The 144,179-nt window shown below is 37.1% G+C and overlaps 1 protein-coding gene across 2 annotated transcripts; it reads left to right on the top strand.

Moving 5' to 3' along the window:
* Positions 1–16,225: 16,225 nt before the first annotated feature.
* LOC120518923 (intraflagellar transport protein 43 homolog A) lies at positions 16,226–117,873 on the top strand. Of its 2 annotated transcripts, XM_039741948.1 has the most exons (10): positions 16,226–16,298; positions 22,565–22,663; positions 56,255–56,319; positions 61,987–62,022; positions 64,530–64,573; positions 106,717–106,789; positions 109,904–109,979; positions 113,380–113,442; positions 113,562–113,619; positions 117,652–117,873. In XM_039741948.1, exons 1-10 carry the CDS (start codon positions 16,254–16,256, stop codon positions 117,663–117,665), a joined length of 573 nt encoding a protein of 190 aa, XP_039597882.1. In that variant the 5' UTR covers positions 16,226–16,253; the 3' UTR covers positions 117,666–117,873. The 2 variants fall into 2 exon arrangements, with proteins under 2 accessions (XP_039597882.1, XP_039597881.1); XM_039741947.1 differs by lacking the exon at positions 117,652–117,873 and having other exon boundaries at positions 113,562–113,757.
* The last annotated feature ends 26,306 nt before the right edge of the window (positions 117,874–144,179 follow it).

Genomic DNA, 144,179 nt, shown 5'->3' on the forward strand with positions numbered 1-144,179 from the left:
TTATACCTTATTATTGTACAAGTAATGCCTCTTTTATTATTCATCCTTGTACTAAGAAATTATCGGAAGCAGACTGTCAGACCTGTTTTGCATCCTGGAAGCCCTCGATGTTAGTTAAGTCACAGCATAATAGCCTTGTCCTGTTTTTAGTGCCCATTACTTTTATGCACTGCCATTAGTTTTGATGGCTTCCTGATGAGCTGATTGCATATTTTCCCTTTAAATCTTTGAACACAGACAAATTCCATTATTACAAATCAAGGACCTATGCAGGTTGAAGTGAGAGGCTCAGGATAATAGGAGGAGATTGCTGTAACTGGTGAAGACCGAGGACACACTGGTGGATTTAAATACTTTAGCTGACATGAAAGCATCAGAGAATTCCTTAAGAAAAGTTGGAATCTGTTTCTCAGGATAGGGTGGCCTGGCCTGGTCAGTCTGAGATGTGATCACCTTGACCTTCACCAGTAAAAGCAGATCAAAATTGAAGTGAATACACAGACACAGAGGTGATTGGAAGATGAGCAATAATACATGTCTTGTACCATTACCAAGTCCTACAAATGAGGTGTATAGTCTAGACAGTGACACCCAACTATAACACTCTGTCTTCAAGATCCTTCAAGATACTATAATAAAGTCAGTAGAGGTTTGTTGGGGATAGAACAATTTAAACATCATACAAACATACAATATAAGACATCGCTACCCGACAACCCACAAACTCACTTAGAAATAATTATTAGATTATTGTACAGTAAAGATGTTAAAGTTCATGACTTCTCCTAGCTTGTGGAGAAGTCCTATGATGAAATTCAGTAGTTCTGACTTTTTACATCTAAAGGTGTTTAAAACAAGGGCTATATAACAAATGTGGCTATCTGGAAACTTCTATATTTTCTTTCTCTCCGAAAAATAAAGAAAAGTACCATATAATGCAGAATCTCAATATAATGCCAAGCTATTTGTAAAGTGTGTGAGAATAGGTCCACGGCATGCAAAGCACTAGAAGAGCAGCTGGCCAAGTCTGATCAGTAAAGTCTATTGACATAAATTTTCTCTCTGAAAAAAGCTGCATATTTTTAAAGTTATTACCTGCAGTATATCAGATTTTCAAAGCTGAGGGCAGCGGTTCTATATTATGTTGGGATTTTATTTCTAGTACTTCTCAGGGGTTGCTCAGAAGAGTGCCTTCACTACAAACTTCAAAGTAACATCAAGTAAAATGCTTTGTCCCTTGTATTCATTTTAAAAAGGGGCTAAGAGCTTGTTTCTGGCGTACAGCTTCTATATGCTGGCTTCATTCCAATTATGCTCAGAAGAGGAGATCAGGCTGGAATTAGCTCATGTCTTTTTTGAGCAGCAACCAGTCAGAATAAAATTAGCCAATATCTGACTGTTAACCATTGTCCATGTGGAGCAGCTCTATGCCATGAACCAAAGAAACAACCAACTGACCATTAACCACGTCTGATGGATAAATGCAGGCTCACAATATTATTCAGGCCATCATGTAGTTGACACAGAAGACACATTATGATGGGTATATGTGTTTCATTAGATGCCTCCTTTGCACCTTCATTCTGTAGTGTCAGAAGACACATTGTAGTACTGTATTTGATTAGATTTTGTAAGAAATCTACCATAATGTGGCTTGTTGACAATGGTTACACCCATTTGAGTCTCTTCATTCTCTTTATTTGTTCTTTTGCAAAGGAAAGTGCAAGATGAGAACAGAAACTGGATGGGACAAAAGCTTGTAGCCACCTCCTGGTTCCAGGACAAGGAATGCCCACACCTGCAAGAATTTCAATTGGTCTTAAAAAATGGACACACAGATGGTTGGACCCTCTTATCTGACCGATTAATTGACGGTAAGCAACTTCGTGTCAGAGTTCTTTACAAAATTGTTTCAATAATGCCTACTCTCTTGTGTATTGCAAAACACTTAGGGGGCAGGAATAAAATAAATTGGGACTCTTTATTCAGAGTTCAAAGTGAATATATGAATATGATGAATATAATGTGGTTTCAAGAGTTTTATTTCTACTCTACTTCAAATACACCATTGAATAACTATGTAAGTTAATCATGACAACACACTATGAAGGCAAACACATTTGCAAAATGTATTTTCCACTCCTAGGAGATTATATTTCACACATATTCATCAGTGCAGTTCTTTGCCAGGACTGATGATGTAAAAGTTAAATCTCTAGTGTACTATTTTACAGTGGCTGGACTTTTGAGTTCCTGTTCAGGGGTTATCAGACTAGCACTCTGAACTGGGAGGGCTGCCACCCTGGGCCAGGGGATAGATATAGAATGAAATATGAGATACACCTCTCATAGCCTAAAGTGAAGTGTGTCACTCTGTGCCAAGCAGCTGATTTAATAATAGTATATTGTGACATGAAATAGGTTTTACAGAACATGACAAATGATTGTAAAGCCAGAGCAATGGAATCATTTATTGGTCCAGAATGGAGCTGTATGATGACCTATTTGAAAATGGCACCAGGTAGGCCGCCCACAAAAGATTTTATGATGGGTGACTGGATCTCTTTATCATACTTTTGTGGGATCAGACTGCCATACAAAGTATTAGAAGTGACCTGCTATTGCAGACACCATCGTACCCACCTTTGAAGTGCTCTTCATGCATATCTTGGATTTACCACTGTCTACGTTATTATCACACACAGGTCTGATGACCATCATTTTCAAGGGAGCAGTGGATTTTTTGCTGAAGTTGAACCAATGCCAGCTCACATCATTCCACATTATTTGATTATTACAGCAGTCTAGATGCTGAAAGCAATGGCAAGCTGTAAATTGCAGATACTGTCATTTAACAGACAGTACTGAACTAAACTCTGTAGATGGTAGAAAATACTGATGTATGTGAGGTTGGTGATGGCCAATCACACATCTACTGCTACTCCCAAAACATTGTTCACCTGAAATTTTTAGCTCATTCCCAGTTGGTGTAAGTCAAATTGATATAAACAACATGTGCCGCACCACGTCAGGCTGGCCACTTGACATTAGGAAGACAAGTAGTTGAGCCCTATCAAACTCACTTACTGTAGTTGTTCATGTGACTTCGGAACACAGTGTCAAGGTATTTCTGGTATATTTCTGCAGAAGCACACAAAATCCTGGGTCAGCATAATCTGAACATGTCTAAGCAACATCTTTTTAATGCTTGGCTTGATGTGCCAGCCTTAATTGACAGTTTTCTGCATAACAGATACAAAAAGCTAAAATTTGCATATCTGGTAATTGCTCATTCTGGGTTTCATGCAAGTGGACCACTATGTCTGAATGAAACTGTTTTTTGTCACAAAGTGCCAAAATTCAAAATTATCCAATTCATAGTGTAGTGACCCAGCAGCCAGCGCTGGTGGCATGATGCATTGTGGGTAATTTATGTAAAGTTTACTGTTGTGTTAAATTAGCAAGGCAATCGAATTGTTGTTCCTGTTGTAATTGTTGTATGTGTTTGTGTTCAACTGGTGGGGTGGGTTTGGGTTATTGCCGTCCGGGGTTATTAAATTGTAAATAGTTACCATCAATGAGAAAGATGGCTTCGTTAATGACCTTGGCAATGGCTATGCAATGAGATTGAGCTTTGTTTTCTGACTATCTGCTCTAATAAAGAGATACAACAGGACAGAGCTGTGTATTGCTAAGACACTCGGAGTCGTGCGGTGTATGGGACACGAGTGCTCGCTTGCTTAATGAGCTAGGTACAGCTGCGTGCATGGCGCTGGCATTCCGCTGGCCGACCAGCTTGGGGGAAGTGCACGGCTGAGTTCGGCTCTGAAAACTTTAAGACTCAACCACGGGTCGCTACAATAGTTATCATTAATTATGCAATATTATCCAGGAAGGCTTCTGGTTTCAGTAATAGGCTTGGGGTTCCCTGATCCTATATCATAATCATAAGAAAGAAAAAAATTAGAACATCTTATTTTGGAAAACAAATTTGTGCCTATGTGTAGAGAGTTCAAAGCCCACCAAATGCTACTTAACCTTGTTGTGCATTTCCAGAATGATGCACTACAAGCAAAATTCACAGATTAACATAAACAGGCAATTCACCCCAACATAGTTTTTCAATATCTGTTCACATAAACTACAAAATATCATCCATTCAATGTCCAATGAACACAGAAATGCAACTATCTTTAGTGCAGAACTCTAATCAATCAAATCATAACATAACTTTCTCAAATCTCCTTAATCCAGGTGAGGGTTAATTAATTAATTAGTTAGTTAGTTAGTTAATTTTATGTAGGCCTTTTTTACCAACTCAAAGCCACTGACATAGACATTGGGGAACCACTTCAACCAACACCAATGTGCAACAACTACATGGACGATGCAATGGTAGCCATTTTTGAATTGAGGTGGGCAGCTCGTCCCACCAGTTACTGCTACATATGAAAAGAGTCTGGATTGAGATTCAAAGTTCGCAGAGTTGGCATCATCAGGCACTGTTCATTAGCAGACCTGGATAGTCAAGAAGGAACAGCAACCCAAACCTTTCCTAGATGGTTTCTGATTCAAGTGCTGGCTCGGTCCAAACATGCTTATCTTCAGATGGATTACATATTCTGAAGTGCAGCTGGTATGGCTGGGTTGTGGGAAACCAGCAACATTCACAGGGCTCATTCTTGCTCATGTCCACAGCTAGATTGACATATGGCCAATCCAAAATCACCAATTTATCTAATGTGAATGTCTTTGGGGATGGGGTAAGGAAATCATCACAGACAATGGCAGAACATGCAATCCACAGAGGTAATTGGAATAAAAACTCAAAGACACTCCAGGGCTGGTTTCTAGAACTGTGTCAACCTAAAAAAGGCTGCAAAATTTTTAAGAATGAATAGAATTAATTCTAAAAATTAAAAATAAAAAAACACACAAATCCATATACAAAAGTAACTTAAACTTAATTATGCTCTACTCATAATAAAACATTTTTGTGTTCATATACAAACAGGCTACTAATTTGCTAAGGAGGGCATTGCTGTGCATTGAACATTTCGGAACAGTGACTTGTTTCATAGGCAAAGAGGGGTATGCATACACATGCAAATATGTCTGTATTTAGAGATGTTTATCAGTAAATCAAAAGCAGATCTGGCAGACTTGGCTTATCTTTTGACTGAAAGATGACCTGTGTTTGGGAGTTCCGCTAGAAACTGCAATACCATGCAAGACAAATAAAGCAAATTTTCACAGCTTGCATGCAACATTCACATATCAAAGTCAACCAGCTTGATTACCTCAGAGGAGGTGCAGGCAAAAGATCATGTTACATCTTTCTTTCTTTCTTTCTTTCTTTCTTTCTTTCTTTCTTTCTTTCTTTCTTTCTACTCTATTAATATCTACAATTTCAGTGCAGAAGTTAAGAGGTGTTTATGTAATACCAAAAAATTGTGAAATGTCTGGAAATGAAACCTTTTGTCACGAAACAGTGTGAGAGAATGAAAGCCTGGCTCATTTCTATGACTGAGGTTACAGGCTGGAAACACATCTGGTACATCTATTCAACAAACCCTGGGTGTGATCTTAGGCTAGGTGAAGTATTTATATTTTGGGATTCTGACGAAGTCACCTCAATAGATCACATAATGGACAAGTGCTTGTCCTATCGCACTGCATATAAGTGGAAACAGCAAGGACTTCAATTACTGTCACAATTAAGTGAATTGTTTTGATGATTTTAAACAAGGGGGGAACCAACTCTGTTAATTTAGTATTAATTCAAATTATCAAGTTATTAAATAAATCAAAACAATCCTTTACCATGGAGATAGACAGTTTAATGGTGAAATGTCATTAATAATAATGTTTTGGAACATTTTCTGTAACTCTCTAACATAGACCTGTGGCATTTCTATATACTCGTCTGTATAAGACTTCATATTGACCTTTACCGATTCTAATTTTAATTTTGTCTAAGAACCACAATCTTCAAAACATGCAATTTACGATTGTTTGTTGCTATTGTTTTATGCCCCAGAAGTGTTTTGCCATGGGTCTTGTCCACTGATCCCTATTGTTCCTTCTGCCAAGCAAGTATCACAGGTACTTTTTCGCATGTGTCTTGGGTGTGCCCTCCAGTCTCAGCTTTGTGGTTGTCCATTGCTAAATTTCTTTTAACTATTTTTCAAATTATTATCCCTTCCCTTCCTCAATTTTTCTTCTCTTACTGAACTTCTCATCCCTCTCCCCTCTTTTCTCTATCATATGGAGGATATTTTTTCCAGGCACAATGGCTGCAAAGGCATCCTTAGCTTCTCACTGGATATCTGATCTTCTTTGCATCTTGGCAAGCCTCATTTTCCAGTGTTACTCTCCTAGAACTCTTAGCAGCAGTGATCAATGGATTATCTTCTTCATATATTATAAAATGGCATGCTCTAGTGGGAAATCTGCGGAGCTGGATGGCCAGTGGTTGCTGTTGTTCTTTTCTCCCTGCTTCTTAAATCCTGCATTAGTGGGGTCTGGCATTTGGACTGCATTTCCCTCCTAGGTTCTGCTCAGGCAGTTTATTTTTTATCTTTTTAACAGGGAAAATCTTGTGAGAGGGTGGATGGGGGGTGAGGTGTGGTGATATTTTTACTCTTATTTCTGTCTTTATATTTCTTCTTTTTTGATTGTTTATTTTGTGAGAAACCTTTTGCTTTTATTATTTCTGTTGGTCATTTATGTTATTTAATTTTGGATTTGGAGTTTTATTGGCAGTACTCCGCTTTTAATCACATTTCAATGAAATATGTGTTCTGGTGGCAGCATGTAGAGCTGTTGTGCAAAAGAATGATTAAACTGTACCATAACTTTGCCCCAATCATTTACTGTATTATTAAAATGTTTATAGCACACACAACTAAGTACAGTAGTCATATACAATTTTTGCCAGTTTTCCATGATATCTTCAAAGCAGTTACTTATCTAGAAACGTGCAGTGTTCTAGGCATACATTTGCTCTTGTGTGTGGATATACAACGTAGATCTTTTAAGGTCTTCATTGGGCCTTGAAGGGTATAACCTTCTTAAGAGATTCGTATGTGGTCAGAGGCAACACCACTCAGTTTCCCTGTTGGAAGCCACATACGCAGGCCAGTTGATTAAAGAAGGAAAGTGGGTCTTGCAAGTTCCACTCTTTAAATGCTTAATCCTTCCTCTCTCTCTCTCTCTTTCTCTATCTCTCTCTTTCTGTATTTCATTCACTTACACACACACACACACACACACAAAGCCTCTGAACAGCCTCTCAGGATGGCTTTCTACCCTTTTGACAGCGACTCTCAGGTCTGTGTGGCCATAACAGCATTTTCATGCCAAAAAAGCCACTGATGTGTACAACAAGCTTGCTCTGCTGTGCAGTGATTGTTAACTAGCATTTTGAGTTTTGTGCTTTTATGACCAGTTCATTTGATTATCCTCTTATTCTTGTGAATGTTGTGAGACACAATCTTATTATTCTAATGGACACTAACTTGGCAGTGACCACCAGAGATGGATAAATGACCCTCTATGTCTTCTTTTAATCAAAACATTCTAAAAATCACCTAATCCAATTCAAGATTATGGGATCAAAGCCTACATTTGCCCCTTTGGTAGCAAGACAGGATCCAACACTGAACAGGGCCAATTTGATATCACCAATTAACCTAATTTTCCTCTTTGACCAAACTTCATGTAAACATAGGAGAACTTATCAACTGTGCACAGGAACTAAATCCAAAATACTGGATCTGTGTGGGAGTGCACTAACCACTGTTCCACTGATATGTTAAAATCACTTTTCAAAACTCCCAAAAAGGTGTTTCCTGCTCTTGTTCAGGACAGAAAGAAGATTCTCAGTTTCACCAGGGCAACGTGGTGATGCAGTGCTTAGTATGATAGCTGCAGATTTCTGGGTTTAAGGTACTGCATGTGTGGTGTTTGAATAATGTCCTCATATTTGTGTTGATTTTTCTCAGGTGTTCTGGGTTTTCTTATTCAATCAAAATTGTGGTAATTGGATTAACTGGTTAATCTAAATTGGTTTGTTCTGAGTTTGTGTGTGCATGTGTAAACATTGTAATGGGCTTGCATCCTGTCCGGGGTTGGCTCCTCTCATTAGCTGTTGAGATAGACCCTTGACTGTGAACTCAACAACTGGATATGGAAAAAGATAGATGAATAAAATATCAAAGTCAGGATACTACATATTGGATGATGAAAAACTGTCATGACATTTTGGGGGGATATTATACTTTAACTACCTGAATATTTTCCCCGAGTATTTTAGCAGTACAGACAGTAAAATAGGACGGCACGGTGGTGCAGTATTACCGCTGCTGCCTCGCAGTTAGGAGACCCGGGTTCGCTTCCCGGGTCCTCCCTGCGTGGAGTTTGCATGTTCTCCCTGTGTCTGCGTGGGTTTCCTCCCACAATCCAAAGACATGCAGGTTAGGTGGATTGGTGATTCTAAATTGGCCCTAGTGTGTGTTTGTGTGTGTCCTGTGGTGGGTTGGCACCCTGCCCAGGATTGGTTCGTACCCTGTGTTGGCTGGGATTGGCTCCAGCAGACCCCCGTGACCCTGTATTTGGATTCAGTGGGTTAGAAAATGGATGGACAGTGAAATAGTAGATACTCTAAACTACATTTTTCTGAGGTTTTCACATGTGAGGAAGTAGATAACTTCCCAGTGGTAAAAGTAACCATTAAGAAAGTACTAAGGGATTTGGAAATCATAGAGGGAGAAAAACTGCTCAAATTAAATAGGCTGAAATCAAACAAATCACCAGAACCAGATAGTATTTGTCAAGGAAGTTAGCGAGTAAATGTATAAACACTTGACACATATTTTTAGGAAGATACTATGCACTTTGGAAATTCTGAAGGACTAGAAATTGGTAAATATTATCTTGTTATATAAAACCAGGCAGATCCAAGCAACTATAGGCCAGTAAGCTTCACAGTATCACAGGTAAATTAATGGAAGGAATTATTAAGGGAAAGATGAGCAACACATAGCAAGAACAAAAGCTGTACTAAACAATCAACAACAAAATGATATGATCAAAGTGGAGCATACAATATTATTTATCTGGTCTTTCAGAAAGCATTTGATAAGGTGCCACATGAGAGGTTGGGCATCAAACTAAAATAAGTGGGAGTTCAGGGTGTTGTTTGTAGATGGTTGAAAAATTGGCTCAGACACAGAAAGCAGAGGCTTATAGTGTGAGAAACCTTATCAGAATTGGCTGATGTTTAGATAATATGTACTGTATATAAATGATAGGAATATAAGTAACAAGCTGGTTATGTTTGCAGATAATACCATGTCTGATAATCTAGAATCTGTTGAATCATTTCAGAGAGACTTGGACAGCATACAGACTTGGGCAGATTTGTGGCAGATGAAATTTAATGTAAGTAAATGTAAATTCTTACATGTAAGAAGTTAAAATTTTAGTTTTGAAAACACAATGGGAGATCTGAAAATCAAAACTATATATTATGAGAAGGATTTAGGAGTTGTAGCTGACTTGACACTACCAACTGCAAGACAGTGCTCATAAGCCATTAAGACTAACAGAATGTTAGGTTATACAGCACCCTGATGTGTGGCCCAACTAGGTGATGCTCAAACTTTATAATGCACTGGTGAAGCCTCATCAGGAGTACCATGTACAGTTTTGGTCCCCAGTTTTGGTCCCCAGGCTACATAAAAGACATACCAATGCTGGAAAAAGTCCAGAAAAGACCGACTAGGCTGATTCCAGGGCTACAGGGAGTAGGACTTTAGGGGCTTTTAGAACTGGACTTGATGTTATTTTAGAGGAATTAAGTGAATAGGACTGAGAGCTTTGTTTTGCTGAATGGCCGCCTGTTCTTGTCTAGATTATTCTAATAATCTAACATTTATCAATCCATTCTCTGACTCTATTTTTTCTATTAGAAAATTCAGTGGGACCTCAGCAGCTCCTGTTCAAGGCAGGAATGAATCCGATATGGAATACTAGTCAATTGCAGAACCCACTCTCTTACAGCAAGCCAGTTAAGAGATGTTAATTAACTTGACAAGTCAGACACAAATGACACATCGGAAGTAATTGGAATGCTACTTGGGTCTCTAGGGATCTGAAGATATAAAACTAACCAGTGAGTGTGCGTATAAGTATGACCTAAAAGGAATAAATGTCCCATCCAGAACTACATTCTGTATTTCTGCCACTCTAATGATCTCTTCATGTTATGCTGACTGTGCAGAGCGGCAGCAGATGAAATCCATCCATCCATCCATTATCCAACCTGCTATATCCTAACTACAGGGTCACGGGGGTCTGCTGGAGCCAACCCCAGCCAACATAGGGCACAAGGCAGGAAACAAACCCTGGGCAGGGTGCCAGCCCACCACAGGCAGATGGAATCAGAAAATGAATTTTATGTGTAATATATAGCCAAGTTCATAACCAGAAGTACAGAAATGAAACAAACAAAGGCCAGAATGTGAGATAAAATCAAAGATCTAAAATGTAGTGAAAGAATCAGTAAACAGAACTTTTCCTGTAGTCAAAGCCAAAATGCAAGACATAAATCAAAAATGAAGAGCAGAAAAGAATTTGTAACCAGGGAGAACTTTAAACAGTAGTAACAGAAGGTTTTTATTTAGTTTTGATTTATCCACAAACTCGGACACTCAGGAAATGTTTGATGCTAACCTTTATATGGTGGCGATAAGGACGTCACATATCACTCACACCAGGCTGTCCTGTCCTGCAACATTGCATCACATACAGCAAACAATGATGGTGTCTATAATAAAAAGATACAGTCAGATCTTCTCAGTTATAACACAGGTTTACATTTAAAGGCATTAACATTTAGATAGAGCTGGTCCAGCTTGTTGCGTTCACAAAGGAACATGCTAAGAGAAGCTTGTTCCTTCCACAAAATAAAGTCCAGATCAAGGCATATGTTATCTAATAGTTATGGAATAATATGTAGAGCTCAGTACTTTACAGTGCTTTGGACCATGTACAGTATATATTATGGCCGGGATGCCCTTTGTGCAGAGTTTAGATATTCTCTCTGTATTTGTGTAGGCTTCCTGCAGGAAGTTTGTTGATTTCCACATTTATTGAAGATGCTAAAATAGCCCAGTGTGTGAGTGTGTGTATGAGTATGACCTGAATGGAGCGAGTGTCCCATCCAAAACTGCTTTCTATATTTCTGCTGGGAAATGCTGTGTTTCCAAGCAGCCATGACTAGTAAGTAGCAGATACAAAAAACTGGTAAAGAAGAAGTGCAAATTAGAAAGTATATATTTTACTGCTCCTAGAAAACAAGTGGATAGTGTATATACACACAGATGATATATTATGTAGTTTTTATTAAATATATATACATACCATACAATGGTTCACTCACTGTATGGGACTAAACAGCTGCTCCTATTCTTTTCACTTACATTCATACTTTGTGTGAGTAAATAATTGGCTAGCAGGTCTTACAGTACTGAATGCAGAACATTTTTATTGGAACAATTTAAATTTAACAAGGTTGGGAAAGCGATCTGTGTATCCTAAATAGGCTAATTTCCTACACATATATATACTAAAAGCTATGTTTATTAATAGGGTGAGTGGATTTTTTAAAAGTCAGAACCAGAACACATTGAAAATTATTAATAAAAGAAATGACATCATTTTAAAACCACTTCATAATAGCACATGTATTAACACAGTACCCTATTATTTACTGCATTATTACTGCACGTTTTGTTTAAGAAAAAAATTTATCACCTGGAAAATTCTCAGACATAATGGCCATTTGGTTTGGGTTAGTTAACATAAATAGGCTTTATATTAAAACTTAACAAGCTCAGTTTCAGAAAGAATGATGAATAATATGATGCTCAATTTTTAGCACATGCAAAAAAAGATACATGTTGCCAGAAGAGGCATGTGAGGATTCTTTTCAAGTCATGGTCTAAGCTTCCTTTCTATCTTAATGTTAGTAAAATGGCTCTTCGGAGTCAAACTTCGCTACAGTCTCCAAGCCAGGTTAAGTTATTTCAGATATTCAATATGGATGTAAAAAAATACTTTTCACACATTTTGGAATTTACAACTAGAAAGGGACTTCTCACATTTCTTTATTTTTCTATTGTCTAATTAGATTTCTTTTGCTTTTCATGACCATCAGTTTTATGAAACAGGAGTATCTATCATTCCATTGTCTAAACTCACTACTTCAAATACAAAGTCATAAGGAGAAAAAAAAATAATTTTTAGGTATCTATATTTTACAACAGATATAATCACAATTTATATAACACTACAATTTATGCTTTCAAAATGCATGCAGATAAATGCTGCGAAGTGATTTTTTTTGGTATACTTACATGTTTACAGTAACTACAGTTTTATCTTGCATATACTGTATACTTCTATATAAAATAATTTAATTTTACTATGAATATAAGAAAAAATATTAGCTGCATAAGAAGGCCATTTTGAAATTTACTCATATAGTATGAAATTTGTAAAAATAATTGAAGCTTAAGGCCTATAACTTTAAAGTCAGACACACCTGGGGAGACAAAACACGAGCCTCAGTGAAGAAATTTGCTCTTTTTTCTTTTGCATCTGAGAATTTTGTTTGATGGTTTTGATTGGTTTGACCATCAAGAACCATCCATACATGTTTCTCATGGAGCTGTTTTAAGAATAGTGGCAGGCATCATATATTTTGAATTAGGGATCTATTGGGAGGCTCATAGGTCAAAGAATAGAGATTGGTAGCCAGAATTCACAAGGCAAATTAAACCTGAAGTGATTAAACAAAGATACATCAAAACCAGCTATTGAACTAAAATTTTATTGCTGAAGAACTAAGTCTATTGAGGAGTCTTTACTTTATTTCCACAATGTTTGGAACCTTCCTTATTGTAAAATGATTTTGTACCAGGTAGCTACCATGGTGTTACACAGCATGTGAACCACGTGTCTGCTGACATAGAGAATCATAGCAAGCAAACACTCCAAAATGTCGAAATTAAGCTGATAATTCAACCCAACAGCCTGAAACCTGTTCAAACACATGGGAATGATAAAAAGTCCACAAAGAGAGCCAGCCCAGGAATCAAGCTTTGGACCAAGTATGGCAGGGCACAAATGCCAATTGTTGTACCTCCGTGCTATCAATCACTAAATTCGCAAAAACAATTACTCGAAAAGCAGAAATAGACCCTTAGCAAAGAAGTATTTATAGGACAGGCAAGGCAGGCAAATGCCTAGGGCCCCATGCAATGAGGGGATTCCTGAACGTTCACTCACTTTAGTCAAGACAAGAGCAACGTCTCAAAATGTGAAAACCTCCCTAAACAACCACTAATCTGTGTTCTCAAGCTGACCTTAACTTGTTGCCTTATGGTTCTTATATATAGTTAATACGGTATGTGTAAGTTCTAAAAGAATTTTTTTATTTTATCACAGATATTTTATTTTAAATTAGTTTTACATTATTACATTATTTTAGCTCAGGGATTTATTTATGTATTTCCTTAACAGAATCTTTCAAAAATATTAAAAAGTTTACATTTGGTAAAATTCTTTTTGATCGATGTCTAATTATTTAATAGGAGTTACGGGTAACCCAATAACATTGAATACTGATTCCATCCATCCATTTTCAGATGTGCTTATTCAGTTCACACTCATAGGATGAGTACCTTGAAGTGAATATGTCCTCTGCAGCTACTGGTGTCCTGTTCTGTCTGTACAGTACTACTCTTGCTTTGCATCAGTTGATTGAGGGTTTGGAAATGGGTAACAAAATGGATAAAGGATTAAGATAGCAATTACTCAGATAGCTAAAAAAGTGAGCCGACATAATTAATACATACTTTAAACAAGATTTTAATGTAACAAAATGTTTGGAATCATTAAAATAAAAAAAAATTCAGACAAATAACTACATATCAAAATGTTTATTCTGAACTAATCTCTCTATTATAAAAAAAAAATCCTGGGAGGGAGACGAGACATAATCTTCTCAGAAAACAATTTGACGTTCCACGAGAGACACTTTAACTTCAAGCGAAGACAATTTGACGTCCCGCGAGACAAGGCAGTGAGACAACATTTAAAACAAGTTCACGGACATCTAACCAAGCAGTTGTTGGAATGCTTTTGGCAGACAGACATCATGTGCTCCCAGCTCTTAAAACAACGACAAGCGAAAAGCAGAACACGCAACTTGCCAACAGCAGCAGCAGGAAACCAGCAGATGATCCCACCTCTTCTTCTTAGTGTGCGTTCATCCCTCCTAAACCCCACCCCATTTCACAATGCGAACGGCAGAGATGCGAAGTGGCAAAAGGACAGCTGCTGTACAGTCTTTGAAATAATAGATGCAAAGCGCGACAAGCAGAAAATCCAGCTCGCCAGCAGCAACAAGCCAGCAGATGATCTGACTGCAACTTCTTAGCGTGCGTTCAGCCCCCCCTTCACAACGCAAGCAGCAGAGACACAAAGTGGCAAAAGGACAGTTGCTATACAGGCTTTTAAATGATCGACGTGCAGTGAAACAAAAAGAACACGCAGCTCGCCAGCAGCAGCAGCACCAAAAAGACAGCAGATGATCTGACGACATCCCCTTAGCGTGCCTTCAGCCTCCCCCCCCCCACTTCACAACACGAGCAGTGTTATATGTCCTGCAAGAAAGATTTAACCCCGCCTGGGGCCGGAAATAAAGGACAAGTATTCTTTTAACAAACGTTTTAAAGTAAAAGTGAAAATAATGCATATGTAACAATTCCCACGAAAATAACAATCTCTTTAAATTGTATATCTAGTAAACCAAACCGGGGGTCGGGTGAGCGAAGTGAAAAGGGGCTTACCCACACCATCTTTGGGTCAAGGCAAGAGCCAGCCTATAAAGGGCATTCGTCCACTGCTATGGAGTCCATCATACAATTAAATATATGCTTTTGGTTTGTGGTGAAGAATTGTGGTTCAGGAACTATCTGATTTTAGACTCAAAGTTAAGGGTCCAGGAGCTGTAAGCCTACAAGAATATCTGTTTTGCCGTCATTACACTCTACACAATTGTACAACTGTATTAAAATACTTACATTTACAGTTACATTTACTTGCTTAGAAGACCCATATACCCAAAGCAACATACACAGGAGGTCAATATAATCAAGTAAACATTGGTCTGTGAAACTGTTTTGGAACAAGTGTTACAGGACAAGGTTACAAAATTGATCATCACATGTGAAGAGCTCAGAGCAAAGTACAAGCTTGTTACACGTCCTTACAGAAACCTAATCAGTTAGACAAAAATTCACCAAACAAGAGAGTCTTCAAATGCTTCTTAAACACTTTGAGGGTGTCAGAATTTCGAATGGAGTGGGCAGCTCGTTCTACCATCTAGGAGGTATACATGAAAAGGATTGAGATTTGATGTCATGCAGAGATGGCATCATCAGACACCATTCATCGGCAGACAGGAGTGCCTGAGAAGAAGCAGAGCATCAAAGATCTGAACTTAATAAAAGCCCCTTCAGTAGGGACCTGAAAAAAGCAGTGACATATCCCCATCTCGGCTTGTTGAACATCATATGTTTTGTTGCATTTCGAATCATCTGCAGGGGCCTGGTGACACATGCCGCAATAAATACACCACAAAGAGATAAGTATAAAAATGGCCCAAAGAAATGTATGTGATAGTTCTGCAAAAATTAATTCTTATTTAAAAGTGAAAAGTGAGAGAGACCAAAAAACAAAATGTAAGTTATATTTAAAGAGAACTAGAAAAATAGGCAAAAACTCCAAATCCACAAACAACATTTAGCAAGAAATGTTATAAAAAACAAATGCAATCATAATAATAATACATGTAGATAAATAAAAAATACAATAAGCATATATAAGTAAATAAGCCAATATTATTACATACATAAATATAAACTATAAACAATGCAAAATAAAAGCAACATAAATATTTCGCTTTGAAAAACGTGCGTCAAATGTATATATTTGTACCGGAAGTTTAGTTAAGCATTCCATAAACTCGATAGTCGTAGCATCTCCTCGGTACTTGTCCAATGTAGCAGCGCGAACTTCAAACTGCGAGCCACATAGAGCACTTGAGGTAAATTCGCCGTTGTCATGACAATAGTTACTAGCAACGCGCAAGGTTTCCAGGAAGTTGTTCATTTGCGAAAATGGAGGACGCTCTAGACTTGGGGGAGCAAAGCACGAAAAAGACTGTAAGTTCTTTTGCAAAATAAAATACATCTAGTCACGCATTCCGCCATCAGTACAGTACAATGTTAAATTATTAAGTTAGTCCATCAAGTATTGCACGCTGAGTGGAAACGTATATATTCGGCGACGTTATTAATAAAGGTTGTCTGTCTGTAGAATGCCATATAAATCTACCAACTAGCAGACGCTTTTCTAGGACACAACATAAGAAAAACAAGGCTTGAAGACTGAGTAGGTTTTACTAGGTTTACGCCGTTTTACTGGATGGTAATCCTGCAGTTTTTGAAAGAAACAGAATCGCTGCCATTCAGTCCTGATTAACTGATTCATGTTATTCATACTCCGTTCTAGCCTAGCGGTACGGCTCGTTGGCTGAAACCTCACATATTCTCAGATAGACTTGATTATATTTTTTTCAACACGATAAAACTGCTATGATCCGCATTTCTGGTTTCTAAATACGCACGTATTGGAGAATAACTTATATTTTTAATTGCAGCACTCTGAATGAGTCCAAAGATGTGAGGATAAGCGCTTTTTATCGATCCCTTTGATAGATGACTAATCAGGCTTAAATAAATGTATAGGTAACGGAAAAAAGCACAGATTTTTCCAGTTTTATGTTCCTGTTTATGGTTAAATTGAGTCTATAAAGTTTTTTTTCCTCTCTTTCTCAATGAAAAATGACTGTCCTCGGCTATGTAAGCAAGCACAGCTATAGCTTTTTCCTGTCCAGTTTTATGGGCACAGTAAAAAGATCCAGAATGCATTTTTTATATGTGACTTATCCCATGTACTTGTAGTGGTAGCTGAGAAAAAAAAATCTCACGTTTTCATGCAGAATGGAATGAAGGAAGTTTATAACAGAAATCAATAGTTACCAGTGGTTTACAGTGGCAAATAATGTGAAAAACATCCATTGTGAAGGAAAAAAAATGTTATTCATGTCACATAATCCACATTTATCCAGTTTGCTTGCTGAAAAGGTGCAAAACAAATGTGTTTTTTTTTTAACTAATTATTATTAAATAGTTACTTCTGGAAATTATCAGCAGGGACATAAACAGGACACCTAAAGACTCAATCCACAACTCAGTGATGTGCTTGTCAATTGGTGTCTCTAAACTGGCATTGCCAGAAATTTATCATTATATACTTTAATCATCCATCCATTTCTTTAATCCACTACGGACTAGACTGGTAGCTGTTAGTGTTATTTGGTTGGCTTTCAACAACCTTGGGTGAAAAATATGAACCAACCATCCATGGCACTAGACCATCCCAGGACACAAGTCTATTCATTCCAGGTCAGTCTAGAGGTGCCATTTAATATCTCTCTGCCCTTCCTCAATGTAAAAATGACTACCATTATCATTAAGCTTGCATAAGCAAAACATGCAAAGCTATATTATGCTGTATATTTTGCCAGATGTACATTATTTACTTCCAGACAGTTTAATTTTTTTTAATGGTTGCTGCTGTCATGAATTTGTTTAATTTTCTTCTGGTTCTACTTTGTGAATTTTTTTATCCCCTTCATTTGATGCGTTTTGAACAAGGTGGAATGCATTTCTGTTGTCATTTTTTAAATTTAAAACCATAGCTTTGGAATTATTTATAGTTTTGGAATTATTTCATATTTTAATGTGATGTCATCATGGTTCTGCCTTTTTGTGGAGATTTTTTTTACTGTTGCTAGATGTTGTTAGCCTGTGACAAACAGAAGTTGTGACACAGTTGTGGCATTTTAAATGTCCGCTTAATGCATTTACCAGTTGTTCAAAATTCTGGATAGATCACAAAAAACAACTTTTTGCTGTGACTTGATTTTTGTTTAGTGTTTTGGACTTTGTTCTCTTCTTAGTTTTGACCCTGATATCAACCCCTATTATTTAGACTTTGCTTTTTGGATCATTTATCCTCTGCATTGTTTCCCCATTCTGTCTGTGCCCTTTTCCATTAGTGGTAGACCCAATTCTGAGCAAAGTCTAGTGGGACTATCTTAACTTTTCTCAGTTATCAGCTGTGATTGGTTTAATAATGGAACCAATGGTGTGGTTCCAAAATGTTTTTGTCAGGCTCCCCTTTTCTTGATATGAGTATTTTAAAGCCTCCTTCTGCCCCCCACCCCCCCCACCAAATAAGCACACACACAAGTGCACACCCATTGCAAATTATTATCAAGCTGAAATATCAGTATGTAACATTTTACAGTGAGAATAACAAATGTCTTTTCACAGTGATAATATTAAAAGTAGTACAAGAGCTTGTATTTACTGAAGTAATTATACATTTTAATTGGAATCACTTGTCTTTATTTTTTGTCTTACAGTTAACATCAATAGTTAAAACTAAACTTAAACAATTTTACCACGTAACACCATTCATTGCTTTCAACAACATTTTGTTTCCTTTCAAGATTATCTTGCTGACAGGAATTACAGCATTTCAAACTCACAGAAAATAATCAAAAAATGAACATTTTTTAAAGAATTGTACCTCTAGTCCTGGAGTGGAGTGAGCCTCCTATGTGCTGTAGATTTCCTGCAAATGGTGCTGGGCTGTTTTGAGATTGCTACTGTTATTTAATTTTCATTTATTTAGCTTTGACCTGTTTTTCTTCTTGATTGGGGCAGCATCAGAAAAACCTACCTTATACAGGTAGAAACTGGAAAAATGGTAAGTGTATGGCCAGGGCTCTCTGCCCTAACAGTGGTAACTCCTTCTCTGCTCCTGTCCTAAATGCAGCCAAAGGCTTGGAGCCTCATTGTTGAATCAGAGGTCATATAAAGACACTGTTCCTGCTCTTCAAAGCTGAAATCATCTGCTGGTGTTGCACTGAACAAGTTATGTTTTGCACGATCTTCTATTGAGAAATACCTCTGAAAATGTTTTTGTAGAGCTGAGACATGACATTGAACACACAGAATTACTGTGTTATGCAGTTTCCATCCATTATCCAACCCGCTATATCCTAACTACAGGGTCACAGGGGTTTGGTGGAGCCAATCCCAGCCAACACAGGGCGCAAGGCAGAAAGCAAACCCCGGGCCGGGGTTTTTCCCCCCACCACAGGGCACACACACACGCCAAGCACACACTAGGGACAATTTAGGATCGCCAATGCACCTAACCTGCATGTCTTTGGACTGTGGGAGGAAACTGGAGCACGCAGACACAGGGAGAACATGCAAACTCCACGCAGGGAGGACCCGGGAACTGAACCCAGGTCTCCTTACTGCGAGGCAGCAGCGTTACCACTGCGCCACCAAGCCGCCCGTTATGCAGTTTATTGACCTCAATGAATGATGCTGTCAGAGAAGTCTACATTCTCCTCTTTCACTTATTGTCCCCACCTCTCCTGCTTGTGGTAAAGGATGTTATTATACTGTATCTACAAACTGAGGAAGATGTGTGTTACTACCCTGCAACTTTAGATTTAGTTCATTGAGTTTCTGAAACATGTCACTAAGGTATGCAAGTTTCATTATGAAATTTTGTCATCCATTTCTTTCCAAAGTGTGGAAAATATCCAAGATTCAATTGGTCTTGTTTTTATATAGTTTATAATAGCAGTAACTTAAGTTTTTTGAATGCAAGCACCTCTCTAAGCATCATATAGTGTGTCGATTGCACTTTGGGACAAATGTACTGGATGAGTGCTTGCAATTTCAACCTACCGTTTCCCAGCCATTTCATTTGCCTCATCTTTATAGATTCCCACACAGTCTTTTCATTTCTGATCATCCACATTCAAGTAATCATCTGTCATTTTGGATTGTTAATTTAGTGTCTCTGTTAGTTACAGGTTTGCAGTAAATCAAATTTTCCCCCAAATCATTGGCATCAACCTATCTGACATATACTATCAATAACCAGTCTTTATTGCTATTATTTGTTTCATTCATCTGAAGTCGGAAATGTCTCTCTGATTTTGTCAATAAGCTGTATCTCCAGATCCTTTGACATGTTGTAAATGTACCTGGCTATGGTATTGTTTGACAGAGAAATAACTTTCAGTTTTTACTGGCTGTTGCTTCATCAATCATAGTGGAAGCCATATCAATAGCAACAGGGAAGATTAATTCTCTGCGTTGGTGTGGGGCTTTTTACACTGGGCGATTCATAGGCTTCTTTCAATTGAAGTGAATTGAACATATGCAGGCACAGAAATGGTTTTAATAAAACAACTCTGTTGAGCATGACAGTTTTCTAGTTTCTTTTTAAAGAAATCAAAGTGCTTGTCCTTGTGTTTGGGATGTAAAGACTCCAGACGGTGTCTCAACTTGTTTGACTTAAAACTGTTGTCAGCTAGCATTTTAAGATGCAAAACACCCTTTGGTCTCCCCTCTGTACTACGTAGTACTGGTACAGCTGAGGGAGACAGATGACTCATCATACTTTGTTATCTTTGTTTTTGTAGCTGTAGCATTTGAAGTAGTCAGAGTTGGTTCATAATCTTCTGTACGGTTTGTTATCAGACATGACACAAACTTCTTGATGTTGTTAGGAGATGGTCCTTACTGTGGGACAGAGGGTGTAGGTTGGTTTAGATGTCCAAAAATGTACTATATAAAACTAGGTATACTCAGATGGACATGGGATGGGATGGGGACAAATGCCAGACTTAGCATATAATGAGAACTACTGCTGCATTGTAGTACAGGGGAGAATATTTACCTTGTATATTGATGACTAAAAAAACACAATGACTAGCATATTAAAACCTAAATAAACAAGCATCTGACATCATATAACACTTGGACTTCCAATCCTGCCTACATCTGATTGTTGCTACCAGAGTATGGTCAACCTTCATGAATTAAATTTAACTTTAGTTTAAAAAAGACAGAAAATGTAAAAGCAACATGTGATGCTCGATGAGTGACAAGTGAGGAGTGATGTGTAATAAATGAAAATTTGATAAGCAAATAGTGAATTATGATGTGTGTTGAGCAGCAAATGAATAGAGATGTGTGATGTTTGATGGATGAGAAGTCAGTTGCAATAAGTGATGAGTGACTAGTGAAAAGTGACAGATGATGCAAGACATGAAGTAATACTGACACTGGATGACAGGAGAAGTGAAAGCTAATGAAGGTCCTGAAAAACACACCATACAGCCATTTTCATATGAAAATAAACTGATTTAATCACAAAAGTCATTCATATTAATGTTAATTAATAACATATATTCAAAATGAAACACTTCTAATTCCAGTTATTGGTGGCAGCCCAACTATGAATGCAAAGGCTCATCTCACTAGGGCTCACTCAGTGCTCTGTGTAGAGGATGTGCTGATGTGTGTTATGTGTCTCAACTGAATATTTCCAGTTTTGCTATAGAGACTGTTGAGGGGATGCCTGAAATCCTTTTTCACTGATAAAAATATTTAAGTGTAATCAGTTGACATAGTGTGGCTGAATGAGAGGAGTTTTACTTATTAGATATAATAAAGGCACATACCTACCTGTATAAATTTAGCTTTTACTTCAGTCCATTAAAAGGAGAATAGTGAAAAGCAATATGTTACAGAATAGAGTCACAATATTTAATATATTACACAATATAAACAATGATACAAATATTATAGTATTATAACCCAGGTATTATGATATTATATGATATAGTTGAAAGCAATTACCACTAGTACTTTCTACACCCCTAATTATTCTTGCTTGAAGCATTGCTTCATTTATAATGTGATGCTGATATCATTGTAAAGCATATTGAAATTAAAGGAATAACCCCCACCACCGCCACATTCAGTGGTCAAAAGCCCTGTCCTCAGATTAAAAATGTTTCTCGTCAATCACTACAAACAAAATCTTTTTATTTTGCATTGTTTATAGTTTATATTCATGTATTTAATAATATAAGTAGTATATTAAAACATTGCAATTTTTGGGTGGTGTATTCTTTTATTACTTATACATTTACTTTCCCCTCTCAAAATAACAATTTGGAAATTGATAAGAAAACAAAAACTGCCAAGCCATAATCTAGTCCATGAAGCCAACAATCCTGATTGTGTAAAGTGTATTGTTCATTATTAAATGATGTGTAATTTCAAGTTAGTACAAAGGACTGAATGAACACGGTCTTAGCAATGCATATTTAATTTACTTTTGCCATGTTTTTCATTTTATCTATTATTTATTAAGATTTTTTTATCTATTATTTATTTTTCTTATTGGATGCTTTCATTTCTTATGTTATATTTTCATTTGGATATTATTAATAATTATTTAATTTCAAACTTTCCAGGGAGCTAAAACTGGTCGTAGAGCAAGACAGTCACAGGAGGTGCCGCAGGATGAGACACAGCTAAACAGGAAGAACTCCTCCTCAACTTCTTTGGGAGAGGTAAAGGAGATATTATGTAATAATGTAATTTTAAATCTGTCATGATTGTTATGTTTCAGCAACCCCAGCCATTATCTGTGTGCACGCAACTGAGCCTTTATATGCCCCTTAAGTGCAAGGAAATATTTTGTGTTTTTGTATTTATTACACTGAGCACCTTTTGCCCCAATTTTAATCAGAAATGTTTAATAACTGGTCACAGTTAGAGCAATAAAAATTGTACATCCTTTATCAGATTCAACAGCTGAGTTGTTTTTGTTGTATTTTACTTTAATTTGAAATATGCAATCCTGAAATTGTAAAGTTTATTTTTGTTATCCATCAGAATCTCTTCTGTGGTTTATTTTTGATAATTCTTTTTGTACTTTTTGGATATTGTTGCTTGTCACTTATGCATTAGAATCAGGTATCTTACTTTCAGTTAAGTATTATTGTAAAATTCAATATAAATATCTATTAACAGTAATGCTAAAAAAGACATATTTGGGGGGATTTCACTCCTGGCAGCAAAAACACAAATATGTGGTTTGTAGTAATATAAGGTAGGTGGACAATCAAGGACTGAAAAAATATCATGTGATCTACTGAATTCTGCTACCATCTGAATCATAAATCAAGGGCTATCTGAATATTGTGAATAAACCATGAACACATAGATTCTCAAGATTCTGGTTGGTGAATGTAGTGTTAATTATGTAAATGGTGTTTCCATGGCACAAATACACAGTATTTACCCATCACTGTTAATCAGGTACAGAATACTCATATATGAATGAACTTTTACAGCTGTGATATGTTCCACAATTAGGAGAGGTTTAATTTTTTTCAGGAATCTAATAGTGAATTTAGTTAATGCATTGTCTTCTTAGTCACCAGATTTCAATTTAATCAATCATCTGGAAGATAGAATTTATAGACTTATTTAATGCTGAGAACTGCAAGTAGCTAATTTGCCATAATTATATGACACATTTTGAATTGACTTTGGCTGGCGGTTCTTTTTTAAGTTCATGATCTAGCTATATTTGGGGCAAATGGGGAGCCACCATTTGATAGGTATATTTAAAAAATGTCTTATCAAATATAGTTTGATGAAGATAATAAGGCTCTGTCCTAGCTATGTGCCATCCACTGGACCCTAGTTGTTAAAATAACAAGCAAAACTAATAAACTACAGAGTAGATACTAAAGTGAAAGATAATATTACCAAAGATTAAAATTCTTTCCAAACCACTGCAGCACTTTCTAGTATTTCGAATATGCCAATGCATACAATTTATTTTAATGCAAAATTAGAGTGACAGGGGGTGAAAAATGAACCCAAAGATAAAGTCAGTTTCCCTTTTTGGACCTGGCTATGCTTATCAAGACATGCTGTCTAACCCAATTGTGTCTCACTACTTACCATTGCTGGTCCTGATAGGCAACTGTTGCTCTCAATCCAACTCCTAATCATTGCATTTTCGAAGATAGGAGCTATGATATACCCCTATACTGGGTCACCCACAGCATCGGTTATCATCAAAGTGTCTTTAGCAACCAAGTGACAAATCATATCACAGATGAAATTAAAATTATAATTCTAATGCTTATATGCAGTTAAAGGATCAGACATCCGGAAGTTACTCTGAATTAGTTATCATGTCACAGGTTACCAGCCCAGCTATACATAAGCACATGGTAAATGATGGTACTGTACTGCTTATGGAATTAGGGTTCAAGGATTACCTCATTCAGGGCTTGTGATGACCTTAATCATTTGAATGGAAGTATAAAATATAGTTGTTATAAACAAGGCAAAACATTGTTAATGTTTATTTAAAAAGTTTATTTTTCACCACACTCTGCTTTTACTTCAAATTGGTAATGTATCATGGTCACTGTTTTAACACTTGCTCATATCTGCGGTCTTAAAATGCTGTGAACGCATTTACGTGTGATTGTTTGATTGTTTTGGGAGTAGAGAGTTCAAAATGGGCAAGATTAAATAAAGATTTTAACAGTGTTTGGCTTTAAAGTATACTTTTCTTGTAAATTAGCTTAATTTAAACTTTCAAAGGTAGTTCAGAAACAATGCTGTTGAATTTGGTTAAAGTCCATAACTTAATCATGTTTATTTTTATGGTTGTCTAGATTATTATTTTAAACATGCCCTTATGACCTTTAATTCTTGCATTTTCCTCTTTCCAAACTCTTGTTGGTTTCAGAGCCACGTCCAAACTGATCCACCCTTCATTCATTTTGACCTGTATGAACCTTTTATGCTTCTTGTAAGATTTGTAAATTGTAAAACACAATAACATTGCCTTTTAGTTTAATTAATCCAAAAGGATTGTTGTATTTTAATTGATTGTGAAATGTGCAAATTCCATTTCTGAATTAGAAAACGTGATAATGTGTTGTTTTTAGCAATACTAAGATCATCTTTTCCAAGTTAACTCTCTCCAGTTAAATTTTTGAGCTGTCTTATTCAATTTAGGGTCTCAGGGAGCTGAACAATATCCTAGTACCTTCAGGTAAATGGAAAGAATTAATCTTGAATGGCCTACTAGTACATTACAGCATTGTCTCTTACTCATACAGCCAAACTTGATATATAAGGACAGTCAGTCTAACAAGAAAACCAAAATGTACAACATTTGGCATAATTTTTAGCAGTTATTCTGGGGATTTGGAAGAAAACATAAAATAAAAAAGTGTGCTTCTAGAGCCTTTACTACTTTTTGATCATGGAGCCAGATTATGCAAACATATTGTGTGCTGATCAGATATGAGCATAAAATTTTCAGTGCTCTCTATACATGCAACAATAAATTTCAACTTGAATTGCTCAGGAAATGAAGAGTAATCTAGCACTGTTCATATTTCCAATAGGTTCATAGCCTATATATAGATTATTAAATGTAACCCAGTGCTATAATATGAATGGTACTGCAGTTTTATGGAGAAGCTGGGCATTGTACCCCATCCCCGCTTACATCTTCAACTATTTGTCGATTGTGAGGCTAAACAATTGCAAAGAGAAGAGTAAATAAAGTATACACAGTTGGTATGACTGACCGTATTCAGAGGACCCTGGTACTGCATAGTAAGCTACTCTTGGTTTGTAAGAAAGAGGGACATTTCTGTTAAAAGGCTTACCCAGATTTTTGAAGGCTAGGCAGAACAGAATGTTTTAGTTGTCAATCAGAAGGACTTTGAAGAGATGAAACATGCCTAAAAATGGGTATTTAATACTAATAACTTACTGTAGTTTTTAGCTGGAGGTGAAACTTTAGTTATGCTTTTTGTTAACTATATTGCTCCAGAGGTCTTTTTTTCAATAAATGTACTAAAAATAAGCTGATAGGAGAGTAAGATGTATAGAAACAATGTACATGTAAACATTAATGATATGGAGAAGGAGGAAGTTTTGGCATTAATCCTATTTCCACTATATTACTTACAACCAGAATCTTATTTTTTGTTGTTATGTAAACCCCTTCATTATAAAAGCCCATGTCATATTGTTCTTGTGGACAGCATTTCAGCGTGTGTAAGGTTTGTTACTGTTGCTTGCAACTTCATTGTACAGTGTATTCTTGCCAATTGTCTCTCCTAATTCATATAGTGGTTATGCTGATCTTCCTGTACAAACAAATAGTAAAATAATTTTCCGACTTGACTTTGGGGATATACAGTGGTGTGAAAAACTATTTGCCCCCTTCCTGATTTCTTATTCTTTTGCATGTTTGTCACACAAAATGTTTCTGATCATCAAACACATTTAACCATTAGTCAAATATAACACAAGTAAACACAAAATGCAGTTTTTAAATGATGGTTTTTATTATTTAGGGAGAAAAAAAATCCAAACCTACATGGCCCTGTGTGAAAAAGTAATTGCCCCCTTGTTAAAAAATAACTTAACTGTGGTGTATCACACCTGAGTTCAATTTTCGTACTGCCACACCTGTTTCAATCAAGAAATCACTTAAATAGGAGCTGCCTGACACAGAGAAGTAGACCAAAAGCACCTCAAAAGCTAGACATCATGCAAAGATCCAAAGAAATTCAGGAACAAATGAGAACAGAAGTAATTGAGATCTATCAGTCTGGTAAAGGTTATAAAGCCATTTCTAAAGCTTTGGGACTCCAGCGAACCACAGTGAGAGCCATTATCCACAAATGGCAAAAACATGGAACAGTGGTGAACCTTCCCAGGAGTGGCCGGCCGACCAAAATTACCCCAAGAGCGCAGAGACGACTCATCCGAGAGGTCACAAAGACCCCAGGACAACGTCTAAAGAACTGCAGGCATCACTTGCCTCAATTAAGGTCAGTGTTCACGACTACACCATAAGAAAGAGACTGGGCAAAAACAGCCTGCATGGCAGATTTCCAAAACGCAAACCACTGTTAAGCAAAAAGAACATTTGGGCTCGTCTCAATTTTGCTAAGAAACATCTCAATGGTTGCCAAGACTTTTGGGACAATACCTTGTGGACTGCTGAGACAAAAGTTGAACTTTTTGGAAGGCAAATGTCCCGTTACATCTGGCGTAAAAGGAACACAGCATTTCAGAAAAGAACATCATACCAACAGTAAAATATGGTGGTGGTAGTGTGATGGTCTGGGGTTGTTTTGCTGCTTCAGGACCTGGAAGGCTTGCAGTGATAGATGGAACCATGAATTCTACTGTCTACCAAAAAATCCTGAAGGAGAATGTCCGGCCATCTGTTCGTCAACTCAAGCTGAAGCGATCTTGGGTGCTGCAACAGGACAATGACCCAAAACACACTAGCAAATCCACCTCTGAATGGCTGAAGAAAAACAAAATGAAGACTTTGTAATGGCCTAGTCAAAGTCCTGACCTGAATCCAATTGAGATGCTATGGCATGACCTTAGAAAGGCGGTTCGTGCTAGAAAACCCTCAAATAAAGCTGAATTACAACAATTCTGCAAAGATGAGTGGGCCAAAATTCCTCCAGAGCGCTGTAAAAGACTCATTGCAAGTTATCGCAAACGCTTGATTGCAGTTATTGCTGCTAAGGGTGGCCCAACCAGTTATTAGGTTCAGGGGGCAATTACTTTTTCACACAGGGCCATGTAGGTTTGGATTTTGTTTTCACTCGAAATAGTAAAAACCATCATTTAAAAACTGCATTTTGTGTTTACTTGTGTTATATTTGACTAATGGTTAAATATGTTTGATGATCAGAAACATTTTGTGTGACAAACATGCAAAAGAATAAGAAATCAGGAAGGGGGCAAATAGTTTTTCACACCACTGTATATTGTTAAAAACTTGCTTATATATAGCCTTTTAAAAGTATTCAGTCACTAAATATTTTGCTAAATATCAAATCCTATGCTATTTGTTTTATTTTGCAAAGGGGCAATGCTAAAAAAAAAATTCTAGAGCAGCTGTTCTGAAAGTGACATCCACAGATTACCAGTGGTCCCCAAGTGTGAGGCAAGTGATTTGCAAGCTGATAGCCATTAGGTTAAAGTGACTTTTAAAATGCGTAGGTACATTAGTCTGCTGTGTACTTTCATAAACATTTATTTGTATCAATCAAGGCTTTTAGCCAAGGTCAGCAATGCTAAACCAATATATTTGCTGTGTATATATAAGAGATGGCTCAGAAACTGCTAAAGTAAAGCACACTGTGCAACTTTCATGTGGATGTTAACTACTTTTGCTTTAATGTCTTCTTGCTCTGTGCATGATTACTTGTTTGGTTTACCACTCTTTCTAACTCTCTCTTTTACGTGCAGCACTTGTTCAACCTCAGTTTCTCTCTGGACCAGCCGATTTCTGCCACAGAGCAGTTCTTTGTTTAAATCACTTTGATGTCAGCCAGGAGAACCACGTCTGGTCAAAACAGTCCAGTAGCTTCATGCTGCCGGTGACACATACAGCCATGTTAACAGGCTGCCTACAGTTAATCAATCGTCATGGCTAAAAGATGATTATGGATCTCTGGCTGCATTCTATGACTTTGAAATGCAAAAAGCATTAGTATTAGTATTTTCTAAAATTATTTTCATATAATAAATTTGTAAAAAGAAATGCAGAATTACACAACAAGTGATTCTCATACTCAAGTAGTTCATTATGAGTAGTCTGCTGATCTAGGGGACTCCAAATATTTGCCTTCTTTGTATCAAGACTACATAGTGTGAAAAATAAAACATGCAAAAAATGTAACAATGTCCTGTCCAACCCCAGCATGCATCGATGGGAGTCCGGGTTTTAAAGCTATGACCGATGCTTCCTTGTTATGACAAAAAAAACCAAGAAACTTAAATCATTGTATAAGACTTAATCTAATTCTGAAATGGAAAAAATTAATTAGAACCAGTGATGATAACAGAATGGAGGTGCAGGAAGTAATGTGTCTGCCTAATATTTTGTTCACCTTGATTTTTAAATTTTGTAACTTCAGTGCTTGTTCTCTTTATTTTTTATTTTTATCCTCATGGAGCAAGAATGTGATGTTGTGTCAGTGTTCTTTAAAATTCTGGTTTGTGCATGAGAGCACACTCTGATGAGCTGTTAATTCCAGAGCTGGTTTATGCCGATTGCCTTTTACCTCAATTGAGCTTGAGCTAAAATGAGCAGGTAAAATGGCTAAATGGTTGGGCTGTGAAGGTCTTCTGAAGGATGCAATGTGATATAAGAGAATTACATAAAATGCAAATGCTACAAGATATGTTTTATTTATTGTTTCCTCCATCGCCAGTTTGTTTTCTTAAATAATTCAAAATTAATAGTTTTTAATAATTATAAAACAATTATGATTGTTCATCTGCAATCTTTTAAGGTCTGCTTAATTGACTAGCAGTAATTTCATTCTAGGTAATTTATTATTGCAAAGAGTCTCTCATTTGAAAAGAATACCGCTAATTGCAATTGTGATCAATGATGTGTTGGCACAGGATGGTGCAATTAGTTAGATTAAGACATTATAAGAAAACAGTGCGAAGAATTACTACCCTGATTAACTCGGGTTGATTTTGTCTGCATTATGTACAATGTTAGTGTTGATTGCAGTGTTACTCATCCCTGGCAATTTGCTTGAAGAGGTTTGAGTCAATAAAATTCATAATTTGTATCATAGTTACTAAAGTTATGCAAAAAATGCCTTTTATTTTTTCTGTTTTGATTATTGAATATTTTGAGTATTTATAAAACAAAATTTCTTCAACATCACCATACCACTTTCACTATACTGCTGTAGTACTTAGTCATGTCTTCATTAAAGTATTTTGGTTCTGTCCTGTTTTCTGACGTTTATTTGCAAAGTAAATGAGAGTATCCTTTTTTTCTGTTTTTCTTTGTTGTGCACTTTATTAATCCGAGGTCAGAGCACAGGGTCAGCCATTGTACAGCGGCCCTGGAGCAATTTTAAAGTTATGGGCCTTTCTCAAGGGTCAGATTGAGTAGGATCCCTTCTGGCAGTAATGGGATTTAAACTTAATATATACTTCTAAATAGCTGGTGCTAAAAATAATGGTTTCAACCCAAATAAAATGATAATGTTATTCAGATTGGAGGGACTATGTCTTTCGGCTGGCCTGGGAACACCTCGGGATTCCCCCGGAAGAGCTAGAAGAAGTGGCTGGGAAGAGGGAAGTCTGAGCATCTCTGCTCAAGCTGCTGCCCCCACGACCCGATCTCGGATAAGTGGAAGAGGATTGAGGATGCTTTGTAAAACATATACATGTATTAATATTGATCTCCTTATGAGATTTCTATACTGTAATACAGTGATGTGCAAAATAGGTTATTCTCTTTAATTCCCTGGCTTTACACACGGTGGCATAACAAGCAATCATCTAATCTCTCTGAGTCCTAGTATTATTAACCCTAGTCTTAGGTGACAGATAGAGTATAACAGATTTTATAACAAAAATAAGACAATGGTTACCATTGAAGACAACCAAGTTCACTATTTGGAAAGTCAAGACTTTAACTACAGTAAGGACGAATGACACAAAATGCAACCAAACTAAGAGAGACCTCTCACCAAGAATAGAGAGTGCTACTTATCTGTAATGTATGCCTGTGAAAATCTCTTTGTAGGCCCCAAATTTTATTACTTTATTAACAATATGAATATAACTAAAGTACATGTGAAATAAATAAGTAGTCACATTTAGTAATGTTTTCTCACACAGTATTAATGTCTGCCAATGACTATTCTTCGTAAGGAATTTGCACAATGACAGCACTTTTGCAGACTGTTGCTTGAATTTGCGCATGCACTAATAGTATATTTCATGCTGACTTCATTATAAAGGAGCTTTATTTTCAGAGGGTTTAGTAAGATAGGTATCATTGTGTATCTTTTTATCCACTGCAATGTGGATATTATTTCCAAAATGCTACACTAATATGATGATTCATTAATTATAAGCTATCGAAGCAAGACTAGTCACTGAACACCATGCAGCCCGTGTAGTGTTGGCATGTGGTCATTTTTTTTATTATTATTATTACCATGCTTATTTTAACTTCACTTGTTTGTTGTCTGGTACAAATCTTGAAATCGATATTTTACCCACTTCCTATTGTCCAAATGACTTGAAATTTTGCACACTTACTCACTTCCAATGACAATTCATGAATCAATAATCAGTTTCACTAATTGATTAATCCATGTAAATTAAGAAATAAAATTTTCATATGAAGAATAGTTTAAGATTTCACCAATAGATGGCACTAGTAACAGATAGAGATATTAAAGGAAGTGTTAAAATATTGATTACAAAATTATACTAAAACAAACCCAAGACTAAAAAGTGGGCACTTTTCTTCAGTCAAGATTAAAAAAACACTTCTGAAAATCTTAGGAAAAGTGCCCACCTTTTATTTTTTACGAGTGATGTATAAGAGACTTATTTTTTACTTTTTAGTACACTTTTTAACTTAATATAAGCATGGTTTTTAAAAAGTATTTTTTATATATATTTTCAATGTGAATGCCATCAACACTAAAATAACAGTATGTGACAATTGTTCTGCCATTGTCTTGTGTGGCAGGAGTGAGGTGAAAAAAAAAAATCTATTATACTGAACTTAATTGTTCATTTAAAAGAAGCTTCACCTGAACATTATCTGTATTGACCCATAATTTAAGCGTCGGTGCATCTCACCTTTTAGTATGTCTACTATATTTGCCACCCCAGAGTCAAGTGTAGCTTAGTACCTGTGTTAATGAAGGTGCTTCCATATAATATCTTTACGATTACAGTTATTTGCTTAGCAGATGGTTTAATCCAAAGTGACTTACCAAAGAGATTGAGATAATTGAGTAAACATCTGTCTGGAGAGCTGTGTATGAACAAATGTTTCAGGGCAGGGTTTGACCATCAGCTTTATTATTAACCAATGTTTTAAATAAAGAATCTTTTATCATATAGAGTGTGTTATGGGTCCTGTAAGGTCTACTGAAAATGACAAGTGCAAATTGTTATTTATATTTCATATTTCATTTTGTAAAGTTTCTGCTGTGCATTTCTTCTTTTATCATTAACAAGAGTCAGTTTATCAAAAGCTGAGGTCACACAGTTTGCTGTCACATTGACTTCATTGTTAGTTTTTTGTTCCTGTTTTCAGTTTTCACCATAACAGACCTTTTATTATTATTATTATTATTGTTATTATTACTATTATTATTATAACCAAAATCTTTACTTTGGAAGTATTTATTTATATGATTTCAGTTAAAATGTGTACACTTTATATTAACATTTTATGATTGTTGGTTTACATTTAAAGAATTTTTTTTTTTTTTGCAATCTGCAATTTATGTAGCCAATTTGTAGCTTCCATCTGCTGTTCAGAAGCAGAGGTCAGCTGATCTTTTCTCTAGTCTGTGCCAGAACTGTGCTTTGCTTCATGTGACCCCTGTTTGAAATGAGATGATTTCCTGAATGACTCAATCTCTGATACTTAAAAGTATGGTGTTTCTATTTTGCATCATGTATACAAATATTTTGCTGCGTACAAATTGTCTGCATTAGTTGTTCAACTCTCTTTCTCTTTTTATATGTAGGTTAAGCTTTTCATGAAGCTTCCATTTTGTTTTAGTTTTTTCTTTTTTCTGGATCACTTGCTTTTTAATTTCTTCAACTTTTGGACATAAAAGAAATTAGCATTTGGAAAAAAAAAGGATGAATTAAATCAGACATCCACCAAAGGTCCATCTTAGATGTTCCTAGAAAAAACTGTAGAAAGTACTTCATTATCAGTATACACATTCAGTGGTTAAATAAATCAGTAAATACTTTGACATGTTTTTAGTCATTGAGACAATGAGATGAAAACCTGACTTGCACTTTAACTGCTGCAATGTTAATTTACTGACCAGTGTGGCACAATATTGGTGTACTCGGCCATGGCCATTGGAAACATATACTGCAGAAAAAAAATCTTTTAAGCAACATTTAAAGGGATACAGTATGTGGCAAAAATATTTCTTTTTCCTAAGGATGGCATTCTAAATGCTGAGGAACCTTTTTTGCCCCTCGAATGGTAAGCTGTAAGCATGCCAAATTCTCAACAAAGAATTCCAGTAATGTTTTTGCAGTAATCTTCCCAAATTAGGCCAACTTCCCTAATGTAAAAATGGGATTCTCGCGCCCCCTACGACCTAGCTTCCACATAAAATACATTTTTCTGAAGTGTCGTGCAACCAGTTGGTTTATTTTCAGTCTAGATGTTTTATCGGTTGGTATTTTTTTCTAACTCTCTTCCTCTTAAAATAATTTACTGATTGGACACATTTTTCAGCCTTTTTTGTAGTTTTTTAGATAGATTTGAACTGCAGTTGAACTTTGATAATGGGTTCCTACTGTTTAGATATAAAATATTTAATTTAATAAGAATATTCTTTGAACATTTATGTTCATATATGGTTATGTCATTCTATTTTTCAGAAGTAAAAGAAAAATACATTTGGCTTAATATTAATAATGCATTCCTCTGCTTTCAATAGTTTGTTTTTATCTGAGTGGATAACATTTAAGTTATCATACTGTTTCATCAAATTTAACTGTCTAATCTATTTAATCACCACATTATCACCTCCAAGGATAACCACATATTCAAGTGCACCCTATGAATTGTTCAGAATTTAAACTTAACATTTAGGATTTCATAGTTTTTCAATAATATTCTGTGATGTAGTGTTGTAGTGCCTGTTGTATCATTTATTTTTAAAATGTGCAGTATGCTATGTGTTTTTATTATATTTATATTTATTTTACCTGTCATTACATTTTTACTTTGTTACTCAGCAAGTGATTTCTGCCAAACTTAGTAAATCAAAAGTACAGGAAGAAAACCATTCAAGTTATAAGCACAGAAGAGGCTACCTACTGTATGTGTCTGTCAGTTAATTCTGTTGTTTCCATGTTTTATTTGTTCATTTATTAAAATTAGAAATGAATAAAGTTGCAGAATGGGGCAGTGTGTATAGGGTGGTTATTGTCACGTGTACAGAGTACCATGAAATACTGACTTGTATATGTTATTCAATATGCAAAACGTCACCACTGTCCAGCACCATACTGAGTATAACTACCTTACCTCGGAACTTCTGTGCTTCTGTGCTTCTTAACTTAAATAAGTATCTTATCTCATAACAAATTTTTGCTTAACTGAAAAATCTCACACCATGTTTGTCATAAGCTAGAAGCATAACAAAAAAACAGACAGATGTCATTAGTACATGTTATTACATGTTGCCACTTCCACCCTAGACATACTGCTGACTAACAGCTCTAGGAGACTTCTTAGAAATATTGGCCTGGACATTGTCTATGTGGAGTCTGCATGCTCTCAAAGTGTGCTTGTGTCGTTTTCTAATGTTGGTTTTCTGCCTTGCAGCCAGTGCTGCTGAGATATGCTACAGCTCACCATGACCCAAAAAATGGATTTACTTGATCTATACTAATAAAAGGCAAAGCCCTCACTCACTCACTCACTCACTGACTCATCACTAATTCTCCAACTTCCCGTGTAGGTAGAAGGCTGAAATTTGGCAGGTTCATTCCTTACAGCTTCCTTACAAAAGTTGGGCAGGTTTTATATCGAAATTCTACGCGTAATGGTCATAACTGGAAGCAGTTTTCTCCATTTACTGTAATGGAGATGAGCTTCAACGCCGTGGGGGCGGAGTTTCTTGTGACATCATCACACCTCCCACGTAATCACGCAGTACATAGAAAACCAGGAAGAGCTCAAAAAAGCACTTAAGAAAACATGCATTATATAATTGAGAAGGCAGCGAAACAATAAGAAGCGAGCGAGTGACATATACAACCATATTCATGAGTTCTGCTACTTCGGAAACAAAGCACGATGTAAACCTACACTTTAAATTAAGTTCATAGACAGGCTGCTGCTGGCGTTTGTAATTTAGTGCCTGCCCATATAAGGCCGTCCGTCAGCGGCAATCCAATAGCAAACTGCCACGGGTAAATATTCACGGGTGAAGGACTGTGCTTATGGAGAGGAAGATGAGATGGTCAGGGTGGTGTTTGACACAAACTCAGCGAAACTGCGAGAGAAAGTTTTAAGTGCCAGGACTAAGGTAACATTAAATACAGCCACGGACATAGCACGAGATGGCACCAGCACAGCTGGGAACCTTCGATGCATGTACACCGAGCGGCTCACGTGAACTGACGCAGTGCACAGATAAAAGGCAACAGTTCCAAAGAGCTGAACAAAACCAATTACACAATTGAAAAGGCAGCAAAAATATGAAGCGTCTGATAAGCATATTCATAAATCCAGCTACTGCGGAAACAAAGCACACGGTGGATAAAGTCAATGTCCCGCTAAAGGAAGACAGTGTAAAAAAAACCCGTGCATGCAGTGTGTCAGGTCTCAGATAAAGAAGAAGACGAGCTGTTTATTGATGCAGTAAGAAACGAATCGATGAATGAAACCTGTCATCTTTACAACGATTGACAAACACGGAATGTAACTTGAACACAACACATCCTACAAATACGAACCTGATTGAAAGAAATAATGATAATCAAATCCTTGATGACAGCAACACTCAGTAACACTCACAAAACAAATACTGTATATTGACAGTCATGTTACGTTATTTTTAAAATGTTCCCTTTTGTTTTTCTACCTTTTTTAACACACTACTTCTCCGCTGCGATACGCGGGTATATATATATATATATATGTATCTATACTAATAAAAGGCAAAGCCCTCACTCACTCACTCACTCACTCACTCACTCACTGACTCATCACTAATTCTCCAACTTCCCGTGTGGGTGGAAGGCTGAAATTTGGCAGGTTCATTCCTTACAGCTTCCTTACAAAAGTTGGGCAGGTTTTATATCGAAATTCTACGCGTAATGGTCATAACTGGAAGCAGTTTTTCCCATTTACTGTAATGGAGATGAGCTTCAACGCCGTGGGGCGGAGTTTCGTGTGACATCATCACGCCTCCCACGTAATCACGCAGTACATAGAAAACCAGGAAGACCTCAAAAAGCGCTGAAGAAAACATGCATTATATAATTGAGAAGGCAGCGAAACAATAAGAAGCGAGCGAAAGTGACATATACAACCATATTCATGAGTTCTGCTACTGAAACAAAGCACGATGTAAACCTACACTTTAAATTAAGTTCATAGACAGGCTGCGCTGGCGTTTGTAATTTAGTGCCTGCCCATATAAGGCCGTCCGTCAGCGGCAATCCAATAGCAAACTGCCACTAAATATTCACGGGTTAAGGACTGTGCTTATGCAGAGGAAGATGAGATGGTCAGGGTGGTGTTTGACACAAACTCAGCGAAACTGCGAGAGAAAGTTTTAAGTGCCAGGACTAAGGTAACATTAAATACAGCCATGGACATAGCACGAGATGGCACCAGCACAGCTGGGAACCTTCGATGCATGTACACCGAGCGCTCACGGAACTGACGCAGTGCACAGATAAAAGGCAACAGTTCCAAAGAGCTGAACAAAACTGAATTACACAATTGAAAAGGCAGCAAAAATATGAAGCGCCTCATACATACAAGCATATTCATAAATCCAACTACTGCGAAACAAAGCACACGTTGGAAAAAGTCAATGTCCCGCTAAAGGAAGACAGTGTAAAAAAACCCGTGCATGCAGTGTGTCAGGTCTCAGATAAAGAAGAAGACGAGCTGTTTATTGATGCAGTAAGAAACGAATCGATGAATGAAACCTGTCATCTTTACAACGATTGACAAACACGGAATGTAACTTGAACACAACACATCCTACAAATACGAACCTGATTGAAAGAAATAATGATAATCAAATCCTTGATGACAGCAACACTCAGTAACACTCACAAAACAAATACTGTATATTGACAGTCATGTTACGTTATTTTTAAAATGTTCCCTTTTCTTTTCTACCTTTTTAACACACTACTTCTCGCTGCGATACGCTGGTATATATATATATATATATATATATGTATATGTATATATATATATATATATGTATATATATATAACCCGATCTACATACTCGAATAATGGATACTTTATTCGCCATCAGTGATTGTTTTGGTAAAGCCATACTCAGTGTATTCATTAGATGAACGGTAAAAAAGTAAGGGCAAGGGGAGGATGACTTATTGAGGCATGCAGGCTGTAGTGCGTCAACTCTATCTGAATTGCGCGATCACATTTGAAAAATATATCTTTTCAAGTTCTATTTAGTCCATATGTGTCAAACTCAAGGGCCAGGGCCACATCCGCCCGGCGTAATTATATCCGCCCGAGATCATTTTATATACTGTATTATTGTTATTAAAGCCCGGTATATGAAGCGCTGGTAACACAATAAACTACAGATCCCATAATGCAGCGCTTCAGCTGCCTTGCCGAACAGTTACCGCGTTAATCAAGTCTACCTTAAGATGCTGCAAGTTATTGCGAAGCTAGCTCACACGATGCTGAAGAGAAAAGTTGATTCTGAAAGTAGAGCCTTTAAAAACCGATGGGAGGCTGAGTATATGTTTACTGAACCCGTGTGTCTCATTTGTGGAGCTAATGTGGCTGTAATTACAGAATTTAATCTAAGACGGCACTATAAAACAAAACATCAGGGTAACCTGAAAGACCTGAATGCAATGCAGAAGATACAGAAAGCAGAAGAATTAAATAAGAATCTGACACTTCAGCGGACGTTTTTACCCGTGCACAATCACAAAGTGATTTCAATTGAGGCTGCTTTTATGGGAGACACAACCACTTGCCCCACTTTCCCTATTACCAAGTAATGTTAAACCAAGTCGTCACTACGGTGTTCCCAAATACGCACTTTGCTGATAAACTGAGCGCACTGAGTTTGCACGGCGCTTTGGTGACTTTGAAGAACAAAAAAAGTCCGTCTACATGCGGCTCGAACCTTGTGCATGTTTGGTAGCACATATCTGTGTGAGAAGCTCTTCTCAGTGATAAAGACTAACAAAACAGCACACAGGAGTCGCCTCACTGATGAGCACCTGCAATCCATCCTGAGAATCTCCACAACACAGAACCTCACAGCAAACAGAAACGAACCTGTTGCCAAAAAAAGATGCCAGGCGTCCAGCTCTAAAATGACATATGAGCAAAGACAACTGAATGATTTGATTTGTTATTGCTGAAAGGAACACATTTTATTTATATTTCCAGGTTTTGTTATGCAGCATGTTCATATTTGAATTTGTATAATTTTGACAGGATATATTTTTATGGAGAGCAAAATCTTTTGGGATATTTAAAATCTAAGTTTATTTTTATAAAATATAAAATTACATAAGAGTAAAGAAATTTGAATGTTTGTTCTTTTAATGTTTACTTTATTTCTAACTTGTATAATTTAGACAGGATATATTTTTATGGAGAGCAAAATATTATAAGTTGTTTAAGGTTTGAGTTGATTTATTCAGGAATAATATTCCTGTCTGTTTTTACCATTCCTACCAAAGATATTTCTGTCGACTAAATAAAAATTCCTTCTATTTAAAATTTAAATAGAACTTGAACAAATACGATAGTTCATAATATCCACGCAGACTTGCACGTAAGAGCGGGTGTCATCCGTTTTAACAAACAGCGTATTGCACTGATACGAAATAGCTGTGTGTGTATATATGTAGATATGTATGTATATGTATATATATGTTTATATATGTGTGTGTGTATGTATATATATATATATGTATTTGTGTGTATATATGTGTGTGTATGTATGTATTTATGTGTGTGTGTATATGTATGTGTATATATGTAGATATATATATGTATGTATATATGTGTATATGTATAGATATGTATATATATATGTTTGTGTGTGTGTGTAAATATATATATATATATGACAACAACACTCATCACTCACAACAGTGACAAAACAATTAAATTGACAATCATGTTACATTATTTTCAAAATGTTTCCTTTTCTTTTTCATTGCTTTTTAACACACTACTTCTCCGCTGCGAAGCGCGGGTATTTTGCTAGTATATATATATATCCCGCTCTACATACTCGAATAATGGATACTTTATTCGCCATCAATGATTGTTTTGGTAAAGCCATACTCAGTGTATTCATTAGATGAACGGTAAAAAAGTAAGAGCGAGGGGAGGATGACTCATTGAGGCATGCAGGCTGTAGTGCGCGTCAACTCTATCTGAATTACGCGATCACATTTGAAAAAACATATCTTTTCAAGTTCTATTTAGTCCATATGTGTCAAACTCAAGGGCATGGCCACATCCGCCCGCGATAATTATATCCGCCCGAGATCATTTTATATACTGTATTATTGTTATTAAAGCCCGGTATATGAAGCGCTGGTAACACAATAAACTACAGATCCCATAATGCAGCGCTTCAGCTGCCTTGCATCAGGGTAACCTGAATGCAATTCAGAAGATACAGAAAACAGCATAATTAAATAAGAATCTGACACTTCAGCGGACGCTTTAACCCGTGCACAATCACAAAGTGATTTCAAGTGAAGCTGCTTTTATGGGAGACACAAATGCACCAGTTCACCTTGCCCCACTTTCCCTGTTGCCAAGTAATGTTAAACCAAGTCGTCACTACGGTGTTCCCAAATACGCACTTTGCTGATAAACTGAGCGCACTGCGCACTGAGTTTGCACGGCGCTTTGGTGACTTTGATGAACAAAAAAAGTCCGTCTACATGCGGCTCGAACCTTGTGCATGTTTGGTAGCACATATCTGTGCGAGAAGCTCTTCTCAGTGATAAAGACTAACAAAACAGCACACAGGAGTCGCCTCACTGATGAGCACCTGCAATCCATCCTGAGAATCTCCACAACACAGAACCTCACAGCAAACAGAAACGAACCTGTGGCCAAAAAAAGATGCCAGGCGTCCAGCTCTAAAATGACATATGAGCAAAGACAACTGAATGATTTGATTTGTTATTGCACGTAAGAGCGGAGTCAACGTTTTAACAAACAGCGTATTGCACTGATACGAAATAGCTGTGTGTGTATATATGTAGATATGTATGTATATGTATATATATGTTTATATATGTGTGTGTGTATATATGTATATATATATATATATGTATTTGTGTGTATATATGTGTGTGTATGTATGTATGTATATGTGTGTATATATGTAGATATATATGTATGTATATATGTGTATATGTATAGATATGTATATATATATATATATGTTTATGTGTGTGTGTGTAAATATATATGTATATGACAACAACACTCATCACTCACAACAGTGACAAAACAATTACATTGACAATCATCTTACGTTATTTTTAAAATGTTTGCATTTCTTTTTCATAACTTCTTTAACACACTACTTCTCCTGCGAAGCGCGGGTATTCTGCTAGTAAGTAAATAAATGGATAGATCAAAGAAAGTAAAATATGCAGTTTTATTGTTTATATGTTCTGAGTTTCACTAATGCTAAACAAAAGAGTAGGTAACTTGTATGTAATAAATTGCTGTAGAAAAATTGGTACAGCACACTTAACCATGTATTCACATTTTCTTTATATACAGTATGGTTTTCAACTGAAACTATATACATTGAAAGAAAGCTTTGAAAAATATTATCACGATAGCTACCAGTGCAGGTTCCTAAAAAGTGTGCTCTGTATTATGTGATATAGTCAGCTAAGTTTTAAGACCAGGGTGAGATAATAGGGTCTTGGAATAATCAACTCATTTATGCACACTTTCCTTCAAAAAGGTTCTCCCCAGCTGCATGGATAGCTGCAGATGTATAACCTCTTTTATAAACAAGTCTGGGGAAAAATAATATACTGTTTTCAAACTCACTTAGTCAAATTCATTATCCCCAGAGGCCTGGGTACAAGGCGGGAAACAACACTAAATGGTGTGCCAGATTTTTGCAGGGCCTGTTCAGACACACATTTACGCTTAATGCTTACATGGCCAATTTGGAGTCTCCATTTAACCTGACTGGTACACTTTTGGGGATGTTGGAGAAAAACTGAGGAAAATCCACGCAAACATAAGGAAAACATGCAAACCCCACACATGGAACCGCATAGAGAATCTGTAAAGCTGCAATTATAGCTTGAGCTCCGCCAAAACAATGACCATAAGGTGCTTCTTTAGGGTGAAGACATAAAAAGTCACAGAAAAAAATGTCTGGCAAGTATGCCCAGGTATAACGATGCCATTGTTACAGGTTTTGCCAGCTGGTACTGAACAGAGTATTGTGCATGTGTTCCTAATAGCATCCTGTGCAAGATGAACAGAATGATGTGGCCAAGTGTGTGGTTACTATATACTTGCTGCCGTTTAAGTTCCCAAGTTACTGAGAAGCTGACAGAATTTGATGTTATTGCTCAAAAGTGGACATTTTTTACTTTGCAAATGTGCTGCACATGCCTTTCTTTCAACCTCACTAAACACTTTTTGAGCATGAGTAAGTAACATGTTTAACCATGCTGAATTAAAAAGCTACTTATATCTTTAGTGTGTTTCATTTTTATTTTGAATTGTGAGCACCTGCCAACCTGCTGCTTATTTACGTAACAAACTGACTGTAGGATGTAAATCATTTTTTAAAACTAAAGTCATGTTTTTCATTTGTGAAATTTGTCTTTGCCTTCCTCGTGTTCAGTAATCTGGTGCAAGGAGTGTATATTGTGATTCCCAGCTTTGTCCTTTATAGTTTTGAAATTAATGTTACACCTTTGATCCCTTGTAGTGTATCAGTGATTTTTACTTAATGTTTTAAACTAAACCAATAATTTATGATCTACTGAAAATGCTACCAACTACTTGTTGCACATATTCATTTATTTTTGGTTTAGAAAGTGTCCATTGTTGTACATTGTAATATTAGTTTGAATTGCAGGTTTTGCTATGTCAGGTGATGAAAATGTGTTTCAATAAATTTGGAAAAGGTGTTTTAGCACGTTTCTAAAGTTTTTGTGCTTTATTTTGATTTCCAAAGTAATAAGAATTTTGACTTCACATATATAGGCATATGCTATTAGTTGAATGCCTCTATTTATTGGTCAGTTTAAAAGTAGTTTAAGTTTTAATCTTGGTGTGCTTCATTCATTATATTAATTTTTCGACGGATTCAATTTTTGGAAGGATCCCAAGTGTATAAATTGGTACTTGCTTTCCTGTCATCAACATCTGATATTCATGAAGAATTGACATGGAAGGCAGCACTATAGGTGCACCTTGGCCATATGTCTGTAACTTTAAAACATATTTGTACTTATTTGTGAAAATGGATAGTGAAAACAGCATGATGTCCTTCTCTTCTATTTAGTGCCAGTTGAAAGCAAGATGCTGTGTTTTAACTAAAATAATTTCTGAAATGTTTATGGTGATTTCCTCCTAAAATTCTGCCCTCCCAAAATATTTTTAAAATTCTACTTAAATTAATTAGACAATGTGAAATAATCATGAAATAAATTAGTTTATTTGCACAATGTGCCTGGTGTTAGCGCATGTCAACATACATTAAAAATTGGTTCCGACTTGTATTTGTTTAATTTCTGTGTGAATGCCTATATGTCTGGAGCGAAGAATGATGGTCAAATGACAGCAGGTGACCAGGGGCTGCCCTGTAATTGGTTCTTTTCAGATTTTTACAGGGACGCCCGGACACTCCCACATGTATTGGCACTATTACTATTGTTTTAGGTTTTTTTAATCTAATGTGAGTGAACAATCATTGACACACTATGTCATGTGAACATCAATGGTTCACAGTTCACACCCGCCTTTAAAGTTACGCAACTATGGATGAGTGAGCGTGAGTTTGATAGCAACTTCAAGTGGAACTTCAGAAATTAAGGAAAATTCAGTTATTACTTTAATGAAACACTCCATAAATCATTCACTTGAAAAAAAAAAAAAAGAAGATGAAAAAGCTTGGACTGGACTGACGTGACTAAGAATTCAAGAATGAGCTTATACACAGACTTTATTCGCTCTCGTTATGACAAACAGAGTTGGCTAACTGGGTGTGGTGTAAGTGATGCCTTTTTCTGCTTTGTTTGTTTGCTGTTTCAAAGTATTGGTACCAAAGTGTTGGGTAGAAGATCTAAGACATCTTTCTGAAAAATGACAGTAGCAACAGTCAGGGAGGCTTAGTATTACTGAATGGCAAGATGAAGGCTACAGGATTGGCAATAGAAGGCAGAACAAAAAGGTGGCCAAAAATCGACATATCCTGTCCACAATTTGTGGATGAGATGTACATGTGTTTGTGGTTAATAGAATAGTGGTGTGCCTTGGAATGATTTTGGTTACAAAAACTATGCCACTGCTGAAAAAAGGTTGGGAAGCACTGCTCTAGAGTAAGCAGCTAATTTTTTTTGGTAGGCTTAGTGAAATTACTCAATTTAATCAGAAAGCAATTGAGAAATTTTCAGACCTGAAGGAAAGCAAAGTAACATTTATGTTCAAAAGGACTCTAAGATTTCAATCAACTTTGCAACCTGCTGAATCCTGGTTATTGCAGAATACTAAATCTAGGCAGGCTTCCCCCATGTTGAGAGTCCAATTAATATTTGAATAATTAAAGTCCCACATAACTAGAATATCCCCCACTAAACTCTTCCTTTTAGTATTATTAAAACATATGCACATCAAAATATTGTCTGCATTACGTGTCTAAAACACACTCTTTAAAGAACTGCGTCTATCCCTAATACTTTCTGGTCAAATTCAGACGTCTTAACTAAGGTGCTGCTCATCGCCCGATTGAAGAAGTCATGTAGTTAAATGGTTTTATGTAACTGGACCCCGCCCCCATTTATTATTTACACTTTTCTGTTATTGCTATAACATTATAATTATGCTCAGCTACATACAACAGAAACTAACATGTTTTATTTTTAAATTCCTTGTCTTCAACAAAGCAATTTCTAATGTGTTACTTATTTTACTTTGGGCGAGAATTTGAAATATTATGCATATTTGTTTTTCAACTCGTTTTCGTCCATTCATGTACAGTTCTAAACCTGGTCTGTCCTAAACTTTCTGGCTCACATTCTGTAGTTTAAACAATCCTGGACCAATCTACTCATACACCTCCTCAAAACATTGGTACCCCTCTGATTCAAAAGTAACCATCACAGAAGAACAGGTCTCATCCATTCCAGTGGAGTGTAAATGCCCCATAAATCTTTACCTTTCTATCTCTCAATAAGATTTGATCCATGTGTTAAATCTTCTGATCTTCTCATTCTTACCTGGACTGGTGTGTGGCATAAACAGGACTTCAATGAAGTCCACCTTCTCAGTTCTGCTTCTCAGCTTGCTACCCAATTCTTTAAATTTGGACTGCAGAATTGATAACCTGCCCTTATGTGTTACACTTCTTTCAACAGGGGCAATAACAATTGGATCCACCAATTATCATAGGTATTTATCTATTCCTTTATGAATTATTGCTAATTAAATGAGTTAATTGTTTCTTACTTAAGTGCTTCTGCAAGCACTTGTCTTATTTTAAGATTTGATCTAGCATAAGATTTCTCTTCAGATGGGAACCAAACAATTATTAGAACAACATTAATTGGTGAAATGACAATTGAGATACCAATTTTGGTAAGTAGCTTTTATTATTGTTTCTTCCAGAGATAGTAACAAAATCCAGTATGTGTTGGGGGACTTGAAACATGCAAGAAATACTTGCCCCCCAGTACAGTGTAGTTCGCACAGCAGCACTGCATAGTGAGTACACAGCTTTCATTATGTTTGGCCTCCTATTGAAAGTCATTAACACTTCCTCTATTATGTTTGCTGTTTAGAGGCAACTTACACATCTGTTGTCACATTTTTACTTCATGTGGAATTGAATAATTTGAGTTCTCACTGCTTGAATTCCTTTTGAGATTCTGAGTCATTTGTGGTCCCCAATTTGGTTATGATTGTAGCATACTTATGTTTGTTTCTCCTCCTTCACTCTGTCAGCCTTGGAATTTACTCATTGAGATGTTTGTAGTTTGGCTCACTCACAGTTTTTTCATCTTAGCTCATTATTGTCTTCAATGCTATTTTGAGAATCGTATGAGTGTGAGAGGGAAAAAAAGGAAGGAAAGCAGTTTTTTCCATTCCAGTAGCTATTTCAGGTCGTGATCTGTTATCCTACCGAAGTCAGCCTCTGGCAAATCCTTGCTGTGGTTCCCACACTCATGCTGTCATGTAAGGAAATTTTGTCTTTTTTTTTTTTGATGGGGTGGGGGGAATGAGGGGCATTCTACCTTGGGAAAATAAAACAACTCAAGTAAGCTAATCTGTCACTTAGAGAGTTTGTTTTCTAATTTTAATCAAAGTATGCAAAACTGCCTTGTGTATCGATTGGTAGGCTAACCAAAAGAGCATGTGAAAGATGATTATAAAGCATTTTTTATATATCCATATGTTGTTGCTATTCACTGAAATTGTGAGAAATACAGGAAGGTAAATTTATCATGGAGGATTTTTTGTTACTGCTGAGCTGACAAGATAAGATTAGCTGCCTGATCATTTTAGATTCATATTCAAAATTTTGCTGTCACCACCCCTAAATAACTGTCTATACTGCATTCACTTTGTAGACCTATGATACACTCCCAAAGACGCACTTCTCCATATCCCAAAGCATTAAAGCTGCTTTCTGCCAGACTTTTTTTGGAACTTTTACTAATGCCATAATCTTTATTTATTTAAATAAATTTCATTAATTTATTTTTTTACATTTTATTGAATTTATTAAAATCAAATAACATTCCATATAAGCAAGTCAAGTTTTATAAAACTAGGTTCGAAACAAATCAACCCACACCCATGAGAAAGAGAGCTAGGCCAACAGAGTAAGACTTTAATAGTAGGAAAGATAAGCAAAAACAAATAAAATACAAAAACAAATAAACAGAATAAAAAAGTTAAGAGAATCCACTTCTTCAATTTAAATGCTTATTCTAAAATTTTATTGATTAGATCCTTCCAGGTTTTGAAAAAGTTTTGCACAAATCCTCTAAACGAGAAATTGATTTTTTCCAATTTCAAACCGTATATAACATTAGTTACCCACTGACTTAAAAGAGGTGTGTTAGGATTCTTCCAGTTGAGCAAGATAAGCCCACGTGCTAATAGTGAAGTAAAGGCAATTACAGTTTGTTTGTCCTTCTCCACTTTAAGCCCATCTGGAAATACACCAAACACAGCTGTTAATGGATTAGGAGAAATTGTGACTCCAAGGCTGTCTGAGAGGCATTTAAAGATTTTGGTCCAAAATTATGTTAATTTGGTGCACATCCAAAACATATGGCACAATGAGGCTGGAACTTGATTGCAACATTCACAAGTTGGATCTTGCCCTTGAAACATTTTGGACAATTTTAAATGAGACTAATGCACTCAGTATATAACTTTAAGTTGAATAATCATATGCTTTGTGCATATGGAGCTGGAGTGAGTTCTGTGCTTGTCTTTCCACTACTTTTCTGAAATGTTGAGTAAGAGATTCTTTTCCCAATGTACTCTGGGATCTTTGAAAAGGAGGGACTGTAAAAAGTTTTTATATATTGCTGAAATGCTGTCTGAGTCCTTAAGACTGATCAATATTTTTTCCGCAAAAGAGGTTGGTGGGAGTTGAGGAAAATTGGGCAGGTTGTGTTTAACAAAGTTTCTGATTTGGAGGTAGTGAAAGAAATGTGTTCCTGGAAAGTTAATTTTGGGGTGTAAATTTCGAAGGATGCAAAGACGTTGTCTTTGCACAGATCTCTAAGTGATTTATTCCCAAATGTTTTCGTGACATTAAAAGCTGCGTATGTTTGAGTGGGTGGAAAAATGTGGTTATCGTGCAGAGGTGCCACAGATAAAAGCATCTCTGTGTTGAAGTAATTCCTACATTGGTTCCATATTTTGAGTGAATTAAGAGCAATTGGGTTGTTAGTATATTGGTGACTAGCAAAATACCCGCGTCTCGCAGCGAAGAAGAAGTTTGTTAAAGAAGTTATGAGAAAGAAAAGGAAACATTTTAAAAATAACGTAACATTTGCTTTCTATTCGTTTGCATAAGCATAGTCCTTCACCAGCAATTATTTAATGTTAGCTCAGACCCGGCACTTAAAAGTTTCTGTCGCACTTTTGCTGTCCGTTACAGCAATTTTAACTCCGTTACAAAGTGATCCAAAGTCTCATTTATACCTCGTGTCTTCTCATTAAACTTGCATCTCGCGAATATCGTATTTGTCGTAGGCATGACAAACGCCAGCGGCAGCGTGTCTATAAACTTAAACTGACGGTTTACACCATGCTTTGTTTCCGCAGTAGCTGCACTTATGAATATGCTTGTATGCGTCACTCGCTTCATATTCTTTTGCTGCCTTCTCAATTGTGTAACGCGTTTTTTGTTCAGCGCTCTTTGGAGCTCTTCCTTGTTCTCTACGTACTGCATTCACAGTCAGTTCACGTGAGCCGCTCTCTTGTGTGATCTTACGATGTCCACGGCTTTATTTAATGTTAGCTAAGACTCGGCACTTAAAAGTTTCTCTTGCACTTTCACTGAGTTTGTGCCAAACACTAGACCATCTCATCTTCGTTTGCATAAGCACAGTCCTTCACCCGCGAATATTTACCTTATATGGGCAGGCACTCAATTACGTGGGAGGCGTGATGATGCGGGACGCAACTCCGCCTCTCACGGTGACCGAGCTGCAGGCTATGGCCGTATATATGGTCGAAAGTAGGTTCCAGTTATGACCGTTACACGTAGAATTTCGAAATTAAACCTGCCTAACTTTTGTAAGTAAGCTGTAAGGAATGAGCCTGCCAAATTTCGTCCTTCCACCTACACGGGAAGTTGGAGAATTAGTGATGAGTCAGTGAGTGAGTCAGTCAGTCAGTCAGTGAGGGCTTTGCCTTTTATTAGTATAAATAACTTGTACTTATTGGGATACAAAGCAAGGAATATAAAGAGGAACTGCAGGATTTTATGTCTGTTGTGGACCAAGCCTGTGTATATTCATTTATTTGTGACAATGTACTGCCCAGTAATAAAATTGAAAGTTAGATACAGCCATGCCACCTTCTGCCTTAGGTCTTTGTAGGGTTACCCTTTGGATACGTGGATGTTTTGAATTCCAAATAAATGAGGTTATGAGTGAATTGAACTTCTTAAAAATGATTTATTGATGTATATTGGAATGTTTTGAAATAGATAAAGAAGCTTTGGAGGAATATTCATCTTGACAGTGTTAATTCTTCCAGCTAAAGTGAAGTGAAGGGTAGACCATCTATGTAAGTCTTGCTTAATTTTTTTCCATACAGACAAAACTTTTGTTGATAAAGAGCTTTATGTTTACCCCTAGGTATTTAAACTGATCTTCAATGATAAAAAGGAAGGTGTCCAACCTAATATTGTGTGCTTGAGAGTTCACTGCAAAGAGCTCATTTTTATTCAAATGAATTCTGAGACCAGAAATCTTCTGTTAGTGCTGTTAGGACTGCAGGTACAGCATTTTCTGTATCTGATAGATATAGTGCCATATCATCTGCATATAGTGAAATTTTCTGTTCAAGTCCTTCTCTGATAATCCTTTATCTCATAAGCATTTTGACAGAGAACTGCCAGTCTTTCTATGGCAGTTGCAAAAAGCAGTGGTAACAAGGGGTATCCGTGTCTAGTACCATGTTCTAGTTTAAAGTAGTCTGAAATAATGTTGTTAATACAAACTGAAGCTTCTGGACTGATATACAGTAGTTTGATCCATGCACAAATGTTCGGGCCAAACCTAAATTTCTTCAATGCAATGGAATGGTATTTCCATTCAACCATATGAAATGCTTTTTCTGCATCCAATGATAATATCTATGGGTTGTTAGACTTTATGGGTGAATGTATTACAATAAACCGGCATCGAAGATTGAAAGCTAAGTATCTGCCTTTAATAAATGGTCTTGTGATATTACCGAAGGAAGCACTTTCTCAATCCTTCTAGCTAGGATTTTGGAGAGCATTTTAACATCATTATTAAGGAATGAAATTGGTCTGTATGATGCACATTGTAATAAGTCCTTATTTTGCTTAGGAAAGACGATAATTAATGCTTGGTGAAAAGTTTGAGGTAGAAGTTTAAGCTTCTGTAAATGTTGCTAGTAAGACGGGAGCTAACTTGAGAATTTTTTATAAAATTCATCAGGGAGCCATCAGGGCCTGCTGCTTTCCCACTCTGAAGTGAGTTTATAGCATCTAGTAATTCTGATAGTGCCAGAGGTTTATCCAATTCCTTTGCACTGAGAGTATCTAGTTGTGGCATCTGTAATGCATCCAAAAACACATTAGATTGTGTCTTGTCTTCTTTAAACTGAGTAGAATATAAGGACTTGTAGTATTCTCTAAATGTGTGCATTATGTTTTTATGGTCAATGATTTTGTCTTCGTCTGTGTTAGTAATTGTTTGGATTGCATTACGAACTTCCTGCTTGTGGATTTGTTGAGATTATTAAGATCTTATTAACTTACTCTCTGTGTTCATAGTAATGATGTCTTGATTTAAAAATGAGTTGTTTCTGTTTCTTTAATTATCAAGAGGTTGAGTTCTGAATGCAGAGCCTGCCTTTTCCTATGAAGTGCCTTATTTGGACACCTGGTGTGTTCTTGATCTATTCTGGTAATTTCACTGATTAGCTCTGATACCTTTTTAGTTTCCAATTTATTTTTGTGGGAAAGATATGAGATAATCTCTCCTCTTAAGAAAGCCTTCAGTGTTTTCCAGAGTATTCCTGCAGAGATCTCTGAGGCTGTATTTGTCTCTAAAATAAATCGATTTGTTTGGATATAAATTCTGTACTGTTCTCATCAGCTAATAAAAGTGGGTTAAGATGCCAGCTGCGAGATGAGTATGTGGGCCATAATGATTTGAGCTCCGTGATCAAAGGGGCGTAGTCGGAGAGAACAAAAGTGTCATACTTAAAAGATTTAATCGTAGGCAAAAAATTGTTATTATAAAGGAATAATCAATTCTTGAGTAGCTGTGATGCACTAATGAATAGAAGGAATATGCCCTTGAGTTTGGGTTTAGAAATCTCCAGTGGTCTGATAAGTTGTGATCAGTTATAAACTGTATAATTGATTTTGCATAACATTTTTAGTTACAGCATCTTTCATAGTGGTGACCTTTATGAAACTGTTTACAAGATGAATGATACATTTCAATTTTATGTAGAAAGTGTAAAAACAAATTAATATAATAGTAAATCATGAGGTCTCAATTGTAGATTACATTTTAAAAAGTTGAATGCTGGAGTTATTCATTTAAATTTAAGTTTATAGATGGAGACTTAGCGTTGATTTAATAATTATATTTCAAGATGTTTTGCCACAGATTTTGGTAGAGAATATCAAGAGAGCTGAATGAGCATTTCCTGGTATTCAAAAGGAGTTTGTTTTCAGGGCTGTGTAGGCGAGCAGATTTTTCTTAAAAATGTTTGTAAAATGTACAGGAACTCTGCGTAGTCAAGTCATTTTCTTTCTAATTACAATACTGAAGTCTAGCTAGACACTGTCTTGCCATCTCCTGGCACAGGTTGGCATATATAGAATGTGTAAAAGATAAGGCTGCATGCTTCGTTTTCAAGAACAATCCGCTACCTACAGCGGTAACAAGCAGAGAATTCTTTGTTCAGGAATATCAAATAATAGTATTTCAGCTTGTCCCACTTTATGTATTTCCTGCTGGATATGTACCTTTAATTAAATGCATTCTGCTAAGAATCTTTAATTCTCTTAGAAACGTGATGTTTACGGAATTTCTGTTACATTTCAATAGAGCAGACACCACATACATACATCTTTATCTTATATTCATCATTGAGTTTTTTATTGTTGTAGTTTAAATAAGTCTAAATAATCTTTTCCTTTGATATTAATGACTGCTTTAGGAATATTAGATTAAAATAAAACTGGATGTAAAAATAAAATTGGCTGCTTACAGTGCATTCAGTATATATAACAGAGGAAGTTATGTCATACAAGGGGAACTGTGAGTTTAGATTGCAATTGTGGCTTTCCTCATAATTTCACAATAAAGCTGTATTAAAATGCATTTATGAGAATCACTTTGGAGTGATGATCTACATGAAAGATGCTATATAAAATTAAGGCATAATTAGGTATACTGTATTATTTATATTGTTATTTAATTGGTGAGCACCATTCCAACATACTATACAGTTGGAAGTCTCATTACTAGGGAGATCAAAATTGTTGCCTGTAGATTATAAAAAGATAATACTTAGTACTGAGATCCTTTATTTTAAAGTAGACTTATTAGACTCACAGTCTTAAAAAGAAAAAAAAAAGTCATTGCTTTTGACGTTGTATTTGCGTGACATTTGCCAGATGTGGCTGCACTTCTTTCTATTTCTGCCACATCACTTGGTCCACATTTAATAACATTTGTTGCTTGTGATCAATGAACATGATACTTAAACCTGGTTTTGAATTCTAATAACATATGTTTCATGTTCTGGTGAATGATCAATATATTGTATGTGTTTGTGGGGGCCATGCATTTAGTACAATAAAGCCTTTTTACTCACCATGTAAAAGGCCACAAGATAGCTGAGACCTAAAATGTTTTGAATTTCCAGAACATGTCAGACCATATTCATTATTACTTCTTGCTTGTCTATGTGCATCAGTGTCCTGTCTCCTTATTTTGTTCTAACTCTTTGTCACTTAATCACTTTCTGTGATGTGCTTGACACTTAGCAGGTGCTTCTGCTCTTGTTTGTGTTGTATTAGGGTGGTGTTCATCATGTAATTAGATACTTTGATTTGCTTGATGCTTAGCAGTTGCTGCTGCTGTTTAGTTTCATTCAGCCGTGTCACTTGGTCTGTGGATCACGTTGCTGTAATAAACACACAAACACAGGTCACTCTGCCAAGGCTGCCACTATCTGAAATTGTTTATCAGAACATATCAGGTCATAATTTTTCGATCAAGGTCAATGCTGTAACCCCAGTTGTTTGCAAGTAATTGCTTGACAGACAGACCGACCAACCTACCTTTGCATTTTATATACAGTATTTAGATCATAAGCCTGGAAGTGAAATAAAAAATTTGTGACTCTACTTAGGAGTGTTCAATACTGATCCTATAGTACTGGAATGGTAGTGTATTGTCATAGTGATCAGTTATTTAAACACAAGCATACATCTAATTTTAATTGAGCATCTTGTTTTAACTTTTCTGTTTTTGCAGTATGCTAGAAATAGTATGGAAACCTGAAAATGTCAAATTATTTCTTTTTGTAGAATGTTCATCAATAGCAGGGGCTGGCAACCTAAGACTGTGGCACACAAAACCATTTTCAGTGGCACCCAGAAAGCGAACAGACATGTGTCTACAAAATTATTTGACATTTCTTATTAATAAATATCGGTAGTAAAGTTTGTTAAGTAATATTTAGTCTGTAATGTATCAAAGTTTATTTTACCAATTATTAAAAAACAAACCTAACAGATTAAATTAGTAAATAAAAAATAGTGCTTCAAGTCAATAGGCACAAAAGTCACAATAGCAGCACTAACCGTTGCCAGAACCATCTAATTGATATGTCCCTGTGTTAATATGTGTTAAGTGTCAAGTACTGTAGGTATAGCAATTGTTCTCTTTGACCCAGGTTGACAGAGAAGTTCAATTTTGTTATGAGAGGGAATCAGCTGTTTGTACTGTGTTTTTTTGTGAAAATGTTATGTGCTGAACATGACGTGTACAGTTTCACTTCAAAACAAAGCATGAGAAAAAATTAAATGATGAGGCAGACAAAGTGGAATTTAGCAGGGAGAACAGTAGGAAAATATTAGAAGCAAAATAGTGTGTAGAAAACCCTATGCAATGCTAAAACACAGGCTATAGAAGGCAGCTATAAACTCTTAGAATGTATAATCAAATACAGAAAGCTGTTTACTGATAGGCAGCACTTGAAAGAAGCTTTACTATGCAGTGCCAAGGTTTTGATATGATGGATTGCCAAAGAAACAATCATGTCCAGAATGAAGGGTTTGTTAGTTTCAGCAGGAACTGTTCACAGGTAGAATTTCTGAAATGGTAGAACATGGCCATTCCCAGCAAGCATCGCAATGACAGGTGCACCAGTGTTCCGACATAGAAAAAAAATGCACCATTATAACAGATAGTGCCACTACTATGGAGGAAAAAGGAAAAGTTTTTTTTGAGTTTTAACTGAAAATCAGATCACTGACCCAGTCGTAAAGTTTCATTGCATTATTTTCTATGAAAATTCATTTGCCAAAATATTAACTGTAATGGATATAGTCGTTACCATTGTTAACTTTCTTATTACTCACTCGTCATTAACTCACCAACAGTTTTACTGACTACTGGACGAGATGAACAAGGATTTGCCTCTCCACTGCCCTGTAGGATTGCTCAGTGGTTTGTCAAGTGTTTTGATATGGTCCATGCATTTTTAGAAGAGAAATGTTTGAACTAACCAGAGCTATAGAATTAGCGATGGTTAATAAAACTTATGTTTTTAAGAATATTACAGTACATCTGAACACACTTACTCTGCAGTTAAAGTGCAGGCCAAACTATATTAGGCATATGCATGCAATGCATTTCTGGTGAAAATTAAAAGTATTCTCTTGTGATGTTCAGAGTAGAAGCATTCGTTATTTCAATTGCTTGAGGACATTGTCATCACATCAGCATGTCAACCCCAATGACATCATTCAGTATGTTTAAATACTTGAAATGAACTCTACCAGATTTCAAGACAATGAGCAAAATGGCCCAATATTTTCTTTTTAGATCGATCCAGAAAACTTTGTGGAGAAAAACCTGGCTTTACCTCTGTTTGAGTGGATGGGGAGTGAGGAGTTTGAAATACAGCAGACTGAACTCAAAACATCTTCTGTGTGGGCATATAAAGTTACAGAGCTATGTAAAACACAGACACTGAAAAAGAAGCATATATTGTGGCCAGCTGAGAAAGTTATCCAGACATATTCTTATGTTTGAAAAAGGTGGCCTTTGCATTAATCTCTGCATTTGGATTCACTTATCAGATTTTTTTCACATTTGAAGACAGTGACTCACAACAGACAATCTAGAAGTGTGTGTGGATCTCCCTGAAAGTGCAAGTCCAGTTTACTGTTCATTACATGTTAATGGTAAACACATGAATATGGGAATGCGGGAATGAAAAATGTCCGGGAATCCTGGGCTCCTGGTAATCGGGAGACCGGGAATGGATTCCCTAGTCAGTAGTCAGCATGAGTGTTCATGTGCTTCCTGGACAAACAGTGGTGTGGTGGTGTGAGCAAACCTCTGTTACAGGTCACATATACCACTCTGACAAAATTTTAAAAACAAAAATGTGACATCCGTCTCTTTGATGAAGCAAATATATTACAGAAAATGCTCCTATTTTCCATTAAGTTAAATGGGTTGCACTGAAATTTTATATAATGTGTACATTTTCTAACATGTTCAAATAAGATATTGCTGATTTTGCCACAATTAAAACAGATAGACAAACAAATTTAAAAATGCAACGTTTTGTCATTTAAATATCATTAATGGTATTTGCACTCTTTTTCATGATAATGAGTGGTTTACAACCTAGCTTATAAAACTAATCAGACTTCCTAGTATCATCCTCTTGAAGTTGTGTGCTGAATTGAAACCTACATTATAGAGACTATCATGCATACTTCACTCGGTCCCTTTTCCATTACAGGTTTTAACAACTGTAGGGTATTTGGTGACAGGTGCTTTTCGGCTTGAACTGGCTGACCAGTCAGGAATCTCAGTCATCCCTGAGCCAGGTCATGACATTTGTATGGCATGGTACAGTTAAGATTCTACCATATACATCCAGTTTTCTTACAGTCAGGGTGAGCACATCAAGTTTAAAAGGCAATTTGCAGTGATTGCTGATTTTCCTAATGTAAGTGGTGCAATGGACTGAACACATGTTGTGATACAGGCACCATTATACTGTAGAATGAATTTGCTGTAGTAAACAGAACACACCTTCATTCAATTAATATAATATGTAATGCTTAAATGTGTCTGGCTGATGTTGTTGCAAGGTGGCCCAGTTCAACTCATGATTCCTTTATTTTATCAAATAATAAAGTGAGAAGCAGATTTCAAGGTCATGGAGTGTGTAATCATTGATGTGTGTAACGCTGCCATTTTCAGTTATGTCTTACAACACATAGAGCACCTTTTTTTATAGACAAAACACTAAGGTAGTTAAAATTAAGCATATGGATTAGGTGTTATTGCCAACACTGAAGACATCTGTATTGCAAGAACATGTCATTTAACTATAATATGACCTTGCTCAGGATAAAGCAGATTTAGAAAATGGATGGATGGACATCAGAATGTGTCTGACAAGTCATTGTCAGTGAAATGAGATTTTCTGTTTACTTCATTGTCCTGCTGTCTGGAGTCGGTAAAATGCCAAAACCAATAAAGTCTGTGTAGGACTTACAAATGGTCAGAACTTTCCATAACGTTAAGCCTGTTTTCATAGCATGTTTGTTTTATAAATAACGACATTTCTGAGCATAGGCAAGTTTTATACATGGGCCCCAGCCACGTAGGCAGGCAGTGAATGTCTGTATGGAGTTTAATTGTTCTGAGAATATCTTTTTTGATTTATCTCCAGGTAGTTCAGTTTCATCCCATACCCTAACGAAGTGTGTAACATTGATTGGCAACTTTGAGTTGAACGGGCATGAGTGAGTGTGAGTGTCTAAGTGATATGAGTAGACTGGCATTTTGTGCAGAAATAATTTTTAACCCTGATTTGAAACAAGCAGGTTCAAAACATGAATGAATGGCTGAATAAAATATGTAAAGAGAACACAACATTAAAGTCCAACTAAAAAAGTAATGCAAGGTTTCTTTTGTCCAGCAATCACTCACGGTTAAAACGCTAGTTTATTTTGTTTGTGCTTAGAGTTAGCCTTTCACTTTCAGTATCCTCTTTGTTTTTGTGTAACATGATGACTTCATAACATTTCCTTTATATGTCTTTATTTGTTTAGGGTCCTCCACCAAAACCACCTAGACGACAAGGTGGCTGGGCTGATGAAACTCCGGGCTCTGCGAAGTAAGCAGTTATCTTTTTATATTGAAGAAAGCTCCCACCATCTTCCTCCCAAGTTTTCCCAGAATGGTTAAAAATTTATATTTTTTGGGAAAGCATGGTATTAAGTGGTCCTGTTCATCATAATTATACTTCATTTACGATTTGTGTTTTCCTTCCATATGCTGAAAGAGTTTAAGTTTCTCTTTGTTGTAAAGAAAACTTGGGAAGGACTATTTGATGTTTATTGCATAATGCAATTTTTAGCAATTGTAGATATGAATGATACCTTTGCTAATTTTAAATAAGCCAAAAATTATTCTAAAACTCGCACACACTCTGCTATTACATGTGTGTATCTGACCTATTCACTTTCAAGATATTTTTTAGTAAATGACACTATATCATCTGTTTTATGAAAATTAATTGGTAACAAAGCATAATTCAAATTTGGTCAATTTTAGTGTTGCTATCTGAACTGATAGCTTTTATTTGCGACATGAAGGAATCAGGATCTTCTGGAAAGAACTACAGTACCATGAATGGAAAAGCATGTAAATGAATTAAATTAATTTAGAGTTAGTTATAAATTACCTTGTGAGACTGCATCCTGTGACACCTTTTACATTTTCCATTGTATTGGTTCTGTGTTTCATGCTGCGTAACATGAAACATTATAATGAAAGAGACAAAAAGTGAACAGCTACACAAACCCCTAAATGAAATGAGAGATAGAGCATGAATGTTCCTGCCTTGAGCCTGATGCTTGCTAGGATGGGCTCCAGCTTCACTACAGTTCTGCTCTTGATAGGCAGGTTTGGAAGATGGATGGATGGATGCTTACCTAGTTGATCCCAAGAAGGTTCCACACAACCACACAGGTCTATTTTTCAAACACCGAAGTAATTAAGAAGTGTTATATGCAACCTTTTCTAACATATGTGTAAATTATGTAGCTGGCAGGGGTTAATGTCCCCATTCACCTTGATGAATCAGAAGGATAATATGTTAATAAGAAAATTGCTGCATATATTTAAAAGGACTACATGTTCCTTTGCTTAAATACTGTAATTAATGTGTTAAAGGAACCAGTACTTTTATGAGATTGCACTCTGACTGCCTTATATTAGGTAAATTACTTATTGCTTCACGTTTTGTGCAGACATTAACAGTTTACTTTGATCTTTTCTTTAATGGTACCACATATTGCATTTTTTGATAGAATCCAGTAATTTGTTAAGGCAGTATTAAAGGTGAGAAGGACTTAAGAACATGTTTGGTTTTGCCTTCTATTAAAGCACCTGGGTCTCATAAGAAAATAGAAAGAATCAAAAAAACTGGAGTGTATTGTTTTCCCTCCTGTTTTAATGTGCATATTTTTGGATACAAAGTAGTGGGGGGAGGTTAATTTAGACCCAAGTGTGCATTGATCTCTTTTGAACAAGGTAAGTAATGGTTCCTTTGGGATTTCCAAGGACTTTTCCACTCAATGTCATGCATCACTCTCAATCACTGAAACCCTCCTTCTGTTAATTTCAGTGAAGAAACGCTAGGATTTGCCAATCTATCACTCCTAATTGACACTAAATGATCTGTCAGTTTATTGATGAACATTCAAAGCCAGGTTGTCACAATATATTTTATCCCTAACAACTTTTTTTCGACAGTTTTACCATGTCCATCTTTTCTTGTTACATAAGTCTTAATCAAATGCTCATAATGTGTGTTTAAATGTCCTCTCCTCCTAGAAACTGACAAGTGTCAAGGGCAGTGGTTTCGGTTTTCTTCATTTAAAATTGAAGCTATTTTTAAACTGTATGATGACAAGTCTTTTGTATATGCTATAAAGAGAAAAATCATTGTGAAAATGCTGATGAAATAATGATTTAGCTGAACAAAATAGCCTTACCACTCTTAAAAGCTTTAAGTTGAAATTTTCTTTTCTGGCTTAATTATGTGAAAGTAAATCCATCTGTTATTTATTTTGCTAATTACCAGCTGGCAAAGGCTAAGAGTCTAATAAAGCAAGTAGGATTTCTTACAGCCTTTGCTTGACAATGCCTCCTGTTCATCTTAGTGACAATGTATAGTACTGCATGAGGTGACATTGAAGTCAACAGAATCTGTTCAGTTAGTCCCTCTGGAGACAATTTGTCTACTTCATCACTAGGGCCAACAGCCCACTGCAGACTCCAAACCCCCAAGGCTCAAGAATGATGTTTTGAAGCAAATGTCCAGCTTGCACAGCAGTGCACCTTGAAAGTAAGAGACAACCATCATTGTGCTCAACAAAGAGAAGTGCAAAAAATAACACCCTAGGTTATATACTGAGGGGTCCTGAGAAACATCATTTTTTATCCTACTGGATAAACTCATAAACACCATTGGAAAGTCTTGTCACTTATATACATTGTAAAAGGCGTTATAAGACATTTATTTTTGTGGGTGTGAGATTTTTTTTGCGCAGTTTTAACTTTGTAATTATTGGTTTCAGTTCAGTCTGAATTCAGCATTTGACTTCCTTCAAAGATTTTGACAATGGCTTTGAAGCAAAAGTGAAGTTTTATAAAGAATAGTAATTGTTGATTTTTACTGTTAATACATTTGCTCAATCTTCTTTTTTCATAACTTGACTGAATGAAGCCTAATTCTGTCTGAGCAGTAATCTGTGTTAGGCAAGAGTCAGTCTTGTCCAGGCGACACTGAACCACACAGTGAATGTTCATTGACGCTGAGCATATTTAGAGTCACTGGTTTCCAGGACAGCCAGCCAGTGAAGTCTGGGAATTAGTGGAGTCTTTGGAGGAAATCTCCTCAAGTATCGGGAAAATGTCACAGTGAAGGAGCCTCAGAAGTTAAATTAAACGATAATCTAAACATGGGTAGACTCTATTTTGCCCAAAAATTAATTACATTACATTTTATGTGTTTTGTTTTTTTATTACTGTTAAAATGGTTGACATGTTGTTATGGGTAGTGCTCCTGGGAAATCCAGCATCAGAGTGTGTCAGTTGCCACACTAGAAAGTATGTTGTGGGTGAACATGCTTGTGAAAGCCACAAAGAAAGAGCCACAGGCCACTAAACTTTATCCAGTCTCTGAGAGAATGTTTTAGAAATCCAAAGGATGGATGTAAACTGTGAAATTTCTTTAATTTATAATAGAGTATTGCAAACCCATTTATTCTAGTACAGAGTCACGGAGTTCTGGAGACGCCCTGTACAGCACTGGTGGGTTCAAATCAGTATTGCACTCATGTTTATGATTGGGCACTGTCACCCACCTAACCTGCAAGTTTTTAGGCTGTGCAGAACATCTGGAGTACCCAGGGAAAACTGATACATTTTTGGGTAGTAGACTCAGGGCTGCAATTTGAACCACAAACTCTTTCTGTGGCACAACAACTTTATCCTTTGTGTCACCTCCAACAATAAAACAAAATAATTGTATTACACGCTCCTCCACTGCCAAACACTGTTGGTTAATTTTCTGAATGACTACTGATAAAATTGATAGGCATTAGGGGAAGAGTAGTGCACTGCCTTTAACCTTATGACTAATAAAACGATCTTCACAGCCAAGCAAGATTCAAAGCTCTTTTATATCCGTCAGATGTTATAAGGAAAAGAGAAATGCTTTTAACATTTGTGTACAATTTAATATTTGTGTAACAGAATAATTAGACATAAGATGTGGATTTGAGTGGCCTTGTGAAACCCTTAAGCTTAAATGAGGTAAATTTTTCTCTAGGGTTCAGAAATGAAAATCAGTATAACAGTTTCAGAACAGTAATCACAGATATCGATAAATAAGTGTAATTTATCTTCACCATTTGGTAATAGTAATTTTTTTTTGTATCAGGATCTTAGAGAATCCTTAGAAATGACATTATACTAATACAGTATTTAGTGTGAAAGAGTTGAATGAAGTTGTTTTTCTGTCACACCATTGTTTGAAATATTTTAATTTTAAATATTTTTACCTATTGCATTCGGCAAAAACATTCTCCGTTTTGAAACTTTTTCTTACCATTTTTATATTCTGAATACAAAAAATCCCCTTTATGATCAGCAGGTGGCATAGTCACATTGCAAAGAAGCACAAAGGTGGAAATTGACAAGAAGTGAAAGAAATCTGAAATGCTGAAGAAAATAAGTGTTATTCTGTACTTAAAACCTTTCAGATTTTATGAAGAAAAAAATATTAGACAACACACAGTTACAGTCTAATTCTAATTGTGACATCATTGAAGCAACTACCTTTACACCCTGGGGTTTTAAATACAGTCTATAGTAACTTTTTTTGAATTGTGCTTACAGGCATTTCTTTTAAATGATATATTTATTTTTGTTTCTAGTAAGGATTGAACCAGACACCCTCTGGATTGTAGACTCAATGGATCACCAGCAGCATTACAGTAGTGCCTTTAAATATACAGTAATTGACATTTAAAGTTTAAATTTCAAATGAATAAACCTAACATGGTTTATTTAACGGAATTTCAACTATTGCATGTCTATGTGAGCCTGAAGTCTTACTTGATATACACAACCTTGTATTCAGAATCATACCTCTCAAAGTTGTTAATGCTACTGTAGAAAGAAACCTTTTATCCTTTATAACACACCTATTTTGCTTTACTGACAGAATAGTGGAATGCCATGCTATCATAGGGCACACATCCACTCACACCCTCCCTCACTTATTCTGGACCAAGTTAGAGTCACTAATTATCCTATCATGCCTATCTAAGGGAGGAAAACTAGAATATCCAGAGAAAAACCCAGGCAGACATGGGAAGAACATACAGACACTGTACATGCATTTTGATGTATGTTATTTTATTCATCCACACTATTCAGTGCTCTCTAAAACCTAAAAATCTTGACCTGAGACTGCAGAGCTTCTGCTTGGAAATTAACAGTTTGTTCTCAGGAAAGACAAGTTATTTGCCTATGATCAAATTTATAAAAAATAAAATATTTCAGTTAACATAACATGGTTTATACCAGTGTGTACAATGACAGGCAATATATGAAATCTAGGGTTGACCGTTGCCATCAACACATGAGAGAACTGAACTCCGTGGTTATGCAAATGCTGGTGATGTACTGTATATGATATTGCCTTTTAAAGTATTATCTTTGTGCTGCATTATTTGCTTCATTTCATATAGATTGTTTATATTGTTTATTTAGTTATTTTAATTTTCTCCTTGTTTTATCTTACCTATTGGTATGCTTATCTCTTAAAAAAAGAAATTATGTAATGTTTATTATGTTATACTAGATGGTAGTTATTGCTGTGAAATGAGATTGAAAAACTGTGCTGAAATTACTAATGTGCATCCTTGTCAGTGCCACAATGTCCTACACCTCTCTTGCCAGCTTGACTAGTTGAGGGTGATGATGGCTTTATTTCAAGGGGTCTGTTTCTCCCTAGGGCTAGGTCTTCTTTAAATGCCAGAGGAGGTAGTCACTGAATGAATGATGGAGTGCCTGATGGGCAGGTAGCTGCAGTTCATTAGCTGTCTGAAATGCTGTTTCAGCATCATCAGTAACGGTTCTGGGTTCAAGCAAAATTTGCCCAGTGGGATACTCTGTCTAATATTCTCACTCTGTGAAAAGGCTTAATCAAGCAAATTATGCATTTTTCCTTTCTGCCTCTCTCTAAAAAAATGTTCTATTCCAGGTCTGGAAGAAAGCCAGTGCCCAGTGATGTGGAGGAGTAAGTTTTTTTTTAAACCTTTTCCAGTAGGCAGAAAATGCAGCTGCGAGCTGCTAATTTCATACTTCATGGAAAGGAGATTGTTATTTTTGCTAATATGGCTGTTAGTTAAATAATTTATACAAATGTAACTAGTTTTAATAATGCATGTATGGCTAATTATTGTTAGATTTTTTACAGATGCCATTCTTAGTGCCAGAAATTTGAGACAAAAATAATAAATGTTAATGATTCTGGCTTTTCCATTGTAATGATCAATGCAACAATAGTTTTTTCACCTTTGTGTATTTAGTTTAAGTTGAGGCTTAAAGCTCAAAGCATTTATACCTACTTTATGCACTTTAAAACTGTGCCAAACTAACTGCATTTCACTCTAGTGATCCTTTATTTCTGTGTTCTGTGTTAAAACTTTTCATCATAATATAAAAAAAGCCAATTCAAGCAGAGTTCTTTGTTTCTTTGTTATGCCTTCTTTCTGGATTTTTAAAATATTGCAAAGAAGAAAATGCCATAACACAGTGTCCTCATTATGTACAGCAGTGGCAAGGTTACAGGGGGGAAAAAACTATACAAGTGCGTACTCTATACTGTATTAGACTGTCAATCATATTTCAATACAGCATTATGAGAGCAGTGCATGGATATTGCAGAATAGCTCCATGAACTAAAACAATGGGAACAATAAAGCTTTTTATAAATTGCAGCATTCAGTATTACAATTGATTACAAAATGAAAAGCTGATACAGAGGTCAGAAGCAGGTGACATATTACGCGAGTAGGTAAAGCACAACAGATCATATAGATGTGGATTAATGTGCTACAGAAGATGAGAAGACAGCCAAGGCTGTAAATGAGTTTTAAAGAGATTATTTTCAACAGAAGATTCACTTTTTATCTTTGGAGGTAGCCAAGCCAATGACAGCAGTATGAGGGTTACATAAGCACGGCAGCTTCACATGAATGATTGAGAGGTGAAAGTGGGGGGCTTTGCAGGATAATGACAGAATAAAGGCCATACTAGTCGTACGAAAAGTATAGTAGTAAATGGTGATATTATTTCATTACCAGATAAGGAAGAAAGAGAACAGTTCTGTTTTTTTTTTTTTATTATTTTTATGTGAATAATATGCCATGAGATATGTTGTTTACATGCTTGTGAACCTCCTATCAAGGAAAATCAGCAAAGTCAGTGGAAAGTTTCTAATGTTGGACTGTCAGCATTTAGATGTTCAGTACCATTGATTATCTGCTAGACAATAAGATGACTGATTTAAGGACAGAAAGAAGAGCACTATTCTGTTTTTGGGGTTTGGAATAATGAGGATATAATCTAAAATTATTTTAGTTAATACTTTAAAGCAGAGCCTGGCTCTCCATGTAATGTTGCTTTTTGTATTCCAAAAGTAATGCTCACTGTTGAAGACACCTCTGCTGCACAGTACTCCATATTGTATTGTAGCTTTGTAGTGGCATCTAAATTCAATAAATTTAAATCAAGGAATTACATAAAAGTGAACTTATTAGTTTTAATTGTCATAGTTAATTTGAAAATACTTGATTGACCATGCAGGCAGCTCTGTCTCTTAAGAGCTACACCTTTAGATTTAGTGTGATGGAGTTATTTATCTTACTAGTTAGATTTTTTATAGATGGATACTGGAGAAAGAACTTAAATCTTAACTTTCTGATGTATGTCATTTTCATTACTTTGCCTCAATAAAATAAAATTAACATCAAAAGGACAGTTCAACTTTATTGGGAACATCTTTGTCAATCAGATTTGATCTTTGTAGGGCTTACTAGTATGTAAAATACCAACTCCCCTGCTGTTACTATTTTGTGTCTTATTTAGTTGAGAAGATTTTGGAATAGTGAAGGAACGTGCTTGAATAAAGTGTACCATTTATCTACCACATGTATTAGATAGTTTGAATCTGCCTCAATTGTGTATCATGGTAGACACCTTTATTCAAGAAGACTTACAATATTTGAAATACAATTTATTATATATATTTTTTTCCAATTGGAACACTGGCAAGTGAAGTAACTTGCTCATGGTTACACAGTGTCAGTAGTCTAAACCTTAAAGCCTTAACTACTACACCATACTTCCTGCCATCAGTGACTTAACAGAAATGTAAGTTGCCTGTATCTGGATGATAGTTCCACTTATAAAAATAAAGTGTATAGTCCATTCCTTTGATGAGCTTCATGGTCACTATACTATCTGTAGAAGATTGAGATAGGAGTTGACTATTATTAACTTAACACATGCGTTACAGTTTATGTCACTGCTTGATTTCATGTACCTGTCACTCAGAAGCTTGTATTTGAACAATAAGTCTACTGCTCACAAAGAATGCCTAGTTTCCATTGCTGTGGTACAAATCCAGACACTTGTGTGTCATTTGCTACTAACAGTTTCACCAAAATGATTTGTATAATGGTGATATTTGAACTTTCACCAATTAATTGTGTGATTTTTTTTTTTTCCCTTGTTCTTCAGCAAACGTCTGAAGCCTCAAACCCCTGAAGGGTCAGATGATGGAGGTAAGATTTTTTTCTTTATAAGTAGAAATGAGCAAACCAAATTGTGAAGAACTTTGCCAAATGCTACAAAATGCGTCAATGGGGAAGTAGGAGCTGAAATAGTTTTGAGTAGACTATAATAGTGAAATGGTCATTTTAGTGTCCCTGAGACCTAGTGAAGTGTCTTTCAACTATTATAGACCAATTATTGTCTAAAACATGATCCTAACTATGAGGCAGCAAAAGACACTGATGGAACAAACAACATAACCCAAAATACAACAAATGGCCACAAACTAGAAGTAAGTAAATAAAGTATAGTTCATTGAGCTCACATGTTGGCTGTGATACGAACTGGCAACTAAGGCATGGCTTATTCAATTGTTTAAAGTCATGCCCCTGGGTGCAACTTCCATATATCTGTGCAGATGCTTTTCATTTTTATCTGCTATCAGGAATAAAGAAATGCCTTATAAATAATGATATATCGTTCATTATTATTTCACAGGGTCTCACTCTGACAACAACAACATTTATTTATATAGCACATTTTCATACAAATAATGTAGCTCAAAGTGCTTTACATGATGAAGAAAAGAGAAAAAAAGACAAAGTAAGAATTAAAATAAGAAAACACTTATTAACATAGAATAAGAGTAAGGTCCGATGGCCAGGGAGGACAGAAAAAGCAAAAAAAATTCCAGACGGCTGGAGAGAAAAAAAATAAAATCTGCAGGGGTTCCAGACCATGAGACTGCCCAGCCCCCTCTGGGCATTCTACCTAACATAAATGAAAACAGTCCTCTTTGTATTTAGGGTTCTGATGGAAGGACTTGATGATGACGATCATGTGGACTTCCAGCTTTTAATCCATTAATGTAGGAACATCATGGTGCTTTGATTAGGTGGTGGTGGTGCAGGTCGCCACCACAGAAAACCGGGAAAAGAAACAGAAGAGAGAGTAGGGGTTAGTATGGATTTTAGAGCCACCATGAATAGTTATGATAATAAACTGAATATACAGAGTATCAGGATTAAATTAAAATTAAGTTATGAGAAGGCCATGTTAAAGTAATTAATTTTTTAGCATTTTTTAAAGTGCTCCTCTGTATTAGCCTGGCGAATTCCTATTTGCAGGCTATTCCAGATTTTAGGTGCATAACAGCAGAAGGCTGCCTCACCACTTCTTTTAAGTTTAGCTTTTGGAATTCTGAGCAGACACTCATTTGAGGATCTAAGGTTATGATTTGGAATATAAGGTGTCAGACATTCTGATATATAAGATGGAGCGAGATTATTTAAGGCTTTGTAAACCATAAGCAGTATTTTAAAGTCACTTCTGAATGACACAGATAACCAGTGTAGTGACATCAAAACTGGAGAGATGTGCTCAGATTTTCTTTTCCTAGTTAGGATTCTAGTAGCTGCATTCTGCACTAGTTGCAAATGATTTATGTCTTATTTGGGTAGTCCTGAGAGGAGTGTGTTACAGTAATCTAGTCGACTGAAAACAAAAGCATGAACTAATTTCTCAGCATCTTTCAGTGATATAAGAGGTCAAACTTTTGCTATGTTTCTTAATTGAAAAAATGCTGTCCTAGTGATCTGATTAATATGCGATTTAAAATTCAGGTTACAGTTAAAAGTTACCCCTAAATTCTTTACCTCCGTCTTGATTTTTAATCCTAATGCATCAAATTTATTTCTAATAACCTCATTATATCCATTATTGCAGATCACTAAAATTTCTGTTTTCTCTTTATTTAGCTTGAGAAAATTACTATTCATCCATTTAGAAACACAAGTAAGACATGGTGCTAGTGAAACAACAGAGTCGGGGTCATCAGGTGTTATTGACAAATACAGCTGCGTGTCATCAGTATAGCTGTGGTAACTCACGTTATGCCCTGAGATAATCTGACCTAACGGAAGCATGTAGATTGAAAAGAGCAGCGGACCCAGGATACAGCATTGTGGAACACCACATAGGATATTTATATATGACATGAGAATGGAGGTGGGGAGGGATCCTAGATGCTTTGTCTGAGATTGTGACTGGGCACATGGCTAATTATGCATGAAAATTAACCATACAGGACTATGGTGCCAATGCACAAGGATCGTTGTTATACACTCACCTAAAGGATTATTAGGAACACCTGTTCAATTTCTCATTAATGCAATTATCTAATCAATCAATCACATGGCAGTTGCTTCAATGCATTTAGGAGTGTGGTCCTGGTCAAGACAATCTCCTGAACTTCAAACTGAATGTCAGAATGGGAAGGAAAGGTGATTTAAGCAATTTTGAGCGTGGCATGGTTGTTGGTGCCAGACGGGCCGGTCTGAGTATTTCACAATCTGCTCAGTTACTGGGATTTTCACGCACAACCATTTCTAGGGTTTACAAAGAATGGTGTGAAAAGGGAAAAACATCCAGTATGCGGCAGTCCTGTGGGCGAAAATGCCTTGTTGATGCTAGAGGTCAGAGGAGATTGGGCTGACAAATTCAAGCTGCTAGAAGAGCAACTTTGACTGAAATAACCACTCGTTACAACTGAGGTATGCAGCAAAGCATTTGTGAAGCCACAACACACACAACCTTGAGGCGGATGGGCTACAACAGCAGAAGACCCCACTCATCTCCACTACAAATAGGAAAAAGAGGCTACAATTTGCACAAGCTCACCAAAATTGGACAGTTGAAGACTGGAAAAATGTTGCCTGGTCTGATGAGTCTCGATTTCTGTTGAGACATTCAAATGGTAGAGTCAGAATTTGGTGTAAACAGAATGAGAACATGGATCCATCATGCCTTGTTACCACTGTGCAGGCTGGTGGTGGTGGTGTAATGGTGTGGGGGATGTTTTCTTGGCACACTTTAGGCCCCTTAGTTCCAATTGGGCATCGTTTAAATGCCACGGGCTACCTGAGCATTGTTTCTGACCATGTCCATCCCTTCATGACCACCATGTACCCATCCTCTGATGGCTACTTCCAGCAGGATAATGCACCATGTCACAAAGCTCGAATCATTTCAAATTGGTTTCTTGAACATGACAATGAGTTCACTGTACTAAAATGGCCCCCACAGTCACCAGATCTCAACCCAATAGAGCATCTTTGGGATGTGGTGGAACGGGAGCTTCGTGCCCTGGATGTGCATCCCACAAATCTCCATCAACTGCAAGATGCTATCCTATCAATATGGGCCAACATTTCTAAAGAATGCTTTCAGCACCTTGTTAAATCAATAATACGTAGAATTAAGGCAGTTCTGAAGGCGAAAGGAGGTCAAACACCGTATTAGTATGGTGTTCCTAATAATCCTTTAGGTGAGTGTATATGCCGTGGCAGTTGTTATTATGGTCTTATTATGCTCAGCTAGTGCAATGTTTCTCAACCTTTATGGCCCTGTGACGCAGTTTTGACTTTGTAAATTCATTGACAACCTACTGGCCTTCCGCCTTGGTGAAATGAGCACGATTTGAAGAGTAGGGTAAGTGTTCCCCCTTCATGAAATAAGCTGACTTGGGAAAACAAGTCAAATGGGAAAACATATCATGCAGTGCTGTCATTTGCTTGAGTGATACACTTGTAAACCAATGACAGCACCCATGACCCGCCCAGTTGTTGTTTTTTGTTGTTCCATAACATGCTGCTTCACCTTCTTTAAATGAAATTGTTTAGCTGAACTTCTCCTTAATTCTGCATTAGTTCTGTGAAATAAATATCAGTTCCAGTCATTATAATATCATGGTGTAGTTAATTAGAACTTGTTGCATTTCACTAAAAAGGTCAAAAGTTTTTATCCTTATAGAAAATGTGTGTGGAAATACATGTATGCATGTGTAGGTAAATATATTTCCTATTAAACTGAATTGATTAAGATTTGGTGTTATATATAGTGCATGTCTTAAGTAAGCAAAATGAATTAAGCTATCCAAGTATATGGATGAGACATAATTTAGTTATATGGAAAAAGTGATGAAAACTGTACATCTTCAAAAAGTAATACATTTCTTGTACTTAAGATTGGGTAAAAATGTATAGTTCAGGTAACTTTGAAAGGCACAGTTTCTTTTCTTAAGATACTTGTGCTACTCCCTTATTAACTGGCTGAATGGGATTTACTGAGTGTACTAATAATGTGGTATTTCATTGTACTCAGAAAGTAGTGTATCATATGTTTTCTTTTCTCTTTTTGTAATCTCTCTGGACAAATATTCTGCTCATAACCAACTGTTACTGTACTTCATAAAATGTTTGATAAGACAGTAGGTAGGCTGTGGACATATATGTTGTGATTTTGAAATTTGTATTTGAATAATCAGCAATACTGCTGTATCTAAGGGTGTTCAAGGTGTTGGTAAGTTTAAAAGATATATGTGTAATTTGTTTGCTTCCAAAAGCAAGTGCTATACAAAATAGGTATGCTCTTTATTTTATTTCTCAAAATTTTTCTCTTAGATTGTCCTATTTACGAAAACACAGTATCTACTGAAACATTGTATATCCCCTTTTAGTTGTATACTTGTCTTGTTTTTAATTGAAAACAATTTTTTAATTGAAAATACAGCATTGTATATCTCTTTTTCCAAGCTTCCAAGACCTAAAACGCAGTTGCAGTGATTATATGGTAGAATACCTGGAGAGTTACATTCCTATAAACAAAGGAGGCAGGTTTTCCTCTGCTGTGAAATCATGCATTTAAAAAGCCAGTTGTATACAGCTAAAACATAAAATTAAATTACCCATCCCACCACAGGTTGTGTCATCATCTTGTCATGCTGGTTTATAGGCCCCCTAATTTAGACGCTGAATTAGCACATCTCGTCACTCCACATTTAACCTCAATTCTTCCGGTAGTCTGTAATTATAATTTATTACATCCTCAGCTTGCCAGCTGCACCTAATCAACTTAATCAGTAGACTGGTACCGATGACGAACAGCATCAATGAGGAATATCTGCCACTCTGTATCAGAATTGTTTGTCAATGAATCGTTCTGATAGATTATAAAGAAAGATCCAAAAATGGACCCCAGTAAGAAAAAAGGCCCTATTCTGTCTGTGTACAGCCATTTTATATTATGGAACCCTAAATGTAAAGTCACCATTTAAAAATGGCTGTTGCACTTGCTTCTATCTATGATGTACAGTCAGTACCTTTTTGGTGTAAGTTGCTAAGTAAAATGCGCTTTAATTGCAAAGTTTCATCTTTGTCGCAATATGAAATGTTATAACTGTAGACACAAATGTGCCAATTTGCTTCATCTTAACTCAGTAAATTCTGCTTTTTTAATTGTGGAAATGGATTTCAAGGGTTTGAGCAGAGTATGTTGGAATATTCAGCTATGATACATAACAGACTCATTTGTTTATCTAACCTTAGCTCTGTGTGATTCATTGTGAGATGTTAACAGAAAGTGGAGTATAAAATGTTTCACATTTAAAATATATTTTTGTAATAACAGAGCAGTTAGTATTAAATATTTCAGTAGCATCGCAAATGTTAGTGGTGCACCGTCCAAGAGAATGTAGAGGCAATGCAGTTTATAGGAAAGAATCAATAAAATGTGTTGCATCTATGCTCACATAGCTTTTGCAAAAAATACTAATAATAGTTCCAAATGCTTGACTTAAAAATGGAATGACGAGAACAGTGCATCATCAATGGAAATGTAAAAGTAGGGTATTTGTTAATACAAGAATCAGTAAAGGTTATTACATCTTGTTTCTTATAGATAGCAAAAGGGAAAATAAAAAAAAAAACCCTTTCCTTATAGTGTCAAATGGGAAGAAAACACCCACAGCGCAGTGGAGGTACAGGGCAGATGATGCTGTCATGAAAGTCCCAAGATCAGTGGAGCACCCTGCCTGTGGCAATATAGAGTAATAGCAATAATTCTCTACATTTATATAGCGCTTAAAGTGCTGTCAACAGATGGTTCTCACAGCGTTATGAAAAATGTAATTTGTGATATGACATGCTATACAGTACTCTTTGAAGTGTTCTTTGTGTCTGGCAAACATCATTGTCCAACATGCATGCAGGAGCAGAGTTTGAGTGGAGTCAGATGAGTCTTCCATCAAGTTGTGAAGGCATTAGTGTTGGTGATGACAACAAGAGGAGGGTACCCACAACTTGGATACATGATTCTGGATAGTCCAGTTGATGCAGATTTAAAACTGATGCTTTAGATGAGAGACTGTGTCAGACCAAACTGCCACAACAGTATAGTGTACATCTTTTGAAACACAACTGTGGTCATATAATCTCTACATTCATCTCTTGAACAGGATGATGGCAGTGAGGAATAGTGGACTATTTCTGAGGTGGCAATGATAAATTGGCCATCTACCTATGAAGTGGATTACTTGTGTACTTTTTTGTGTGTTGTATTTCTCCATTTGTTGACACCCATTGCACACTCAAACCTACCTGGAAGTGGTCTCTCTCTGAATTGTCTTTCTAAAAATGTCTTCCATTTTTTCCCTACAAAGTTTTTTTGGAGAGTTTTTTTTCTTGTTTTTTTATGGAGTCAAGGCTGGGGGGCTGTTATTAAATGGGGCCTATTATAGCCCATAGAAGCATTCCTTGTGTGATATGGGCTGTAGAAATAAATAGTTGTTTTTGTTATTGGACTGTTCTATTTAATGATAAAGGAAATTCTCCCTGTGAATAAGTATTGGCCATATGTGACGGAGACCAGGGACCTCATGTATAAACAGTGTGTACACACAAAAATATGTACACCCGTTTCCACGCTCACATCAAGATGTATAAAAACTAAACTTGGTGTAAAGCCATGCACATTCTCACGGCAGCCTTACCCTGTGCATAGGCAAGTTTCCATTCAGTTTTGCAAACTGGTGGCACCCAGCGTCAAAGTAATGCTACTGTACCCGTGTGGTTTCCCTTTCTTTTTTAGATTCACATCCCTGATGTGGCTTTATCAAATACACTGAAATTAACCGCATATCATTTATAAATTTAAGGCATCTGATTGTAGTCAACCTCTAACAATATAATGGGCCACGGAATGGACAATCTATTCCAAATACCATAGCTGCTTTAGTGTTGTTACTCTCTGTGCACCACTCAGAGTATTTTAACCCACTGTATCTGAGTGTGGAATCACAGCTACATCAGCTGATCAGAAAGCTCTATAGCTGACTCGGTCAAGAGCACAGAGGATTATCGGGATACAACATCTACCCTGGAGAACATTTATAGCATACAATGCCTCAGCCATGAGCACAGTCTATTTGAACTTCTCTCATTCGGCAAATGCTTCAGAGCCTTTCCTGCACGAACCTCGACGTTCAGAAACGATTTAATGCCAGGAGCTATAAACGCACTCAATCAGTCCATAAAGTGCTCCTGGTAGAAATATTTGCACTTAAAAGTACAATTACCTCACTGTAAACTTGCACTTTATGAACCATTTGCACTATCTGCATGTATATTTTACTTAGGCTTTCATATTGTATATGTTTCATTGTTTTTTTTATCTATTATTGTTGTTATTTTATTATTTTATAGGAAAATAAGTTTATGGAGGATTTGCATGTTGAATCTCATTGTACCATACAATGACAATAAAAGAATTCAATTCAATTCAGTAGAAGAGAGAGCATATTTACAGATTTCCAAGAGCTATCTTCTTGGAGCTCTTGATACTATTTTAAGATGAAATGCATTAAAGTATGTATATTACATTATACAGATACAATTTTTTAACTTCATTTAAATAATGTATACTGTTAATAATTAAACGTGTGCACATGGTGGCTATGAGCAGGCGCCCCATCCAGGGTTTGGTCCATTGCTTGCTGGGACTGGATGGATAGATTGATGGAATAAGTAAGCATGTACTACAAAGATATTTCAGTGTTCCTTAAAAGTTTTGATGAATCAGCATTCTAAGCTTACAGATTGTCTGACATTTATTAAAGAGCTTATTGTGTGGGGATTGGTTGCATGGAGAAAGAAAAGAAAGGATAGGAATTGGGGGTTGGTACGTTTTGACAAACATAGTACTTCTGTATTAAATTATTTCATTGAGGGTCACACACGTCCCAGCAACCATCTTGCGGGAGGCAGGAACAATCTCTGGACAGGGCGCCAGCTCATCGCAACCACTGCGCCACTGTGCCCCCATGTTTAATTTATGCTTTAATTGATAAAAAAATGACAATCAAGTGTACATCTTAGTATTTAAATTGTTCAGAGAACTGTAATATCATGAATGTAATGTATTCTGTGTCCTGTTGGTGTAAGAGAAAGCCCGTTTAAGAAATATGTAATGATTCACACAGATAGAGCACATAGAAGAACACATACTATACAAAGCATTTAATATGCTACCTTAGTTATGATGGGATCTGAGAAACTCTAGTAAAGTTAAAATTGATTTTAAGATTAAGTTTATGATGTTCTACTTTAATGACGAAATAAACTACAAGATTAAAGTGTCCCTATTCTGTACCCTAATACACTTCCGTAAAACACTCAGACGATGGGCTGAAACTTGCCTTTTCATGGCGACTTTGATATCTGACCAATTCTTTTTTTATTTCAGGCACTGTGCTACTTTCTGAACTTGAACTTTCGAATGTCTCTGCCATTCTGTATCACTTGATCAACTTCCTTTTGTTGCTTATACCTCTGCTTAAGCCAACAAATAGTACGTTTTTCCTTGCCTCCACTTCACATTCACTGAAATTCTTTTTTTCCCCCATATGCTTTTTTCATTGTCTTTTAACCAAACACTGAACGGGGAAGGTGATATTTATATTAATTTTTTTATATTAAAATATACAAAATTATGGGAGGAGTTGGGGTGGGGCGGCAGGCGCATGCACGTGCGTTATTTTTTACGGTGACCAGGATTTATGGAGCAAAGGTGCGTGGAAGTTGGCTTACGCATGGTTTTGTGCATCTGAATTTTTTTGTGCATTAAACACACTTCCACTTTTGTCCGTATGTCATGTTTTAGTGTGAGTTTTACGCACGGTGTTATGCATGAGTCCCAAGGTGAGTAGCTGTGTGCATCGTGTACATATCTACTGGGCATTAAGTTGTGAGCAGTGGAGACTGATCAGCAGTGCCTACATCAGGAACATCATCCAGCTGGTCCTAATTCCATTGATGAATGAAATGGTAAATGTGTTCTTCCAGCAAGACAGCGCCTGCCAACATTCTGCCCATGCAACTTAACCTGTAGTGAAGTCTTTTTGTCAACACCTCTGAACAACATGCTCACCAGTTTCCTCCCCAACCAAGTATGTATGAAACCAGGTTAAAAGGTCTTAGTATAACATTTCACCAGAGATCCTTCATTGTTTGTATGGTTGTTTACATGCCAGATTGCTACATTGCAGCATGAGGAGATTACATTCGGTATTGTGTATACTGAATAAACCATATCTGGATGGGGAAACCTTGTGTGTGTGATCATGTTCATAACATATTCAGATGATTCTCCTACCTGAGTCTCAATTCCGTGATGTGATGTTTACAAGATGTACTTTTTTTAAAGATTTCCCCAATAAATATTACTTTTTAGGTATGGTATCAGTCGGAAGGCTTCTTTTTCACTATGCTGGTGAAATTGTAAAAAAATATTCATATTCCTTATTGATAATTGGTATTACATGAATTACATATCAAAACTTTTTTTTTAACAATTAAATGTTTCCTTCATCACATCAGAATGTAAACTGGCTTTTTGTATAAATACATTTAAAATAATGTTTGTATACAATACTGATTTTAGAGTAACTAATCTTTTCTACAGGTATATCCAGTAAATTTCCTGAATCTAAATGCCAATATGTTTTGTTGCCTTATTTTTTGCAGAAAGGTTCACAATCATTTTAATTAATTCAAGTAGAATGAATGAATTAATTAATTAATACAGTAGAATATTCACCCTTGACCGGTTTGCTCTTTAAACTAAAGCACAAGCATCTTTACTTGTATTAATGTGCTTGAATTAGCTGAATGCATATTCATTTCAATTTAATTTATCATTAAATAAAGGGCTTCATTCTTGACAGGCTTAGATTATGCAAGACAGGAATGGTACTTAGAGTAGGCACAAATATAGATGTTAATATATTTAAATGTTTATAGTCACTTTGTTTATTGTCTCTTAAATGTTGTTGACATTGAAGCCAGCTGGTAACAGAAGACAGTAAAATAAAAGCTCCTGTTGACACTGAAATTCATGGGGTCCACAGTACTTGACAATGAAAGCAGAGTCAAAATTCAAATGGCTTAGACCATGTGGATACCCAGCCTGCACCCCTTTGGGCTTACCATACAATATACTTTGTGCTACCATCTAATGTTGTAATTGAATCATATATTTGGACTCTGTCATGTGGAGAACATGATAAGAATTATAGAGTACAACACAAATTTCTGGTCATAATGATACTTCATTTACAGTCTAGTACAGGATGAAAAAACCACACCATTCTTAAATTCTTCAGCCTTCATTAAATTAGTAACATTGAAAGGCTGACTTTTACACTGGGCAGCAGAATGTTTGAGTGTTTGGGCTTCCAGCAGCTAAAGTCTTTGTAAGGTTGAGCTATTTTTATTAATAAAAAATATATTTTAAGCTTTATGTAGTCACAGTGAAACTAACATCTTAGTGATTTTATCCACATATTAAAATGTATATTATAGTTATTTTAAATTTTTATGTATTGTATCTCAATCATTAGTCTGGCATAAAATTTCCCAGGTAGATTTCCATAATATTAAGAAGAAATAAAATTCACCATGAATTTCATAATGAAGTTCCTTTTCCTGCTAAAATGGCTGAACATTACTGAAAATCAAGGAATATCTGCAGTATAAGTTGTAATAAATTTTGCCGTTGGTAATAGCTCTCACCCTACATGGGAGAGCCTAAGCTAGAGTCCCAGAAAGGGAAACTCCATTTAATAGTTAAATCTTATATAAGTGGAATATACGTGGAACAGTGGACCAACTCTTTGTCTTTGCATAGGTATTTGGGAACGTTCATATGCTTTTGCCAATCATCACTGCATGTGCTTTGTGAACTTGGACTGTGGAATGTGGTAGAAAGATATGGGTTTCTGGGGCCTGCTTCTGCATACCATTAGATCCCTCTATTTGAGGAACTAGATTTGCATTCACATACTGTACTTGCTCTAATCAGTGTGGGCTTTAGGAGGCATCTTGTTTCCTCTCCTCTTCATTATTTACTTGGACAGGGTACCAGCCTGCAGCTGAGGTTAGGAGAGTATGCAGTCTGAGAATCTAAGTTTGGTATCTGTGCTATTTTTAGATATGAAGCTTTCTTGGCCTCATCAAACTGTGATCTCCTGAACACACTGGAAATGTTTGCAGCTGAATATAATGAGATTAGGATGAAAATTTGCACATATTAATCAGTTCCTCTTCCAGAATAAAGTTGCTTGTTGCCTGCAGGTATAAGTTGAGCAACTGTCACAAGTGGAGAAGTTCAAGTACCTCACAGTTTTTCTGATGACTCAGGGAAGGGTTGATTGTGAGACTAAACAAGCAGTAGCAGTTTTGAGAATATTGTACCAGATTGCAGTGGTAAAATGAGAGTCCTAGGATAAAGGTTTTGATTTATGTGTCACTTTATATTAACATCTTCACCTATGGTGACAAACACTGGGTAGTTACCGAAGAGTGAAACTGTGAGTCGAAGTGGGTGAAATAAGATTGCTTCATGCAGTTGCCAAACTCACTCCCCATGAAAGAGTGAAGAACTTGGCAAATAAGGAAGGTCCTTGGGGTAGACAAGCTGTTTCTTCAGGTGTAGAAGAACCAACTGAGGTGGTTTGTGTATAAGGATGCCCCTCAGTGATTCTCATGGTGGGTGTACCAGACATCGCCCATTGGCAAAAGATCTGGGACAGAGCTCACACATGCTGGAGGCATTATAACGTGTCTTCTTGCCTTTCCTTGGAATGTGTGTATATTCCTCAGGAGGAGCTAAACAAGTTGCTGGAGAAAGGGTGCCTTGGGCGTTATATCTTAGCATGTTGCTACCATTATCCTCACCAGTAAAAGTGGGGTGAAAGTTAAGTGAAGTGGATAACATTTTAGTATTGTACTGGAATCATTTAACAAAGATGATTTTGACCTTGGGTTACAGACTGGTCTCAAAAGAGATGGAGGAATGTATTTTCAAAGCAGGTCTAGCCTTGGCAACACCCATACAGTGCCTTCTCTTTGGCATCCTTGAGGGTAATATTGCTTGTTTGTGTGTTGTTTAAAATATTTTATCATTGTTGATGTCAATATTTACATCTTATTTCAAAAAATACAAATAATTTCCATAATTGAAGATTCAAAACTAAAAGCCTGAATTAGCATAAGTTGCCCTAATTTGAAGTTTTCATTAGAAATGTAATGATTTACTTCATAAGGTAGAAGTACATAATAAAAAAGTGAAGTTAAATCAGGTATTTGAAATATTAAAATGTGTGCTTCAATTTAAATATTTAAGGTTAATTATTCTCAATTATAATGGAAACGTGTTATTTTCACCCTTTGGTAAAGGTTCATAGAGGGCTTCTAGATCCTTAGTAAAGGGTAAAAAATTACATATTGTAATCACTAACCATGAAATAGTCTAAAATAATACCCCATATGCTTGTTTTTTAAATTTGTCATTTTTAATGATGGTGTCTCTTAAAGGACTAGGACATCTGGTAAAGAACCAGTTATCAAAAATATCATCATATTTGTGATCAGCAACCTCAAAGTAGCATTAAACAACACTCCAAATACCTGTACTACCGATCTCCATTTATTTGAAGTTTTGTGAAAAGCAATACATTTGACTGCTTGTATCCCATTAGGGGGTGAACTCTTGAGGTTGTTTGATGTGGCATGCACAACTTCATGTCCTTCAGATCAGTTTTGCTGAAACACCTATTGGTTTACTCTTTACTTAAAAATGTGATTTCCTGCATAAAGTATGGTCCAAAATTGTTTTTCATGTCTAGAGGGCCAAAAATAGAGAGGGATCCCGAAAAGCTCAATGTCTTCCATAACTAGACATTGAGACAAGTCAAACCTTATATCATATATAGGGGTTTTCTCATTCTGGTGAGACAGGAGGTGATGGGCGAAAAAGCAAACTGAAGTGATTACAAAGCATTCATAAGTAAGCCTTACAAACACAAAAATAAAGAATAAATGCAGAAAAATAGATCCATTTATGTTGGGAATCATAATAAACAATCCATTGTAAATCCCAGCTTTTCTTTTTAATAATATAAGGAACCCTTTCTAAAGTATATTATTGATGCAACAGGAATAAAATGAGTAAAGCAAGTAATTTTCTGTGGCTCCAAAGAGAAAGCAGGCCCTTTTATTCTAACCCGGATGTGCTCCAGGTGCTCCCTCCGACGTCACTTCCTGGTGTGGCGGAAGAGCACTCGGAAGCACTCCGGGCGTCCCTGGAGGGATCCACCTCCATCTTCCTGGGTGTGGCGGAAGTACATCAGTCCCGGGCCCTCTGAGACTCAGGGCGCCCCCTGGCGGTGGCCACGGATCCCAATAGGCGTAAGACTCCTTGTTCTTCTCCCGTGGTCCTCCTCTGATCCAGGGTGGTTGCCCTCTCGTAGCCCGGAGGACGTACATGCCACCTTCCGGTCCTTCCAGGTGCCCCGGCCGGGTCGCAGCCCCAGCAACTCCCCACAATATTCAATTTTTTTTTATTCTGAAAAGATTGTTTTATGAAGTGAAAGACACTCACTAGCATGTAAAGCATCACACAAATCACGTGACTGGTTCTGTTCTGTCTTTCATTTTATGTTGTTTTAAAAAGCTTCAAAAGCAGTGTGTCATTTAGTTACTAGTAGAAGAACTGGACTCATCCTTCTCTTCTATTTTTTAAAATGTATAGAAAGGTGTCACCAATTCATATTTGCATATTTATGTTTTACATGTGTATTCACTATTTTAATCATTTTTATTCTGCTTTTTCCTTAAGTAAAACCACAAGGTTTTTATTCATGTTCTCCAGTGATACTGCAGTTCTTGGTTTAAGTTGATTCACTGTCATTTTGGAATATTGGATATTTTGCCATTCAATGGAGGAAATTAATGCTCATTTAAAAATCAGTGTTTTTATTGAAATGTTGGTGTACTTTCCCATTTGTTATCGAAAACAAATATTTTCCCCTAAGTGAGGATGATGAATTTTGGTAAAAATGCATGAGTTTAAATATTAGTTTACTAATAAACAGAGTTGTATAAAAAGCATGGAATAAAACTACTATCTATACCAGAAATATACATTTTCTGCCAGTTCTAGAAAATGCTGCAGTACTGTACAGTATCTAGCAATTATTCTTGATAAGTGACACTTGTTTCTAGACATGAACATACTGTAGATCAGCTTTTTAAATCTTTAATGACAACAAATGAATTGTCTTGGACCTTTCTAATTCAGGCTGCCATACAATTAAAGGTGATTTCACTTTGCTTCTGGATGGATAGCTAGTCTTTAACAAATGAGAGAAAATGCTAGATTGTAATTTTTTAGACCTTTCTTTCACCAAAACTGATCTTTCATAATAAGTGCGGAAATAGCATGTTGTGTCGGCACCAATGATTTGTTTTGTCGGTAGAGCGGCTTTTATATAAGTGAAGCTTAAAAGATAATTACAGTGCACGTTAGCCCTCTTTATTCAATGCCGGAGGCACAGACTTTGAAATTTGTAGCAGTTGAGGGTAAGTGAGATAGCTATACAGCTCTTGATTGTTTTATTGTCCCTTAGGACCACAGGCTGACACGAAAGAGAGTGGCAGCTGGGCGCCCTCATCCATCATGTGCCAATCAGAGTTCAAAAGACGGCAATGAAAATGGACTGCTGTCACAAATGTTTGTCTCGCCTAGCTTCTGAGGTTTTTTTTATTTTTTTTTTTGTTCTTTAATATTCAACCCCAGATTTAAACATCCTTTGGCATTATACAATTTTAACCAACCTTTATTTTCTTCACTAACTTTGCTTCATTTCTTGGTTTTATAAACAGTAGAATTGGGAGAGGAGGCTAATTGTTCCTTTTGGCTTCTCACTGCTGACTTTAAGTTTTTTTTTTGTTTTTTAACAAAAAAAAAATACTAGTCATACAACAGATAATAGCAAGATGTTCCTATTGGTATGCATTGTTGCCTAGAGTGTCAATGTCGCATTCATTGGTCCAGACTACATATTTATTGAGATGGGCAGGCCTCTGACTTTTTCTGACAGTCAGATACATTCCACATGCTCTTTCTTATTTTTCATATAAGAAATTAGATGACTTTTTTTCCTGGCAATTTTTTGTTCTCTCTTTTGTCAGGTGCCATTGCAGATGTTGTTTCTTTTTTTCCTGTTTGTACTCTTAGTACAATTTATGATCAGTTTTTGCTTATCTACTAAATCACCAAATGGTGCTTTGTAATGGAATGTCTAAAAAGTAATTGAACTCATTTTTTAATCCTAGCATTGTACTAATTGATTGTTTAGAACCTGTGCTAGTCACTAAGAGAAATTGTACTTTACTTTTTTTTTTCTTTTTCTTTAATATAATATAAATACAGGTTGTGCGTCAACAGAGGTGGATGAGGCATGCAGGCAACCCTGGGATATTTTTCAGTAGTGGGGTGATTGTCTCAATGAGTGGTCTAACTGTTGACAGGTGTCATTGTGGGCTGTTCTTTTGTGGTTGTGCTAATGCTGCAGGTTATTCCGCCAGCTAGACTGTTGAGAGGCACAATAGGGGCACCTAGGAATACATCCCATTTCTGTTCATATAACTTTTGGGAATCATTAATAAAGTCTATGTAAATGATACTTCAGAGCTGACCAAAGCAGCAGGAACAAGAAAAATAGAGACAAAAAGACTCTTAGTTAAAAGATAAGACATCCTGTGAAAAAGTTAAAGCCTTCTTTATGGAATCTTCCATCTTTGCCTTTTCCATTACTCAGTGTTGTTGAAAACTAGGAAGCAGTCATTTAAGCTTTTGCATTTTATCCTGATTGATGATCAAGTCTCTGTGTTTATTTAAGGACTTTTAAGCATTAGCAACTAGAACCTGTACCAGGCAATAAAACAATCTGGGCCCACATACACACATGGTTGCTCTTGCTTGGTGTATTTGTCTCTTTTATTCTTTACTTCCTAAAATTGCAGCATTTACTTGTTTACAGGGTGTATATTAATTGCTATTCCTCCACTGTTGAGTTTTGAGTAACCATCAAAGGCTTGAGTGATATCATGTAGCGAATACCTGAGATAGCATTACAGTTAATAAATAAAAGATTACTAACGTATCGTCTCCTCAGATGAGGACATATGCAACATTTTTGGACTTCCTTAGAATGTACTTTCCACAATATAACCAATTTTCCACACTTTTGCTGTGAACTATCTGTTTGCTTTGCCTACCTGTGTTTTCTGAGACCCTGAATGGAATAATCATTTTCCATTGCCATGCCAAACTTCTCCCATAGATGAGCTTAATCCAGTATTGCAGTTGCTCTTTCATTGATCTATTGGTACCCCTCAAACAGATTTGGACAGTCTCCTGCTAATACTACAGAGAAAACAACTTTCTTTAACTTGACAACTTTTGTCACTACTTGGTACCTTCCTTGATTTCCTACAGTGGTTGCTATGGTAAACAACAGCTACCTCTTTTCTGCAGTTTCATGTAGCTGCTGAGTCCATTCAAACTGTCAGGGCTTATCCTCTCCCATTATGCAGAAGTAGGTGTTTTGGAGGTGAAAGGTGCATTTTCTAACCATTCTCCATACACCCTAACTAAGCAAATATGCCACAAAGATCTACCCAGAGGATAGTGCATCTATCTGAGCTAACTGAGTATAAAGTAGTGGTCAGTTCAAAGTTGAGCATCCATTTATATGAGTTTTCAGAACATATGACATTAGGTCAGATGATGGGATGAAGGAGTGTTCTTTTTCCAGCATACTTTGATGTCTGGTACAACTCTAGATTGAAGTAGAAATCCAACAACAATTCCCCACTCAACAACAATTAGACCAGATTCTAATTCAGTCATTCATCCCCCAATTAACTCTATTATTCCCCACATGAAAATTGATGTCCCCCTTTTTGCAGTACTCCTTTAAGCACTGAATCTACTGTTTCTTACAAAAACATAACTTTCTGAATATTTGTTAGGCTCCTAATTATATATTAATATCTTGAAGTTTCTGTATCTGCAGTTTGACATCATGATGAGACAAACCCTTTCTGTCAAAAGAGTAAGAAGTATGTATTATATTCAATGCTGTTTCAATTTAAGGCAAAAACATTAAAGCAGCAAGCTATCTAATTAAAACTACAATCAGAATGAATCACAACAAAAAACAATCTAATCTAAATGGAAAAAAGCCAACCATCACGAATTGTATTATTGGTGAACTTAGTAAACAAAGTATTACTCCTTTGCAAAGTTTAGAAAAACTAAAGTCAAAAGAGATCACATCCAATAAATCAACATAAGGTAATCATCTGTCCAGTAGGAATATCCTTTTAAGTCAATAAACGTCTTCACCACAACAAACGAATTGGATGTCGCTTTTATTAAGTTAACAATAGAAATGTTCTATCTGCCAACACATTTTGAGCATAGCTTTTATTTTAGTGTGAGGGGTGGTGAGGGGTGATAAGGGGTTAGGATGTTTGAGTTTATCTGTATCTGCATGGAACCTTTTTTGGGGGAAAACCATTTATTTTACCAATTATTATATAGACAATTTATTTTTCAGTCTTCCACTCAAGGTCTTCTCCTTCTTGGCTCAAAATGTTAATTCTGCATCTCAATAGCCAGTTGCCACTGTCATTGCATTCTCTGCCCAGATGTGTCTTACCCATGCATGGTGCCTGAGTGACATTGCTTATGACTTTTTGCCTTACAGCTGGTAAGCCCACATACTGGTTGTATGCAAGCAGGCCTAGAAGTATTAGTTAGGGTGGGTCCATTTTTTGTGGCTAAGACCACCTTAGTAACTAAAAGTATTGGGAATGCCAGAAGGGAGGAGATCTGTTTGGAAATACTGAAAGTATTGGATAACGTGTGGACATCTGTTTTTAAAAAGGAAGAGTAGATGAGGTGTTCCAGTAATTACTCAACCTCTCTTGAAAAACCTATGCCAAAGTATTGGAAAAGAACTTATATGTGAATTCCATCCCAGCAGTCAAACAGTGGACCAGCTATATGTCTTTTGGTGGCAGTTTCATGGCCCAGTCATAGTTTGTGTGAAGGTTTATACCTTCTCATTTTGTTTTTGCATTTTTGTTTTTTTCAGTATACCACAGTTACCTTCCTGAACACAAAAACATGCATATTAGATTTATTGATGACTGTATACTGGCCTGGTGTAAGTGACTGTGGGTGTGGTTCTTTTCCTCTTGTTAGTTTTGAGGCTTGTACAGTATGCCTTCTGCCAGCCATGTATTTCTTCGTATTGTCAAATGTTAATTTGAAAATAAATGCAGCTATCAGGTTTTCATTTTTAAGCCTGATTGTGGAAGGGAGAAAAGCTATGGAATGAAAATATTCATAACCTGAAATCAGAGTCAGAAAATTGGCCCATTTGCAGGATGCAGAAGCATTACTGGACACATTCAGATTTTGACAGTTTGACAATAAAATATTGTATTACTCTAGGAAATAGGTCAGTTTTAAGCAGAATTTGCCTATAAGTTATTCCAGTACTGAGTAAATGAAACAATGCAATGACTGGTGGGAGTGCCCAATTAGCAAAAATAAGGTCTAAGCAAGGGGAATAACCAGTTACATTGTATATGAATTTTTATTATTCCAGACCATTCCTTAGTCATACACAGGTGTATAAAAATATTTTGTCAGATTATGTAATCTGAAATAAAATTAAATAAATCTATGAAATATAAATTGGGAGATTGATTGCAGAGTTGGTGAAGCAACTGGTAGAAGTTTGTGAACTTGATTTTAAGCAGGTGGTGAGTTAACATGAATGACATGGCTTCATTCAACAGACAGTATGGTGCTGAAAAAGAAAGAGCTAACGTGAAAGTGAACACAGAGGTGAAATCAAAGAATACATATTACAGCATTACAGTTTAAATTGAAAATGATAACTTTACTAAGTTGTGGGGACATTGAGCTTTAGTGCCATTCACTTCTTTAATTTGATATTGGTATGTGTATTTGCCTATAGTCACCTTTCACAAAATATGAGTTCTTGTGCAAAAAATATTGTTAAAAAGTAGTTATGCTTGCCTTTTAAGATATTTCCTTCTCCAAGCAGTCTTTTGAGAACTACTAAATTTATTTTATGGCAGTATAATACAGAAATGTTAAAAAAAGTAAAATGTAATCCCTAATTATCTAATTTTCCCAAAATCTGTTCCACACAAAGCTTATTTTGCACATATACAGTAACTCTGATTTGATTGCATCAGTAATTGTACAAGGTGATTTGTTACAGTCAACCTCTTCTCCTTACCTCATTCATGCCATACGTTTTAAGTATAAAACTTTACATCATTTGGGTCACCCAAACACAAAAATGTAGTAATATTGAGAATGAATTTAAAACTAGTGTGACATACGATACTTATGTGTGCATTCATGCATATGTATTTTCTTCCAAGTGCTGCAAGCTAAATGATCCATATATCATTGCCATTGAGAGCTCATAACCAATGTGTCAGAACAGTATACAACTAAATTCTGGTTATCATTGATTAATAGTCATTTGGGAAGCCAGTGTTAGAGTCTTGATATACCCCAGAACCATTTTCCTGTAATTCTACCAGATCCTGGATAACCACTTTGAGAACTGTGTTTTCTCTTCTGTTCTAGTCAAAAATTACAGAAACATGATGGATTCACTTTACATTGTGATTGTGCCGCTCTGTTTTAATAATGATAACAGTGTAACTCACAGTGACTCAATAAATGTTCAGCTTATGAAAAAATGTCCTAAAAGCAATTTTACTGCCCTCTAACTATGTAACAAGCATCTAACATAACCCTTCACTTGGTAGTGGACCTTTTGGCTACAGACATTGCATAAAAACAGTTAAGCAATGGATGGATAAAAGCTACCTTATTAAAAATCAACAATCCAAACATCTAATCAGGCCATATGTCAAAGAAGCCTTATAAGTCAAAAATGAGATATGCTAAAAAATCAATATTGTACTAATATGAAAATCAAATTGGACAAAAACCTGCTTAGCTAACACCATGCACACAGTAAACATGATGTATCTCTCTCTCTCTGATTTGATTGCGGTCAGCTTTTATACAGGTTGATATGTTACTCTCATCCTCTTCTCCTTACTCCATTCATGTCATCTTCGTTTTGGTTTAAGTGGCCAGATGCATCTTAATTGAAGAAAAACAATGTGCCTGAATGTAGCAGAGAAGCGCTGTATTGTTTTTCATATTAGTCAATGCATTCAGATCCTGTAGACATGGATTGCAAAATGATGGATAAATATGCAGTATGTGTTTGTGGCCCTCTGCCTGCATTAGAGTAGAAAAGCTGCTTATTCATGTATAGCTCATGTTCATTTATGTGTATTTCACAGGAAGTTTGGAACACTTGCCTGTAAGTAATGTGGAGATCATAGTTTTTACTGTATTTTCATCTCGGATGGATGAATTTGTCGAAGTATCCTGCTTTTCTGGAGAAGGTGTATTTTAAGTTATTTTTGCTGACATCTAGCAGCTACAGATTTGTCATTCAAACTGCCAGATCCTGTTTGTGTACAGTGCTTTGTACATTTTTTTTTTATCACAGGAGAATTCCTCTCTTATCTCTTCTTTATTTCTGTACTGTCTGAATAAGGGTTGGTTGCACTGGTAACCACAAACTTCTGCCTCTTGACATATTTTCCCCTATTAAATGTCCAGGTCCTCCCAGACAAGCTGATAGTTGTTAACCCCATTTGTAACCCTCAAAAGTCACTTTGCTTCCCTGCCAAGCAGATCAAACGAGTTACAATGCACAAGATGGAGACTTATCTATGTGTTCTGTTTATCAACTGTAAAAGCACACTTTTTACCATGACACACATCCAATTTCAGTTCCTTTCATGGCTTCATTTTTGTACTCCCTATTTATCGAAATATTCGGTGATGGTCGAAGATCATTTGGAGCCCTAGGCGGGGCTGACAGACATTGCACCTTGTTGCCCATAGCAAATAGTTGGCATTATTTGACTTTAATGACCTGTGGTTGGTCCCCCTAAGTGTCTTAAGTATGCACCCTTTCAATAGCGCATACGGTGAGTTTTTGTGGATATAACGTGGATTTCAAGGAACATGTGCTCTTTTACTTTGTACAATGCACCTAGCAGGTAAAGGCACCCTTTCAGTATCATTATAGTTCAAAGACTGGGAGTGGAGTCTCCTTAGTGTCCTCTTGGTTGATGGCCTATTAGGAGACCACCTTTGTCACCTATTGGATTGTCCGGTTCTGACATTATTGGATTTGAACAGGCTTACATACATACAGGCTTAGAAGACTGGCGTCTTTCAACATCTGCAATAAGATGCTGTAGATGTTCTATCAGACGGTTGTGGCAAATGCCCTCTTCTACGTGGTGGTGTGCTGGGGAGGCAGCATAAAGAAGGACGACGCCTCATGCCTGGACAAACTGGTGAGGAAGGCAGGCTCTATTGTAGGCATGGAGCTAAACAGTTTGACATCCGTGGCAGAGCAACGGGCGCTGAGCAGGCTCCTGTCAATCATGGAGAATCCACTGCATTCACTAAACAATATCCTCTCCAGACAGAGGAGCAGCTTCAGTGACAGACTGAGGAGATCGTTCCTCCCCCACACTATGCGACTGCTCAGTTTCACCCGGTGGGGGGGTAAACGTTAACATTATACAAAGTTATTCTCTGTTTTACCTGCATTTTCATTATCACTCTTTAATTTAATATTGTTTTTTATCAATATGCTGCTTCTGGAGTATGTGAATTTCTCCTTGGGATTAATAAAGTATATATCTATCTATCTAGAGGATATATTTCCTCATCTTTCCTGTTTCTGGATTCACTTTAGGGTCTGTCAATTTAGAATAGGTAGGAAATCCATGTAATTATATTGATTTTTAAAAAATATTTTCAATTTCTTTTCTCTACTGCCAATATTGGAAAATAAACACACCCTTATCTTTAATTCATATTAATACTACCTGCACATACAACAACTCCATGGAGCTAGAATGCGCCTCTGCATTCATACAGAATACACTACACACATTGAAACTAACGATGGCATCAAAAAAGATGAACATCTGACACAAACAGCTTTACACAAATTCATCTTTTGTATCAAATCTAGTCAGCAGTGTTACTTATAGGCATTGTATAATTCACAAAAGCACAAATTAAACTTTTTTTTTTTTAAACTGGAGGTGCTGTGCTGGTCTCTTTTTCAGTCTCTCTTTCTGAGGGAATTTTTCACTTCAGGTGATCTTTCATGAGTATGTACACTGGAAATTGACATTGATGCGAGATTGTGTCTTATTTAAATGGAATAGATGTTGCTTGTTTTTAAATGTAGTGTAGTTAGCAAGAAACACAGTACAATGTCTGCCTAGGTTACTAAAATGAGTAATTAGTCTTGTCTGAAATGTTGTACAAATGAAAGACATTTTCAGACTAAGTAAGGGTAGCAGAATTGGAACTGATGTGCAAAACTGTACTTGGAAGTATCAAACTCTTTACTATATTTCATTGTTATAGGCCTACATAGAACAGAATCTGAGAATACAGCTGGTTTCCGCTTCATGGACACAAAGGTTCAACACAATCTGTACATTTCTCAAAGTTATAATGACGTGATATGCATCTTTTTGTCATTATTTTATTACTATTATAATATGCTTTTGGCCTCTCAGTAGATTTTGTTATGTGTGTGTTTCTTTTATTTAAATTACAAACTGCAGGTTATACCATATATTGTGGGATAAAATCGAACAACTATGAATGCTTGATCCATTATTTCATTCATAAGGATCCTATGCCTGACTTTCTTAACAACTTTCACAATGTCTGAGTCCCAGCATGCAGAAAGTATCACATATTTCCCTATAAACTCAACCATATTAATTGTCTGGCTTACTAATTTCCTACTTAAACTTTCCTCCTACAAATATTCTTATTGTTAAGTTTCTGTTACGCATTTGTATAAAAATCCATTTGAATACAGTTTTATTCCTCTTTTGGAATCTAATAAAAAAAGATCTCTCCCACTGGTGCAGTCTTTTCTTTCTTGCTGGCAGGGCTGATATTCTAAAAATAGCTTCCCTGAATGTGTTTACCTCTTTCTTTCTTTCTTTCTTTCTTTCTTTCTTTCTTTCTTTCTTTCTTTCTTTCTTTCTTTCTTTCTTGTATTAAATAGTCCTCTATCTATCTATCTATCTATCTATCTATCTATCTATCTATCTATCTATCTATCTATCTATCTATCTAATGTTTAGGACATAGCTTTTTGGATGCTATTTTAGCATCCTGTTCCTCTATCCCCTTCTGTCTCCATCTCTTTGTAGACATCACTTCAGTTTACAGCCAGTTTCATTACCTTGCCATCTTCTGCAGACAGCCTGTTCCCAGAATCTCTGGAGAATTTAACTTTAAAATCTACCATAGCAGTGGCCTGAAAAACAGGAAGATTTATAAAGATATTGATCACCCTTTCACCGATCTGGAGCTGCTCAATCTGTCTCAAAAACACTTTTTTATTTCCTCTAGGCAAAGAATTTTTTACGTTGTAGAGTGGGTTTCCTTCACTGCTGCTAGAGGCTTTTCATTAATTCCTTGATTCCTTGATCATAGCTGCAAATATGTGATATCTTCACTCTGTAAAAGTACTGTATACCCTCCTTTGAGTCTGTTGTGGCACTTGAGATTGTACTTTACAACCAGCTTTTCACATGGTGTACACTCCTTTTATTCGGTGGGTTTCTTCTAGGTTCTCCAGTTTCCTCCCATATTTTAAAGACATGCAGTTGAACTGAATTAGTGTGTTGCTAAAGTGGCTGTATTGTGTGTGTTATGTTAGTCTTGCTCACCCTGCAATAGACTTGCAACCTGCCTAGATGGTGTTATCAGCCTTCCACTAGATGATTGCTAGGTTCAGCTCCAGCTTCCCTGTGACCCCGCCCTGGATATGTGGGTTATGAAAATGGATGGATGTTTATTGACTCTATTGTGGTTTATCCCAGAGGTACTCTTAAGCCCACACTGCAGCTGTGTAGACTTACAGCCTAGATAAACAGCAATGTTCTTTTTTTGTGCTTCTGTCTTTACTAAACATGTCAAAAGGAAGGCCATACTGTCACCAGAATAAAGTTAATGTTCAGGAGGAAGTCTGATAAAATGGCAAATTTACCACACTCCCTGTTATCAAACATTTTACTTCAGGAATTCCTAATGCCAATATTTAATCTAAATTCTAGTAGTAAGCTTATCTAACAACTTTATTATTAAACTATCAAACCCACGGTGTACCATACACCGCATAATCAGGTCGGTTTTTTAATGATTTTTAAGCACAGGGAGAACATTAACATTTGAAAAATCGGTAATGTAATAAATCAGCAAGAAAAGCAACATTGTAACAATGTACGGAACGAACCAACACATAATCGTCCGTGACTGAAAACTGGCGGAGCGCCATCGCACCTTCTCCTCCCAGATGGAGGGATGGGGGTGGACGGCGCTCAGGCGCAGAGGGTGGAACGGGAGGAAAGGAGAAGGACGTCCATTCCGCTCTCTCTGTCATGCTAGTCTGTTGATTTCTCTTTCAGTATGCTCTGCCTGCTCATGTGCCCACCTCACACGCGGTCGTGCGTTGTAACTGAAAACTCGTTTTTTAAAGACTGCTTACTTCATTGTGTTTTAACCTCAGTTGTAAAGGATTGTTTTAAGGATCCCATGGGATACCCCTCACAAACCGTTTTACACGCTGCATATGACGATTCACCTCCGCGAGAAACATGCCTCTATGAACAGTCAACGTGGCTCGGAGGTGCTGGCCTCTACGACAGACGAATATAAATGACGCTGTTTTTTCTGTGTCGTCGCGTCGAGTTGGTGGGCGTAGCTCTGAGAGTTGTCGTCGTATCCAATGGTCTTGGAGTTGGTGGCCGTGGCTCCTTCCTGCGTGTGCCATGTCTTACTTGTCGGCGGCTTAGTGAATCCACGCCCCTTCCGGCGTGCTTTCCATGGGTGTCTTGCCTTAGTGAATTATATATATAGATAATTAAAGCATTTCACATTGTACTCTTCATACTTTTCTCTCTGCAGTTCTAATATTTTACATACTTTAACAGATGGTTATTGTTAGGTGTGGATAGAAGGTTTTTAGTCTTTGTATTTATTATTGTTATCAAGTATCCATCCATCTATGCATCCATTTTCCTATCCCATTTTGTTCATTCAAGGTTTTGGGAGCTGGAGCTAATTGTGGCAACATTGACTGCAAAGCAGGATCTAACCTGTTACAGGATGCCTGTCCCCTGGATGGCATACTTATCTACACACTGATAAAGCCAGTTTTAATGATGCCGGTTAACCTAAAACATTGCATCTTTAGAAGGACCATACAGTATGTAGACTTCACATACATTCTGAACCTGTCAGGAATCAAACTAAGGTTCCCTGCATTGATGAAGTAGCATCAGAGCACTAGCCACTGTGCCAGCTGATTATAAAATATAACACACTGAATTGAAAAGATAATTGAAAGTACAAACAAATCACAGATATCTTGAATGTAGTGAGAAGTCAAGCAAAATGACACCTTTTGTTGGTTAACTAAAAAGATTGCAATATGCAAGCTTTCGAGGCAACTCAGGCACCCTCTTCAGGTAAGATGTAATCTTAAATTTCTTGAATTAAACTTTCACACTTCTTAAATTACTGCATCAGTAAGGTCTTGAACAGAGTTCAGTTCATCAAGGACCTGTAGCCATCTTGCAACATCTGCTGTCTTTAAAGCCTTAATTCCATAATCTTAAATAACCTAAATGTTTTTTCCATCCTGCCTTTGACCATGCGTTTGCCTGTGCCTTGGTGCTGTCCATACTGACTTCTTTATCTGATTTTCACAGATCTTGCACAACAAATCACTTGTGAATTGAATTAGAACATATTATATTCTTTGTTTCTGAGTCCATTTTTGGTTGCTTCCAGGATATTCTATTTGTTTTAAATAAGCTTTCTGGTATGTTTGTTCACACACTGTTCTTCAGGGTCACACACATATTTTTTGTAAAGGATTTTAGGAACATAGGTAGGCATGATGGAAAGTGGGATACACTATTTCGCAATTTACAAATAACTCTTACTTTGTTAACTGTATTTCTGAGACTGACCATCCAGATCAACAACTCTTAAAGTATCTGAATTGACCAACTTACAAATGCTTTATTGGACATTGAAGCTATAATGGTAGACACAGCGACATAGTGGATAACATTATTGCTCCACAGCCAGTCATTGAGTGCTGCTCCAAATTCTTGATGGGGTCATATATTTGGTGCAGCAAATGCTAAATTTGCTTGTTCTTCCTGCTCCTATATGTTTATTTCTGGGCCGCAGTTTTCCTCCAAAATCCAAACACTTGCCTTTTCAACTTTTGAATCTGAATTATTTCTTTGTAAGTGTGTGTACCCATTTGGGTAAATAGAAGAGATGCTGTCTATCCCTCATTCATGTTTCTGGACTCGCCATTGATTTCAGAAATAACTTAGGCAGGTTGTGAAAATGGAATGAAAAATGAATAAAGAGGTAAATCTCCTTTCATTCTGAGACTGTGAGTCAAGGTTAATTCCTGAACTTTCCATCTTGGAGCTTGGAACAATGCCATTGTAGAGCACATGGATTTTGGCACCTTCCAGAGCCAGAAAAGGACCCACCACATAGCTGTCTCTCGTCATGCTGTGGGTTGAAATCTGCAGCGTCTGAGATTTGGTTTTACTTGCTTTTTTGGCTTTGGCACACTGTAAAATGGAAGAGTAAGAACAACTTTATGTGTCTGAGGACGTTGACAAGATAAATGCTTGTGATTATTTGAAAAGAAAATGAAGACGGATGCTAGAAGAGTGTTGTCCTGAATAGGAGAGAGCAGAATATCCATGTCTGTTTTTTCAAGTTTCCTCTTCCAATATACCTTGATTTGAATTTGCTGTTAGCAAATGTATACCCATGTGATAATTAAGGGTATTAATAAAAATTGTGCCTTCGACTCCCTTCGTCACCTGTTTCTGAGTAGCCTGACTTAATCCGTGTGTAAAATTTTTGAACTTGGAATACTTTTACATCATTTTGACAAGACTTGATAATGTGAGAAGGGAGGGCTGAAATTTATGAACTGCCGCAATTTAGTAAATGTGTGAGGACAAAGTGTCACTGGAGCTCATGAATATGTAACAGCTCTGTTCAAATTCCGTGTGATTTCAGAAACACTTATGAATTCTGTCACATCCTTAAGCACGTCTAGTTTCCTTAATTTAACTTAATTAAAGAACCTTGTTTCATTTACAGATTTGTCTTTGTGCAATTAGCAGCACTAACAGATTAGCCTTAGCGTATCTGTGAGGGGGATCAAGTGAAACCTGAACTGGTCACTTTATAAGTTCATAGGGACATTATTGTCACAAACTTTGCCTCATTTGTGGCAGATTTATTTTGATAGAAATCTTTTTTGTTTTTTATTGAATCATTTTTGTTGTAGTTATTCTTATTGTGTAAAGCAGCAAATTCTGATATGGAGCAGCTTTTATTGTTTTTAGGTCCATTATTGTCACATGTACAGAGTACTGTGAAATCCTTACTTGCATGTGCTAATCAAAATGCAACACATCACCGCTCTCCGGTACCATGATTAGTGAGTAGAAAAACTTTACCTCAAAAGTTGTGTCTACCTTATATGAGAATTATCAGTTCACAGTTTACAACACTCTTTACCATTATAAGACATATTATTTAAACAGGTTTTGGAAAATGATTATAAAATTACTGTAATAAAGTAAAGAAGCTTAATTGACCACTTATTCCTAACAGAATGTTAAAGGAGTTTTACTAACTCTTCAGATTGCAGGTTGCTGTAGCACTACCATTTTTACATGTTTAACAATAGAATCCCTGAAGCCTATGAAAAAAACTTGCAATCCCAGTCCACCATAAATTCCTTCGCACCTTTCCATTAGCATCTTTTGTTTTGCAAATGTGTTGGATCAGCACTAGCAGCAAGTAGTCTGCTATCCCATCCCCCTACCACCACCGCAGCTCAACTTGAACTAAAGTTCTCCTAGCACAAGTCTGTTTGTCTGGGTGTGAGGTGCCTGGAGTTGTATATGGTAAATAATATACTGTTATTTGGAACACATGCGTTTCATGTTTGTTCCTTGTCTACAACGATCTGGGTAAATGTAGGATGACAGGAAATGCTGAACACATTCCTAAAACAGAAACCTTTTTCATGTTATAGTACTAATGAAGCGTATAATGTATGAAAACAGAAGTCCAAATTTCAAGTTAACACTTTCACAAAAGGTACAAATATAACAAAACAAGTGCATTTTTATTCACAAATATAACCAAAGAAAAAGAAATCAGGTTAGAGTACAAGCTGATGTGACTGCTTGGGTGGTGCAGCAGTAAAAACTGCAGACTCCTAATCAAGAGGTCTTGGGTTCGATTCCGGGCCTTTACTACATTTACTGTTTTGAGTAGTGAGCTGCTATTATTGTTACTATTATAGAATAAAAATATGCATTTGATTTGAGTCTGTAACAGTTGGTGTAAACCTATGGTACTTGTAAAGGTTAGCGTTTTTTTTTTTTGTTTTGTTTTTTTTTAACTCAATTGTATTCTCTGAGTCACATTCACACTCTCCCCGATCTCACACTGCTGTTTTCAAATAAACACGTGCTATAACAGAGGTGAACTCAGATGAGGATGAGGGTTCAACAACAAAGAAAGTGAATGGAAGCCCTCCCCGCAAGAAACGTCCACTCACACATAAGAACAATGCAGCTACACCAGGTGTAAAGGTGAAAGATGGCACCATTTGGATGCAGCAACAGGTTGGCCGTCATTCTGCCAGTTAATCTGCCACACGCATGTCTTTCAACGAAACAGCAGGGCTTACAGAGCTCGCCAAGGTATTGTACAAAGTTCCATTTTGCGATTATGTTTCTTGATGGTCTTTATATGAAAAACATTTATATGTTACTTATATAAAAGCCACATTGAATTTTGTTTGCCTATATTTATTTACTTATCTTCCTACAGCATAAAGTCACAATTAGACTGCAGAGCTTCCTGTGTTTGATCGAAATGGGAATGCTGACAAAGTACATGTGCAATGCCATTCCTTATTCAGGAAAAGCTCAGTTGCGAAAAGTGTGATGGCAGCTTCCATCTACAGCTACACACACTTCAGTACACGAGCGACTCTCCACGCTAGTGTTTAGATCTGGTAGTGCCATGCTGACACTTCAGTACACTAGCAATGATACTAAGAATGGAGTCAGACTTCTTTTTTTGGACATTTACACTGTCAGATGTAGCTCTATTTTTTATTAAAATACAAAGCAAATGAAACATTATTAAGCAGTGAGCACATTGTCTGAAACAGAATATAATTGCCAAATGCCACTTCTGAGTTTATTACTTTTTTTATTTTATATATTAAAATGAAGTGAGAGGTCAGGATTATGTAATCTCTGCAAAGTTGGGTAGCAGAATTATATCCTAATTGTCTAACTGGGAGCTGCCACTTGGAAGGAGGTTCGTGTGAGTTTTTCACTTGAAAACTAATATTTCCCAAAGTTATTGAACAAAGCATTATAGAGAATTGTTAATGCTGGGGACTATTTGCTGCATGATCACAAGGCAAGGGGCAAGGGGATGAAATCAGGTGGTGTGGTAGAGAATTCAGGAGTGTTTTGTAGTTCCAATTTTTCAAATGGGATTCCATTTTTTTGTTCCTGCATACAGTACATGTTTAAAACTGGAGCACATGAAGCAGATAAAAACTGTGAAATGCTATACTATGTAAACTGTGTTTTACATATATAAAATATTTTCCTTAAGTCTGAGCACACGTTTTATATCTAGTATGAGTTGTTTTATATGAACTGCGTGAAGCTTTTAATTAAATTACAATTTGTATTTTGCAGGCATGTTAATGATTCTGTTTTTATTATACTGTAAACTATAAGCCTGCTACAGCATTCTGCTCGTGTACTCAGTACTATACAATTTAGTTGAGTACTCTACAAAGGCCAGAGCTTCATTTCCTTGACTCTTTAATGAAGACACGAAACACAAAAATGACAAATTGAAAAAGTGTTTGTGAAATTGCCTATTATATCTGTCTTCCAAATCAAAGTTGTGCTAATAAAGGACTTGGCTAATAAACTAACAGCTTCACACAGTTAGAAATTAAACTCTAAACAAAACAGGAAAACGTTAAAAGAGTTTGGATTCTCACCCAAGAAATGCCTATTTATTTGTCATTGTAAGGCTGGTGCTGGGAAAACCAGAGTATCAGTGCTATGATTCAAAGAGAATTATCTTCTCTGAGTGTTGGTCACTACTGAAAGCAATGTCCTGCTTCTGGTGGCTTTTTAAGTTGGTGGAGATGGAGTTAGACTTTTTCTTGTAGGTCACTCTTTTCCTTTCTGAAATAGGTTAGTGAGAGTGTAGCCTATAAATCTTTTGTGTGCCATTAAAGGTCTCGTCTGTAAAAGACTCACATATGCAGTGGCCAGAATTCCATCATTCACTAAGTCAAGAAGCTATTGCAGACTTTCTGATCTGAGAATGCTGTACACTATGTAAAGCAGTATAGAATGCATTATTTAATACAACTGTTCAACAAAATGAAAATTTACAGCTTTATGGTGATACATAATGTATATAATTGCTTTTGGAATCTCCATTTAAAAATATAGTGGGTTTCAGGCTGACATGTATAAAGCATCAAACAAAATGACCACTAATAAGAGAATTACATTTCATAACTTTAATGACTACTAAATCATATGAAGCAAACCCTAAAATACTCAAAACGCAAATGTAAGCATATAAAAGACTAACCGTCATTGCTCTCAAACAGGGGGCCCAGTTAATTTGTTGACAATCTTTAGAGCCACAGTATTGATATTTAAAATCAATACAGTACATTGGCCACTGTACATTCTGATAATACATTTGACGTTTTCATTAAATGTACACAATTCATTGTATATGTGATTTTAAAAATACTTAAGTACACATTTTATGGCCTAATGCAGAGCTACCAGATTTCTTTCAGTAGCCAGAAGGAGGTAAATATTATAGGTTTAGGAGCAGAAATGATGAAAGTATTTAAAGTTAGGAGTAATGTAAACTTGACATTATGGGTGGAGGTAAAAGGTGGTGAAGTTTCCTAACACAGGACTATTGATGAAAGCTACCAAAAAACAGTGTATTTAGAAATTCTACCTTGAGATCTTCAATCGAGGTTTGGTGAAAAGGGACTGGTGGTGTATATTGGGCCGAGTGGCCTTTTCTTGAATGAAGATTTCTATTTTCATTTGTTTGATATTCTTACTCCTGATACAAATACAGTATTACAGCATGCTAGGTCCTAAGAGTTTAGTTGATAGTGGTTTTGTTAATTTTCTTTTTGTTGTAAGCACATTTCTGCCCCTATTCTGTACCCCATTTTCAATATTCCACATGGACCATTTAATTAAATAGCAGTATTTAATATGTGAAAAATGCCACACAGTTGATAACGAACAGATGAAATTCCCACCCTGTAATATTTTTATAGGTTTTAATGCAGCCAACTCTCCCTCGGCACTTATTCCATTTTTCACTTTTTAAAATGCTTCTTTATGTCATTATGGTATTGATGATAGTACTTCAATAATCAAATTCTCAACTGCTTAAACTCTATAGGCACACCATTTATGGGCCATTTAAATGAAAGCAGGGAGAATAATAAAAATGGAAAGGTCATTGTGCATTTAGTTATAGTATGTGCTCAAGAGATGGGAATAATCTGGGTAGGGAAGTTATCTCCTCCCAATTCTCATGGACCTGAAAATTATAATTTTCATCATACCATATAGTCCTTCTGTAGCATAGCCATGTTTTGGCAGTGTGTCCTGTTGGTATTTAATACCAATGATGCGCATTTACAAAGTATTTTATTTTATCCAGTTGGATTTAGAATGAAATAAAACATTAGATTATAGCAGATACACATTTTTCTATTATGTTTTCGGTATTTGTTAACAAAAACAATCATACCTTAATTTGTGCCACCTTTGAATGTGTGTATTTATTGTTTTTAAATAAGCTGAAATGTTGAATTACAATTAATATTGTAGTATATTAGTGTCATCCGCCCAGTTGTGTGAGCACACATACATTTAAGGCCCGCCAGCTCAGACTTCCTCACATAGGCTAAGCACACGTCTCTCTGAATTCTGGGGATTTGCAGCATCTTGCTGGGCTGTTATCCTCGTCATTCAAAGTCTAGACAGGAAGCCTCATTGAGCCAAGCCAGGATTTCAAATGTGCACCCCAGGGATGCGTAATATAAAGCTCCCAGTACTAACCCAACTGTATTTCAAATGATTCATGCTCCAAAAATACCAAGCAACATGTATTCGGGTCTTGTATGCTGGTTTTGACTTGACTTTGTTACTTTTTCTTTTTTTTTTTTAATATAAGTTCAGTGCTTAACTTTGAAACAGCTCTCTAAATTTACACATATTGTTTCGGAAGTTCGTCTTAATTTCTGTAAAGTCATGAGTTTGCACTTGCTCCTCTTGGAAGAGGAGCCATATTCTGCCCTGTTGTTTTTTGCCAATTAAAGAGAATTCCTACTGTTTGACCAGTGTGTATCCGACTCTTGGCACAGCCACCCTGCCAAGGCACAAAGTGACTTTTGACCTCACACAGATGGGCTTGTATAAAAATACTCTTGCACATAGTTGGACGCTGCCCTGGTTGCATGCAGAGGGGGGATGTGGGGAGATGAGGAGTGGCAGAGTGGACATGAGGTTGAAGTACTGCCCGCTTGAGGTGCACCGGGTGGTCCGTAGTGACAGGTCACAAATGTTGGTGTAGCAGGAGGTTCGTTCAGGGGAGCCCCTGTCCTGAGCCCCACACTCAGCAGGAAGACCGATGGCCTGCTTCTTGAATATTCATGGCAGCCTGGTGATGTGACAGGGCAGCTCCGAAGAGGATAGCAGAAGATGAAGCTGAAAATCAGATGCAGACTGTTTAAAGGGGATAAAAAAAAAAGATTTTGCCAAAGATCCAGTTTCTTTCTTTTTTTTTATCTGAGAAGTGATTTCTGCTTATGTATGTGAGAGACCGGAAAATTTGAAGGTCATCATGTGGTACTTTATACTGTATGTGTAAACTGTAAAATTCTTTTGCAGAAAGCAGTCATAGTATCTAAAATTGACACAGCATACTGGTCAGACAGGTGCATTGTAATTTGAGTGAAACGTACTTAGATGTAAACCTGGTGAAATGATAGAAAAGTCATCTCCGCGTAATAGGTGTCAGGACAAGAGTCTGTACACATTTTAGTGTACCAAGCCTTGTTGTTATTATTGACTATGTGTCAGATAACTGGCTTTCTCCAACAGAGAAAATATCTTAAATTTAGTGGAGAAGAAGCCATTTAGGCAATACTGAACCACCAAGATCACTATCCATAGGATGTGTCTGTTTGAATGATATGTGTCACCAAATTGTTTTGTATTTACCAGTGCTCATTTACGGTGCTTTGCAAATTCAGATGAAAAAACAGAAAATATATTATTTGGTCTGTTTTATGTTTTAGCAAATTTGACATTTGAAAATGTTTGCTTGAGCCTTTTGTGAGTTTGTGTTCATTCACTAGCCAGAAATCAAAGAGAAGTCTGTGACACGGGGGCATGCTAAGACTTCAGACTTTAAACTGTTTACATTACACAATTTGCTCAGCTATAGAAATTAAATTTTATTTTTGCTAAATCAGTCCTGCTTTGGCATACTGAACTGTGTGACTTCTGCTTCCTTTTAATTGTGCGAGTTATGTGATCTTTTCATCAGCCAAGCTTGGCTTGAATTTTGTTTGATGAAGCATTGTTTGTTTTCACTGTTTAATCTGGAGGTAGTTTCCTAGATTTACTTTAACTTTAATCAGAAGGAAGAGGGCGACACCTGAATGTCAGATAGCTAAAAACAGCATAATATGTATCTTGCATTTTGGAATTAGGACCTTGCACCTTAGATTATGGAGACCTGAATGTTGATTCTTGTTATAAATATAAGATATTTTCAGTTTCATTGAGACAGATTAAAATTTTCCTTCATTTTGCACTTTTTTGAAACCTGTTTATTCTAAGTGCTACTGAAAATCAAAATTGAATTGTTTTAATTTGAGTTTCACATTAAAAAAATGCTCTCGACATCCAGTGCTGAATATATTGACATAGCAGCTGTAAAGAAAGCATAAAAACTCCCAAAACATATTCACTCAAATCAGACAGAAACCCATATAGGATTCTAGCTGCTCATTTGACAGGCAAGGGTCTGTTTCAGAGAGAATTGAATCATATTGTAGCAAAGCCAATGTGTGAAACAAACTCAGTCATGATTCTGAACCAGGTCATCACAAACTATACTGTCAAACCGCGTCTCGTCCTCTACTTATCTAGACTAATCTTTGTTGTTTTTAGTCTTTTGTTGTTTTTATTTTTTTATTCATGTATTTTCTAGTTTGAAGAAAAAGTGACCAGCCAACAGACCTGTGTAACAGGTTGAAAGACCATGTGCTAAAGTGGCAAAATCCACAGCAGATGAATTGGTTTTAAACTGTAATATCCTACCAAGAACAGAAATTAGCAGGTGTAGTCTAAAGGACATAACAGTAAAGGTCATTACAGATATGTAATGATTCACAATAACAATAGGGTATCATGTACATTCCTCCAATAATCTGCTGAGTTGCTTATTAAATTTAAAGCAAATATTAATTTTGGTGGATCTGAGTTAGTGTTTGAAAAGTGCAGTAATGCTGTCGTATTGTGTGGGAATATGGGATCTTTGATCACTTGTTAAGGACACATTATCTCTTTAACATGTAGAGAAAACCAGCTTCTATGTTTACAAACTTGTTGACAGTTACACATTTCTCACGTAGCATCATATTCTTGATGCGCTGTCTGTTTTACAAGTTAAATAGACAGGCATACTTGAATTGGACGTCAAGATGCCTGTAGTGACTCTGCCTGTTTCCTTATTGGGGACATGCAGATTTCTGTTATTTATGTGTTTCTCATATTTTGATCATTAAGGTTTCATCCATACAGCTATATGTTCCTTTTTAAATATAGAAATTAGTTTCACTTTACCTCTTTCATACACACTACCCAGGTGTTTTTAACCCCTGAAAATGGAGACTTTGAAAACACCTTCCAGAGCCATATACTTCTGAAAATTGCAGTATGAAAGGGTGGAAATGTTAGAGTTTTGAAATTCTGATGCTAATCGTGCTCATATTGGCTTGTGTTTATTACATAGCCCTTCCCTCATTGAGTCCTGCTCATTATATTGTACATAGTAAATGACATAGTAAATTCGTCATTAGATACAGGGGTCTTCCCAGACTGTCTTAAGACTGCTGTAGTTAAACCCCTACTTAAGAAACATAATCTTGACCCCTCGGCTCTTGAAAATTTTAGACCCATCTCTAACCTGCCTTTCTTAAGTAAAGTTCTGGAGAAGGTAGCCATTATGCAGTTAAATGACCACCTAAATAAACATGCTATTCTTGATAAATTTCATTCGGGCTTTAGAACAAATCACAGCACAGAAACTGCACTCATTAAAGTAGTAAATGATTTGTGAGTGAATGCAGACAGAGGCCATTTATCTGTTCTCATCCTCTTAGATCTGAGTGCTGCATTTGACACTATTGATCATAATATTCTTAGAAATTGCCTTAGTCAATGGGTGGGCCTCTCTGGCAGTGTCTTAAATTGGTTTGAATCCTACCTGGCAGGGAGAAAATTCTTTGTTAGTTGTGGGAATTACAACTCAAAGTCACATGATATCCAATATGGTGTTCCACAAGGATCTATCCTGGGTCCGCTGCACTTCTCAATCTACATGCTCCTGTTAGGTCAGATTATCTCAGGGCACAACATGAGCTACCACAGCTATGCTGATGACACACAGCTGTACTTTTCAATAGCACCTGATGACCCCGATTCTCTTGATTCACTAACACAATGTCTGACTTGTATCTCAGAATGGATGAATAGTAACTTTCTCAAGTTAAATCTTAGTGATTGGCAATAATGGATACAATGAGGCTATTAGAAATAAACTGGATACATTAGGATTAAAAGTCAAGATGGAGGTAAAAAGCTTAGGGGTAATTGTTGACTGTAATCTGAATTTTAAATCACATATTAATCAGATCATTAGGACTGCATTTTTTCACTTAAGAAACATAGCAAAAGTTAGACCTCTTATATCACTGAAAGATGCTGACAAATTAGTTCACGCGTTTGTTTTCAGTCAACTAGATTACTGTCACGCACTCCTCTCAGGACTACCCAAAAAAGACATAAATCGTTTGCAACTAGTGCAGAATGCAGCTGCTAGAATCCTAACTAGGAAAAGAAAATCCAAACACATTTCTTCAGTTTTAATGTCACTACACTGGTTACCTGTGTCATTCAGGGTTGACTTTAAAATTCTGCTTATGGTTTATAAAGCCTTAAATAATCTCGCCCCATCTTATATATCGGAATGTCTGACACCTTATATTCCAAATCGTAACCTTAGATCCTCAAATGAGTGTCTCCTTAGAATTCCAAGAACAAAACTTAAAAGAAGTGGTGAGGCGGCCTTCTGCTGCTATGCACCTAAAATCTGGAATAGCATACCAATAGGAATTTGCCAGGCTAATACAGTAGAGCACTTTAAAACACTGCTGAAAACACATTACTTTAACATGGCCTTTTTATAACTTCAATTTAACTTAATCCTGATACTCTGTATGTTCAATTCTTCATAATAACTATTCATGATGGCTCTAAAATCCGTACTGACCCCTACTCTCTCTTCTGTTTCTTTTGCCGGTTTCTTTGTGGTGGTGGCCTGTGCCACCTCCACCTACTCAAAGCATCATGATGCTCCAACAATGATGGATGGATTAAAAGGCAGAAGTCTACGTGACCATCATCATAAGTCCTTCCATGAGAACCCTAAATCCAAAGAGGACTGTTTCATTAATGTTAAGTAGAATGCCCAGAGGGGACTGGGCAGTCTAATGGTCTGGAATCCCTACAGATTTTATTTTTTTCTCCAGCCGTCTGGAGTTTTTTTTTTTTTTTCTGTCCACCCTGGCCATTGGACCTTACTCTTATTCTATGTTAATTAATGTTGACTTATTTTATTTTCTTATTGTGTCTTTTATTTTTCTATTCTTTATTATATAAAGCACTTTGAGCTACTGTTTGTATGAAAATGTGCTATATAAATATCCAAATACCATTCACACACACAAAAAAAAAAAACATATTCTAACATGGCGGGCACAGAACAGTTGCTTTCCATGGTGCTTGTTTATCTTACTTACATGTATGCATCTAAATTGTATTTTGTACAGTTTATGTTCTGCGTATACCCACAAAAAGAAAATAATTTACCAATTGATACAGTTTTGCAGGAAGTCCCATGGCTGGTTGTATTATCACTCCTTCAAAGATTTTTTTCATTAAATTGCACAAGCTCAGCGTAGGTGAACAACGTTGTCATGTGTGTTTTCGGTCATTTTAGTGAGACAGAGATATTTTATTAAACAATGTGAAAACATTGGTATGTATGGAGATTGTTTTTGTGTATAAACTCAGTTTTTAAATGAAAATTTACTTGTGTGAACATCACCTAACTTGAAACGTGAAATGCTTAAAAATTACAGCCTGGCTTCACTTTGTTTTTTTCATCCCATTCATTGTAAGATGCACAAAATTCTGTAAGTGCAAGATCTAGTTTGTGTTGGTTCATTTCTCAGTGACATGTGAAGAGTCTTTCACATAATATGAATTGGTGGTATTTTTTACAAATTTGTAGACGAATGGCCTATTTTAAAAAGGTTAAGGAAATGTTTGGTTTAATTGGATTCACAATAGCAAACACTCACATAGCTCTTTGTCATTTCTCAATCTGGAATTAAAGAAAGCTGTCTGGTATAAATGTATGCCAACACTGGTTGGTAGCCAGTATCAAAGGATACTGACTGGTGCCAACAGTTTATTGGCAACATAGCTTTATGTTTTAAGGATGAAAATGACTTTAATAAGACAAGAACAAAGTAGTTTGCTGTTTTGTGCAAATCCTACTTAATAGTGTATTAATAGGACAATTTAGCATAATATCATCTAAGTTTGCCATCCTTTGACTCTTTAGATTCAAACTTTAGCTTTATTGTATTATGTGCATGAGGAATACCCTGGGAGGAGTTATGGCTTCACCTGTTATGAAGTGATACATGGTGAATATTATATCTGATTCTAGTTCAGCCACACTACTCACCGGACTCCCATCACAACTTCCATCTTTTTCTTTTATCTTGTAGGTAGAAAACCAGTATGACAACTCCCTACAGTTTCTTTCAGCTGAGCCCAATTGAGCTAAGTAGGTGGCTCAACCACCAGGCGCTCATTGACCTCAAAACTCCTAAATCTTTCTCAAGAATTGAGTCTCTTGTTTATTTTTCTAAATAAACTGAGGTTTAACATTCAAGCATGTACAGTAGTGAGAACTCCTTTAATAGAAGGTCTGCCAAACAGAGCCCCTTGGGAGTACCTGAGAATTCCCCAAAAACTAGAGATGGAGTGACTTGGTCTTTCTAAATCAGAATATTGAAATTTATATTATTATTTTTACAATTGTTTTTATAACCATTTATGCCACTAAAACCATACAGAACATCAGTCAGTTGCTGTCAGCACCCCAGTAGTCTATTAATGACTTTTTTATTTAAAAGATGACTATCTGCATTTCCCATCCTGTTCTCCCTAGCTAGGATTTGTTTCAGGGCATTCTGCTTCTTGTTCTTTAGTTTTGTACAGAATATTGTGAATATTTTCATTGAGTTTTCATTATTATTTTTGTGAGCACTGTCCATGGTGTCATAAAAGAGTGTGGCATGCATTGTTTAAGATTCTAAAAAGCAATGAAGACTAGTCTACGCAGGGAAATGATAAAGAGGCAGGGTATAGTTTGTGTCAACCCAGCGAAGAATCTTCACTTTGAGTTTGTTTTGTATGTTGGCTTTGGTAGAATGTGATTCAGATCTCTGTGAAACAGACTTTCGCTTATTAAACGACTCTCTCCAGCTTTGGTGTAAGCCATGCTGCCTCTCTAGGCAATTCACAGTTTTATAACTCCCTTTCTAATTTTCAGCTTCATAACCATTAAGCAATAACATACAAAACCTGTGTATAGTCCAACATGTTCTTATACACACACAGAGTAAATGCTATAGCGCTATGGCTTTCCTGCTTTTGAATACTCATATTTAGGCTATATATCATACATAGTGGAAATCTTGAACCCAAGACCTTAATGACAGTTTGATACTCAAATCCTGCACAGTGATGCACTGTCTCACTCATTGGGTGTTGGCAGACAAAGAATGGACGTCTACGAGAAAGGTTTTGGGCAAACCAGACTGGCTGTGTACATAAACATAATAAATGCATAATGACATTATTAAGTATTTTTATTTTATTAATTAAGTTTAGCTTCCTGAAGTGTGTAAGCCAGACCTTAATGGCTGAACAGGTTGTAAGTTCAATGAGCCTTTCTGGTGTGTGTGTTTTTTTTGTTTTATATATATATATATATATATATATATATATATATATATATATATATATATATATATATATATATATATATATATATATATATATTGTGGTCCCCGGCCGGGACGCCCAGGAGGACGAGAGGAGGGCGTGTGCCTCCTCCAGACCGAGAGGGGGCGTCCGTCCTGGTTATGTTGTGGGCCTCGGGTAAAGGGCTTGGAAGCCCAGCCCTGTAGGGGCCCATGGCCACTGCCAGGCGGCACCCCAGTGCCTTATTATCCCGGGAGCCCGGCACTTCCGCCACACCAGGAAGTGCCAGGGGGAAGACTACAGGGGACACCCGGACGGCTTCTGGGTGCACAGCCGGCACTTCCGCCACACGGGGGTGTGTCCGCGGGAGATTGCCGGAAGCAGCTGGAGCCCATCCGGGTTCCTATAAAAGGGGCCGCCTCCCTCCAGTCAGCAGTGGAAGTCGGGTGGAAGAGGACGGAGCTGGAGTGAGGACAGGAGGCGGCCAGGAGGAAAAGAGGCACAGGACTGTGTGGCCTGGACATTGGGGGAATCGGTGCAAGAGACATTGGGGTTTGTGCACGTCCAATTTGTAAATAATTTGTAAATAAACAGTGTGTTGGGTAAAACTATGTTGTCCGTCTGCCTGTGTCCGGGCCAGCGTTCACAATATATATATATATATATATATATATATATATATATATATATATATATATATATATATATATATATATATTTCTATTCAGCACTTTGCTGACATATGGAAATGTGTCACTCTACTGATGTGAACTGCTGCTAGTGCCATAGATGTGGTCTGGAGGAGTCCTTAGCTGGGACTGTGTCGGCTGTTCTACACAGTAACACAGAAGGCTTAGCAGAATGACATGCTCTACCATCAAGTTCCTAATTGTTTACATAATAGTTTAAAGTGGTATATTTGGAGAGTGTCATCTCTAAACATTTTGCCATCCTGGTTGAAGTACAATTTTAGGTGATTACCTTGCTCTACTGTATACGGAGGGGCTGGCCCTGAGTCTCCCTTTGCTATTCCATGCTCTTCCTGTATACGTTGCTGACTGATTTCAGTGAATCTGTTTTGGGTTTTTTATGCTTTCTCTGCTCCTGATGTGTCAAAACAATCAGTACCAGGCATCCAGAGCACTTTGTTTGTTAAACAGAAGATTAGATGCTAACAATGCAATTCTTTGTTTTAGTACATCTAAGAATATTTTGGTTTCAAACAGCGTAAAACATAAATCTCATCTTAGTCTGTCCCAATAAAATGAAATTATCTTAGTTATATCAGGAAACTGTTTTTAGGTGTGCTTCATCTAAACTATGCAGTCTTAATGTGAAAATTTATGGTGTCTGTTCTACTTAGGCTTGAAATTGTGAGTATGTTTCACGTTCGGGGTCAGTTTTATGTTTTCGGTTTTTGGGTGAAAATGAAAAATGTGTCTCTACCACACTTTTACACATTTTATGAAGAGTAATTAGAATTATTTTTTAAACAAATAAATAAGAGAAGTTTAATGTACATGTGTGTCATACTATGGCCTGGCACTCGCTCCATTCAGAGCTTTTCCCTACTTTGTGCTGTATGATTGGGTTAGGTTGCTTTACTCAATAGGTAGATCTTAATATTAGATATTATGGGATTTCAGCCAGATTCTCTGAGTATAACTGTTGCTTAAATGGTGTCTCATTGATAGTTATTTTCTAAAAGGTTTTTTTGCCATGTTGTTTCTGTTGTTGTTTTGCCATGTTGCCATGTTTCTTTTTCTGGTTTCTTTGTGGTGGTGGCCTGCGCCACCTCCACCTACTCAAAGCTTCATGATGCTCCAACAATGATGGATGGATTAAAAGGCAGAATTCTACGTGACCATCTTCATCAAGCCCTTCTGTGAGAACCCTAAATCCAAAGAGGACTGTTTCATTTATGTTAGGTAGAATGCCCAGAGGGGACTGGGCAGTCTCATGGTCTGGAATCCCTACAGATTTTATTTTTTCTCCAGCCATCTGGAGTTTTTTTGTTTTTTCTGTCCCCCCTGGCCATGGAACCTTACTCTTATTCAATGTTGATGTATTTTGTTTGTTTTTTTATTGTGTCTTTTATTTTTCTATTCTTTATTATGTAAAGCACTTTGAGCTACTGTTTGTATGAACATGTGCTATATAAATAAATGTTGTTGTTGTTGTGTTTTTATCAGACATTCCAGTGATTCCCGACTTAGAGGACGTTCAAGAAGAGGACCTGACCATGCAGGTTGCAGCACCTCCCAGGTAACCAGTTGTTTCACTCGATGTGTGATTCTTAACGTTTGATTTCTCACAGAGATTAGGCGCCTGAATCTGAATGGGATGAATAGGATGTATATGTTTTCCTCTTCTGATCTTCAAGGCTGACTGTCTGTTTCTTTTGCTAATAAGACCATTTATACTGTGAACACTAAGAGAAACACAAAGCAGTGAATAAACTCAAAATGATCAGATATGCCAGGAAGAATTTAACCATACACATAACAATTATGACTTGAATATGCATGCATGGTTGTTCCACAAATGCCGTGCTACCAAGGACTTGGTAACTAAAAATTGACAGTTTCTACAACTTACCTCCCTGTAAACTTCATACTTGTTTGTTTTGGACATGGATAGGCCATTTAAACTACAGGCTGAGGTTAATTCCATGTGAAATCATCACACTCTTGGACCTCATTGTTACAAATTTAACAAAACTTGGCATGCTGATTTGGTCATATGAGTAACCAACGGAACAAAAATTGCATGTCATGGATCATTATTAAGGGAGATTTAAGCTAATAAATTTTGAATTTATTGGGGGGGGTGGAGGGTTTTGATTATGATGTTGACTGTCTATATCTCCCTAAGTATAAGTTGCACAGAAATAGTTTTCTTATTGTTTTAAATCTCTTTTCCAACTCACTATTTTGCATAAATGCTATGCTGCTACCAAAATGAAAATTTACCATGTTATGAATGGGTATAATATTAAAAACTGGATAGCGAAAAATCCTATATTTTAAAATTGGTCAACTTTTAGCTAAAGCTATGAACATCTCCAGAAAATTTGGTCTTTGGCTTTCAAGTTGGTGCTGAGCTAACGTTACTTATCCGAAGTGTGTGTCAGAAACACAATTCCTTACAATGAGAGACACTAGCCTACTAAAATGGGCCTTGAATTAAGTAAATAATTTTTGAGATCATGCACTCTATCATGGTATGTTTTCAGAAAATACGGATCAAACCTTTCCTCATAAACCTGAAAAACTAACACAAAACTTAACTGAAACTAGATGGGCTTTTTGACCACTAGACCAAGAAAAGAAATTCAACTTTGCTGGAATCATAAATAAGTTATGTACAAGCTGTACTGCTTGAATGGTAAGGTAGGAATGTAAGAACATAAAGAATGGCTACACTCTCAATTTATACTCCATCAGAGCCTTTGATGCAACAGTTGTGTCTTTGCTTGAAATTGTGTATGTCTGTCCTGTTGCTGCCACAGGTTAAACTACTAAAAGCACTTCCTGATGATCCATGATGAGTGTATCAGGTTGGTATGGAAATGAGTTGGATGTAAATTGTCCATGAGGATGTAAAAAGTTCAGTCTCAGCTATACAGTGCTGGGTATCGTTTCTTCAATACATCCTAGCCACATATGTCCATCTCCAGATTTTGAGGGACCAGCCATATGTTCAGGATAAGGAGGGTCTGCTAAGTCACTACTGGAAGAGTCAGACTGATAGGTCTGTTTGTTCTTGTGTGTGAGCAGTTTCTGCAGAGGCACTGACCTGACCTTAAATTTTGACTTGAGTGATCCTGTATTGCTGTCGAAGGCACATCTCTTAAAGCATGGGTTATCTTCTCAAGATAACATTTGAAAGGGTCACAATAAGATTTCTGATTGAGTCTAAACAACTTCTTTACCAAATTCATTATGAAAATGTATGCTGCTGCAGCAAAGATTGACAGTATCTGCTATTGATTGATTACACCTGACCAATTTGCACACCTTGCTCCCCTCTGATTAATGCAGGGTGGAGCATTGGCATTTATTAGGCACATTGGAATGGGACCTTTTCACAGCAGCCATTTTGACATGAAATAGTATGGCAGGCACAGGTTTCACTAATGACATTAATGAAGCTTCTCTTCAATTTTAGTGTAGTATTACTGGAACCTTAATTAATGCCATTACTTACACCTGTGCTTGCCATACTATTTCATGTCAATATGGCTGCTATGAAAAAGGCCCATTAGTGATATGAAACCATGTAATGCCACCTTTAAGTAACGATAGTTCAGCAATGACTCAAAAACCAAAGACCAAATTTTCTGGAGATGTTCTTGACATTATAAGCTAGCTTTAGTAAAATATTGACCAATTTTAAAATTAGTTTTTTTTCGCTAATCAGTTTTTAATATTATACTCGCTCTTAACATGGTAATTCTTATTTTGGGGATAGCATAGTATTTATGCATTAAAACAATATGAAAACCATTTCTGTGCAACTTATACTTTGGGAGATATAGTTAGTCAAAGTCATAACCCCTATAAATAAGTTCAAACTTTGTTAGCTTAAATCTCTCTTAATATTGATCCAAGACACATGCAATTTTAGGTTCTATGGGTTATTCATATGACCAAATCAGCATGCCAAGTGTTTTAAAAATCTGTGATGATAAGGTTTAAAAGCGTAATGATCTGACATGGTATTCTACAACATGGTGAACATCAGGTTAACCTCACCTAACTATGGCCCCTGGGACTCTGTACCTTTCTCATTAAAGCCATAATATGCTGTAGTCATATTATAAGCCCCATTTGTACACTTCTGGGCTACTATTGTGGTGACTTTGTACTTGTAACTTACTATTTACTTTTATTGCTTCATCTGAGACAGGGGATGGTGCTTGAATATATCCTTTCACAACACTCTTTAAAGACCAGCTTTCCCAACACTTTTGCTACCCTCATGTTTAGCTCTAGGGGTGATTCTTGTGACTGAAAATCTATCCCCTGCTATCCACTCGCACCATATGGGCAGAGAACACCATGAAGTGTCCTGCTTAGTATTTTCTTTGAGGGGAAGTTGCTTGAAATTTCTTTTAAATGCTACTAAAAATCAGTTGCCGCAAATGAACAAACTCTTCTAGCTTCAACATGTTTTTAATTACATGCCAGACAGAGAAGTACCTGCTGGAGACAATGCCTTTGGTCCCTCTGATTCTAATAAATCCATTTGTATGGATGGCATATCAACAAGGATTAGGAAGAGACCTCTGTATCTAGTGCCTCCTCATTGTTTGTACACAGTCTCTTCTGTCCCTCTAGTATCAGTTCTTATGTACTTTTTCTGTGTTTGTGTCAGCATTCAGGTGAATCGGGTGATGACTTATCGGGATCTGGACAATGACCTAATGAAGCACTCGGCTTTTCAGACGTTGGTAAGAAGGATGGAATTAAATTTAGCTGGACACGGCTAGTCATGTATTAATGTAATGCTGTCTCTTCTGTCTCACAAGAAGAATGAGAAGGCAATTAGGGATGGGTATTTCCACAATCATGCACTTGGTATATTTTCTGTTGAGGTGCAAAATACTCCTCTAAATACAAAGGGAACAACAAAATGTCATTGATTTTAAACTTTTGTTGCTTCTGTCTTTTTATTCATTTTTGACTGTTTAAATCTCTGTGATCAAAACTGACAAAGTTCAAAGCAACAAGATATAGTTACAAGTATGACTGCATTGCAATAATGTTACACATTTCAATCCATAATGATATGTTAACAATATTTTTTAAACAGCCCTGGTTCAAACATGCCACTTTACTGTATCAGTATTTATCTGTCATGTCCCCTAGATGTCTAAACATGTGTATTGAAGCTGCATACACATAAACTATATGTCTTACAAATAATTTAAGAACATAACTCATGGAAATACAGACAGAATAATGTTCATCATTTTGTTTAATGTTTACTAGGGGGTTCCTCCCTGCTCACTTCACTCGGCAACCCCCCTGGGCTGCGCTACTTCGTTTCTCCTGCTTGCATTGTGAAGAGGGGGGCTGAACACATCCCAAGGAGATGTGGTCGCTCCTCCTAAAACCCCTCTTAAATGGTGATACAATGGGAAACAAATACAGTTTTTCTTTTTGCCCCCTCTTTGCTCAATCAGCTGCTGGCTTGCTGCTGCTGCCCTGCCTTGTGATCTGTATCTTGCATGGCGCTTCGAACATTTAAAAGCCTGTACAGCAGCTGTCCTACTCTTTGCCTTTTATTTCCAGCCCCACAAATGGTTAAATCTTTTGGCACAAAGTCTCGTCTCATGGGAATGCGATTTCTTGATATTTTAGTTTATAATTTAAAAATGGAATAAGAATCTGAAAATCTAACAACATCACATTAAAGGAAGGTAAATTCTGAAAAGAATGATACCAAACAGCGTGAAAAAAAGTAACATAAAATTGGTGCACTTTTAGGCTTAGGATTATATATATATATATATATATATATATATATATATATATATATATCAGATTATAGGACATTTCAACATTCTGCACGATAAACATATAAAACTTTGAATATTGAACAGATTTTGAATATTTAGGAAATGCAAACTAAATATGAGTATCTCACATTTTATACATTTTAAAACATGTTGCTATAAATAAATATATTTTGTGAAAAAATGTCATGGTTTTATATTGTTTTACTGTTAAAGGCAAGTGGAGGTTGCTCAATTTACTGAAAAAAAACCATAAATGTAATGATTTACATCCCTTGTGTGCTTTCAGTGTAATGGATGTAATAATGCTAGTCATGTTGTTCCATCTTTTGCATGTGGAGTAGCTTGGGTTAAAGACCACTGCTTTGGAAAATCACTTTGGCCATTAATGCGCTTGTCAGGTTCTTGCTCTTTTTTTTTTTTAGTTTGACCAAACATTTTTTGTATTCCATAACATTATTGTGATGAAATAAGGCAGAGTTTACATTGGACTTCTATTTGTTCAATATTCTTTTTGTTGAAGTCAAAATACAACTACATGGTTAATGCTGCATTTTGTTTAGATACCAGCGCATCTTCATCTGGACCTGACTCTTCTCTGCGTGACTGGGGCTTAGCATAATCACTTATATTTTTCTCATGCCCAGCACACTGCTTTTGTTTTGAATAAAGAGCAAGGACTAGACAAGATAGAAGCATGTGACTGGGTTTTGTAGTTTGTTTTGTTTAAAGTTACCGTTCATGAAAACAAACAGTAGGGGAGAGCTTTTACTGAACATGCCAATGTGAGCAAAATTAGTTTGCTGAGAGCTTGTTATTGTTGCTATTGGAAAATGTTTGGTGTATCACTGATCCCTAGTTACAAACATGAAGAATTTTTGGTTTGATGAATTTTAAGAATATATAGTAGTGTTCTCTATACAATGAAAAATAAAAAAAAAATGCACGAGATATTAATCTCAACAATGGGATTGACATTTGCATCAAAAGGTATTATAAAAGTCATAAAATATAAACTCACCGCTTTTGGTGTTCCAAAAAAACACCTGTCCTCCAATCCATTTTACAGATCCCTTTTTCTTTCCATAATGCAGATAAACAAAGCCAATTTTAATAGCATTCTCCATGGAGTATTAGTATACAGTAGTTTTATAATAAAGCAAGGAACAAAGATCATCCTGCTCTGTTGTTTTTTTTATGTATGCCAGAAATGGCATGTAGATTTTATTCCTACTTAACTGTAAAATTCAAGATAAAATTGTGACAATACCTTGTTCCGCTTCGCTTCGGCCAAACATACTTCTGTAATTAGGCACTCCAACCCCAAATACACATATATTTGACCTTTTCCACTTTATCACTAAAACTGCAGTATTGACTCTTAAATCCACATTGGTTCAGAACTTTTTCAACCATTTTTATTGTTTGTTTTGAGATGTATGTTATTAATTATGTGTTTTTAATATTGTGCATGAAGCCTATATGAGAAAAAAATTCTAAATGAAGCTCAAGAATTGATTAACATTGCAAAGACTTGAAACATGTATCATGTTCTGTCTCCACGCTTTTCCTTCTTCTTGCTGAGGTTATTTTTTTTACATTTGCAGCTGCAGTTTACTGCAGGGTCAGCCAAGGTCTTTCAGCTATTTTCATTACTCACTTAATCTTATTAACACAGAACATTTCAACTATAGCATCCCAGTAGTGCCATTGAGGATAGGCAGCTCTGGAGTATAATCATGACTTAACCAAGGCAGTTGTATTTATATGGACTCTCAACCCTCTGAATTGTCAAGTGTTTTACACCGTAGCAGAGTGAAGTCAGCAACTTCTAAAAATTACTTAAAGCAACCGTTCAAAATGAATTGGCAATTAGAAATAGAAGTATGAACCTTTGATTGAGGAGCATTCTCCTAACAGGACAATGACAATTTCTTCATCTATCTAGGATTTGCAAGGATGAGCCACTTTGCCTGAAGCATTCAAGCAGTAATAACCCACTAGTCCATTTGTATGGTTTGCTATTTTAGTCATCGGCACAAATATTTACTTTTCTTTGATTCCAAATTCATATCTTAAAAAGCTAGGTTCAAGGGTTTAAAATAAAAGTGCAGTCTTTCTGTTTTTAATTCTATTTATTTAAGTAGCAGCTGTACACAGTATGGTGAACTTTATTTCTATTGGTTGATCTGTTGTGTATTAGAAAATGAAAAGAGCCCATCTTTGTCAATCTGTTTTGTAATTGCGGGAAGTAAACACAACTGATGTAATTATCCAAAAATGCACAGCAAGTCCATTTCTACTATGGTGTTGCCTTTTCTCTTTTGATTAGGATGGAGAGATTGACCTGAAACTACTCACCAAAGTATTGGCCCCAGAACATGAGGTCAGAGAGGTGAGTCTTGCTGCAGATGTTGTTTGTCTGAGCCTAGTATGGAGGATGTTCTTTCTAGTCTCTCACCTGACAAGCTTTTGGTTGCTCAAAATCTGTCCTTTATTTCTGTGCTTGTGCAGGAAGATGTTGGCTGGGACTGGGATCATCTCTTTACTGAAGTCTCTTCAGAGTTGCAGTGTGAGTTGGACCAGGGTGACAAAGATGAACAGAAGCAAATGTCTGTGCCAGTAGTTTCATGATTAAAATTAATGCTAAATTACCTGTACAGTTTGAAAAAAAGTTAAGATTATTTGTGAGACACTTTAGTTTTTTAATTTATACCTTGTACATATATATTGTATATATACAGTATGTGTGTATGTATGTATATATATATATATATATATATATATATATATATATATATATATATATATATATATATATATACACCTTCAAATTTAATGACATTCTGCTCTCCAGGCATTTTATTATTAAGCTTAATAGCAAAAACTTGTCTCTAGGGTCTATATTTTTTGAAGCATCTTCACTGGATCTGACCCAACGCCTGCTTCACTTCACACATTTCTTGCCACATCAGCAGACTGACTCATTGATCTGAAAACCTTAGCCTGAGGCTGCAAACCATTCTACGGGTTTGCCACAAAACTAGGCATAATTGTGTCATTTTGATAGAACCACCTTATCAGTGCCAGGGCACATTTTAAATAAAAGCAGATGTTTTTTTCCCCAATAATTTTATCAGTACATTTAATGCCACCATTTTTCATCAGCCTGTGGCTGAGTGTCAGGATAGACACATGAAGCTAAGTACTTTCTTTGGCCTCATCTTTCCCTGCAGAAGATTTTTCTCCCATCCAATTTGAAATGCATTGTTGCAACAGATTATTTTGTGAGAGTGTATTTAAATCTACCTTGTCGTAGGCTGGCATCCCTTCCAGAGCTGGTTCTTTGCTTGTGCGCAGTCCACTTCTCATATGCTGAAAAATTCACAAGAAGAGTGGATAGAAGCATAAATGTTTTAATTGGACATAACCTCACCATCAGAGGTCAATTCCCAAATGTAATTAAACCTCACTACCTTTTTATACTGATTTGTGTTTCCTTTCTTGGCATTCGGTTTGTGTATTTACAATTAATTTTTACATTTCAGAAATAACACTTTAGCTTTGTGACATTTGTCTGTGTTTCTCTCTTTAATTAGCTTCTTAATACTGCTGCTATTATCTCATGTATCTGACTTTTTCAATAGGTCTATGGGAATGACACTTCATTAACTTCTTCTCTGCAGGATTCATTACTTGCACCCATGTCTCGAGGCACCCTTTTTTAGAATCAAAAATGAGTGTTGAAAAGGCAAAATCAGTATATGAAAGTAAGTCTTTAACACAAGCCTGATCTATTAAATGGCTGTTAAAGGCAAATTTTATGTTAGGCTATTGTATCATTTTGAATCCTTGTCTTTCAGTACAAACAGGAAATCAAAAAATTGAGAGTTTGAGAATTTGACATGAAAACATACAGCCTTCCAGGTGTGACACTGGAGGCCCCGTCTGTATAATTAATCCAACATGTTAAATACATTGCAATGCAATGCAATGCATATGCACATGGATGAATCATGAACAACAGGGATCTTTAAAAATTGACTGACCAATAACTGCTTTAAATACCAAAGTACCCTCTTTATGAATAAAAATCAAAATTGTGGGTCTTGAGGTTAGTTTGTTGGGAGCTCCACAAATTGGATCTTGGTCCTTAAAAATGTGTAAGGCGTATTTGTGGGCATGTATACATTGTTCATAATAAAAGAAGAGAAGTTTGATGAGAACATGCCATTTAGGCTGATATATGTCATCAATCTTTGTTAAGATAACTTTTGAAAAATATTCTCAGGATGTAAAGATACTGGAGTCACTCATGACTCTGGAGCTGATGGACACAAATTGATGCCAAATTTACTGACTTACTCCTCATTTTTAGAGTCTCTCCTTTTAAACTGACTTACAAATGACTCCCTATCTGAAGTCTCATGATGCTGTCTGGAGAGAGAAGATCTTACGCTAAAGACTTCACTACCTGCAGTGGGGGCTCCAGAGCATGCCCTTGGAGCAAAGATGGTTTGTTTGATAAGCTGAAGCAGTTTGTGGGTGACCAGCTTCTTGCCAGGCATGGATCTTTAAAACAGGGCTACAAGGCTGAGCTCTGTAGTGTCAGGAATGATATAAATTATTAAAATCAAACAGAAAAAGGTTTCACTGGAATTTTGGATGATGATCAAATCAACTGGCCACCATGTTAAGCAGATCACTTTCATGGAAGGGGAGTTGGCGTCACTGACTACAAAACCTACAGTTCCTTTGGGTCTCATTTATTTATGTACTTATTTATTTTGAGAAGTGGCTGGCCATTTTGTTAATATCTTGGGTGGAGTATCTGCTGCTTGGAGTCAGACATTGCACTGGTGATCGCGGTGTGTGACGACTAATTCTCACCAAGTTAAACATCCTCCAGCCCCGTCAGATCCAAAAGTGTGGAAAACATGGTTGTACCCTGTTCCCCTTTCTTAATTATATCATATTTGAACCTCTTATTGAAGCTATTTGCAATCCTGATTCAATTAGAACAACTTTTACCATAAAATCTTTCTGTATGTGGATATTTTGCTTTTTCTTAGAAATGCCACTTTGATCTCCCTTACATCATTTATTTGTTTAACTCTTTTAAAGCTCTTTCTGGTTTAACATTAACTAATCTGAATCCAGTCTCCTTTCTCTAAACTCTCTGTACCAGGGGTGTCAAACTCAGTTTTATTGAGGCCCAAAAATAACCTTTCATATATCCATTGCAAGCCAGAATATATACTATCAACAAACATCTATCATCATATTTTCTTTCCATACAAGACACATGGGTACCTCTGTGCTCACCACACTCATATATGCCATCTTGTGCCTCTCTTGAAACTGTCTTCCCTCTTTATCAGGTTTTCTTTATTGGACATTGTAGCTGGTTAGGAAACCACCCAGTGTATACAGGACTGAAATCGGCATTGAGTGATAAAATAATGTCAACACATAAAGTCAAGGACACAATTGGTAGCTAAAGCAAAATGCATCCATTTACACCTTCATTAATATGCCATGATCAGATAGCCATAAACACATTTAAAAAATGTGTGTAAACGCATTGGTTATGGGTCACTCAGACCACATTTGGACTTGGTCGGAAATGGATAGCAATCACAGTTAAGCACAAGTGGAAATGCAAATGTCTTTCTAATCATCATACAACAATCAAGACAGTGGAGAAGACAAAATGATAATGTTGGATAGTAGCAGCAGTCAGGTAAGCCCCAAAATTTGTGCTGTGTGTCTCCTTCTCGTTTGACATCATATTAAAACACTAACATTCTTTATGGCAGTGTGGTATAACCTTCTTTTCACTTTTTCTTGGGTCATTACGAGCAGCTATTCTCTATAGTAAATACCTGTTGTGCTGTGCTGTGTAGATGAACACCAGGGATGCATTTTAATACCAGCTTTAAACGTAATCTATTACAATCCACTGTCGTGAAAAAGTAAGTATTCCCCATGAGTTGTTCTTTTCATTTTTAATGTATGGGTATATCAAGATTTGATATTTATTTAAACAGTATATTTTAAAAAAAGAGGATGTAATTGGGGAAAAAGAGGAAATTTAACTTTGCTATAATTTATTCAATGAAAAATTAACAGAAATGCCATTTCCATCTGTGCAAAAAGAAAGTACCTCCTTGGCTCTAAAACTGGTATTGCCCCCATTGGCATCAAGCAGGCTTCCCTGTAACTGTCTAGTCTTGCTGAGTCTGACATCATCTGGGAAGAAGCTTTTTCCACTCATTAATGCAAAATCTTCCCAGATATTCCGGGAGCACGGCCTGTTTTAAATTCCCCTTCAGCATCTTAGAGGGATTCAGGTCTGAGCTTTGACTTGCCCAGTCCAGAACCCTTCATTTCTTTCTTGTCACCCATTCCTTGGTGGATTTACTGGGGTGTTTAGGGTCATTGTCCAGTTGCAAGGTTCACTTTTGGTTGAGCTTCAATGGAAGAGTGGGTATTCTTTTAGGTTGAGTCACATGAGGATACCAAATAAAGATGTAGGAAGATCACCGAGAGACACCATAAAAGTTCGGAAGTATTCACAAGAATTTCAATAATGTTTTCACAGCAGGTAACCGGTGACCCATTTGCCATTGGTGAAAGTGAGAAGGTGGATAGGTGAGAAGGATGCCTTGAAATGACAAGAGTCGGAGAAGCAAGCTTTAGGAGGACATGATCAAGAGAGGTTGAGACACACAAGGAAAAGCATAGGAAAAGAGAGACCAAAAATCTAATGTTTTTAAATATATTATATTACCTGTTTTTGACAGGAAATGTGACTAATTAGCAATAAGGCAAATGACAAACAAACCAGCAGTACTCCTTCCACATACTGTATTTATGCCTGTGCATATTCATTTTGAACATGTGGTTTAATGGGTTATTTGGAAAAAAAACCTGAAGAGAAAATAATGAAGGACTGAGAATTACTTACTCGTTTCAGGCTACAAGTCATTGGAATGATTCCTGTGAAATGAGAAATATCTGCAATATAGGAATGACCTGACATGGTAGAGTTAAATCACTAACAACCCTGAAAATGAAGTGAGATGTGTTTTTGGCAATGATTGATTTCTTTTTAAGCAAACGGGTTTGAGCGAAAACCTGCAGCTTCTACAGCCCTCAAGGACAGGCTTTGAAGATCCCTGAGCTACTGGGACAAAACTAACTAGCAAATGAGTCATATGGAGGAACCAGTAAGACCCTAAGAGCCCAGTGCAATCAGTATGGCAACTTTACTGGTTGTAACCTAACAAAGCCGATACATTTTCCATTTAGCACCTTTCCCCTCACTCACAAGTTGAAGCACTCTGTCTGTATGAGGCTACTGATTGTTTAATTCATCAGCCTTACCTAACTGGTCAGTTGTGACTTTTCACATTTGGAAAGCATGGAGTGCCTACAGTCATTCCCCTAAATCAAATCCTGAATATTTGGACTTGAAGTCTATGCTGACATCCTGGATGACAGAGCCCCCACTAACCCACATCCCTTCTAAACAGTATCTTGTTCAACTTCTGGAGGAGCACATAGTGAGTCACTGGCAGAAATGATGGGGGAAAGAGTTCAAGATGGAAACGGGGCCCACAGTGTCATTTTACTAACAATTCAACTTGATGGACTCAGTCTCATATTTGTTTTCAAAATTTTTTTAAATTCTATATTCCTTTCTACATCATAGCAGCAAGATCCTGCTATGTTATCGCTTACATAAAATTAACTACAGTACCTGTGGAATTCAGAAGGAAGCTTTACTAGACTTTCATCACAAAAGTGAACAATAAGTCATGGAGGTGGATCTTTTAAGCACTGGGGTTTAGTGGCGACTAGTGGGTCAGGCAGTGTTGTGAGCTTAGAAGTAAGAATATAGAAAATATTAACTCAGGGAAGAGGCTGAAGCTGATCAGGGGATTGATATTTCAGCCAGACAAAATAACTCAAAATTATTTATGAAGCAGTTACCACAGCAAACAATACACATTTTTGAATGGCCTTCATAATAAATACACTTGAAATTATTGAATGCACATGGGAAAATCTCACATATATAGCACACAAAAGAAGACCAAAGAATATTTTGGAAAAATCGTCAAGAACATTGCGAAACGTCTTTCTAATTCAAAACTGGGTGGACCTTTAGCTGGCAACAAGAACACCAAAGTATGTATTCATAAGTATGGATTGACAGGATGCCCAACATTCTGCACCAGCTATATTTACTTGCTCTGATTTGTTGCATCTGGGAAAGACATTTTAGCTGATATTAAAAAAGCAGAAATATGTCATGCTTGTGTTTGCACCATGCAGTGGTTGTGTTAACTGCTTGCCAATTTCAGGTTCCTTGAACTATTTACTTTAATCAGAGGAGCCCCAGACATGTGTAGATGCTTGTAGAAAATGAAGGACTCATGCTGGTGGAGCTGCCTTCTCAAGTAACTTGCAGATCTTGTAAAAGCATGTTGATGATAAAATGTGCATCCAAGCTGCCCAAAATGTTTTACGAGTCCTCTGATGTCCCATTTTATGGTTAGTATATCATCAGGTAAGAAGCAAAAGACATGATATCATATTTATGTCTTCATTTAAATTGGTACTTTTCAGATCATACACATTATGCACCTCTGCATTTCTCAATGTGAAGAAACAGTTTTGCCTCAAAATCATGACACATTTTTAAGATGTCTAACACCACGTCTATACGGATGGAAAACGATTTGCCCCCAACAGTCTCCTCAGTGTGTTTTTCGCACATGTCATCTGTTTATAGAGTTGGCTTTTTTTAGGAATTTGTTAAATTATTTTGCTTCATTCTGTTTATTTTTTGATCTGTATTGTATATTATTTTTGTTCTTAGCATTTTATCTCTATTTTGATTTCCATCATTGTGTTGCCATTTGGTGCTTTTGTTTTTTTCATCGACTTTACCACTTTGTGCTTCTGGATTTCATGGATTCTAGGGTGGTTTGGAGCAGACTTTTACAGCTGTGTGCCCTTCCTGACCTCAACCCTTTCCAGTTTATTTGGGCATGGGACTGACTCTCAACACCATATTGAAGTGTGGTTAGAAATTTTATTGATTGATTGATTGATTGACTGGCTGTATTATCTGTCCTGTGATTCTGTAGTCTTGCTTTTGTATGTTTTGGCTACATTTCAGTTTCCCCATGGGATTAATGAAGTTAATCTGATCAAATGTAGAAGATTAGGGAACTGCTAACTTTATTCAAGTGACTTCACAAAAAACAAAAGGGAGAGTTTATTCCAAGTGTGTGTGCCTGTGTGCTGTCCGGCAATGAGAAAATCTGAATATGGGAACTGAGAAGTGTATGACATGATGGAGATGTGATGTTTCACTGAAGGAGAGATTGACGACTGCAGGTCTATGTAGCAGGCTGGATGTTCTAGCTCTAAGTATCATCTTTCATAGGTAGTGCCTTGGGTGTTATGGGCAAACAGTATGATGAGAAAGGATGATGATGACTGGATGAGGCAAAGTCCTGATTTATCAATGGATAGTAAGGAGCCTAGAAATAGGCTGAAGAAATGTTGGATTAATGACGTGCAAAGAGATATGAAGAAAATGCAGCTTGAAGATGCTGATATGCAATACAGAAGTCAACAGAGAAGAGAAATTAGGATAAAAACTGAAGATATTTTGTGGATGCCAACATTTTTGTATCTGGTCACTATGATGCATGCATCCTGTGTTTCACAAACACGCAGCCACAGATCATGCTTTTGCTCTTATTAAGTAAGTGTCTAAACATTGGGTTTAACAATTAAAGGACATTTGCAAAAGAATTACTGATCAAATGATAAAAAGAAGAGCAAATAATAATGTTGAAAAAAATTCTTGTTATGATTTTATTTTTATCCTTGAAAGTTTTTTGAATGTTCTAACAGCTCAGTGTTAAATGCTTTAGACAATGCTGGATGTTGAATCTAAAGACAGACCTTGTTGTTCTCCATTTTACATTACAGGAGAACCCCACTCAAAAATGATGAATTTTGCATCTCCCACTCACCATGTGTTGTCTGTAGTGATGGCCAAGAAAACGTTTTCATCTCATGTTTTCATGGAGAATAGCGATAACAACTATGATCGATACAGTAGGGACAAAACTGCAAACAACATCAAAACATCCATTAAAAAATCTTAGATTATTTGTGTTGCAAAATCCAAATGTCATGTGTCCTAATTTGTCTCAGCCAGCACCACAAGCCCCATGGAGTGAGTCACAGCTCACTAGCTTTGGGTGGAGTACCCCTTCAAACAAGCTCTATCATGGCACACTCATTACATACAGCTCTGTCAACAGTAGTTATATTCCACTTTAACACAAAATTTCTTTTGGTCTGATTAATGATTTTCCATTCCATGCATTGTCTGGGATTACCACTTTACTGCAGAAAAATTGAGTGTCAGTATGTCCGAGATCCAAATGAGATCACATTGAGTGTTTGTGGTAACTGAGGGTAGCTCTCAGTGTAGAACATGGAGCTTCATTGTCAGTCTCATAGGCTCTGAGCAGAGTGATTCCTTTTAAATCATAATCCATTTCAGAAAATCTGGAATCACTGAAGTGAAACAAAAATGAAAAAAACATATCTGAGAGTTCAGTGAGGGTCTCTATCCGTCTTCAGAGTCTTCCCCTTTATATCCATACATAGCAGAAATCAATTCCTGGTTTTCTTCAGATTTTCTTAAATAGTGACAAAAGTGAGGTTCTTCTCATTGGGACAAAATCACCATTATCCAAAACTGATCATTTTTCATTTGTTATTGATAATTCCTCTGTCTCCCCTTCCCAACAGGTTAAGAGTCTGAGCGTCATCCATGACAGTACTTTCAACAACATCTCCCGGTCTGCATATTTACACTTGCGTAACATTAATTGTATTTGCCCCTCCCTCACTCCTCACAACACTGCTATCCTTATTCATAGCCTTGTCACTTCTCATCTGGATTATTACAATTCCCTTTTCTTTGGTCTTTCTCGCAAATCTCTTTATAAGCTTCAACTGGTCCAAAATTCAGCTGCCCGTATCATTACTAGAACTCCCTCTATTCACCATATCACTCCTGTTTTGCAGCAGCTTCATTGGCTTCCAGTTCAGTTACAAATTCAAACCAAATTCTCCTACTAACTTTTAAGCCTATCCACAACCTTGGCCCTCAATATCTGTCTAACCTCCTCCATATTGCCATTCCCTCTCATACCCTTAGATCCTCTTCCTCCATCCACTTGACTGTCCCCATCGTCCATCTTACCACTATGGGGATCAGAGCATTCAGTTGCTCTGCTCCCCAGCTTTGGAACTCACTACCACCTGAGCTTAGAAATATTGAATTATCTTCACTTTTCAAATCTAAACTTAAAACTCATTTGTTTAAGACTGCTTTTTTTCTTTTATTACAATTGCTCTGTCTGATTTTAACTTTTGTATTTTACTTTTGTTTATTATCTGTGTTTTGTCTTTTGTTCGGTGTCCTTGAGTGTTCCTGCCTGGTCTCCAATGCTGCTGAGAAAGGCTCTAGTCCCCATGAACTGAAAAAGAAAAACACTCTAACATTTGTGTGAATCCTACCTTTAACAAATTTCCTGTGCCCCCATGTTCTTGAACCCATTGTAAACTAGCAGCCAGGATCAACTGTACTATTTTTTTTTTCATAATTTTAAAAACGTTAATCATGCCCTGTCCCATTCTCCATTTGCTTCTCCTGAAACAGTTCACCTCATTCAACCTCTTTTCATAGCTTCTAACTCCCAGTCCCAGAATCAGCCAAGTTGCTTTCCTTTGGAGTTTCGATATAGCTGCTGTGTCTTTTTTGTAATATGGAGAACAAAACTGCACAAAGTAGTTCAGGTGAGGCCTCTTCAGTGCTTTAAAAAGCTTGAGCATAACCTTCTTGGACTTGTACTCCACACATTATGGGTGCTATACACACTAACCCAACATTCTTTTTGCCTTCTTAATGGCTTCTGAACACTGTCTGGAAGTCCACTATGACTCCCAAGTCCTTCACTTAAGGTGTACTTTCAATTTCCATACCTCTCATTGTGTAGTCAAACCTAACATTGTTTAGTCAAACCTAACATTTTTAGTTCCTTTGTGTAATACTTTACATTTACTGACATTAAATTTCACCTGCCACAAATCTGCCCAAGCCCCTATGCTGTTCAAGTTCCTCTTTGGTGATTCATCTGGTTCCAGATTATCTCCCGTCTCACCTAGTTTCGTATCGTTGCAAACCAAACAGCTTAATCACTGTATTCTTACCTGTTTATTTTTGCTAAAAAGAACAGCAGCCCAGGCACCAGGCCTTGAGAGACACCATTTATAACATCACCTTCCTCTGATCAGTGTAATCGTGCCGTCTTCACTTCTTCCTGTGTCTAAGCAAATTTCGCTAAGCTTTCACGCGGTACCTTATCAACAGCCTTCTGCACTTCTGTTATTGTGTGCTTTTGTTGCTTCCGTATATAATTCTAGCATTTTGGTGCAACACAACCTCCACTGGCTGAAGCATGCTGACTTTTTCCTGTTCTGGACAGGTGATGTTCGATCTTTTCCTTAATAATTCCTTCCATTAATTCACCTAGCTGTATGCTGCAAGTTAGAGAAATAATCAATACAAACAGGATATTGCTTATATTACCCATGTAGTTTGTAAGGTTGGCTGAGAAAAAAAATGTAGTTCCTTGTACTTATACAGAATGGATATAAAAAAAGTTTAAGGTATAATGCAAGCTAATGGTGACCAATTTGTACAATGAAAAACGATGTGAAAAACATCCATGGAAGACAAAATCTCACGTTACTCATGTCTCATAAGCCACATGTCAGTTGTCCAGTGCTCAAAACTTGAAAAATACATTCATTTTTTTACTAAAATATTATTAAGTAGATAGTTTTGGAAAAATCAGTACACATGATATAACGTAATGCAAGGTTTGAATTGAAGGTAAGATTTGAGCGGTAAAGGCAGAAAAAGAAACTGGAAGAAGGTTCTATGATGTGATGAGATCAAAATTAAGCTTTTTGGGCATCAGATCAAATGCAATGTTTGAACACTGCACATTATCAAAAACACATCATCCCCACCATAAAGTAGGGTGGTGCCAGCGTGGAGATGCTTTTCTGCAGCAGGTCCTGGAAAACTTATCGAGAGTTAAATGAATGCAGCAAAATAAAGAAATCCTGGTGGAAAACCTAAGGTGGTCTGCAAGAATTGTGCATCCTAGAAGAGAGAGAAGTTGGGAGTGTGCACTGATTCAGCATGTTGCCGCACAACAAACCACTTCAGGATCCTAAATTAGGAACCGAGCACAGCCGTGGAATGGGTGACACCTCAACACCACACTTGTTCCAATGGAGTGGAACAGTGTGCGGTTTTTTACAGTAGCTGGAGTGCCAGTCCTCAAGCATAACTTTAAAGCTGCACTGGAATTGCTTCAAAATAACCAGGTGAATGTCCAGGGGTGGCTGAGTTAGAGTCCAGCTTTCAATCCAATTGAGAATTTGTGGCTGTTGATCATTGAAAAACGTCAAATGAAATCCTTTGTAATTCAATGTTGTAAAAAAATAAAAAGTGAAAACTTCCAGGGGGCAGACAACTTTTCAAAGACACTATACGTAACATTCTCAAGCCTGTATAATTCAGTGCTGGATTAGCATTAAGGTTAGTACTCACTCATGCTGTGGTCTAATACGCATACCTTCCAGAATTTGAGAGGACATCCAGGCAGGCGCACAAAGACCTTGCAGACTCCACTCAGTAGACGACCAGGCCTGCGGTCTGATCCCAAGATGCTGCAGCTGTGACGTCGTGACAGCAGCCACTGTACCATTGTTCTGTCAAGGAAAAAATACAAATTATTCAAATAGATAAGGGATCTATCAATGCAAAGCCTGCTAAACATTAAGATGAAAGCACAAGTCAAAATGGTGAAATAAAGCTGAAGTAGGCAGCAGGTCCAAGTGCCAGTAGAGGTTGTGTAGGTGGTCCCTGACTCACTTAGGGTGGGGTTTAAAGCAGACACATTGCTAGAATTGCTTGGAGTCTCAAGTTGGGAAGGTAAAGCTCTGAGGCAGTTGGGGAGATACAGTATCATGGCAAAGTGAATGTGGGCAAGCTAGTCACTTAGAGCCTGACCTGTGGTCAGCCAGGTCGAGAGGGAGACAAGGACTTTCTTTGGAGTTAAATTGTTTGTGGTTTGTGTTCTTTCTGTAACAAATCCCATGTAAATCCATCCTGTTTATAACTTGGTGTTGTTTTGATGGGTCGCCCACCAGTAGTCACTTTTTAACTGATATACCAGTCTAACCTCTACATCGTCCAGCCACATAACTGTTTGATTTACTTTTTCACAGCCTTAAAATAATTTAAACAGTGCATATCATTTTGTTAAAAAAGATATGCTTTCTTTGCTTAAGATGTTATGAAAAACTTTGGAGCAAATAAAGACACAATGGTTTCTGGGTAATGTCCCAAAGTAGTAAGCCTAGAACGGTGGCCACCTGAACCTGGACAGTCACACTTCTACCCGGCGGTGGCACCATTGTAATCGGACCAAAAAGGACCGTCATGAACATCCAGTGTGGGTCGTACTGTAATTTATCTTGAAGTGGCTAATCTTCAAACAAGGATTTAAGAATACACAGGTGGATCATTTTCAAGGCCCAAAGCCCTGGAATGCACTTGTAATCCATTTGGGAACAATACTTAAACATTTACAAGAAGTAATTAGATACACTTTCTTCTTCATGGCACACAAGCTGCCTAACAGTTTGTAGACAGATTTCTCTCCCCCAAGTATTACAGTTTTGCGGAATAAAGATTCATTCTTCTGAGCGCACAAAAATATCCAAATCCCAGCAGTGCCAAAGGCTTTTGAATCTGTTACTCTATCCTTTAAATGGTTTCAAGGTGTATGTACATTATTTTCCATGCCGCTTTTTCTATTTAAATAAATGTGATTTAATTAACGCTGCCTGAAACAATGTTGATACAAGCCGAGTGCTCCAATTCTTCTTTTTATCAGGGCTGCGATTATAAATGCTGACGACGGCTGAATGCAGTTGTGCGGTGACTCTGAAGGCTGGGATGCTGCAATGTCCGCCACGGCCTTCAAGGTTAAGGCTGCCAAGGTAACGTGGAAAATCATTTTTTCATTCCTAATTTCTGGATGTTTTATCTGTCAGTGTGTAATAATATATTTATTAGAGGCTTTACAAATAAATTCTCAAAGTTTACACCAAGTAGAGTTGACCAAAAATAATATTTTATGTTGAAAAACAAACAACCAACACTTACAATTTTAGATTCCTAGCAAAGATTTATGAGAATGGACCAAATGCAAAATGTTGAAAAAGCCAGCAGCAGCACTCGTGACAAATGGGATGTCCCTTTTTGTCCAGCTGTCATCTCTTCAATTCTGAATAAACAACATGGAGACTAAGAGCTCTGCCTGTGTATATCAAACATCTCAGAGTAGGACGGTTGTAGCTGGCTGAAAGTGACTCAGATTTGGTCCTGTTCTTAGGAGTTAAAGCATTTTATCAATATTCCTAAGTTTGGAAACTACTCCTAAGTTCACCATGTTTTAGGACAGCTCATGAGACACACACATCCCAGGAAGGGCTGACTTTTTTGGAAATGCTGGACACCAAAGAACCTGTAAAAAAGATTGAGCAATATTTGTAACAAATCTTGCAAATCATGTGATTGCTGCATGTACGTTGTGACGGACAGCCGGGTCCCATGCCCGGCCGGGACGCCCCTGCTGCATATGTTCCGGGGGAGCCACCATGGACAGCTCAATACCTCCCCCAGGACGCTTGGTGGCAGCCTCCCAGCCGTTATTTGTTTCCCCGTCTCCCACGTGGCTCCATCGGACATGGAGTCCTCCACAGCCTGGTTGGGAGATGGGGTGGCCGCTAGGGTGTGCTGCCGAGAGCCAACAACCCGGTTGGACGAGTTATCATCCCCACCCAGAGGTGCAATCAGGGCCAGCTGGTCAAGCACCTGGAACACTTCCGGGTGGGCTATAAAACGGGCCAGCCTCCCTTCATTTGAGGCCAGAATCGGGAGGAAGAGGACGAGGTTGCCTGGGAGGAGTGGTGGTGCCAGGAAGGGTTGTTAAGACAGTGATTGTGTGCTTTTGGGACTGTGTTGGGCCTGTGGGACACGGGGAAGACGTGCACCCACGGGTGAAGAAAAAATAAAAGCCTGTTTATTTTACACGTGCCTCTGCTTAAGTCTGTGCCGGTTCGGGCGCTATATAGCGCCTTTTACAACGTGAAGAAGCCTGTTTTTTGGCCACGGGGAAAATGCAACTTTGCAGTAGAAATGATTTGGGTTCATCACACCCAACCATTTCTTGAAGTTTGCATGAAACATTGAATGTCCTTACATTGTGTGAGGTAATATGCAGATTCATCCATTTCCCTAAAGTTCTTCATCATTTATACATTATCCTTATGCCTTCATGCAAATCCCACAGTTGTTGGTGTGATTGATGGCATGCTCATGAAGATCATTGCCCCAAGTGTGGATGAGCACACATATGTGAATCACAAGTGATATCACAGTATCAACACACAGGTGGACATGGATGTGTTGTTCTTGATGTTGTTGCAAGGTGACAACAATTATGTGCAGCTTGACACAATGTCCTACCTTCTTGTGTTTTCATCCTCCTTCTTCTTCTGCTTTGATTATTATTATTATTAATATCTGTGTAGTGAAGTATTAGTATTTGTATCAGAAAACTACAAAGCATCATCATAATTTCCAAGGAAAGTACATGAATGCCAGTTTGTGGTTCGGTGTGCTCTAAAATCGTGACATCATTCATTCTCAAACATGAGCTTCTGCTCTTCACTGGGAATGGATGTAGGACACTTTAGAGCTACATCTCATGTACCTCTCAGGGGTAGAACAAATTCTTAATCTAGTCAGTCTTTTAGGGCAATTCCTCAGAGGTTTAATAAATATGGGCACTGTAGTGGGGAATCGGTTGTTACAACCAAATGATGCCGTGGAACAGTTCTGCACTAGTAACAAAAGTGTACCAAACCCATTTGTGAACAATATGTTTACCAAATATTAAAATAAATGGGCACAAATGATGTTCCCTCTGCTGCTTATGCCAATACAGGGCCTTCAGATGTAGGAGCCTCTATTCCTGCAGGGACCCTACTCCATCACATTCATGTCATGGTGCCACTTTAGAGCTGCCAATGAATCTAACAGTAATGTAGGTAAACAGAAAACAAGCCAAACTTGGGGAGGACATGCAACCCCCTCACCCCACAGTGACTGGCCAGTTGGAGATAGGAGAGAGAACCAGTATAACTAAAAAATTAAAAATTAAAAATGGATTCCAAGAGAACAAGCACACCCAACACAGTGAGTGACCAGTCACAGAATCAAATCCTGCTACCTGGGTCTGTGATGCAGCAGCAGTAACTACCATGCCTCCAGGCAAAACTTTGTGCAGTAAAAGCATCCATCCATTACCAAACCGGATGAATCCAGTTTGAGGTCACAGGGCACAAGGCAGGAAACAGCCCTGGGAGACTTGCACTCCATTGCAGGGTGGGCACACACACTCAGGCCCAAATAACCTGAAGGGTGTATTTCTTTGGGATGTGATGGGGAAGGTCAGCATAGCCTTTATAAATATATTTTAACATGCTGATTTGTCAAAGCCTGCTTTGCTGCTAATATGCCGTGTTCACTGGTAAACTTGCTCACCAATATTTTCCTGGAAATTCATTGTGTGGCTGGCTTAGATGAACCTTATTTTCCCAGTGCCCCATAATGCTGTGGGGTGTCTTTGAATTCAGCCCTCTGTAGGTTGATCATTTTCATTTCCATCAAACGATGTGGCATCCTTTCGTTCCTAACACATTACCCAGTCCATATCAGTATAGATATCCATCAGGATTTTTTTCTCATTGTGATCTGATATGTTTTCAAAGTGTTCCTTTAATTTTTTGAGCAGTTTATATTAAAAATAGAGGTGGCCCTAGCACTAACCACCGTGAAATGCCACTCTTAACGTCAGGCAATTCTGATAAGGGTCCTTGCACCATCACCCTCTGCTTCCTGTGTCTGAGACAGTTTTTTACCCATCTACAAACATTACCCCAAACTCCCATTTCGTTTTAGTTTGATGCCCAACCTCTCGTGTCACACCTTATCAAATGCTTTCTGAAAGTCAAGATAAATAATATTGTATGCTCCACTTTGAGCATATCCTCTGTTGCTTGTTGAGAATCTGCTATTGAATCTGTGAGGGCCAAGCGTTAGTGAATTCATGCTTCCTGCTTCCATTGCCACTGTCTGCAAGAAAGTTTTACTATTCTGATATTCATTATAATCCACTCAGAATTTGTCGAAGCTCCCAAACATTTCCTCTGTTTTGCCAAATCAGAAGTGAAGTGAATCAGCAGGATGTGCTTATCACTAGCTAAGAGCATAGCACCTTCACATTTGGACTCCATGAGTTTACATGACCATGTGTAATGGCAGAATGCGTAGTGTAGTCCAGCTAGACTGTGACATGGCATTTCAGTTCTGTGGCTTATGTGCTTCTCTTGAGCATTTTCTTCCGTTATGAAGTATTTGTTTAGTTAAACTTTGCTCACTTATTAATAGGATTATGTGCTTCTAAGAATTAATTTTAGGGATTTTTGATGTCAAGGAATTATTTTCTTTCATTAGTTCCTTGCTATATTGTCTGGTTTTGGACTTGTACATTCTTTTCAACAGTTTCTGCCATCATTTTGTTTAAGACAGACAACAAAATTATGAGTACCACTTGTTAAGAGGTTGCATCCATTTTTAGGGGTGTGTGTTAATGCGTTAAAAGGTCATCCTCCGTCACAGTTCTCTGTCCAGGTTTGAGGTGCAAAAATGAAAAAACATATTTTTATATTCTGGTATTAGATCTTTGCTTTCCATTTTTGACTTCTCATTTTGGCTTTGTCACTTCATGCTTCAAACTCTCCAAGTTCCAACTTTGCTTTCATTTTGACAACACCAATCTTTGTTGATCTGCCTAATTATTCTTTTAGCTATCTTGTTGTTAGTGCTCTCATAATATCCAATTATTTGAAACTTGCTTATCCTTTTGCTGCCATAATTATATGCTTCAATTTCACTAAAAAGTGGGACTTCATTGAGTAATTGTGAAGAACAGCCACCAACAAGCCACCTATCAAAATACTGGACTTTAGTGGAACGTTTGGGGTCTGCAGTAGATCTCCAAAAAATGTAAACATATACGAGCAAGACTATAGCTGAAAAAAATCAGCTGTAAACAGGCACAAAGGGCTCAACTGCACTTAAGGGATGGACCCTGTATAAATTAGACAAATAACTAGACTTCCTGGTCCTGAGTCCTGTCAATGTTATATTGTAGTATTTGTAATATATGTTTGATTACTTTGTAATGGGGCATACATTGACAAGGTGCTATATAAATATTAATTGACTAATTTCAGACATGATACAGTGTGAGATACAAATCTTTATAAAGACAGCTTTCTCCAGTTACTTTGCCACTTTTGCCTAAACTGGACTTTATTGGTTCTGAAATGTTATCTGGATTCAGATTCATATTGCCAATAGGCAAGACCACCCAGTTAAGTACAGAAAGACCTTAACCTACACTCTGTCTCAGGTGTGTAGTGATGTCAAGACATAACTCTGCTTGGCCAGTACAGGCTGTTCCTTCCTACTCGGCACAGCACAGGAATGGTGACATTAGGAATTGCTCGTTTTTCACACAAGTGATGCAGAACACACCTGGTCCCTCCTTGCTAAACTTTTCAGGTTTTTTTTTGCCAGTCTAGTGTTGCCTTTGCCAGCATGTACCTTCCCAAATGGGTGTCATTTGTGTTAGATAGGCCTTTCTTCTAATAACAATGTATTTCGCTATGCTGGAGCACTCAGGAATATTTCATTTTACATTTGTTCTGAAATTTAATAGGCACAGATGGCCTGACAGGAAATGAATATCTGAGTTTTTTTTTTTCCCCCATACAAATTCTGTCATAGCCCCTGACAAAACATTTCTGTGTGCATCTTGGCGGACTTTGTTTTGCAGCATTTTTGAGCTTAGCCATAATTAGTAACCTGAAAATGGACAACCTGTCTTTAGCTTTTTAATATGCTTATGTGCTGACAGAAGTTATATATCTTATCTAGTCTTGATATCAAGCATCCGTATGGTCCAGTAGCAATATTTTATACTAATTAAATCTTGTCATCTTTAGATGTGTTCTGCAGATACAGGATGGAGAAATGGGCAAAGTGCACTGTGTGGACAGATATCTAATGAAGCGATGTTAAGGGCTGTATTGTGCTCGGGATTTCTCAGCTTTTGACAATCATGGCAGAGGCCATGTGGTAAATTCCTCGCTAGTGGTTTCATAACTTGAAAGTTGCCACAGTGCTTGATGAGGCCTCAAGCAGGCATCAGGTTCAAAAGGTATTTTCTACTAGACATGTTTCCCCCAAGTTATCCAGGTATTGCTCTCTTTTATCAGCCCTGACAAACTGCCCCAAACAACAGCAGCTCTCTCTGAGTGTACATTAATGCAACCCAGCAACTCATTTGTCAATTGCTATGGTATTTTGTGAAGTGGTATGTTCATGTTTATTTTGGAATTTAAAGTAAACTACATACTACCTGTGCTGAAATGTTTATGTTTATTAGATAGATAGATAGATAGATAGATAGATAGATAGATAGATAGATAGATAGATAGATAGATAGATAGATAGTGTGAAGGACAGCCGGGTCCCATGCCCGGCAGGGACGCCCCTGCTGCTTATGTTCTGGGGGAGCCGCCATGGGCAGTCCAATACCTCCCGGGGCTTGGTGGCAGCCTCCTGGCCGACAGTGATTCCCCAACCACCCGCAGGGCTCCATGGGAGATGGAGTTCTCCACAGCTTGGTTGGGGCCCGGGGTGGCCGCTAGGGGGGGCTGTCTGCTTCCCACAGCCCGGCTGCGCGAGTCTTCAGCCCCACCCGGAAGTACAATTAGAACCAGGTGGTTAATCACCTGGAACGCTTCCGGGTGGGCTATAAAAGGGCCCAGCCACCACCACTCGGTGAGCCAGAGTTGGGAGGAAGGAGACAAAGCTTGAGGAGGAGTAGTGATAAAGAAAGGAAGAGAACTGTTTTGTGCTTGTGTTTTGGGGACTGTGTTTGGGTTGTGTGGCACGGGGAAGACGTGTCCCACAGCAGAAGAAAAATAAAGTCTTTGTGTTTTTTATACGTGCCTCCGTGTCCATCTGTGTCGGGTCAGGCGCCTATATAGCGCCTTTGTTACAATAGATAGATAGATAGATAGATAGATAGATAGATAGATGGATAGATAGATAGATAGATAGATAGATAGATAGATAGATAGATAGATAGATAGATAGATAGATAGATAGATAGATAGATAGATAGATAGATGGATAGATAGACAGAAAAGGCAGCACATGACAGACAGGAGGACAGGTAAATAGTACTTTACTGATCCCCAAGGGGGGATTCAGTTTCTCCAGCAGTACCATTCATTAGAACATTGCCATAGTGCAGAACAGTACACAAAAGTGCAAACTTTTCCATAAGCTTAACACCAGAACAATACACAGTAACAGTATAAATATATGAGAATTATGGTGCCTATACCTGTTTATTATAAATGATGAGGTTGAAGATGGGCACAATGAGAAGGAGTTATTATATGATAACTATGTATAAAAAAAGAGTCCAAGCACTTTAGTGGTTCTTAATACAACATGGTGGAAAAACTCATTTATAAAGCCTTGTTTAGATTCTATACAAAAAATTTTGCTTATGCTCAAAAGTCAAAAACAGCATACAATAATTTATAAAACCATGCGTAGGCAATGTACCATGGCAAGTTCCTTTATAAATTTCAAATGAACTTAAAACAATGTGTGTGTACATGCTTTTAGCTACTGCCCGTCAGCACCTCTCAGTAACCATATATGTCATTTTTTGAGTAGTCATAATGTAATCACCATATAAATATAGCCATGTTCTTGAATGACCTCTTTACCACAAATCATGCAAGTACAGAGGATAAAAAAGCAGAAAACAAAATGTAAGTGAATGTAAACTTGAGATATTAATGACTTTTGCTGGTCTATCTGCAAAGTCACAAAGAAAAGAAAGAAGTAGGAGTCGAGGCAGAGGAGTACCGAGAGCAATACCAATGTGCCATCATGCAGTGCCCACACCCCACCAGTACACAGTATGAATTAGTTGTATGCACAGAACTGCAAAATATTAAGACCATTACTGAACTTGTAAAAAAAATAAAATCTTTTTGCCAAGTAACTGTCAATGTTTTAATACTAGTCTCTACACATTCAACATACAACATCCAAACATCTTTGAATTGCCATTGCATTGATGTCCTAAGGCCGTCCATGTTTCTGTGCCATGCTGTGCAGTACTGCACAAGCAAACCTTTATGGAGCTGTAGAGAAGTGTGTTGCCCAGCAATTCCAAACACTATCATTTATCTTTTAATGAACCAATGGCCTGCTCTATCAGCAAGTGTGAAACAATGTGAGGACTGAAAGTCAGATTCTCAGTAGACACTTGTTTCAATTCCTCAGTTAAAACACAACATAAGATGTTTGACAAATTGGAGAAGACCATTCTGTTTATCATGTCTTTTTGTGTTATGATTACAGCAACATAAAATAGTCTCAAAGGGTGATAAATTCTCAAAGTCATACATTCCAGACTAGTACTTAACTAAGCCCGTCTGAAAGATATGCCTCACCTTATGCAGCCTGGCCCCAGGCTCAAAAGGTAGGCTTTCTGGCCTTCACAAGCCCAAAAGAAACTTAGACTTTAAAAATACTCAAAATTGCCCTTAAAATAAGATGATTACTGTAGAGCCCTGGCTTAATGACAAAATAAAACAATGTTCTTTAAATATTAAAGAATGTATTAAATAAACAGAGAATGACAAAAAATGGCAAGCAAGATGAAGGGCAAAAAAAAGCAGAAAAGGTTTTCCAAAAAGCAATCTAAGGCTAACAGGTCCAGTCTATAATCTACAGCACAGACAAGGCCCAACAAAACAGAAAACAGTACTTAAAAATGATTAAGATCTTTAGATAGATAGACAGATAGACAGGTTGGTAGGTAGGTAGGTAGACAGGTCTTTAAATAAATATACTGAACAGTCAAGGAACCTCTGAAGAGCTTAATCATCAACTAATTAGGAAAAAACGCTCACTTATTCATGAGCCTGAAATGTAAAGGCTGAAGGCGGTCCATCAACAGTGATGTCACAGTGGCCCAGCCTCTTGGGGTCCATGCAGAAAACAACAAAAAACATGAATACTATTTAAAATAAAACAGAAATTAGAAAATGTCAAGGAATAGAAGATAGATAAAAATTCAAAAATAGCAGAAATGACAACAAAAAGGAAAATGCATTTAAACCAGGAAACAAATCCTGGCTGAAACAGAATAGTTTGGTTAGTTAATAGATAAGTTGCTACAATATCCATCCATCCATCCATGTTCTAACCCACTGAATCCGAATACAGGGTCACGGGGGTCTGCTGGAGCCAATCCCAGCCAACACAGGGCACAAGGCAGGAACCAATCCTGGGCAGGGTGCCAACCCACCGCAGGACACACACAAACACACCCACACACCAAGCACACACCAGGGCCAATTTAGAATCGCCAATCCACCTAACCTGCATGTCTTTGGATTGTGGGAGGAAACCGGAGTGCCCGGAGGAAACCCACGCAGACACGGGGAGAACATGCAAACTCCACACAGGGAGGACCCGGGAAGCGAACCTGGGTCTCCTAACTGCGAGGCAGCAGCGCTACCACTGCGCCACCGTGCCACCCGCTACAATATCTCACCCTGATATTTTTGAAAATGTTGAGATTTCCAACTTCATGATTAAGCAGCTTGTCCTGGATTATAGCCCCCCTTTGTGCGAAGAAATGCTTTGTGGATTCTGTCTTGAATGCATCTCCTTCTTAACTCCAGCTCTTTATCTGCTTTTTTAGTGGCTGAGCAACTTGAGATGTAGCATAAAAACTCCAGTTTTAGAATCTGTCTAAAAGGTCTAGCCTCGATGAATTGAATCAAAATGTGCTTGATGGAGTGGATTATTAAAAGGTATTGTTTTGAGCTCCACATTTGTCTAAAATTCATTAGGTGACTCTGCAATGGCCACGTAGAGCCCCACAATTCCTGACAGGCGTTTCTGGTAACTGCTTTTAGAAGGCCTAAAGTGTGTGTGCCAAAAACAACCTGAACGAGCAGCAGTCACTTTATTGTGAGGCACACTTGCTCACACACACACACACACACACGCACACGCACACTGGCCCAGGTGATTTCCTGCATGGGCTTACTGAAAGCCAGGGCTTCGATGAGCTTGGAGCCTCTAATTCACCTGAATTTTTTTTTTCACATTTTAATCTTTGCATTTGCCGGTGATTTGATATGCAGGCTTACTAAATCAGGGCCGCTCATGAACCAGCATTTAAAATGTTAGTTTTTGTTTTATGTTTTTACTTATTGTATGTTATATTAAAGCCACTGTAGACTGTTCAGATATGTTTGAATGATTCCATTGGTCAGTATATCTTGTATCTGCTTTTAGTATGTATTGATCATTATGGGCACAGCATTAAGTAAAATGTCCAGAGTCCAGGCAAGTTTTAAAATAAAATGTGCAAAAGCACAGAGAAGCATAGGAAAGGGTGCTGAAGAAAAAAACCCCAAAACAAATTACATAATGTACACATGTGTGGTTGGGGACTAAATTAAATGATATGACAGTTGAAGTTATTCATATTTTTAGTTACTTCATCAAAGACTCAGTCATCATATTTTAATTTTACTAGGGGGCTTCACGCCCTGCTCACTTCGCTCGCCAACCCCCGTTTTTTTGTTTTCCGGATACACACTTTTAAGATTTTTTTTTCTTTGAATTGTTGCTATTTCATTAGTTTCACTTTTATTTCAGAACTTCTGTAAAAGCAATATTTGGAATTTTTTGAGCCCCAATGTTCTGAATCTTTTTAATGAGGTCCATGAGACATGTGTTTAATGACTTTGTACCGTAATTCAGGATAACTTTCTCTGTTTGGAATTTCAGCACAGACAAAATGATCTACGTCATCAGCAGTTAATAATTTTTTTTTGCAAAGTAACCAATAAATGCATGTGAGGTAAACTCCGTTTTAGAAATTCTCTTGACTTAAACTTCAAAGCCTTACAATATTTATATACTTCTGACATATCACCTGTGTCCATATATTCGATCTCTATTCGCCTTTTCGTTATTTCTCCGAGTAATAATTTCTCTTTCTTTGCGCTAATGTGATGTTTACTTTCTTTGTTTTGACACTGTTGTTGTCTGCTGCTTTCATATTCTGTGTCTTGCTCTGCTTGTGTTTCGTGCCTATGTTTTTTTGAGTCTTTTGAATTCCAGTTTTCATAATCTCTAACCTGCTCTGCATGTGTTTGCCCCCCTTGTTTTTTAACCTTTTTATGATGTTTTACTTTGTTTTCTACTCTTTTATCTGTGACCGTGCTTTATCCTGCTTTTTTTTAATGACATCTAGTCCGTGGTGATTATTTTCCCTTTTTCGAGTAATAATTTCCATTTTTTTGCGCTCCTACTATCTTTACTTTCTTTTTTTTTTATACTTTCAAATTTTCCTACTTTCATATTCTTTAACTTTCTCCACATGTGTATCGCGCCGACTTTTTTTTTTTTTTGAGTCTTTTGAATTCCACTGCTTTCATAATCTCTATCCTGCTCTACATGTGTATAGCGCCAACGTTCGGATTGGACATTCTTTTTTTTCAATTCCACTTGTTCTGGGCTGATAATTACTTTCCTTATTTTCTGAATTCGCACCTAGATTATTCTTTTTTTTTTTTTGTCTCTCAACGCTTTTGAATCTCTTTTCTCCATGCTGCTTTCTTCTTCGCTTAGTCGTCTACATTTCATTTATAAAGTACTGTCCTTATATGCTTTATATGCGCTGAGAGCCCTGGATCTGTGTGTGTTCAAAGCCAAAACACGACTGAGTGTGTTGCTGGCTGCTCTTGCTCTTATTTATTTGTAAGTAGGGCATGTCTTGCAAGAATCTCATGTTCTACGTCATCGCGAGATGGTCCTGGGTCAATCTCTTGGCACAAAGTTTCATGTTTAAGGTCCCTGCATGACGCTCCGTGGCCAATCTCTCTACTTTCGCAGGTCTTTTAAGTGTCTTCCGCGATCTTAATGTGAAAGATCAAGTCTCGTCAACCTACTGTTTCTCCCCAGGTTTTTTTTTTTATAATAGAGGGAAATATTTTTGTAAAAATGAGTCGTAGTCAAAAGTAATAGCAATAACAGAATGCAATTCCATGCATTATTAGTCTACATTAAATACATGCCTTTTAAGAGCACTTTACATTAGAGTTAAAATCAGAGTACAGATTGGCTTGTGATGGCTCAAGGGCTTTCATTCACAAGTAATGTGAAAATGGCATCGATTGATGTCTATTAGTGGCAGAGTGTCTGTGACTAACTGTCGTTCAATTTTCTTAAACATAACATTTTTTAAAGTATACCTAATAGAGTAGTACCTAATAATTACCTAAAGAAAAGTAACTCTTTATACCAAATTAACAATACTAGCGTAAAATTACCCCGTCAAAGTAGAAAAGCAACTGAAATAAGTTTCTCATCTACCTATTAATATTAGTTAACACTGTGTAATTCATTAAAATTATAACAGGAATACCAAAAGTGACACTGATATTAAAGATTTTAATTCTAGTCTGAAGATGCACTGAAGCAAACAAAGTCTCTTGGGGTACAGATAAACCGTAACCCACACTCCATTTGTTGTACGCTATAGCACTAAGTGACTCTGCTAGGACAGTGCCAACTGTTATCCTGCCCTGTCCTTGCTATTCGCAGCATAAAAACTTTACAGGCTCAGTGGCACTGATGTTCTTCCCCTCAGATCAACTGCAGCCCCTTTTTTAAATCCATGCTATCGTTATATCACAGCTGCCCACTTGCCATGTAATTCGTTAGTTCAAACACTGTTTACCTGCAGGTTGGTAATGTTGTTTTTTACAATGAAAATTGCCTTTGGCAGATAATACAGTATTAGTTCAGTCCTATTCATTCTTATATAATTGCTTTCTTCTTCCATTCATTTCTAGAGAGATGACCTTTTTGTGCATATACTTTAATAGTTGGCACACCTAAAAGAGTGCTGCTGTATGAATTGTTTGCACCCTCTCCCTGGCACTATACGGGGGATCTGAGTAGTCTGACGAATGAGTAAAAGAGGAAAATCTACAAAATATACAAGATGATGTAACTGCTGTCAAGGCAAAATGAAAACAGTGAACATTCATAAAAGTAGGCACACAGAATGTCTCTATCTTTTAAGATGGACGAGTGTGCGGATTCACCAATTTTGGGAAATTTTGACATTTTAAAACTTTGTACAACATGATCTGTTTGAGATATCTATACAAAAATTAAACCATCGTGACAAAATTCTTTAAATAATAAGTGTGCTAAATTTCAACAAAATTGGTCCACTTGGTGAGTTGTTTCATGCAGACAGACATATATGGCTATCACAGTAGGTGATCTTCACATTATATGCAATCACACCTAAAAAGATCCACAGAATATCGTAGTTTTTAATATTACCAGCATTCAACTACAAAAAGATGAGGTGTATAAAGGTATGAAATGATTGCTTCTTTTTGTTACTGCCATCAGTGCTGGAACAGCAGAGCAGCATTGTCATAAGAAATAATCAGTCTATAGTAACAGCCTTAATGGAGGCCTTGATATGAGGTCTTGCTGAAGTTTGTGGTTTTACTGCAATGCAGGTAGCCGTTGGTTCTGCTGATAGTCCATCTCGTATATCTATGTTAAGAGTGCAGACCCCTTCAATTTCATGCTTGTTTTGACCAGTCAGTTAGGAGGGAGTTACATTGACCTATCTTGCTTCATACTCATCTTACGCATTTGGAAAAGGAGCAAGTAAATCCGGAGCCCCACTGTCTATGACCAGGTTAAATCACCTTTGAACGTGGGGTCAATTTAGAGCCACCATGTAACCTAACAAACGTGTGTGTGAGATGTAGATGGAGAAACGGATAATGGATGGAGAGATTGATAGATGATGAATTTACCTTCTCTGGATGAGCTGCACAGCTCTCGCTGCCTCAGGAAAGTGGAAAACATCTTAAAAGACTCCTCACACCCCGCTCATGACATCAAAACAAAGACTAATAGACTGTATAGCAGTTTCTTCCCTGTTGCTATTAGGGCACTGAATGCCACCTAATCACCTCTAATGCAACCTGTTGATTACAGTGCAATAGATGACATCTTGTTTGATAGTGTTTCATGTGCAATAAGGTTTTATGTTGAATGTCTGTGTTCTACCTCATTTCTTGTCTTATCCTTTCCTATCCTTTTGTAATTATATTTATTTATATATTTTTTTATATTTCTTTGACACCACGTGGACTGCACTTATTTCGTTGTATTTGTTACAATGACAATAAAGATATTCTGATTCTGATGGATGGATAGTTCAGGGCATAGTCCTATTAACTCCCTTAAATGTATCTAAGTGCAGTTTGGGGGCACAGTAATGTTCAACCAGTGGCTGCCGAATTTACTGTATATAATAAAATCTGTTTTATTACACCAAAAACAAGTGATACCAGCATCTATTAAGAAGTACACCACTTTGTGATGATAAATCTTTTATCTGACATGTTTTATTCATCAGTCTCAAACATTCTTATGAAGGGAGTTTCAGACCCTGCAAAGAGTGTGCGTGACCCAGGTTCAGATAGTCGTGGGGTCTTTGCCATCTAGCAGGACATGTGCCAGCTGCTTCCCAATATTTGCATATCTCTGTTTGCATTAATCAAATGACACAATTTCATAAGGACACTCAGTAGGCCTTGCAGTGACTGTCAGAGAAAAGAACATGGGATAAAGATCCTCAAGGACTGATTTAATCTAGGGACAGGAAAAACAAGGAGGCAGATGGTCGCCTCTCCCACAGCCCATAGAAAATCTTGAGCTTTAAGTAGGTGCTTTTGTCCCATAGTTTAACACTTCACACCCTCACCTAAGAAAACAGGCATAATTTGTAGGTTAGGTCTGGATACAATTAAGGAATAACACAAAACGTGCAGCAAGTGGCAGCCTCTGGGAAAGATGGTTGTGCCAGGAGGCCCACGCGTCTTATGCACAACTCATAGTGCACACTGTAGCTAGCGGCACGCCTGTCCGATTAACCCTTTAACAACCGAAAGATCAAATGCCTTAATGCCCCTCCCCCCACATGATCCATTATGCAGTATTTGGCAACAAAGCAATAAACATTTTTAAACTTTAATACAACATTAACAAATCTTTAAAGTTCAGTTCATGGCTGTGCCGAGCTGGAGCCTGTGTTAGCTTCAATGGGCAGGAAGAACTCTGGACAAGGCGGCAACCCAATGCTGGGCTCATTCACACATATTCACACTCTGGCAATTTGGAATTGTTAGTCTACTAAACTAACTTGTGTTTGGGGATGTGGGATAAAGATGGAATACCTGGAGGAAAGGCAATACTTCATGCGAAGTTCTTTTTGTATATCCTCTGTCACAATACATTATGCCCGGCCTCTCACAAACACTGTGAAAAAACAAATATCAAATAAAAAATGGCACAACACGTCAAACAGACATAACAACTCCTACACCACTGAGTCTGAGCCTGAGTCTGGACATGGGCACTGCCCTTAATTATCCTTGGAGTGCTTTCTTCATTTTTCCAGAGTGCTTGAAGTGGGCCGGTACTTCTCAGTTTTGCTGTTTGGAGTCCCGGGAGTATGCATATATTAGTACCAGCACTGCTCACCACCTTGCACTACTCTGATGTTATAGTTGTTAAGCTGATGGTAATTAAGGAAAGGGAACATGAACTCCTACCTACTTGGTGGTCCTCGTGCTTTAACTCTGTGTATTGAGTATCACCTCTTCTTTTCTTCCACATCAAACTCTGCTTTTTCACATCTCAGTCCAACAGCCCCCCAATAATTTCTCCTGACTTTACCTTGTTCTTTCTCATTTCTCTGGCCTTTCATCCTCCAAGCCTTTGACCCTTTCCTCACATGGTATTTGGCTCTAGCCTCAATTACAGTACACACGAAGCAGCCTTTAAATACCACATGGCACTAAGCTATGGGAGCCCCCTGGCTGAACTTAGGAGTCATTGTTGGATCTACAGTGTAAAGTCTCGGATTACTGCACATCTACACTTAAACAATCAGCTCCACATGGTAGTTTTCAGGCTGTCTGCTCGCCATCTTTCCAGGTGGGACGATCTTGCTGCTAGTTGATGCCCTTGAGGAGTTAAACTTCCCTCTGCCTGTCTTAATGATCATTAACTTCCATTGTACCCTTGCATTTTGTTCAGGGTCTTCTTGCTCAACCATAAGCCAAAGGTGGTTATTGTGCATGTTATCTGGTGGTTGTCTGTTGCCCCTCCACAACCTGTCCTTCTCTCAGTGTGATACCTGCTTCTCATGGCCCCTTATGAGTGCAGTCCTCTGTCCTGGGCCAGCCTTATGTTCTCATAGATAGATAGATAGATAGATAGATAGATAGATAGATAGATAGATAGATAGATAGATAGATAGATAGATAGATAGATTGATAGATTTTCTGAACCTACTCAAAGTGCTTTACATAGACAGTGGAGAGCCTCTTCAACCACCACCAATGTGTAGCATCCACATGGATAGTGATAAAGCAGCCATTATTGTGCCAGTATACGCAACACACATTAGCAGTAATGTGGTAAAGGGATGAAACAGATATTTAGTAATATGGAACAGTGGAATATTAGGGGGCCAGAATGAACAAGACCATGATAGGTAATTTAACCAGGAAATTGGTGAACACCCTTCTCAGAAGATGTCTTTTATGACCAGAGAGATTCAGGAACTCATTTTTACATCAGACCTGAAGGATGGCAGCAATTTTTACAACACAGTGTCCCTGTTACCGCACTGGGACATTGGTATCCACACACAGATCACTAGGTAAGCATCCCATGATGGCCTCACAAACACCTCTTCTAGCAGAAGTCCAAGGTTTTCCTAGATGGTCTCTCATGCTTAGCTTCAGGTGGTTTACCTGTTCTGAAGTGCAGGTAGTATGGCTGCTGGTTGCCCTGACTTCTGTCCTACATTTTCTGCTCTCTCTTTTTTTATTACAGTATACATTTATGTAAATAAATAATCACAAAACACGGCTTTTTACCAGCAGTCCAGTTTTCAAGAGTGACAGCCAGTATATCAGGCTCCATAAAGTGTTGAGTAAAATAAAAATATTTACCACTTCCAGAGGCCACAATGTAGTTAATATAAAGTACATATAAATCAAGACTGTTTCAAATCATATCTTGTCTTGTGCCCGTTTCTGCTGGGTTGGGCTCGGCTCAAGCATTTGAAAATGAGCAGTGGGATGATTGGATTGATGACAGGGAGAACAAACTCCTTTCATCCAGCTGGACTGATTAGAGGGGCGGAGCTGAAAGGAAAATTCAAAGACGCCACAACTGTCAAACTTGAAGTGCAACGTACTGAAGTGCAGTAAAAAGCTATTGAGCTATAACTTGCTTTTTTGATAGCTCCTTTAGACAGAGAAACCATGCCTTTGCCATTTGCCTTTGATTAAAATATTCATGTTTTGCTTTCCTGTAACCATTTAAATTTATGAACGCCATTGACACGTATTATCCTTGTGAGTTTGTATTGTGAAATGAGTTTTGAGGAAAACATCTAACATTTGAAATGCCCTTGTGGCGTGGCTCACATACTTAGATCAGAACATTTGGTTTAAGTGGATCTCAAATGAATACAGATTGCATTTAATACAATTCTGAAAGCAGCTCATCATATTGGTTATATCATAAAAATCACAGCTGCTGTTTTAATTTAGTTTGTGATTTGCAGGGCTGCATGCTGGTGGAGGAAATTAATTCCATCCATGCAGTGCCTACTACATACACTAGATGTCACTGATGGACCATTCAATAGCTGCCCGACTTATGGCGTTAGTCACGTCTAATTATAAATTTACACATTCCAACGTGGAACACACATTATTACTTTTGTGTAAATTTACACTCTGGTATCATTTGATCAAGGTTGGGTTTCAGAAATGCATCCTGTCCTTGAACTTAATGCAATGCTGGCTGGTACCTGAATCCTCAATGCATATGGCAGGTGACAGCAGAAATATAAAGAGCAACACCTTAGCTGGAAATAACAAGCAAATGGCAGTGGAAGGAGGGCTGAAATATTTGAGTAAGATAGGGACGTGAGGCATGCATTATGGTGGCAGCAGGAGAAAGTGACATTACTTACCTTGTACTGTCCAAGATAAGATCCAAAGACAACTAGCTGGGGGTAGGGCAAAGTCAAAGTGGGCTGCACCATGAATATGAATATTCATGTTCATGGTGCATGCTGAATATTCTACAGAATTCATCCATCTGCCTGTCCATTATCTGACCCCTCTGTACATTACAAGGTTGTAAAAAGCCCAGTCTTTTACCAGCATCATGGAGCTTAAGGTAGGAATCAACCCTGGAGGCAATGCCAGTCCATCACTGGACATACGGGCGCACTCACAGTTTACATAATGTGCATGTCTTTGTGATCAAGAAAACCACTGGAATACCCAGTGAAAGCCCACAAACCTCAAAAAGAAGGTGACTCTGTCAGGATGATCTAAAGTCCCTGGAAGTAGTGTTACCTGGAAATATTTCTCTGCCTGTCTTTTTGTTGTCTAAATGGGGTTGAAAAAATCCTGGGTAGAATGTCTGTCAGTTTACCTTAGAGCACATTCTTGGTTATTTTGGCATTGATGAAAACAACAGTTTTTTGTTTTATGAAGGGACCAGGAGAAAAAAGATGTTAAAAATATGGATGAAAGTCAGAACTGAGAGTCTGC

This window comes from Polypterus senegalus, chromosome 18 (genome assembly GCF_016835505.1).
Source record: "Polypterus senegalus isolate Bchr_013 chromosome 18, ASM1683550v1, whole genome shotgun sequence".
Lineage (NCBI taxonomy): Eukaryota > Metazoa > Chordata > Cladistia > Polypteriformes > Polypteridae > Polypterus > Polypterus senegalus.

What these genes read in the sequence shown, in the direction of transcription:
- LOC120518923 (XM_039741947.1), top strand. Translation starts at nt 16,254, where the DNA reads ATGGAGGACGCTCTAGACTTGGGGGAGCAAAGCACGAAAAAGACT. An exon ending in AGCAAAGCACGAAAAAGACT is followed by an intron (nt 16,299 to 22,564) that starts GTAAGTTCTTTT and finishes CAAACTTTCCAG; the next exon opens with GGAGCTAAAACTGGTCGTAG. An exon ending in CCTCAACTTCTTTGGGAGAG is followed by an intron (nt 22,664 to 56,254) that starts GTAAAGGAGATA and finishes TTATTTGTTTAG; the next exon opens with GGTCCTCCACCAAAACCACC.